We start from the raw sequence: 137283 nt of genomic DNA on the forward strand, positions 1-137283 counted from the left end.
ACTCCCTAGAGGGCACTTTACATCCTGAGTCCACCAATGTAATACCATACTGTTAAAATACTCTGTTACAGGTAAGTGGTGGAATGTAACTAAGTACATTTACTTAAGTCCTATAGTTAAGTACAAATCTGAGGTATTTGTACTTGAATATCTTTTCAGATTATAATCCTTCATCCCCTTCCTGTCCAGTGACAACCACATATCTCCAGATGTGTTGATGTTGAATGTTTGTGCAGGATCGAATTTTCCTTTATGTGTTGAGCAAATCCTTCTTAAGCTAAATAAACTCTTTAAAAAAAACTCTTAGATCAGCTGGAAAATGCATCGTCACAAAGCTTAAAGCAGAGCTGTTTTGTTTGACACCAATGAAAGGTTGACTTTTTAGAGATACGTGGTTCTCACAGGACAGCGGCGCTACAAACACATGATGATCTTACAGACCATGATGCATTGCTGTTGATTAAATTAGCTAACAATATATAAATGAGTTAAAATGCAACATACACATTAATGCAGCAGTAATATTAATCCAGAAACATCAGATATAATAGTAAAACACTGACAGGAACATTTTACTGCTCAATCAATACTTTTACTATCAGTACTTCATGCATATTTGGCTCTAAGTAAGGGATTTGAATGCAGGGCTTTTACTTGTAGTGGAGAAAATAAAGGATCAGGTCTGAATACTTCCTCCACCACTCCCTGTTGGCGACGGGCCACTGAGAGGTGGAGCAACACTGAAAGAGGAGAGATTCAGCGTCACATTTCCTGGTATGAAAGTGAAAGTTTGTCTGAGCGACAGCAGAGCTGCAGTCGAGACGAGTCACTCTGTTTCTCTCTAAAGAAACATTCAACTGAATCCAGCAGCTTTTTATCAACAACACAGCAGAATCTCTGCCAAACACTGGTGAGTACACTGACCTACAGAGACTAAATGCACTAACTAAATATAGTTCAAACCAGAATCTGACTGTTTTACATCTGTTTAAAGAATAGATCAAAACAACCTGGAAATGTTGCCAGAAATACTAAACAGAGGTAAACCACAGTGACTGAACTCCGGCTAGTTAAGGTTAGACAGAATACAGTCACAGCTAGCATTAGTTTGAGCTAATTCACAGACCTGTTTCCTGTCTGAACTCCAAACCTCAGCTCTACTCAGACAGGAAGTTCCCCTCAGGGCAAATGTTTCACTGAGGTCCATCGGTGGCCGTGGGGGTTGTGGAGAGAAATTATATTATATATATAATGTCCTGCAGTCCAGAGCAGTAGCTTCCATCTTTTCTTCTGCACATTGAATGTGTCTGATTCTCTGCTCTCTGTATCTTCATCCTCTCTCTCTGATCCTCCTCTTCCTCCTCTTTGTCCAAGCTGGCTCTCTGACTCTAACGCTCTTTGAACAGAGAAGGGGATCTTTATTTTGCTCTGCTCCCTCAGACGCTTCAATAAAACAAATAATAAAGTAAATTAATGGATAAATATATCACAGTAAATTGTAATAAATGTGTTAAGGGCAGGTAAAAAGCAAAATACCAGCCAAACTGACTGTGTGTGTTTGATTTTATTAAACAAATAATCAAAAGAAATGTAATTACAGTTTTGTTTTTTGTCCTCAGAGTGTAGATATGTCTGCTGCCAGCTGTCTGCTGACTGAAGATCAGTTTCTGTGCTCCATCTGTCTGGATGTGTTCACTGATCCAGTCAGCACACCATGTGGACACAACTTCTGTAAAACCTGCATCACTCAACACTGGGATATTAATGTCCCGTTTCAGTGTCCCAACTGTAAAGAGGTTTTCAACACCAGACCTGAGCTGCGGGTCAATACTTTCATCTCTGAGATGGCTGCTCAGTTCAGACAGTCAGCTCAACAGAAAGCCAGCAGCAGCAGCTCAGAGCAACAAGCTGCCAAACCAGGAGAAGTTCCCTGTGACGTCTGCACTGGAACCAAACTGAAGGCCCTGAAGTCCTGCCTGGTGTGTCTGGAATCCTACTGTGAGACTCACCTGGAGCCTCATCTGACAAGGTCATCTCTGAAAAGACATCAGCTGATGGACCCTGTGGAGAACCTGGAAGGCAGGATGTGTACGAATCACGATAAACTGCTGGAGCTGTTCTGTAAGACCGACCAGATGTGTGTCTGCATGCTCTGCACTGTTTTAGACCACAAGACACATGATGTTGTTCCTCTGAAAGAAGAATATGAAGGAAAGAAGGCCGAGCTGGGGATGACAGAGGCTGCAATTCAGCAGATGATCCAGAAGAGACGACTGAAGATTCAGGAGATGAAACACTCAGTGGGGCTCAGTAAGGAAGATGCAGACAGAGAGATAGCAGATGGTGTTCAGGTCTTCACCGCTCTGAAGGAGTCTGTTGAGAGAAGCCAGGCCGAGCTCATCGACACGATCAAAGAGAAGCAGAGAAAGAAAGAGAAACAGGCTGAAGGCTTCATCAAAAAGCTGGAACAGGAAATCTCTGAGCTGAAGAAGAGAAGCACTGAGGTGGTGAAGCTCTCACGCTCTGAAGACCACCTCCATCTCCTCCAAAGCTTCACGTCCCTGAGCGCTGCTCCACCCACCAAAAACTGGACAGAAGTCAGCGTCCGTCCATCTTCGTATGAGGGGACTGTGGTGAGAGCTGTGAATCAGCTGGAGGAGACGCTCAGTAAACAGATGAAGAAACTGCTTGAGGCCGAGCTGAAGAGGGTCCAGCAGTCTGCAGTGGATGTGACACTTGATCCTGATACAGCAAATCCCAAACTCATCCTGTCTGATGATGGAAAACAAGTAAACTTTGGTGATGTAAAGAAGAATCTCCCAAACAACCCAGAGAGATTTGATATTAGTGCTTGTGTCTTAGCAAAGCAGAGTTTCTCTTTAGGAAGGTTTTACTACGAGGTTCAGGTTAAAGGGAAGACTGAGTGGGCTTTAGGAGTGGCCAGAGAGTCGATCAACAGGAAGGGACGAATCGAACTGATTCCTCAGGATGGTTACTGGTCGATATGGTTAGAGAATGACAATGAGTACACAGCTTGTACTAACCCTCCAGTCCGTCTCTCTCTGAAGTCTCAGCCTGAGAAGGTGGGGGTGTTTGTGGATTATGAGGAGGGTCTGGTCTCCTTTTATGATGTTGATGCTGCAGCTCTTATCTACTCCTTTACTGGCTGCTCCTTCACTGAGAAACTCTACCCATACTTTAGTCCCAGTCTTAACTATGGTGGTAAAAACTCTGCCCCTCTGATCATCTCTCCTGTCAATCACACTGAGTAGAACAACCATTTGATTTTCTCCAGAAATATTATCTTTAATTTAATGAAAAATGTATATTATTGGTGATTTAGGGTGTATACATTGTTTTTCCAGATTCTGATCATTATGTTTCATTTCCTTAATTTCCCTCTGATCTCTCACATTGCTACTTACAACACACTGATTTTACAGCACTGATTGATATTATCTAATGTAGTCTAATTTATTCTAATGACTGCATTACCTGCCTTCAAGACTATTAAAATCATCATAAACAATTTATTAATGAATAAGAAACATTTCCATGTACCTTAATCGTATTTTAATAAGGTGTTTTAAGGGTTTTAGTTTTTATAATTTCAAATTAAAGGACAAATTAAGGGATCTCTTGTATGTTCGCCGATGGCAGTGGCCGATGTTTATCTGTTGTGTTTCGTCAATTTTGCGCCGACTAAATGTTGTGTTGGTTATTTGCGGTCGGTCTCTGACAACAGTGACCATCGGCTGATTCAGAGCCAGTAGCTGGACACGACTCTGATGGCGGGCGCCGTGTGCACGTGTGGTTTGGTTACAAATAAAAGTGGAAAAAAAACGTCTGCCATGAGGGAGTATTACTGTTAGAAAGACCTGGACTGTAATAGGACTATGATAATGCAAAGTTCAGAATTTGTTTGTATGAAAGTTCCTACTGTTTATTAGGTTTATAATAATTGTATCACTTAATTCCCACCTTTCTATGAGTATGTAGTGACAGTCAAAATACGCTCCCTGCTGGCTGACTAAAGTAATATCCTAGTAAGCACCAGGGGAAGCAGAGGCTCGGTGGTTGGTATGTGGCTGAGTAGAGGGAGCTAATTCATGTGTTGTTGTGCGTTCATGACATACAGTAAGTGGTTTCTTATTTGCTCTCCTTTGACTCCTATGTAGAAACTGTCAATTTATTCCTTTCTGTGCTTGTTTATCTCGTGCTTCAAAAGTACCGTGCTGTGCTTACAGTATAGGCTAATTAGCATGCTATTGGAATATCAGGCTCTCCATAGTCTTTATTCACGTGCATTGATATTTGACTATATTGCTATATTTCTGTTATAGTATTGTCTACTGTATAGAGTGGTTAAATGTATCTCATGACACATTGCCTCGTGTTCAGGTCATGTTCAGCTCATGTTCAGTCTGTAGGTCATTAAGTGTCATTAATTAAGGCTGAGCTGTATGCCAACACATGTCACTGTTTATTCATTACGTTAATTCAGCTATATAGTATTATGGTAATCAGTGTGTATATTGTACTGAACGAAACGGTTTTACAGTATGTAGTGGTTGTCAGGTTATGTGTAAATGTACAGTATTGAGTTGACGGTGGCTATATTATTAACACAAGAAATACTGCTGTTTAAGTTGCTTATATTATTTAGGTAAATTGTAAGTTACTTCTAGCCCTTTCATGCATGACTTATGATAACCTCAGTCAGTATTTTTTACTAAGTGTTTTTATTCATCTTTAGGCATGAAAAAAAAAAATATTGACTCATTTTTGAAGGAGTTTTTCACATGTCCACTTTTTTGTGCAGCATGCGTTTAAGTTTTCAACTGAAGAACTATGTTTTTCCCAAACCAATGAATAAAATTATAAATTGAGTGAAAACTATAAAATCCTATTTATTTTTAATGCTGCTAAACTAATGTGTTCACATGTTTTAAAATATTCTAACACTGTTCAATGCAATACAAAAAGGTAGAACCTAGCTCCTGATTCCTCAGCCTCTCCCTTCTCTTTTTCTGCTCTTTGCTCCCATCTCCTCCCTTCTTCCCTCATTCAGCTTCTCTCTCTTGACTCTTCAGCCGTTCCCCACCTCCCCCTGCTGAACTTTTTTTTTCAATTAACATTTTCTACAAAAATAACAGAATGATATTGTCCATGGCTCTCCAAATTCTCTCTTTCAGGCTAATTCAGCAATATAGTCTTTTCAGTTTTACTGACTTTTGCATCAGTTCACCAAGTGTATCTTCTATGAAAATTGGCAAAGCACCCAGGGCACAAAGCCACAAGACACTGCATGCAGATGTACTTGGTCTTTCGTGTGCATGCAGCATCATGGCAGGGCATTTGCTATCAATTCAAGACGAAGCCCTTCCTCTGATGACCAGTACATTCTTGATCTTGGATATCTGTGGTATGACATGGACATATTAATTCCTAGAAATTTCTTCATTTCATCTTTTGTCAAGGCCAGATTTTCTTTTCCTTTTTGGAGTGCATACAGGTTTGTATTGTTCACTATTTAATTCATCAGCTGTTCAGGAAATAGACGCATAAAGAAATCTATTGGCTCTGTTCCCTCAACATTCACTTTCCACAATCCTAAAAAAGTAGGCAAGTCTCCATCAAACTGGTTGTCTTTGGTTTTCCAAATATTTCTGTTTTTTTCTGTCCTTGAGCTCTGTCAGGTGGCACATCCTCAGCATCCTCAGCATCCTCAGCATCCTCAACTCCTTCAGCATCCTCAACTCCGTCAGCATCCTCAGCATCCTCAGCATCCTCAACTCCCTCAGCATCCTCAGCTCCCTTAGCATCCTCAACTCCCTCAGCATCCTCAGCTCCACTGTCACTACTGCTTCTATTTGCTGATCTTTCTTTTTCTGGCAACCATTCATCATCACTGCCACTAGCATCATCCTCACTTGACTCGGATGGTATTTGCTCCAACATCCTGTAGGCCTTTCTATCACGCACTGCACTTGAGCTCTACAAAATATAAACACTCAAACTGTTACTCACATAATTGGATTAATCTGCACAAAGTATTGTTTTTGTTACAAAAACTGCAAGTTACAATCTAATAACATAAATACATTGATTTTCAGCCCAAAAAGTTTCTGCAGAGGAAAAATGTTCAAGAACAACAAAGTTGCAGTAATAGTAAGAATTGTAATTGAAATATAAACAGTGATGCCTGATGTCCAATTTAATGGACAGATGATTAATTGAAATTTCCTCCCAACATAAAATCAATACTTTGAAATTTTAACAATTATATTACTCCTAAGATGTTATTTGATGTTACTATATATTTTTTTCCTGCAAGGGTCTCTTGCTATAGAAGGATTGGGAAGATATTCCTGAGCTGCTCAGCATTTCTGGCCTTCCGTCGGCCATCTTGGTTTTGAGGATTTTTTTGTGCAATTTGTAGCACACAGCTCCTATCACTATAATTATACTGGACTAGAATCAGAAGATACCAATCTCGAACAGGAGGCAGAAAAGTTATTTGCAATATCAAATGACCACAGTAGACAAAAAGCTAATAACTGGTATCTTGTATTTTAGAAAATAACAAACAAAATAAAATGAATACCCATGAGTTCAGTATACAGAGAAATTGCACAAAGATGCTTCAGTTTCAACTCAGCAATGAAATATTTCTTTTGTCACACTCAGGGTTTCAACCACTGAGTTGTTACCAACTATTTTTTCTAACTGGGTGCACCCTAATATCAATAACTCAAAATCTCAATTCTCAATATTTGGATCCAACATTCAATGAGTAACAATATTAAAACAATAACCCGGTTCAATATTATCACTTCTGAACTCGTTTCAACCTTACAATTATTCAATATTAACTATTCCAGTAATAGACATTGTTACCAAGGCATCACAATACACCATATCAATAATATGAATATTCAGTCCATTCACTTTAACCAGTGTGATGGTTAACACTCAGTCCTTTCACTTTAACTAGTGTGATGGTTAACACTCAGTCCTTTCACTTTAACTAGTGTGATGGTTAACACTCAGTCCTTTCACTTTAACCAGTGTGATGGTTAACACTCAGTCCTTTCACCGGCACAGGGAATGTGTTTCAGGGAGCACGAAGAGGGTAAATGTTTTCCAAGTCAAGTCAAAAAAGGGGTTAAGTCAGAGTCTGGGGTTTGAGGTTGTGCACGGGATGCTGGGAGTTGAGTGTAAAGGGTGGTGTAGCCGTGTACAGGTTGTGATGTTTACCCTACCGCCGTGGCAGAAGAGGGGCAAGGTTGACAATTCTTGGCTCTGGGATCTTCAATCCAGGATCTAGAGGTCTCGTCTGGGTTAGCTCGCCATCAACTTTGAATCTCTCCAAAAAACCTGACCTGCAGTTATTGACATGGCCAGAATTGTTCATGAATCAATTGCATTTCTGATTCACCAGGAATTAATAATTCCTTTAAGTTCTACAACATATATTCATATAATGTAGCTTTTACAATCAACATATTTTAAATAACCTTCACAGTGCATGAATTACAAATGAAACTGTGGTAAAATGAGACTATCTTAACTTAACATACTTTTTAAATTAAAACACATAATATTACATGAATTATAAATTATACAGTGTAAACCTGACACATTACTATTTCCTTCTCATATGTCTGTCTTTTTATTTAAATCAAATACACTATACCATGAAATAAAACACCTGACAAAACATAACTCATGTTGCTTCAGTATTAAACAGTTCTGTGGCTTTACTAGCCAGAGAAAACATTGAGCAATTAAACACTCTTTATGTCACGTTTTATATTCTTCCCAGTGCAGCTTTAATTCAGTTGAGCTCTACAACAGTTAGCTAAATGCACTGTTCATAGCTTAATGCTAAGTCTGTTAGCTCTGGGCTTTTTCACTTGAACTTGTTAGCTTAGCACTTGTTAGCTTAGCACTTCTTAGCTTAGCACTTGTTAGCTTAGCACTTGTTAGCTTAGCACTTGTTAGCTTAGCACTTGTTAGCTTAGCACTTGTTAGCTTAGCACTTCTTAGCTTAGCACTTGTTAGCTTAGCACTTGTTAGCTTAGCACTTGTTAGCTTAGCACTTGTTAGCTTAGCATTTCGTGGCGCAGCACTTATTTATTACAGCGACTCACCAATTCGGGAGTTTCTCTGTGTCGCTCAGCAGCTTTCAGTGAGCAGGGCCTCTCTCACACACACATCTATGAGCTTATAACAGAGTACAGACTGTTACCATTATGATTTGACAACGTTATATTGTGTTTACAGCTTTATCTGAGCTATATTTGTACCGTTCAGCAGCAGCTCCTCTCCTCACAGCGTCCTCTAGCGTTTGAGCAGCGTATACTGTCTAGCCTGCCTGGGGTGCGGTAAACCTGCGCTCTGATTGGCTAAGGCACCTCTGTGTGTTAACTCTTTGTGACCTGGGTTACAATTAGGTTTATAATAACTGTATCACTTCATTCCCACCTTTCTATGAGTATGTAGTGACAGTCAAAATACACTCCCTGCTGGCTGACTGAGGTAATATCCTAGTAAGCACCAGGGGAAGCAGAGGCTCGGTGGTTGGTATGTGGCTGAGTAGAGGGAGTTAATTCATGTGTTTTGCGTTCATGACATGCAGTAAGTGGTTTCTTATTTGCTCTCCTTTGACTCCTATGTAGAAACTGTCAATTTCTTCCTTTCTGTGCTGGTTTATCTTGTGCTTCAAAAGTACCGTACTGTGCTTACAGTACAGGCTAATGTATAATATGGCACTTTATCACATTTTCTCCACTGGAAGGACACCGTAGAGGGGACTTTTGCTGCGTTTTTTTCAGACATGGGGTTACCAAGGGGGGCCCCCATCCTGAGTCCACCAATGTAATACCATACTGTAAAAATACTCTGTTACAGGTAAGTGGTGGAATGTAACTAAGTACATTTACTTAAGTCCTGTAGTTAAGTACAAATTTTAGGTACTTGTACTTGAGTATCTTTTCAGATTATAATCCTTCATCCCCTTCCTGTCCAGTGTCAAGCACGTATCTCCAGATGTGTTGATGTTGAATGTTTGTGAAGGATGAAGTGTTCCTTTATGTGTTGAGAAAATCCTTCTTAAGCTAAAAAAACTCTTTAAAAAGCCTCTTGGATCAGCTGGAAAATGCATCGTCACAAAGCTTAAAGCAGAGCTGTTTTGTTTGACACCATGAAAGGTTGACTTTTTAGAGATACGTGGTTCTCACAGGACAGCGGCGCTACAAACATATGATGATCTTACAGACCATGATGCATTGCTGTTGATTAAACTAGCCAACAGGATATAAAGGAGTTAAAATGTAACATACACATTAATGCAGCAGTAATATTAATCCAGAAACATCAGATATAATAGTAAAACACTGACAGGGAACATTTTACTGCTCAATCAATACTCTACTATCAGTACTTCATGCATATTTGGCTCTAAGTAAGGGATTTGAATGCAAGACTTTACTTGTAGTGGAGGAAATAAAGGATCAGGTCTGAATACTTCCTCCACCACTCCCTGTTGGCGACGGGCCACTGAGAGGTGGAGCAACACTGAAAGAGGAGAGCTTCTGCGTCACATTTCCTGGTATGAAAGTGAAAGCTTGTCTGAGCGAGAGCAGAGCTGCAGTCGAGACGAGTCACTCTGTTTCTCTCTAAAGAAACATTCAACTGAATCCAGCAGCTTTTTATCAACAACACAGCAGAATCTCTGCCAAACACTGGTGAGTACACTGACCTACAGAGACTAAATGCACTAACTAAATATAGTTCAAACCAGAATCTGACTGTTTTACATCTGTTTAAAGAATAGATCAAAACAACCTGGAAATGTGGCCAGAAATACTAAACAGAGGTAAACCACAGTGACTGAACTCCGGCTAGTTAAGGTTAGACAGAATACAGTCACAGCTAGCATTAGTTTGAGCTAATTCACAGACCTGTTTCCTGTCTGAACTCCAAACCTCAGCTCTACTCAGACAGGAAGCTCCCCTGAGGGCAAATGTTTCACTGAGGTCCATCGGTGGCCGTGGGGGTTGTGGAGAGAAATGATATTATATATATAATGTCCTGCAGTCCAGAGCAGTAGCTTCCATCTTTTCTTCTGCACATCGGATGTGTCTGATTCTCTGCTCTCTGTATCTTCATCCTCTCTCTGATCCTCCTCTTCCTCCTCTTTGTCCAAGCTGACTCTCTGACTCTAACGCTCTTTAGACAGAGAAGGAGATTTTTATTTTGCTCTGCTCCCTCAGATGCTTCAATAAAACAATTAATAAAGTAAATTACTGGATAAATGTATCACAGTAAATTGTAATAAATGTGTTGAGGGCAGGTAAAAAGCAAAATACCAGCCCCACTGACTGTGTGTGTTTGATTTTATTAAACAAATAATCAAAAGAAATGTAATTACAGTTTTGTTTTTTGTCCTCAGAGTGTAGATATGTCTGCTGCCAGCTGTCTGCTGACTGAAGATCAGTTTCTGTGCTCCATCTGTCTGGATGTGTTCACTGATCCAGTCAGCACACCATGTGGACACAACTTCTGTAAAACCTGCATCACTCAACACTGGGATGTTAATGTCCTGTTTCAGTGTCCCAACTGTAAAGAGGTTTTCAACACCAGACCTGAGTTGCGGGTCAATACCTTCATCTCTGAGATGGCTGCTCAGTTCAGACAGTCAGCTCAACAGAAAGCCAGCAGCAGCAGCTCAGAGCAACAAGCTGCCAAACCAGGAGAAGTTCCCTGTGACGTCTGCACTGGAACCAAACTGAAGGCCCTGAAGTCCTGCCTGGTGTGTCTGGACTCCTACTGTGAGACTCACCTGGAGCCTCATCTGACAAGGTCAGGCCTGAAAAGACATCAGCTGATCGACCCTGTGGAGAACCTGGAAGGCAGGATGTGTACGAAGCACGATAAACTGCTGGAGCTGTTCTGTAAGACCGACCAGATGTGTGTCTGCATGCTCTGCACTGTTTTAGACCACAAGACACATGATGTTGTTCCTCTGAAAGAAGAATATGAAGTAAAGAAGGCTGAGCTGGGGAAGACAGAGGCTGAAATTCAGCAGATGATCCAGAAGAGACGACTGAAGATTCAGGAGATGAAACACTCAGTGGGGCTCAGTAAGGTAGATGCAGACAGAGAGATAGCAGATGGTGTTCAGGTCTTCACCGCTCTGAAGGAGTCTGTTGAGAAAAGCCAGGCCGAGCTCATCGACACGATCAAAGAGAAGCAGAGAAAGACAGAGAAACAGGCTGAAGGCTTCATCAAAGAGCTGGAACAGGAAATCTCTGAGCTGAAGAAGAGAAGCACTGAAGTGGAGCAGCTCTTACTCTCTGAAGACCACCTCCACCTCCTCCAAAGCTTCACGTCCCTGAACGCTGCTCCACCCACCAAGGACTGGACAGAAGTCAGCGTCTGTTCACCTTCATATGAGGGGACTGTGGTGAGAGCTGTGAATCAGCTGGAGGAGACGCTCAGTAAACAGATGAAGAAGCTGCTCGCTGAGGCCGAGCTGAAGAGGGTCCAGAAGTCTGCAGTGGATGTGACACTCGATCATGATACAGCAAAGCCCAACCTGATCCTGTCTGATGATGGAAAACAAGTTAAATATAGTGATGTAAAGAAGAATCTCCCAGACAACCCAGAGAGATTTGATAGAGGTGCTTGTGTCTTAGCAAAGCAGAGTTTCTTTTCAGGAAGGTTTTACTACGAGGTTCAGGTTAAAGGGAAGACTAAGTGGGATTTAGGAGTGGCCAGAGAGTCGATCAACAGGAAGGGAGGAATCAAACTGACTCCTCAGAATGGTTACTGGACGATATGTCTGAGAAATGAAAATGAGTACAAAGCTTGTGCTGGCCCTTCAGTCTGTCTCTCTCTAAAGTCTCAGCCTGAGAAGGTGGGGGTGTTTGTGGATTATGAGGAGGGTCTGGTCTCCTTTTATGATGTTGATGCTGCAGCTCTTATCTACTCCTTTACTGGCTGCTCCTTCACTGAGAAACTCTACCCATACTTTGGTCCCTGTAATAATGATGGAGGTAAAAACTCTGCCCCTCTGATCATCTCTCCTGTCAATCACACTGAGTAGAACAACAGTTTGACTTTCTACAGAAATATTCTATATCATTTAATGCAACAAATGTATATTATTGGTGATTTAGGGTGTATACATTGTTTTTCCAGATTCTGATCATTACGTTTTATTTCCCTTATTTCCTCTGATCTCTCACATTGCTACTTACAACACACTGCTTTTACAGCACTGATTGATATTATCTAATGTAGTCTAATTTATTCTAATGACTGCATTACCTGCCTTCAAGACTGTTAAAATCATCATAAACAATTTCTCAATGAATAAGAAGCATTTCCACGTTCTTTAATTATATTTTAATAAGGTGTTTTAAGGTTTTTAGTTTTTATAATTTCAAATTTAAGGACAAATTAAGGGATCTCTTGTATGTTTTCAGGGGTAAATTAAGGATTAATTCTTCATTCATAATGGTACAAAATTGACAGATATTTGGAACATCAACAAAATATGATCATAAATTATTAAATATTAATAAAGCTACAGTGGTTTTAAACACCAGAGAAGAAGAAAAGTTTTGTCTGTTGTGTTATTTTCATTTCATATTGTCCACCTCTCTGCAAACTGCATAGATAAAATGAGATAATCCTTTATTAATTAATTAATAATTTTCAGGATCATAGCAGCAAAGGGATACAGTGCAGACAACAAGAAGCATCAGTAAAAAACAAAACAAGATCTAATAAATAAGCAAGCAAACAATAAAGATAAAGTCAGTAAGATATTGTTGATATTGCACAGAATATTGAATATTGCTATTGCACAGTGGAAAGTTTAACAAAGTCAACAAGTTTCCACAGAAGTTTTTACATCTTTGTGATTTCACTTTCATCGAGAATAATCTGTGTATATGAGTGTGATGGTGGAGCTGCCTGTTAATCACACACAGATCTTCTTAACCAATTGTCTCAGAACACTGATTTTATTTTTGGATAATTGGAGACGTAATGAAGTCGGTTGAGAAGCTTGGAGCCGCTGAACTCTGCAGCAAAGAGCATGTTAACGTTCAAGTCACATGGGACGGACGTAATGTGTCACTAGAAGCCCGTTAGTCCGATGAGGACGACGTAACATCCAGTATGTTACAGTGGGAACATCCTCCATGCCGTGCAGCCTGTGCAGCAGTCCGTCCCCCATACTGGTATCCAGTCCCAGGTGAGCAGAGTGCAGCAGCACGTCGGGGCCGCCATATTGTAATCCCGTGTCTCCGCCGTGGGTCGGTCCAGCCCGGACAGCTGATGATACATGTCAGCCTCTGTCCTTTCCACGCTTCCCATTCATTGTCTATGTAAGCAGCCGTGCAGTGCATTCTGGTAGCGTGGCGGCGCGATTTGCGAGATGGGGCGTCCCGTTGGCCGCTCCTCATTTGCATAAAGTTGAGGTCTAGGCTACTTTATGCAAATCAGGGGCGTCCGACCAGCGTGACTCGATGCCTCCGGAAACTCCTGAGAAACTTTTAAACTAACCGTTGTCGGTCCAAAATAAAGACAGATTCAGCAACTGCATGGATTATTTCTCAAATAAAATGTTTTCAGAAACATTTCAGTCATTCAGCCATTTCAGCCGCCATGTTGGTTCCGGTTTGAAAGCTGGGAGCAGCAGCCTACGAGGGAAAGCATTCGTCCAATCAGGTACCGAGTGCCTTGTGTCTAGTAGCAGCCCATCAAGTGTCCAATGCTGGGAAGCGAGGCGATCCCTCGCGATAAAAAAACACCCCTGTGGACACGCACCATGAGGCAGCGAAGCCGGAACTTTTCATCCGCTCCCTGGCAGCGTTCTGACGATACTAGTCCACTAGCTAACTGATCACGGATGGCGTCGTTCTCTCGGACGGACTAAAAAAATTTTAATGAAAAATGCTAAAATGGGTCGCCAAACATATCCTATTACTCGTTAATCCAGCTGACGTGAGGCATCCATGTTTTTTTCAGTTTGTTGGTGGATTCCTGTATTATTGAAATACCAAAGTCAGACATATCTGTCAGGATTTCTGGGATAACAGGCTTGGACCCAAGATGCAGGTAAGGATGAGGAGGCAGCAGTCAGAGGTGAAGGATTTAATGAAAGAAAACTTACCAGGAACAAACATGCAGCTGGTCCGTCAGGCAGGTTCACATAAAACAATCCAAAGGAATAAACTTGAAATACAAAACACTGGAAAAATTCTCTCAAAGGTGACACACTACACATGAGGAGCGACAACGAACTGACAGAGAAAAAGGGGAAACACACAGACTAAATACACCAGAAGAACAGGGTGATTGAACACAAGTGGAACAAATCAGGACGGGGCAGACAATCACAAAAGGAGAAAGGCAGGAAGTAAAACCAGACAAGACACAAGAGGAGTGAACTTATCAAAATAAAACAGGAAACACTTGAATGAATGTAACCAGGCATATAACAGAAAACCCCCAAAATACTCAAGACAATTTCAGAACCAATAAGCCACTAAATAGATGAACACAAGATAGTCGGAAGTCTTAACAAAAAGGAAAAGTCCAACGGCCTCTGGGCACAGCGCCAGACCGTGACAATATCAGAGCGTTCAGAAAAATCTATTGGACCCACTGAATCATCAGCAGGTTGGAAACTCAGTTGTACTTCTTCTGATTTAACCACGAGAGAAAAAAAATACACACACAAACCAGATCTCATCAGAGTAACGAGCAACACAAAACTCTTCATGTTTATAAAAACACCATTACAGGTACGCCTTAAAGTTTAATTAAAGTAATTAAGTAATCGAATTTGCAGTTAATTAATGGATTATTATAAGATACACTTTAGTGGTTCATGGCATGGTTTAAAAATTATCAGCCATCCCTTAATTTTCACTGAAAAAAAGGTATACATTAAGGGATAGCTTTTGTGTTAGTTGGTCAAGTTTAAGGGAAGTTTGACTTCTAAAAAATCCCTTATTTAGCAGATAATCCATCCAACAGTAATATAGTTTTCATTTTAAAACTCATTAAAATGACCTTGATTACATCAATAAAGGATAAAGGGAATTAATAGAAATATAAGGTAACAATTTTAAAAGGAATTCAGTCACTCTATAAAAGGCCTTTATATGCCATGAACCAGGCTAAACCTAAATTACACAACTCTAATTCTTTAATTTAGCATTAAAGTTCAGTCTGTATATTTTCAGTGCTGTATGTGGTATTTTGTTTACAGAACAGTAGACTCAGGTTGGCCCGAGCAGCATGTGCCGTCTCTCTGCTGAATTTAGTTGGAGTGGAAAAGCTCGTCCGACTGGTTTTGGAATTCAGCCACCCATATAGGATATATAGATGGCTAATTCAAGTACATTTGACTGATAATACTTAAATCCTTTTACTTCAATAAGGGTTTTGAATGCAGGACTTTAGTGGAGTATTTTCACAGTGTGGTATTAGTACTTTTACTTCAGTAAAGGGTCTGAATACTTCCTCCACCACTCCCTGTTGGCGACGGGCCACTGAGAGGTGGAGCAACACTGAAAGAGGAGAGCTTCAGCGTCACATTTCCTGGTATGAAAGTGAAAGTTTGTCTGAGCGACAGCAGAGCTGCAGTCGAGACAAGTCTCTCTGTTTCTCTCTAAAGAAACATTCAACTGAATCCAGCAGCTTTTTATCAACAACACAGCAGAATCTCTGCCAAACACTGGTATATGGCACTTTATCACATTTTCTCCACTGGAAGGACACCGTAGAGGGGACTTTTGCTGCGTTTTTTTCAGACATGGGGTTACCAAGGGGGGCCCCCATCCTGAGTCCACCAATGTAATACCATACTGTAAAAATACTCTGTTACAGGTAAGTGGTGGAATGTAACTAAGTACATTTACTTAAGTCCTGTAGTTAAGTACAAATTTTAGGTACTTGTACTTGAGTATCTTTTCAGATTATAATCCTTCATCCCCTTCCTGTCCAGTGTCAAGCACGTATCTCCAGATGTGTTGATGTTGAATGTTTGTGAAGGATGAAGTGTTCCTTTATGTGTTGAGAAAATCCTTCTTAAGCTAAAAAAACTCTTTAAAAAGCCTCTTGGATCAGCTGGAAAATGCATCGTCACAAAGCTTAAAGCAGAGCTGTTTTGTTTGACACCATGAAAGGTTGACTTTTTAGAGATACGTGGTTCTCACAGGACAGCGGCGCTACAAACATATGATGATCTTACAGACCATGATGCATTGCTGTTGATTAAACTAGCCAACAGGATATAAAGGAGTTAAAATGCAACATACACATTAATGCAGCAGTAATATTAATCCAGAAACATCAGATATAATAGTAAAACACTGACAGGGAACATTTTACTGCTCAATCAATACTCTACTATCAGTACTTCATGCATATTTGGCTCTAAGTAAGGGATTTGAATGCAGGGCTTTACTTGTAGTGGAGGAAATAAAGGATCAGGTCTGAATACTTCCTCCACCACTCCCTGTTGGCGACCGGCCACTGAGAGGTGGAGCAACACTGAAAGAGGAGAGCTGCAGCGTCACATTTCCTGGTATGAAAGTGAAAGCTTGTCTGAGCGAGAGCAGAGCTGCAGTCGAGACGAGTCTCTCTGTTTCTCTCTAAAGAAACATTCAACTGAATCCAGCAGCTTTTTATCAACAACACAGCAGAATCTCTGCCAAACACTGGTGAGTACACTGACCTACAGAGACTAAATGCACTAACTAAATATAGTTCAAACCAGAATCTGACTGTTTTACATCTGTTTAAAGAATAGATCAAAACAACCTGGAAATGTTGCCAGAAATACTAAACAGAGGTAAACCACAGTGACTGAACTCCGGCTAGTTAAGGTTAGACAGAATACAGTCACAGCTAGCATTAGTTTGAGCTAATTCACAGACCTGTTTCCTGTCTGAACTCCAAACCTCAGCTCTACTCAGACAGGAAGCTCCCCTCAGGGCAAATGTTTCACTGAGGTCCATCGGTGGCCGTGGGTGTTGTGGAGAGAAATTATATTATATATATAATGTCCTGCAGTCCAGAGCAGTAGCTTCCATCTTTTCTTCTGCACATCGAATGTGTCTGATTCTCTGCTCTCTGTATCTTCATCCTCTCTCTCTGATCCTCCTCTTCCTCCTCTTTGTCCGAGCTAACTCTCTGACTCTAACGCTCTTTAGACAGAGAAGGTGATTTTTATTCTGCTCTGCTCCCTCAGACGCTTCAGTAAAACAATTAATAAAGTAAATTACTGTATAAATATATCACAGTAAATTGTAATAAATGTGTTAAGGGCAGGTAAACAGCAAAATACCAGCCAAACTGACTGTGTGTGTTTGATTTTATTAAACAAATAATCAAAAGAAATGTAATTACAGTTTTGTTTTTTGTCCTCAGAGTGTAGATATGTCTGCTGCCAGGTGTCTGCTGACTGAAGATCAGTTTCTGTGCTCCATCTGTCTGGATGTGTTCACTGATCCAGTCACCATACCATGTGGACACAACTTCTGTAAAACCTGCATCACTCAACACTGGGATATTAAGGTCCCGTTTCAGTGTCCCAACTGTAAAGAGGTTTTCAACACCAGACCTGAGCTGCGCGTCAATACTTTCATCTCTGAGATGGCTGCTCAGTTCAGACAGTCAGCTCAACAGAAAGCCAGCAGCAGCAGCTCAGAGCAACAAGCTGCCAAACCAGGAGAAGTTCCCTGTGACGTCTGCACTGGAACCAAACTGAAGGCCCTGAAGTCCTGCCTGGTGTGTCTGGAATCCTACTGTGAGACTCACCTGGAGCCTCATCTGACAAGGTCAGGCCTGAAAAGACATCAGCTGATCGACCCTGTGGAGAACCTGGAAGGCAGGATGTGTACGAAGCACGATAAACTGCTGGAGCTGTTCTGTAAGACCGACCAGATGTGTGTCTGCATGCTCTGCACTTATTCAGACCACAAGACACATGATGTTGTTCCTCTGAAAGAAGAATATGAAGGAAAGAAGGCTGAGCTGGGGAAGACAGAGGCTGAAATTCAGCAGATGATCCAGAAGAGACAACTGAAGATTCAGGAGATGAAACACTCAGTGGGGCTCAGTAAGGAAGATGCAGACAGAGAGATAGCAGATGGTGTTCAGGTCTTCACCGCTCTGAAGGAGTCTGTTGAGAGAAGCCAGGCCGAGCTCATCGACACGATCAAAGAGAAGCAGAGAAAGACAGAGAAACAGGCTGAAGGCTTCATCAAAGAGCTGGAACAGGAAATCTCTGAGCTGAAGAAGAGAAGCACTGAGGTGGTGCAGCTCTCATGCTCTGAAGACCACCTCCACCTCCTCCAAAGCTTCACGGCCCTGAACGCTGCTCAACCCAACAAGAACTGGACAGAAGTCCACGTCCGTCCACCTTCATATGAGGGGACTGTGGTGAGAGCTGTGAATCAGCTGGAGGAGACGCTCAGTAAACAGATGAAGAAGCTGCTCGCTGAGGCCGAGCTGAAGAGGGTCCAGCAGTCTGCAGTGGATGTGACACTTGATCCTGATACAGCACATCCCAAACTCATCCTGTCTGATGATGGAAAACAAGTTAAACATGGTGATGTAAAGAAGAATCTCCCAGACAACCCAGAGAGATTTGATTGTTGTGTTAATGTCTTAGCAAAGCAGAGTTTCTCTTCAGGAAGGTTTTACTACGAGGTTCAGGTTAAAGGGAAGACTGAGTGGGATTTAGGAGTGGTCAGAGTGTCGATCAACAGGAAGGGACAAATCAAAATGTCTCCTCAGAATGGCTACTGGACGATATGCTTGAGGAATGACAATGAGTACAAAGCTTCTACTAGTTCTTCGGTCTGTCTCTCTCTGAAGTCTCAGCCTGAGAAGGTGGGGGTGTTTGTGGATTATGAGGAGGGTCTGGTCTCCTTTTATGATGTTGATGCTGCAGCTCTTATCTACTCCTTTACTGGCTGCTCCTTCACTGAGAAACTCTACCCATACTTTAGTCCCGGTTCTAACTATGGTGGTAAAAACTCTGCCCCTCTGATCATCTCTCCTGTCAATCACACTGAGTAGAACAACCATTTGATTTTCTACAGAAATGTTCTCTTTAATTTAATGAAAAATGTATATTATTGGTGATTTAGGGTGTATACATTGTTTTTCCAGATTCTGATCATTATGTTTTATTTACTTTTTTCCTCTGATCTCTCACATTGCTACTTACAACACACTGATTTTACAGCACTGATTGATATTATCTAATGTAGTCTGATTTATTGTGAAGACTGCATTACCTGCCTTCAAGACTATTAAAATCATCATAAACTATTTATTAATGAATAAGAAACATATCCATGTGACTTAATTGTATTTTAATAAGGTGTTTTAAGGGTTTTAGTTTTTATAATTTCAAATTAAAGGACAAATTAAGTGATCTCTTGTATGTTTTCAGGGTAAATTAAGGATTAATTCATATTGGTACAAAATTGACAGATATTTGGAACATCAACAAAATCTGATCATAAAATTTTCAACTGCAGTGGTTTTAAACACTAGAGAAGAAGAAAAGTTATGTCTGTTGTGTATTTTTATTTCCTATAGTGTCCACCTCTCTGCAAACTGCATAGATAAAATGAGAATCCTTTATTAATTAATTAATAATTTGCAGGATTATAGCAGCAAAGGGATACAGTGCAAACAACAAGAAGCATCAGTAAAAAACAAAACAAGATCTAATAAATAAGCAAGCAAACAATAAAGATAAAGTCAGTAAGATATTGTTGACATTGCACAGAATATTGAATATTGCTATTGCACAGTGGAAAGTTTAACAAAGTCAACAAGTTTCCACAGGGTTTTTTACATCTTTGTGATTTGACTTTCATCGAGAATAATGTGTGTATATGAGTGTGATGGTGGAGCTGCCTGTTAATCACACACAGATCTTTTTAACCAATTGTCTCAGAACACTGATTTTTTTTGGATAATTGGAGACGTAATGAAGTCGGTTGAGAAGCTTGGAGCCGCTGAACTCTGCAGCAAAGAGCATGCTAACGTTCAAGTCACATGGGACGGATGGTAGAGAATAGTTATGACCTAAGAGTTGGTTGTGCGAGGGTTAAAATAATTAGGGATGCACCGAGTTATCGTCTGAACATCGGTATTGTCCGATATTTATTTTGCTGACTGCCGAAATATGATGACATTTGCCGATGGCAGTGGCCGATGTTTATCTGTTGCGTTTCATCAATTTTGCACCGGCTAAATGTTGTGTTGGTTATTTGCGGTCAGTCTCTGACAACAGTAACCAGCTGCTGATTCAGAGCCAGTAGCTGGACAGGACTCTGATGGCGGGCGCCGTGTGCACGTGTGGTTTGGTTACAAATAAAAGTGGAAAAAAACCAATCTGCCATGAGGGAGCATTACTGTTAAAAAGACCTGGACTGTAATAGGACTATGATAATGCAAAGTTCAGAATTTGTTTGTATGAAAGTTCCTACTGTTTATTAGGTTTATAATAACTGTATCACTTAATTCCCACCTTTCTATGAGTATGTAGTGACAGTCAAAATACGCTCCCTGCTGGCTGACTGAAGTAATATCCTAGTAAGCACCAGGGGAAGCAGAGGCTTGGTGGTTGGTTTGTGGCTGAGTAGAGGGAGCTAATTCATGTGTTGTTGTGCGTTCATGACATACAGTAAGAGGTTTCTTATTTGCTCTCTTTTGACTCCTATGTAGAAACTGTCAATTTATTCCTTTCTGTGCTGGTTTATCTTGTGCTTCAAAAGTACCGTGCTGTGCTTACAGTATAGGCTAATAGCATGCTATTGGAGTGATATCAGGCTCTCCATAGTCTTTATTCACGTGCATTGATATTTGAGTATATTGCTATATTTCTGTTATAGTATTGTCTACTGTATAGAGTGGTTAAATGCGTCTCATTACACATTGCCTCGTGTTCAGCTCGTGTTCAGTCTGTAGGTAATTAAGTGTCATTAATTAAGGCTGAGCTGTATGCCACCACATGTCACTGTTTATTCATTACATTAATTCAGCTATATAGTATTGTGGTAATCAGTGTGTATATTGTACTGAAAGAAACGGTTTTACAGTATGTAGTGGCTGTCAGGTTATGTGTAAATGTACAGTATTGAGTTCACGGTGGCTATATTATTAACACAAGAAATACCGCTGTTTAAGTTGCTTATATTATTTAGGTAAATTGTAAGTTACTTTTAGTCAAGTGAGCTGATATTGTATTTCTCTGTTTGTTTCTTTAGGACCACAACACACATAGACCACACATACATAACCTACATCCATCAATAAAGAAGAGAGGACTTAACAGTTAACAGAGAGTTTAGTTTTGTGTCTTGACCAACACCCAGTGGCGAGTGTCATATATCCACCAGCCTAAGAAAGATTCCTCAGTTACAATTACACCGTCTTGGAGACAGATCAGCAACAAGAACTTTGTTATGTTCAGTGTCAAATTAAGTAGTAAAACGACAGTTTACAAGATTTCTTAAAAACCATCATGGCGGTCTGGATTAACATCCAGTATGTTACAGTGGGAACATCCTCCATGCCGTGCAACCTGTGGAGCAGTCGGTCCCCCATACCGGCATCCAGTCCTAGGTGAGCAGAATGCAGCAGCACGTCGGGGCCACCACATTGTAATCCCGCGTCTCCGCCGTGGGTCCGTCCAGCCTGGACAGCTGATGGTACATGTCAGTCATTCATTGTCTATAAGCAGGCGTGCAATGCATTCTGGTAGCGTGGCGGCGCGATTCGAGAGACGGGGCGTCATGTTGGCCGCTCCTCATTTGCATAAAGTTGAGGTCTAGGCTACTTCATGCAAATCAGGGGCGTCCAGACAGCGTGACTCGATGCCTCCGGAAACTCCCGAGAAAACTTTAAACTAACCGTTGTCGGTCCAAAATAACGACCGATTCAGCAACTGCATGGCTTATTTCTCAAATAAAATGTTTTCAGAAACATTTCAGTCATTCAGCCATTTCAGTCGCCATGTTGGTTCCGGTTTGAAAGCTGGGAGCAGCAGCCTACGAGGGAAAGCATTCGTCCAATCAGGTACCGAGTGCCTTGTGTCTAGTAGCAGCCCATCAAGAGTCCAATGCTGGGAAGCGAGGCGATCTCTCGCGATAAAAAAACACCCCTGTGGACACGCACCATGAGGCAGCGAAGCTGGAACTTTTCATCTACTCCCTGGCGGCGTTCTGACGCTACTAGTCCACTAGCTAACTGATCACGGATGGTGTCTTTCTTTCGGACGGATTAAAAAAATAAAAATAAAAAATGCTAAAAGGGGTCGCCAAATATATCCTATTACTCGTTAATCCAGCTGATGTGAGGCGTCCATGTTTTTTTGGTGGATTTCTGTATTATTGAAATAACAAAGTCTGATATATCTGTCAGGATTTCTGGGATTACAGGCTTGGACCCAAGATGCAGGTAAGGATGAGGAGGCAGCAGTCAGAGGTGAAGGATTTAATTAAAGAAAACTTACCAGGAACAAACATGCAGCTGGTCCGTCAGGCAGGTCCACATAAGACAATCCAAAGGAATAAACTTGAAATACAAAACACTGGAAAAAAATTCTCTCAAAGGTGACACACTACACATGAGGAGCGACAACGAACTGACAGAGAAAAAGGGGAAACACACAGACTAAATACACCAGAAGAACAGGGTGATTGAACACAAGTGGAACAAATCAGGGCGGGGCAGACAATCACTAAAGGAGAAAGGCAGGAAGTAAAACCAGACAAGACACAAGAGGAGTGAACTTATCAAAATAAAACAGGAAACACTAGAATGAATGTAACCAGGCATATAACAGAAAACCCCCAAAATACTCAAGACAATTTCAGAACCAATAAGCCACTAAATAGATGAACACAAGATAGTCGGAAGTCTTAACAAAAAGGAAAAGTCCAACGGCCTCTGGGCACAGCGCCAGACCGTGACAATATCAGAGCGTTAGGAAAAATCTATTGGACCCACTGAATCATCAGCAGGATGGAAACTCAGTTGTACTTCTTCTGATTTAACCACGAGAGAAAAAAACACACACAAACCAGATCTCATCAGAGTAACGAGCTTTAATCTCCTACATTTTAAAAGTTGTTATTTTGTTTTGTCACTCTAGAGGTCTCTCCTTCACTGTGATTGGTCCAGCAGCTGTTTCCTGTTCCCACTGAACACCTGCAACAGAAACACAACACAAAACTCTTCATGTTTATAAAAACACCATTACAGGTACGCCTTAAAATTTAATTAAAGTAATTAAGTAATCAAATTTGCAGTTAATTAATGGATTATTGTAAGATACAGTTTAGTGGTTCATGGCAGGGTTTAAACTCAGCCATCCCTTAATTTTCACTTAGTTGAAAAAAAAGGTGTACATTTTGTGTTAGTTGGTCAAGTTTAAGGGAAGTTTGACTTCTAAAAAATCCCTTATTTAGCAGATAATCTATCCAACAGTAATACAGTATTAATTTAAAAACTCATTAAAATGACCTTGATAACATTAATAAGGGATAAAGGGAATTAAAATAAATTTAGGGTCAACACACTACAGGGCAGTTTTGCTGCGTTTTTTCAGACATGGGTTTACCAAGAGGGCACTTTACATCCTGAGTCCACCAATGTAATACCATACTGTAAAAATACTCTGTTACAGGTAAGTGGTGGAATGTAACTAAGTACATTTACTTAAGTCCTGTATTTGAGTACAAATCGGAGGTACTTGTAATTGAGTATTTTTTCAGATTATAATCCTTCATCCCCTTCCTGTCCAGTGACAACCACGTATCTCCAGATGTGTTGATGTTGAATGTTCATGAAGGATGAAGTGTTCCTTTATGTGTTGAGAAAATCATTCTTAAGCTAAATAAACTCTTTAAAGGGACTATTTGTAACTTTCAGAAATGCTTGTTAACAGCGACACCTGTGGCCTTGAAATCAACGAAAGTCAGAGTCGGGCTCGCGCTTGCTCGCTCTAAATATATCTGAACGGGCATTGCTCAACACAGTGAGGCGACACACGTCAGCTAAAACCACAATATCACTCTATATTTCAGCTGCTTGGCAGTAATGTTAGCTGACCAGACGAAGGTCTCTCCATGAAGGAGATACTAGTGTTGGCTTTTCCTGTCTCAGCGCAGGCTGAGACAGCGGGGCTCAGCAGCGAGTAACGTCTCGTCTCCGCCCGCAGCCGGAGAGAACAGGAAGACACCGGCACCCTCACTAGATGTTCTCAGAGCTAAACTAACTCTTCTGCAGTGTGGAGTGAGCGCGCGTTCACGTCTAGAGGTGGAGCGAGCTGAGCGAGAACGCGCGCTCTGTCTGAGTGAAGGCGAGCAGGCAGCGGAGGAGAGGCAGCGGCTACACGCGAACGCGCATATGCGAGCGCGCATGTGTCCCGACCCGGTACATTTATACGCTTAAAAAGTTACAAACAGTCCCTTTAAAAAGCCTCTTGGATCAGCTGGAAAATACATCGTCACAAAGCTTAAAGCAGAGCTGTTTTGTTTGACACCAATGAAAAGTTGACTTTTTAAAGATACGTGGTTCTCACAGGACAGCGGCGCTACAAACACATGATGATCTTACAGACCATGATGCATTGCTGTAATTACATATTTGGCTCTAAGTAAGGGTTTTGAATGCAAGACTTTTATTTGTAGTGTAGAAAAAAAACGGATCAGATCTAAATACTTCCTCCACCACTCCCTGTTGGCGACGGGCCACTGAGAGGTGGAGCAACACTGAAAGAGGAAGTCTTCAGCGTCACATTTCCCGGTAGGAAAGTGAAGTTTGTCAGAGCGACAGCAGAGCTGCAGTCGAGACGAGTCTCTCTGTTTCTCTCTAAAGAAACATTCAACTGAATCCAGCAGCTTTTTATCAACAACACAGCAGAATCTCTGCCAAACACTGGTGAGTACACTGACCTACAGAGACTAAATGCACTAACTAAATATAGTTCAAACCAGAATCTGACTGTTTTACATCTGTTGAAAGAATAGATCAGAACAACCTGGAAATGTTGCCAGAAATACTAAACAGAGGTAAACCACAGTGACTGAACTACGGCTAGTTAAGGTTAGACAGAATACAGTCACAGCTAGCATTAGTTTGAGCTAATTCACAGACCTGTTTCCTGTCTGAACTCCAAACCTCAGCTCTACTCAGACAGGAAGTTCCCCTCAGGGCAAATGTTTCACTGAGGTCCATCGTGGCCGTGGGGGTTGTTGAGAGAAATGATATTATATATATAATGTCCTGCAGTCCAGAGCAGTAGCTTCCATCTTTTCTTCTGCACATCGAATGTGTCTGATTCTCTGCTCTCTGTATCTTCATCCTCTCTCTCTGATCCTCCTCTTCCTCCTCTTTGTCCAAGCTGACTCTCTGACTCTAACGCTCTTTGAACAGAGAAGGAGATTTTTATTTTGCTCTGCTCCCTCAGACGCTTCAATAAAACAATTAATAAAGTAAATTACTGGATAATTATATCACAGTAAATTGTAATAAATGTGTTAAGGGCAGGTAAAAAGCAAAATACCAGCCCAACTTACTGTGTGTGTTTGATTTTATTAAACAAATAATCAAAAGAAATGTAATTACAGTTTTGTTTTTTGTCCTCAGAGTGTAGATATGTCTGCTGCCAGCTGTCTGCTGACTGAAGATCAGTTTCTGTGCTCCATCTGTCTGGATGTGTTCACTGATCCAGTTGCCATACCATGTGGATACAACTTCTGTAAAACCTGCATCACTCAACACTGGGATATTAATGTCCCGTTTCAGTGTCCCAACTGTAAAGAGGTTTTCAACACTAAACCTGAGCTGCGAGTCAATACTTTCATCTCTGAGATGGCTGCTCAGTTCAGACAGTCAGCTCAACAGAAAGCCAGCAGCAGCAGCTCAGAGCAACAAGCTGCCAAACCAGGAGAAGTTCCCTGTGACGTCTGCACTGGAACCAAACTGAAGGCCCTGAAGTCCTGCCTGGTGTGTCTGGTCTCCTACTGTGAGACTCATCTGGAGCCTCATCTGACAAGGTCAGGCCTGAAAAGACATCAGCTGATCGACCCTGTAGAGAACCTGGAAGGCAGGATGTGTACGAAGCACGATAAACTGCTGGAGCTGTTCTGTAAGACCGACCAGATGTGTGTCTGCATGCTCTGCACTTATTCAGACCACAAGACACATGATGTTGTTCCTCTGAAAGAAGAATATGAAGGAAAGAAGGCCGAGCTGGGGAAGACAGAGGCTGAAATTCAGCAGATGATCCAGAAGAGACGACTGAAGATTCAGGAGATGAAACACTCAGTGGGGCTCAGTAAGGAAAATGCAGACAGAGAGATAGCAGATGGTGTTCAGGTCTTCACCGCCCTGAAAGAGTCTGTTGAGAGAAGCCAGGCCGAGCTCATCGACTCGATCAAAGAGAAGCAGAGAAAGACAGAGAAACAGGCTGAAGGCTTCATCAAAGAGCTGGAACAGGAAATCTCTGAGCTGAAGAAGAGAAGCACTGAGGTGGAGCAGCTCTCACGCTCTGAAGACCACCTCCACCTCCTCCAAAGCTTCACATTCCTGAACGCTGCTCCACCCACCAAGAACTGGACAGAAGTCGAAGTCTGTCCACCTTCATATGAGGGGACTGTGGTGAGAGCTGTGAATCAGCTGGAGGAGACGCTTATTCAACAGATGAAGAAGCTGCTTGCTGAGGCCGAGCTGAAGAGGGTCCAGCTGAAGAAGGTCCAGCAATCTTCAGTGGATGTGACACTTGATCCTGATACAGCATATCCCAAACTCATCCTGTCTAATGATGGAAAACAAATTAAACATGGTGACGTAAAGAAGAATCTCCCAGACAACCCAGAGAGATTTGATACTTGTCCCTGTGTCTTAGCAAAGCAGAGTTTCTCTTCAGGAAGGTTTTACTACGAGGTTCAGGTTAAAGGGAAGACTACCTGGGATTTAGGAGTGGCCAGAGAGTCGATCAACAGGAAGGGACGAATCGAACTGTCTCCTGAGGATGGTTACTGGACGATGTGTTTGAGGAATGAAAAGGAGTACAACGTTTGTACTAACCCTTCAGTCTGTCTCTCTCTGAAGTCTCAGCCTGAGAAGGTGGGGGTGTTTGTGGATTATGAGGAGGGTCTGGTCTCCTTTTATGATGTTGATGCTGCAGCTCTTATCTACTCCTTTACTGGCTGCTGCTTCACTGAGAAACTCTACCCATTCTTGGGTCCCAGTCCTAACTGTGGTGGTAAAAACTCTGCCCCCCTGATCATCTCTCCTGTCAATCACACTGAGTAGAACAACCATTTGATTTTCTACAGAAATATTCTCTTTAATTTAATGAAAAATGTATATTATTGGTGATTTAAGGTGTATACATTGTTTTTCCAGATTCTGATCATTATGTTTTATTTCCTTTATTTCTCTCTGATCTCTCACATTGCTACTTACAACACACTGATCTTACAGCACTGATTGATATTATCTAATGTAGTCTAATTTATTCTAATGACTGCATTACCTGCCTTCAAGACTATTAAAATCATCATAAACAATTTATTAATGAATAAGAAACATATCCACGTACCTTAATTGTATTTTCATAAGGTGTTTTAAGGGTTTTAGTTTTTATAATTTCAAATAAAAGGACAAATTAAGGGATCTCTGGTGTGTTTTCAGGGTAAATTAAGGATCAATTCTTGATTCATTTTGGTACAAAATTGACAGATATTTGGAACATCGACGAAATCTGATCACAAAATATTCAGCTGCAGTGGTTTTAAACACCAGAGAAGAAGAAAAGTTCTGTCTGTTGTGTTATTTTTATTCCATATTGTCCACCTCTCTGCAGACTGCATAGATAAAATGAGATAATCCTTTTTTAATTAATTAATAATTTTCAGGATTATGGCAGCAAAGGGATACAGTGCAGACAACAAGAAGCATCAGTAAAAAACAAAACAAGATCTAATAAATAAGCAAGCAAACAATAAAGATAAAGTCAGTAAGATATTGTTGATATTGCACAGAATATTGAATATTGCTATTGCACAGTGGAAAGTTTAACAAAGTCAACAAGTTTCCACAGGATTTTTTTACATCTTTGTGATTTCACTTTCATCGAGAATAATCTGTGTTTATGAGTGTGATGGTGGAGCTGCCTGTTAATCACACACAGATCTTCGGTGGTTGGTATGTGGCTGAGTAGAGGGAGCTAATTCATGTGTTGTTGTGCGTTCATGACATACAGTAAGTGGTTTCTTATTTGCTCTCTTTTGACTCCTATGTAGAAACTGTACATTTATTCCTTTCTGTGCTGGTTTATCTCGTGTTTCAAAAGTACCGTGCTGTGCTTACAGTATAGGCTAATTAGCATGCTATTGGAATGATATCAGGCTCTCCATAGTCTTTATTCACGTGCATTGATATTTGACTATATTGCTATATTTCTGTTATAGTATTGTCTACTGTATAGAGTGGTTAAATGTGTCTCATTACACATTGCCTTGTGTTCAGCTCATGTTCAGCTCATGTTCAGTCTGTAGGTCATTAAGTGTCATTAATGAAGGCTGAGCTGTATGCCACCACATGTCACTGCTTATTCATTACGTTAATTCAGCTATATAGCATTGTGGTAATCAGTGTGTATATTGTACTGAAAGAAACGGTTTTACAGTATGTAGCGGCTGTCAGGTTATGTGTAAATGTACAGTATTGAGTTCACAGTGGCTATATTATTAACACAAGAAAATACTGCTGTTTAAGTTGCTTATATTATTTAGTTAAATTGTAAGTTACATCTAGCCCTTTCATGCATGACTTATGATAACCTCAGTCAGTATTTTTCACTAAGTGTTTTTATTCATCTTTAGGCATGAAAAAAAATATTGACTTTCATTTTTGAAGGAGTTTTTCACATGTCCACTTTTTTGTGCAGCATGAGTTTAAGTTTTCAACTGAAGAACTATGTTTTTCCCAAACCAATGAATAAAATGATAAATTGTGTGAAAACTATAAAATCGTATTTATTTTTAATGCTGCTAAACTAATGTTTTCACATATTTTAACATATTCTAACACTGTTCAATGCAATGCAAAAAGGTAGAACCTAGCTCCTGATTCTTCAGCCTCTCCCTTCTCTTTTTCTGCTCTTTGCTCCCGTCTCCTCCCTTCTTCCCTCATTCAGCTTCTCTCTCTTGACTCTTCAGCCGTTCCCCACCTCCCCCTGCTAAACTGTTTTTTTTCAATTAACATTTTCTACAAAAATAACAACGATATTGTCCATGGCTCTCCAAATACTCTCTTTCAGGCTAATTCAGCAATATAGTCTCTTCAGTTTTACTGACTTTTGCATCAGTTCACCAAGTGTATCTTCTATGAAAATTGGCAAAGCACCCAGGGCACAAAGCCACAAGACACTGCATGCAGATGTACTTGGTCTTTCGTGTGCATGCAGCATCATGGCAGGGCATTTGCTATCAAATCAAGACGAAGCCCTTCCTCTGATGACCAGTACATTCTTGATCTTGGATATCTGTGGTATGACATGGACATATTAATTCCTAGAAATGTCTTCATTTCATCTTTTGTCAAGGCCAGATTTTCTTTTCCTTTTTGGAGTGCATACAGGTTTGTATTGTGCACTATTTAATTCATCAGCTGTTCAGGAAATAGACGCATAAAGAAATCTATTGGCTCTGTTCCCTCAACATTCATTTTCCACAATCCTAAAAAAATTGGCAAGTCTCCCTCAAACTGGTTGTCTTTGGTTTTCCAGATATTTCTGCTTTTTTTCTGTCCTTGAGATCTGTCAGGTGGCACATCCTCAGCATCCTCAGCTCCCTCAGCATCCTCAGCATCCTCAACTCCGTCAGCATCCTCAGCATCCTCAGCTCCCTCAGCGTCCTCAACTCCTTCAGCATCCTCAGCTCCACTGTCACTACTGCTTCTATTTGCTGATCTTTCTTTTTCTGGCAACCATTCATCATCACTGCCACTAGCATCATCCTCACTTGACTCAGATGGTATTTGCTCCAACATCCTGTAGGCCTTTCTATCACGCACTGTACTTGAGCTCTACAAAATATAAACACTCAAACTGTTACTCACATAATGGGATTAATCTGCACAAAGTATTGTTTTTGTTACAAAAACTGCAAGTTACAATCTAATAACATAAATACATTGATTCTCAGCCCAAAATGTTACTGCAGAGGAAAAATTTTGAAGAACAACAAAGTTGCAGTAATAGTATGAATTGTAATTGAAATATAACCAGGGATGCATGATGTCCAATTTAATGGACAGATGATTAATTGAAATTTCCTCCCAACATAAAATCAATACTTCGAAATTTTAACAATTATATTACTCCTAAGATGTTACTTGATGTTACTATATTTTTTTTACCTGCAAGGGTCGCCTGCTATAGAAGAATTGGGAAGATATTCCTGAGCTGCTCAGCATTTCTGGCCTCCCGTCGGCCGTCTTGGTTTTGAGGATTTTTTTGTGCAATTACAATGGTTGGCCAAAGCGTGGCAGTGTATGGGATGATGCTATAATGTCCACTGAGGTGGCTGATGTGCAACTATACCATCAAAACCCATGCAAATACAAGAAAATGGCTTTTGAATAGCTGTCCACTGTAGTTACCACTATGATATTATACTAAAGGGCTAGTCAAGTAAGCTGATATTGTATTTCTCTGTTTGTTTCTGTAGGACCACAACACACATAGACCACACATATATAACCTACATCCATCAATAAAGAAGAGAGGACTTAACAGTTAACAGAGAGTGAAGTTTTGTGTCTTGACCGACACCCAGTGGCGAGTGTCATATATCCACCAGCCTAAGAAAGATTCCTCAGTTACAATTACACCGTCTTGGAGACAGATCAGCAACAAGAACGTTGTTATGTTCAGTGTCAAATTAGGCAGTAAAACGACGGCTTACAAGATTTTTTAAAAACGATCACGGCGGTCTGGATTAACGAACCACATGTGTGTGTAATGTGTCACTAGAAGCCCGTTAGTCTGATGAGGATGAAGTAACATCCAGTATGTTACAGTGGGAACATCCTTCATGCCGTGCAGCCTGTGCAGCAGTCCGTCCCCCATACCGGTATCCAGTCCCAGGTGAGCAGAGTGCAGCAGCACGTCTGGGCCGCCACATAGTAATCCCGCGTCTCTGCCGTTGGTCCGTCCAGCCCGGACAGCTGATGATACATGTCAGCCTCTGTCCTTTCCACGCTTCATATGCATTGTCTATGTAAGCAGCCGTGCAATGCATTCTGGTAGCGTGGCAGCGCGATTCAAGAGACGGGGCGTCACGTTGGCTGCTCCTCATTTGCATAAAGTTGAGGTCTAGGCTACTTTATGCAAATCAGGGCCGTCCGACCAGCGGACCTCGATGCCTCCGGAAACTCCCGAGAATATTTTAAACTAACTGTTGTCGGTCCAAAATAAAGACAGATTCAGCAACTGCATGGATTATTTCTCACATAAAATGTTTTCAGAAACATTTCAGTGAACTATTTTAGTGATATAAGAGAAGAAAGTTTCCAAACGAACCACCATGTTGGTTCCGGTTTGAAAGCCGAGAGCAGCAGTCCACGAGGGAAAGCGTTCGTCCAATCAGGTACCGAGTGCCTTGTGTCTAGTAGCAGCCCATCAAGCGTCCAATGCTTGGAAGCGAGGCGATCCCTCGCGATAAAAAAACACCCCTGTGGACACGCACCATGAGGCAGCGAAGCCGGAACTTTTCATCTGCTCCCTGGCAGTGTTCTGACGCTACTAGTCCACTAGCTAACTGATCGCGGATAACGTCGTTCTTTCGGATGGATTAAAAAAATAAAAATAAAAAATGCTAAAATGTGTCGCCAAATATATCCTATTACTCGTTAATCCGGCTGATGTGAGGCGTTCATGTTTCTTTTAGTTTGTTGGTGGATTCCTTTATTGTTGAAATGTCAAAGTCAGATATATCTGTCAGGATTTCTGGGATAACAGACTTGGACCCAAGATGCAGGTAAGGATGAGGAGGCAGCAGTCAGAGGTGAAGGATTTAATGAAAGAAAACTTACCAGGAACAAACATGCAGCTGGTCCGTCAGGCAGGTTCACATAAAACAATCCCATGGAATAAACTTGAAATACAAAACACTTGAAAAACTCTGTCAAAGGTGACACACTACACATGAGGAGCGACAACGAACTGACAGAGAAAAAGGGGAAACACACAGACTAAATACACCAGAAGAACAGGGTGATTGAACACAAGTGGAACAAATCAGGACGGGGCAGACAATCACCAAAGGAGAAAGGCAGGAAGTAAAACCAGACAAGACACAAGAGGAGTGAACCTATCAAAATAAAACAGGAAACACTAGAATGAATGTAACCAGGCATATAACAGAAAACCCCCAAAATCCTCAAGACAATTTCAGAACCAAAAAGCCACTAAATAGATGAACACAAGATAGTCGGAAGTCTTAACAAAAAGGAAAAGTCCAACGGCCTCTGGGCACAGCGCCAGACCGTGACAATATCAGAGCGTTCAGAAAAATCTATTGGACCCACTGAATCATCAGCAGGATGGAAACTCAGTTGTACTTCTTCTGATTTAACCACGAGAGAAAAAAAACACACACAAACCAGATCTCATCAGAGTAACGAGCTTTAATCTCCTACATTTTAAAAGTTGTTATTTAGTTTTCTCACTCTAGAGGTCTCTCCTTCACTGTGATTGGTCCAACAACTGTTTCCTGTTCCCACTGAACACCTGCAACAGAAACACAACACAAAACTCTTCATGTTTATAAAAACACCATTACAGGTACGCCTTGAAATTTAATTTAAGTAATTAAGTAATCAAATTTGCAGTTAATTACTGGATTATTGTAAGATACAGTTAGTGGTTCATGGCATGGTTTAGAAATGATCAGCCATCCCTTAATTTTATCTTAGTTGAAAAAAAAGGTATAAATTAAGGGATAGCTTTTGTGTTAGTTCGTCAAGTTTAAGGAAAGTTTGACTTCTAAAAAAAACCTTATTTAGCAGATAATCCATCCAACAGTACTACAGTATTCATTTAAAAACTCATTAAAATGACCTTGATTACATTAATAAAGGATAAAGGGAATTAAAATAAATTTAAGGTAAAAATTTAAAAAGGAATTCAGTCACTCTCTAAAAGGCCTTTATATGCCATGAACCAGGCTAAACCTAAATTACACAACTCTAATTCTTTAATGTAGCATTAAAGTTCAGTCTGTATATTTTCAGTGCTGTATGTGGTATTTTGTTTACAGAACAGTAGACTCAGGTTGGCCCGAGCAGCATGTGCCGTCTCTCTGCTGAATCCAGTTGGAGTAGAAAAGCTCGTCTGACTTGTTTTGGAGTCCACCCACTCACCTTTTCCTTGGAGGCTGCTGCTGGCCTCCCTCCACCTGTTGAATCAAAACTTCTGCCTCTTACAAAACGATTAAATAGGTTTTAAATTCTTTCATCTCTTCACATTATGAGATTTTAATCCATAACCTCTAAGTATCACTGCTTGATGTAACACAAGAGACTTCCCATCACATTTTCTCCACTGGAAAGACACCTTAGAGGGCACTTTATCACATTTCCTCCACTGGACGGACTCCCTAGAGGGCACTTTACATCCTGAGTCCCCCAATGTAATACCATACTGTTAAAATACTCTGTTACAGGTAAGTGGTGGAATGTAACTAAGTACATTTACTTAAGTTCTGTAGTTAAGTACAAATCTGAGGTACTTGTACTTGAATATCTTTTCAGATTATAATCCTTCATCCCCTTCCTGTCCAGTGACAACCACGTATCTCCAGATGTGTTGATGTTGAATGTTTGTGCAGGATCGAATTTTCCTTTATGTGTTGAGCAAATCCTTCTTAAGCTAAATAAACTCTTTAAAAAAAACTCTTAGATCAGCTGGAAAATGCATCGTCACAAAGCTTAAAGCAAAGCTGTTTTGTTTGACACCAATGAAAGGTTGACTTTTTAGAGATACGTGGTTCTCACAGGACAGCGGCGCTACAAACATATGATGATCTTACAGACCATGATGCATTGCTGTTGATTAAACTAGCCAACAGGATATAAATGAGTTAAAATGCAACATACACATTAATGCAGCAGTAATATTAATCCAGAAACATCAGATATAATAGTAAAACACTGACAGGGAACATTTTACTGCTCAATCAATACTTTTACTATCAGTACTTCATGCATATTGGGCTCTAAGTAAGGGTTTTGAATGCAGGGCTTTTACTTGTAGTGGAGAAAATAAAGGATCAGGTCTGAATACTTCCTCCACCACTCCCTGTTGGCGACGGGCCACTGAGAGGTGGAGCAACACTGAAAGAGGAGAGCTTCAGCGTCACATTTCTTTTTATAAAACTGAAAGTTTGTCTGAGCGACAGCAGAGCTGAGGTCGAGACGAGTCTCTCCGTTTCTCTCTAAAGAAACATTCAACTGAATCCAGCAGCTTTTTATCAACAACACAGCAGAATCTCTGCCAAACACTGGTGAGTACACTGACCTCCAGAGACTAAATGCACTAACTAAATATAGTTCAAACCAGAATCTGACTGTTTTACATCTGTTTAAAGAATAGATCAAAACAACCTGGAAATGTTGCCAGAAATACTAAACAGAGGTAAACCACAGTGACTGAACTCCGGCTAGTTAAGGTTAGACAGAATACAGTCACAGCTAGCATTAGTTTGAGCTAATTCACAGACCTGTTTCCTGTCTGAACTCCAAACCTCAGCTCTACTCAGACAGGAAGTTCCCCTCAGGGCACATGTTTCACTGAGGTCCATCGGTGGCCGTGGGGGTTGTGGAGAGAAATGATATTATATATATAATGTCCTGCAGTCCAGAGCAGTAGCTTCCATCTTTTCTTCTGCACATCGAATGTGTCTGATTCTCTGCTCTCTGTATCTTCATCCTCTCTCTCTGATCCTCCTCTTCCTCCTCTTTGTCCGAGCTGACTCTCTGACTCTAACGCTCTTTAGACAGAGAAGGTGATTTTTATTCTGCTCTGCTCCCTCAGACGCTTCAGTAAAACAAATAATAAAGTAAATTACTGGATAATTATATCACAGTTAATTGTAATAAATATGATGAGGGCAGGTAAAAAGCAAACTACCAGCCCAACTGACTGTGTGTGTTTGATTTTATTAAACAAATAATCAAAAGAAATGTAATTACAGTTTTGTTTGTTGTCCTCAGAGTGTAGATATGTCTGCTGCCAGCTGTCTGCTGACTGAAGATCAGTTTCTGTGCTCCATCTGTCTGGATGTGTTCACTGATCCAGTCACCACACCATGTGGACACAACTTCTGTAAAACCTGCATCACTCAGCACTGGGATATTAATGTCCCGTTTCAGTGTCCCAACTGTAAAAAGATTTTCTCCACCAGACCTGAGCTGCAGGTCAATACTTTCATCTCTGAGGTGGCTGCTCAGTTCAGACAGTCAGCTCAACAGAAAGCCAGCAGCAGCAGCAGCTCAGAGCAACAAGCTGCCAAACCAGGAGAAGTTCCCTGTGATGTCTGCACTGGAACCAAACTGAAGGCCCTGAAGTCCTGCCTGGTGTGTCTGGACTCCTACTGTGAGACTCACCTGGAGCCTCATCTGACGAGGTCAGGCCTGAAAAGACATCAGCTGATCGACCCTGTGGAGAACCTGGAAGGCAGGATGTGTACGAAGCACGATAAACTGCTGGAGCTGTTCTGTAAGACCGACCAGATGTGTGTCTGCATGCTCTGCACTGTTTTAGACCACAAGACACATGATGTTGTTCCTCTGAAAGAAGAATATGAAGGAAAGAATGCCGAGCTGGGGAAGATAGAGGCTGAAATTCAGCAGATGATCCAGAAGAGACGACTGAAGATTCAGGAGATGAAACACTCAGTGGGGCTCAGTAAGGAAGATGCAGACAGAGAGATAGCAGATGGTGTTCAGGTCTTCACCGCTCTGAAGGAGTCTGTTGAGAGAAGCCAGGCCGAGCTCATCGACACGATCAAAGAGAAGCAGAGAAAGACAGAGAAACAGGCTGAAGGCTTCATCAAAGAGCTGGAACAGGAAATCTCTGAGCTGAAGAAGAGAAGCACTGAGGTGGAGCAGCTCTTACTTTCTGAAGACCACCTCAACCTTCTCCAAAGCTTCACGTCCCTGAACGCTGCTCCACCCACCAAGGACTGGACAGAAGTCAGCGTCTGTTCACCTTCATATGATGGGACTGTGAGGAGAGCTGTGAATCAGCTGGAGGAGACGCTCAGTAAACAGATGAAGAAGCTGTTTGAAGCCGAGCTGAAGAGGGTCCAGCAGTCTGCAGTGGATGTGACACTTGATCCTGATACAGCACATCCTGAACTCATCCTGTCTGATGATGGAAAACAAGTTAAACATGGTGATGTAAAGAAGAATCTCCCAGACAACCCAGAGAGATTTGATTATTGTGCTTGTGTCTTAGCAAAGCAGAGTTTCTCTTCAGGAAGGTTTTACTACGAGGTTCAGGTTAAAGGGAAGTCTAAGTGGACTTTAGGAGTGGCCAGAGAGTCGATCAACAGGAAGGGAAACATCACAGCGTCTCCTCAGAATGGTTACTGGTTGATATGGTTGAGGAATGAAAATGAGTACAAAGCTTTTGCTGACCCTTCAGTCCATCTCTCTCTGAAGTCTCAGCCTGAGAAGGTGGGGGTGTTTGTGGATTATGAGGAGGGTCTGGTCTCCTTTTATGATGTTGATGCTGCAGCTCTTATCTACTCCTTTACTGGCTGCTCCTTCACTGAGAAACTCTTCCCATACTTTGGTCCTTGTACTAATTATGATGGTAAAAACTCTGCCCCTCTGATCATCTCTCCTGTCAATCACACTGAGTAGAACAACCATTTGATTTTCTCCAGAAATATTCTCTATCATTTAATGTAATGATTGTATATTATTGTTTATTTAGGGTGTATACATTGTTTTTCCAGATTCTGATCATTACGTTTTATTTCCTTTATTTCCCTCTGATCTCTCACATTGCTACTTACAACACACTGATTTTACAGCACTGATTGATATTATCTAATGTAGTCTAATTTATTCTAAAGGCTGCATTACCTGCCTTATAGACTGTTAAAATTATTATAAACAATTTTATTAATGAATAAGAAGCATTTCCACGTTCCTTAATTCTATTTTAATAAGGTGTTTTAAAGGTTTTAGTTTTTATAATTTCAAATTAAAGGACAAATTAAGGGATCTCTGGTATGTTTTCAGGGGTAAATTAAGGATTAATTCATAATGGTACAAAACTGACAGATATTTGGAACATTGACAAAATCTGATCATAAAATATTAAATATGAATAAAGCTGCAGTGGTTTTAAACACCAGAGAAGAAGAAAAGTTCTGTCTGTTGTGTTATTTTCATTTCATATTGTCCACCTCTCTGCAGACTGCATAGATAAAATGAGATAATCCTTTATTAATTTATTAATAATTTGCAGGATTATAGCAGCAAAGGGATACAGTGCAGACAACAAGAAGCATCAGTAAAAAACAAAACAAGATCTAATAAATAAGCAAGCAAACAATAAAGATAAAGTCAGTAAGATATTGTTGATATTGCACAGAATATTGAATATTGCTATTGCACAGTGGAAAGTTTAACAAAGTCAACAAGTTTCCACAGGATTTTTTACATCTTTGTGATTTCACTTTCATCGATAAAAATCTGTGTATATGAGTGTGATGGTGGAGCTGCCTGTTAATCACACACAGATCTTTTTAACCAATTGTCTCAGAACACTGATTATTTTTGGATAATTGAAGACGTAATGAAGTCGGTTGAGAAGCTTGGAGCCGTTGAACTCTGCAGCAAAGAGCATGCTAACGTTCAAGTCACATGGGACGGAGAGAATAGTTATGACCACAGAGTTGGTTGTGCGAGGGTTAAAATAATTAGGGATGCACCGAGTTATCGTCTGAACATCGGTATTGTCCGATATTCATTTTGCTGACTGCCCAAATATGATGATATTCGCCGATGGCAGTGGCCGATGTTTATCGGTTGCGTTTCGTCAATTTTAATAAATGTTGTGTTGGTTATTTGCGGTCGGTCTCTGACAACAGTAGCCAGCTGCTGATTCAGAGCCAGTAGCTGGACACGACTCTGACGGCGGGCGCCGTGTGCACGTGTGGTTTGGTTACAAATAAAATTGGAATAAAAAAAGTCTGCCATGAGGGAGTATTACTGTTAGAAAGGCCTGGACTGTAATAGGACTATGATAATGCAAAGTTCAGAATTTGTTTGTATTAAAGTTCCTACTGTTTATTAGGTTTATAATAATTGTATCACTTAATTCCCACCTTTCTATGAGTATGTAGTGACAGTCAAAATACGCTCCCTGCTGGCTGACTGAAGTAATATCCTAGTAAGCACCAGGGGAAGCAGAGGCTTGGTGGTTGGTATGTGGCTGAGTAGAGGGAGCTAATTCATGTGTTGTTGTGCGTTCATGACATACAGTAAGAGGTTTCTTATTTGCTCTCTTTTGACTCCTATGTAGAAACTGTCAATTTATTCCTTTCTGTGCTGGTTTATCTTGTGCTTCAAAAGTACCGTGCTGTGCTTACAGTATAGGCTAATAGCATGCTATTGGAATGATATCAGGCTCTCCATAGTCTTTATTCACGTGCATTGATATTTGACTATATTGCTTTATTTCTGTTATAGTATTGTCTACTGTATAGAGTGGTTAAATGTGTCTCATTACACATTGCCTCGTGTTCAGCTCATGTTCAGCTCATGTTCAGCTCATGTTCAGTCTGTAGGTCATTAAGTGTCATTAATTAAGGCTGTGCTGTATGCCACCACATGTCACTGCTTATTCATTACATTAATTCAGCTATATAGTATTGTGGTAATCAGTGTGTATATTGTCCTGAAAGAAACGGTTTTACAGTATGTAGCGGCTGTCAGGTTATGTGTAAATGTAAAGTATTGAGTTGACGGTGGCTATATTATTAACACAATAAATACTACTGTTTAAGTTGCTTGTATTATTTAGGTAAATTGTAAGTTACTTTTAGTCAAGTAAGCTGATATTGTATTTCTCTGTTTGTTTCTGTAGGACCACAACACACATAAACCACACATACATAACCTACATCCATCAATAAAGAAGAGAGGACTTAACAGTTAACAGAGAGTGGAGTTTTGTGTCTTGACCAACACCCAGTGACGAGTGTCATATATCCACCAGCCTAAGAAAGATTCCTCCGTTACAATTACACCGTCTTGGAGACAGATCAGCAAGAAGAACGTTGTTATGTTCAGTGTCAAATTAAGCAGTAAAACAACGGTTTACGAGATGTTTTAAAAATTATCACGGCGGTCTGGATTACCGAACCACATGTGTACGTAATGTGTCACTAGAAGCCCGTTAGTCCAATGAGGATGACGTAACATCCAGTATGTTACAGTGGGAACATCCTTCATGCCGTGCAGCCTGTGCAGCAGTTCGTCCCCCATACCGGTATCCAGTCCCAGGTGAGCAAAGTGCAGCAGCACGTCGGGGCCGCCACATTGTAATCCCGCGTCTCCGCCGTGGGTCCGTCCAGCCCGGACAGCTGATGGTACATGTCAGCCTCCGTCCTTTCCACGCTTCATATTAATTTTCTATAAGCTGCCGTGCAATGCATTCTGGTAGCGTGGTGGCACAATTCACGAGATGGGGCGTCACGTTGGCCGCTCCTCATTTGCATAAAGTTGATGTCTAGTCTACTTTATGCAAATCAGGGGCGTCCGACCAGCGTGACTCGATGCCTCTGGAAAATACAGAGAAACCTTTAAACTAATTGTTGTCAGTCCAAAATAAAGACATATTCAGCAACTGCATGGATTATTTCTCACATAAAATGTTTTCAGAAACATTTCAGTGAACTATTTTTGTGATATAAGAGGAGAAAGTTTCCAAACGAGCTGCCATGTCGGTTCCGGTTTGAAAGCTGGGAGCAGCAGCCTACGAGGGAAAGCGTTCGTCCAATCAGGTACCGAGTACCTTGTCACTAGTAGCAGTCCATCAAGTGTCCAATGCTGGGAAGCGAGGCGATCCCTCGCGATAAGAAAACACCCCTGTGGACACGCACCATGAGGCAGCAAAGCTGGAACTTTTCATCTGCTCCCTGGCGGCGTTCTGATGCTACTAGTCCACTAGCTAACTGATCGCGGATGGCGTCGTTCTCTCGGACGGATTAAAATAATAAAAATTAAAAATGCTAAAATGGGTCGCCAAATATATCCTATTACTCGTTAATCCGGCTGATGTGAGGCGTTCATGTTTCTTTTAGTTTGTTGGTGGATTTCTGTATTATTGAAATACCAAAGTCAGATATATCTGTCAGGATTTCTGGGATAACTGGCTTGGACCCAAGATGCAGGTAAGGATGCGGAGGCAGCAGTCAGAGGTGAAGGATTAAATGAGAGAAAACTTACCAGGAACAAACATGCAGCTGGTCCGTCAGGCAGGTTCACATAAGACAATCCCATGGAATAAACTTGAAATACAAAACACTGGAAAAACTCTCTCAAAGGTGACACACTACACATGAGGAGCGACAACGAACTGACAGAGAAAAAGGGGAAACACACAGACTAAATACACCAGAAGAACAGGGTGATTGAACACAAGTGGAACAAATCAGGGCGGGGCAGACAATCACAAAAGGAGAAAGGCAGGAAGTAAAACCAGACAAGACACAAGAGGAGTGAACCTATCAAAATAAAACAGGAAACACTAGAATTAATGTAACCAGGCATATAACAGAAAACCCCTAAAATCCTCAAGACAATTTCAGAACCAATAAGTCACTAAATAGATGAACACAAGTTAGTCGTAAGTCTTAACAAAAAGTAAAAGTCCAACGGCCTCTGGGCACAGCGCCAGACCGTGACAATATCAGAGCGTTCAGAAAAATCTGTTGGACCCACTGAATCATCAGCAGGTTGGAAACTCAGTTGTACTTCTTCTGATTTAAACCACGAGAAAAAACCCCGCAGAAAACCAGATCTCATCAGAGTAACGAGCTTTAATCTCCTACATTTTAAAAGTTGTTATTTTGTTTTGTCACTCTAGAGGTCTCTCCTTCACTGTGATTGGTCCAACAGCTGTTTCCTGTTCCCACTGAACACCTGCAACAGTTCAGTCACACTTTAAAAGGCCTTTATATGCCATGAACCAGGCTAAACTCAAATTACACAACACTAATTCTTTAATGAAGCATTAAAGTTCAGTCTGTATATTTTCAGTGCTGTGTGTGGTATTTTGTTTACAGAACAGTAGACTCAGGTTGGCCCGAGCAGCATGTGCCGTCTCTCTGCTGAATCCAGTTGGAGTGGAAAAGCTCGTCCGACTGGTTTTGGAGTCCTCCCACTCACCTTTTCCTTGGAGGCTGCTGCTGGCCTCCCTCCACCTGTTGAATCAAAACTTCTGCCTCGTACAAAACAATTAAATAGGTTTTAAATTCTTTCATCTCTTCACATTATGAGATTTTAATCCATAACCTCTAAGTATCACTGCTTGATGTAACACAAGAGATTTCCCATCACATTTCCTCCACTGGACGGACTCCCTAGAGGGCACTTTACATCCTGAGTCCACCAATGTAATACCATACTGTTAAAATACTCTGTTACAGGTAAGTGGTGGAATGTAACTAAGTACATTTACTTAAGTCCTGTAGTTAAGTACAAATCTGAGGTATTTGTACTTGAATATCTTTTCAGATTATAATCCTTCATCCTCTTCCTGTCCAGTGACAACCACATATCTCCAGATGTGTTGATGTTGAATGTTTGTGCAGGATCGAATTTTCCTTTATGTGTTGAGCAAATCCTTCTTAAGCTAAATAAACTCTTTAAAAAAAACTCTTAGATCAGCTGGAAAATGCATCGTCACAAAGCTTAAAGCAGAGCTGTTTTGTTTGACACCAATGAAAGGTTGACTTTTTAGAGATACGTGGTTCTCACAGGACAGCGGCGCTACAAACACATGATGATCTTACAGACCATGATGCATTGCTGTTGATTAAATTAGCTAACAATATATAAATGAGTTAAAATGCAACATACACATTAATGCAGCAGTAATATTAATCCAGAAACATCAGATATAATAGTAAAACACTGACAGGAACATTTTACTGCTCAATCAATACTTTTACTATCAGTACTTCATGCATATTTGGCTGTAGGTAAGGGTTTTGAATGCAGGGCTTTTACTTGTAGTGGAGAAAATAAAGGATCAGGTCTGAATACTTCCTCCACCACTCCCTGTTGGCGACGGGCCACTGAGAGGTGGAGCAACACTGAAAGAGGAGAGCTTCAGCGTCACATTTCCTGGTATGAAAGTGAAAGTTTGTCTGAGAGACAGCAGAGCTGCAGTCGAGACGAGTCTCTCTGTTTCTCTCTAAAGAAACATTCAACTGAATCCAGCAGCTTTTTATCAACAACACAGCAGAATCTCTGCCAAACACTGGTGAGTACACTGACCTACAGAGACTAAATGCACTAACTAAATATAGTTCAAACCAGAATCTGACTGTTTTACATCTGTTTAAAGAATAGATCAAAACAACCTGGAAATGTTGCCAGAAATACTAAACAGAGGTAAACCACAGTGACTGAACTCCGGCTAGTTAAGGTTAGACAGAATACAGTCACAGCTAGCATTAGTTTGAGCTAATTCACAGACCTGTTTCCTGTCTGAACTCCAAACCTCAGCTCTACTCAGACAGGAAGTTCCCCTCAGGGCAAATGTTTCACTGAGGTCCATCGGTGGCCGTGGGGGTTGTGGAGAGAAATTATATTATATATATAATGTCCTGCAGTCCAGAGCAGTAGCTTCCATCTTTTCTTCTGCACATCGGATGTGTCTGATTCTCTAATCTCTGTATCTTCATCCTCTCTCTCTGATCCTCCTCTTCCTCCTCTTTGTCCAAGCTGACTCTCTGACTCTAACGCTCTTTAGACAGAGAAGGTGATTTTTATTTTGCTCTGCTGCCTCAGACGCTTCAATAAAACAATTAATAAAGTAAATTACTGGATAATTATATCACAGTAAATTGTAATAAATGTGTTGAGGGCAGGTAAAAAGCAAAATACCAGCCAAACTTACTGTGTGTGTTTGATTTTATTAAACAAATAATCAAAAGATATGTAATTTCAGTTTTGTTTTTTGTCCTCAGAGTGTAGATATGTCTGCTGCCAGCTGTCTGCTGACTGAAGATCAGTTTCTGTGCTCCATCTGTCTGGATGTGTTCACTGATCCAGTCACCACACCATGTGGACACAACTTCTGTAAAACCTGCATCACTCAGCACTGGGATGTTAATGTCCCGTTTCAGTGTCCCAACTGTCAAGAGGTTTTCAACTCTAAACCTGAGCTGCGGGTCAATACTTTCATCTCTGAGGTGGCTGCTCAGTTCAGACAGTCAGCTCAACAGAAAGCCAGCAGCAGCAGCTCAGAGCAACAGGCTGCCAAACCAGGAGAAGTTCCCTGTGACGTCTGCACTGGAACCAAACTGAAGGCCCTGAAGTCCTGCCTGGTGTGTCTGGACTCCTACTGTGAGACTCACCTGGAGCCTCATCTGACAAGGTCAGGCCTGAAAAGACATCAGCTGATCGACCCTGTGGAGAACCTGGAAGGCAGGATGTGTACGAAGCACGATAAACTGCTTGAGCTGTTCTGTAAGACCGACCAGATGTGTGTCTGCATGCTCTGCACTGTTTTAGACCACAAGACACATGATGTTGTTCCTCTGAAAGAAGAATATGAAGGAAAGAAGGCCCAGCTGGGGAAGACAGAGGCTGAAATTCAGCAGATGATCCAGAAGAGACAACTGAAGATTCAGGAGATGAAACACTCAGTGGGGCTCAGTAAGGAAGATGCAGACAGAGAGATAGCAGATGGTGTTCAGGTCTTCACCGCTCTAAAGGAGTCTGTTGAGAGAAGCCAGGCCGAGCTCATCGACACGATCAAAGAGAAGCAGAGAAAGACAGAGAAACAGGCTGAAGGCTTCATCAAAGAGCTGGAACAGGAAATCTCTGAGCTGAAGAAGAGAAGCACTGAAGTGGTGCAGCTCTCACGCTCTGAAGACCACCTTCACCTCCTCCAAAGCTTCACGTCCCTGAACGCTGCTCCACCCACCAAGGACTGGACAGAAGTCGAAGTCTGTCCACCTTCATATGAGGGGACTCTAAGGAGAGCTGTGAATCAGCTGGAGGAGACGCTCAGTAAACAGATGAAGAAGCTGTTTGAGGCCGAGCTGAAGAGGGTCCAGCAGTCTGCAGTGGATGTGACACTTGATCCTGATACAGCACATCCCGACCTCATCCTGTCTGATGATGGAAAACAAGTACATGATAGTGATGTAGAGAAGGATCTCCCAGACAACCCAGAGAGATTTGATACTGATACTTGTGTCTTAGCAAAGCAGAGTTTCTCTTCAGGAAGGTTTTACTACGAGGTTCAGGTTAAAGGGAAGACTAAGTGGTTTTTAGGAGTGGTCAGAGAGTCGATCAACAGGAAGGGAATAATCACACTGACTCCTCAGAATGGTTACTGGACGATATGTTTGAGTAATGAAAATGAGTACAAAGCTCTTGCTGACCCTAGAGTCCGTCTCTCTCTGAAGCCGAAGCCTGAGAAGGTGGGGGTGTTTGTGGATTATGAGGAGGGTCTGGTCTCCTTTTATGACGTTGATGCTGCAGCTCTTATCTACTCCTTTACTGGCTGCTCCTTCAGTGAGAAACTCTACCCATACTTTAGTCCCTGTTCCAACTGTGGTGGTAAAAACTCTGCCCCTCTGATCATCTCTCCTGTCAATCACACTGAGTAGAACAACCATTTGATTTTCTGCAGAAATATTCTCTATCATTTAATGTAATGAATGTATATTATTGGTGATTTAGGGTGTATACATTGTTTTCCCAGATTCTGATCATTACGTTTTATTTCCTTTATTTCCTCTGATCTCTCACATTGCTACTTACAACACACTGATTTTACAGCACTGATTGGTATTATCTAATGTTGTCTAATTTATTCTAATGACTGCATTACCTGCCTTCAAGACTGTTAAAATTATCATAAACAATTTATTAATGAATAAGAAACATTTCATGTACCTTAATAGTATTTTAATAAGGTGTTTTAAGGGCTTTAGTTTTTATAATTTCCAATTAAAGGACAAATTAAGGGATCTCTGGTATGTTTTCAGGGGTAAATTAAGGATTAATTCATATTGGTACAAAATTGACAGATATTTGGAACATCAACAAAATCTGATCATAAAATTTTCAGCTGCAGTGGTTTTAAACACTAGAGAAGAAGAAAAGTTATGTCTGTTGTGTATTTTTATTTCCTATAGTGTCCACCTCTCTGCAAACTGCATAGATAAAATGAGAATCCTTTATTAATTAATTAATAATTTGCAGGATTATAGCAGCAAAGGGATACAGTGCAAACAACAAGAAGCATCAGTAAAAAACAAAACAAGATCTAATAAATAAGCAAGCAAACAATAAAGATAAAGTCAGTAAGATATTGTTGATATTGCACAGAATATTGAATATTGCTATTGCACAGTGGAAAGTTTAACAAAGTCAACAAGTTTCCACAGGATGTTTTACATCTTTGTGATTTCACTTTCATCGATAAAAATCTGTGTATATGAGTGTGATGGTGGAGCTGCCTGTTAATCACACATAGATCTTTTTAACCAATTGTCTCAGAACACTGATTTTTTTTGGATAATTGAAGACGTAATGAAGTCGGTTGAGAAGCTTGGAGCCGCTGAACTCTGCAGCAAAGAGCATGCTAACGTTCAAGTCACATGGGACGGATGGTAGAGAATAGTTATGACCTAAGAGTTGGTTGTGCGAGGGTTAAAATAATTAGGGATGCACCGAGTTATCGTCTGAACATCGGTATTGTCCGATATTTATTTTGCTGACTGCCCAAATATGATGACATTTGCCGATAGCAGTGGCCGATGTTTATCTGTTGCGTTTCATCAATTTTGCACCGGCTAAATGTTGTGTTGGTTATTTGCGGTCGGTCTCTGACAACAGTAACCAGCTGCTGATTCAGAGCCAGTAGCTGGACACGACTCTGATGGCGGGCGCCGTGTGCACGTGTGGTTTGGTTACAAATAAAAGTGGAAAAAAAACAATCTGCCATGAGGGAGTATTACTGTTAGAAAGGCCTGGACTGTAATAGGACTATGATAATGCAAAGTTCAGAATTTGTTTGTATGAAAGTTCCTACTGTTTATTAGGTTTATAATAATTGTATCACTTAATTCCCACCTTTCTATGAGTATGTAGTGACAGTCAAAATACGCTCCCTGCTGGCTGACTGAAGTAATATCCTAGTAAGCACCAGGGGAAGCAGAGGCTTGGTGGTTGGTTTGTGGCTGAGTAGAGGGAGATAATTCATGTGTTGTTGTGCGTTCATGACATACAGTAAGAGGTTTCTTATTTGCTCTCTTTTGACTCCTATGTAGAAACTGTCAATTTATTCCTTTTTGTGCTGGTTTATCTTGTGCTTCAAAAGTACCGTGCTGTGCTTACAGTATAGGCTAATAGCATGCTATTGGAGTGATATCAGGCTCTCCATAGTCTTTATTCACGTGCATTGATATTTGAGTATATTGCTATATTTCTGTTATAGTATTGTCTACTGTATAGAGTGGTTAAATGTGTCTCATTACATATTGCCTTGTGTTCAGCTCGTGTTCAGCTCATGTTCAGTCTGTAGGTAATTAAGTGTCATTAATTAAGGCTGTGCTGTATGCCAACACATGTCACTGCTTATTCATTACGTTAATTCAGCTATATAGTATTGTGGTAATCAGTGTGTATATTGTACTGAAAGAAACGGTTTTACAGTATGTAGTGGCTGTCAGGTTATGTGTAAATGTACAGTATTGAGTTCATGGTGGCTATATTATTAACACAAGAAATACTGCTGTTTAAGTTGCTTATATTATTTAGGTAAATTGTAAGTTACTTTTAGTCAAGTAAGCTGATATTGTATTTCTCTGTTTGTTTCTGTAGGACCACAACACACATAGACCACACATACATAACCTACATCCATCAATAAAGAAGAGAGGACTTAACAGTTAACAGAGAGTGGAGTTTTGTGTCTTGACCAACACCCAGTGGCGAGTGTCATATATCCACCAGCCTAAGAAAGATTCCTCAATTACAATTACACCGTCTTGGAGACAGATCAGCAACAAGAATGTTGTTATGTTCAGTGTCAAATTAAGCAGTAAAACGACAGTTTACAAGATTTCTTAAAAACCATCATGGCGATCTGGATTAACGAACCACATGTGTGCGTAATGTGTCACTAGAAGCCAGTTAGTCCGATGAGGATGACGTAACATCCAGTATGTTACAGTGGGAACATCCTCCATGCCGTGCAGCCTGTGCAGCAGTTCGTCCCCCATACCGGTATCCAGTCCCAGGTGAGCAGAGTGCAGCAGCACGTCGGGGCCGCCACATTGTAATCCCGCGTCTCCGCCGTGGGTCCGTCCAGCCCGGACAGCTGATATTACATGTCAGCCTCTGTCCTTTTCACGCTTCATATGCATTGTCTATGTAAGCAGCTGTGAAATGCATTCTGGTAGCGTGTCGGTGCGATTCAAGAGACGGGGCGTCACGTTGGCTGCTCCTCATTTGCATAAAGTTGAGGTCTAGGCTACTTTATGTAAATCAGGGGCGTCCGACCAGCATGACTCGATGCCTCTGGAAACTCCAGAGAAACTTTTAAAATAACCGTTGTCGGTCCAAAATAAAGACAGATTCAGCAACTGCATGGATTATTTCTAACATAAAATGTTTTAAGAAACATTTCAGTGAACTATTTTTGTGATATAAGAGAAGAAAGTTTCCAAACGAGCCGCCATGTTGGTTCAGGTTTGAAAGCTGGGAGCAGCAGTCCATGGGAGAAAGCGTTCGTCCAGTCAGGTACAGAGTGCCTTGTGTCTGGTAGCAGCCCATCAAGTGTCCAATGCTGGGAAGCGAGGCGATCCCTCGCAATAATAAAACACCCCTGTGGACAAGCACCATGAGGCAGCAAAGCTGGAACTTTTCATCTGCTCCCTGGCGGCGTTCTGATGCTACTAGTCCACTAGCTAACTGATCGCCGATGGCGTTGTTCTCTCGGATGGATTAAAAAAATTAAAATTAAAAATGCTAAAATGGAGTCGCCAAATATATCCTATTACTCGTTAATCCAGCTGATGTGAGGCGTCCATGTTTTTTTCAGTTTGTTGGTGGATTTCTGTATTATTGAAATACCTAAGTCAGATATATCTGTCAGGATTTCTGGGATAACAGGCTTGGACCCAAGATGCAGGTAAGGATGCGGAGGCAGCAGTCAGAGGTGAAGGATTTAATGAAAGAAAACTTACTAGGAACAAACATGCAGCTGGTCCGTCAGGCAGGTTCACATAAGACAATCCAAAGGAATAAACTTGAAATACAAAACACTGGAAAAACTCTCTCAAAGGTGACACACTACACATGAGGAGCGACAACGAACTGACAGAGAAAAAGGGGAAACACACAGACTAAATACACCAGAAGAACAGGGTGATTGAACACAAGTGGAACAAATCAGGGCGGGGCAGACAATCACAAAAGGAGAAAGGCAGGAAGTAAAACCAGACAAGACACAAGAGGAGTGAACTTATCAAAATAAAACAGGAAACACTAGAATTAATGTAACCAGGCATATAACAGAAAACCCCCAAAATCCTCAAGACAATTTCAGAACCAATAAGCCACTAAATAGATGAACACAAGATAGTCGGAAGTCTTAACAAAAAGGAAAAATCCAACGGCTTCTGGGCACAGCGCCAGACCGTGACAATATCAGAGCGTTCAGAAAAATCTATTGGACCCACTGAATCATCAGCAGGTTGGAAACTCAGTTGTACTTCTTCTGATTTAACCACGAGAGAAAAAAAACACACACAAACCAGATCTCATCAGAGTAACGAGCTTTAATCTCCTACATTTTAAAAGTTGTTATTTTGTTTTCTCACTCTAGAGGTCTCTCCTTCACTGTGATTGGTCCAGCAGCTGTTTCCTGTTCCCACTGAACACCTGCAACAGAAACACAACACAAAACTCTTCATGTTTATAAAAACACCATTACAGGTAGGCCTTAAAATTAAATTTAAGTAATTAAGTAATCAAATTTTCAGTTAATTAATGGATTATTGTAAGATACAGTTTAGTGGTTCATGGCATGGTTTAAAATCAGCCATCCCTTAATTTTCACTTAGTTGAAAAAAAGGTATAAATTAAGGGATAGCTTTTGTGTTAGTTGGTCAAGTTTAAGGGAAATTTGACTTCTAAAAAAACCCTTATTTAGCAGATAATCCATCCAACAGTAATACAGTATTAATTTAAAAACTCATGAAAATGACCTTGATTACATTAATAAAGGAATTAATAGAAATTTAAGGTAAAAATTTAAAAAGGAATTCAGTCACTCTCTAAAAGGCCTTTATATGCCATGAACCAGGCTAAACCTAAATTCCACAACTCTAATTCTTTAATTCAGCATTAAAGTTCAGTCTGTATATTTTCAGTGCTGTATGTGGTATTTTGTTTACAGAACAGTAGACTCAGGTTGGCCCGAGCAGCATGTGCCGTCTCTCTGCTGAATCCAGTTGGAGTGGAAAAGCTCGTCCGACTGGTTTTGGAGTCCACCCACTCACCTTTTCCTTGAAGGCTGCCGCTGGCCTCCCTCCACCTGTTGAATCAAAAGTTCTGCCTCATACAAAACAATTAAATAGGTTTTAAATTCTTTCATCTCTTCACATTAAGAGATTTTAATCCATCACCTCTTAGTATTACTGCTTGATGTAACACAAGAGACTTCCCATCACATTTTCTCCACTGGAGAGACACTCCAGAGGGCATTTTATCACATTTCCTCCACTGGATGGACTCCCTAGAGGGCACTTTACATCCTGAGTCCACCAATGTAATACCATACTGTAAAAATACTCTGTTACAGGTAAATGGTGGAATGTAACTAAGTACATTTACTTAAGTCCTGTAGTTAAGTACAAATCTGAGGTACTTGTACTTGAGTATCTTTTCAGATTATAATCCTTCATCCCCTTCCTGTCCAGTGATAACCACATATCTCTAGATGTGTTCATGTTGAATGTTTGTGAAGGGTGAAGTGTTCCTTTATGTGTTGAGCAAATCCTTCTTAAGCTAAATAAACTCTTTAAAAAAACTCTTAGATCAGCTGGAAAATGCATCGTCACAAAGCTTAAAGCAGAGCTGTTTTGTTTGACACCATGAAGGGTTGACTTTTTAGAGATACGTGGTTCTCACAGGACAGCGGCGCTACAAACACATGATGATCTTATAGACCATGATGCATTGCTGTTGATTAAACTAGCCAACAGGATATAAATGAGTTAAAATGCAACATACACATTAATGCAGCAGTAATATTAATCCAGAAACATCAGATATAATAGTAAAACACTGACAGGGAACATTTTACTGCTCAATCAATACTTTTACTATCAGTACTTCATGCATATTGGGCTCTAAGTAAGGGTTTTGAATGCAGGACTTTTACTTGTAGTGGAGAAAAAAAAGGATCAGATCTAAATACTTCCTCCACCACTCCCTGTTGGCGGCGGGCCACTGAGAGGTGGAGCAACTCTGAAAGAGGAGAGCTTCAGCGTCACATTTCCTGGTATGAAAGTGAAAGTTTGTCTGAGCGACAGCAGAGCTGCAGTCGAGACGAGTCTCTCCGTTTCTCTCTAAAGAAACATTCAACTGAATCCAGCAGCTTTTTATCAACAACACAGCAGAATCTCTGCCAAACACTGGTGAGTACACTGACCTACAGAGACTAAATGCACTAACTAAATATAGTTCAAACCAGAATCTGACTGTTTTACATCTGTTTAAAGAATAGATCAAAACAACCTGGAAATGTTGCCCGAAATACTAAACAGAGGTAAACCACAGTGACTGAACTCCGGCTAGTTAAGGTTAGACAGAATACAATCACAGCTAACATTAGTTTGAGCTAATTCACAGACCTGTTTCCTGTCTGAACTCCAAACCTCAGCTCTACTCAGACAGGAAGTTCCCCTGAGGGCAAATGTTTCACTGAGGTCCATCGGTGGCCGTGGGGGTTGTGGAGAGAAATGATATTATATATATAATGTCCTGCAGTCCAGAGCAGTAGCTTCCATCTTTTCTTCTGCACATCGAATGTGTCTGATTCTCTGCTCTCTGTATCTTCATCCTCTCTCTCTGATCCTCCTCTTCCTCCTCTTTGTCCAAGCTGACTCTCTGACTCTAACGCTCTTTAGATAGAGAAGGAGATTCATACTTTGCTCGGCTCCCTCAGACGCTTCAATAAGACAAAAAATTAAATAAATTACTGGACAAATATATCACAGTAAATTGTAATAAATGTGTTAAGGGCAGGTAAAAAGCAAAAAAACAGCCAACTTACTGTGTGTGTTTGATTTTATTAAACAAATAATCAAAAGATATGTAATTACAGTTTTGTTTTTTGTCCTCAGTGTGTAGATATGTCTGCTGCCAGCTGTCTGCTGACTGAAGATCAGTTTCTGTGCTCCATCTGTCTGGATGTGTTCACTGATCCAGTCACCACACCATGTGGACACAACTTCTGTAAAACCTGCATCACTCAACACTGGGATATTAAAGTCCCGTTTCAGTGTCCCAACTGTCAGAAGGTTTTCTCCACAAGACCTGAGCTGCAGGTCAATACTTTCATCTCTGAGATGGCTGCTCAGTTCAGACAGTCAGCTCAACAGAAAGCCAGCAGCAGCAGCAGCAGCTCAGAGCAACAAGCTGCCAAACCAGGAGAAGTTCCCTGTGACCTCTGCACTGGAACCAAACTGAAGGCCCTGAAGTCCTGCCTGGTGTGTCTGGTCTCCTACTGTGAGACTCACCTGGAGCCTCATCTGACAACGTCAGGTCTGAAAAGACATCAGCTGATCGACCCTGTGGAGAACCTGGAAGGCAGGATGTGTACGAAGCACGATAAACTGCTGGAGCTGTTCTGTAAGACCGACCAGATGTGTGTCTGCATGCTCTGCACTTATTCAGACCACAAGACACATGACGTTGTTCCTCTGAAAGAAGAATATGAAGGAAAGAAGGCCGAGCTGGGGAAGACAGAGGCTGAAATTCAGCAGATGATCCAGAAGAGACGACTGAAGATTCAGGAGATGAAACACTCAGTGGGGCTCAGTAAGGAAGATGCAGACAGAGAGATAGCAGATGGTGTTCAGGTCTTCACCGCTCTGAAGGAGTCTGTTGAGAGAAGCCAGGCCGAGCTCATCGATACGATCAGAGAGAAGCAGAGAAAGACAGAGAAACAGGCTGAAGGCTTCATCAAAGAGCTGGAACAGGAAATCTCTGAGCTGAAGAAGAGAAGCACTGAGGTGGTGCAGCTCTCACGCTCTGAAGACCACCTCCACCTCCTCCAAAGCTTCATATTCCTGAACGCTGCTCCACCCACCAAGAACTGGACAGAAGTCGAAGTCTGTCCACCTTCATATGAGGGGACTGTGAGGAGAGCTGTGAATCAGCTGGAGGAGACGCTTATTAAACAGATGAAGAAGCTGCTCGCTGAGGCCGAGCTGAAGAGGCTCCAGCAGTCTGCAGTGGATGTGACACTTGATCCTGATACAGCACATCCCAAACTCATCCCGTCTGATGATGGAAAACAAGTTAAACATGGTGATGTAAAGAAGAATCTCCCAGACAACCCAGAGAGATTTGATTATTGTGCTTGTGTCTTAGCAAAGCAGAGATTCTCTTCAGGGAGGTTTTACTACGAGGTTCAGGTTAAAGGGAAGACTGAGTGGGATTTAGGAGTGGCCAGAGAGTCGATCAACAGGAAGGGAGGAATCACACCGTCTCCTCAGAATGGTTACTGGTCGATATGGTTGAGGAATGAAAATGAGTACAAAGCTTTTGCTGGCCCGCCAGTCTGTCTCTCTCTGAAGTCTCAGCCTGAGAAGGTGGGGGTGTTTGTGGATTATGAGGAGGGTCTGGTCTCCTTTTATGATGTTGATGCTGCAGCTCTTATCTACTCCTTTACTGGCTGCTGCTTCACTGAGAAACTCTACCCATACTTTAGTCCCGGTTCTAACTATGGTGGTAAAAACTCTGCCCCTCTGATCATCTCTCCTGTCAATCACACTGAGTAGAACAACCATTTGATTTTCTACAGAAATATTCTCTTTAATTTAATGAAAAATGTATATTATTGGTGATTTAGGGTGTATACATTGTTTTTCCAGATTCTGATCATTATGTTTTATTTCCTTTTTTCCTCTGATCTCTCACATTGCTACTTACAACACACTGATTTTACAGCACTGATTGATATTATCTAATGTAGTCTGATTTATTGTGAAGACTGCATTACCTGCCTTCAAGACTATTAAAATCATCATAAACTATTTATTAATGAATAAGAAACATATCCATGTGACTTAATTGTATTTTAATAAGGTGTTTTAAGGGTTTTAGTTTTTATAATTTCAAATTAAAGGACAAATTAAGTGATCTCTTGTATGTTTTCAGGGTAAATTAAGGATTAATTCATATTGGTACAAAATTGACAGATATTTGGAACATCAACAAAATCTGATCATAAAATTTTCAACTGCAGTGGTTTTAAACACTAGAGAAGAAGAAAAGTTATGTCTGTTGTGTATTTTTATTTCCTATAGTGTCCACCTCTCTGCAAACTGCATAGATAAAATGAGAATCCTTTATTAATTAATTAATAATTTGCAGGATTATAGCAACAAAGGAATACAGTGCAAACAACAAGAAGCATCAGTAAAAAACAAAACAAGATCTAATAAATAAGCAAGCAAACAATAAAGATAAAGTCAGTAAGATATTGTTGACATTGCACAGAATATTGAATATTGCTATTGCACAGTGGAAAGTTTAACAAAGTCAACAAGTTTCCACAGGGTTTTTTACATCTTTGTGATTTGACTTTCATCGAGAATAATGTGTGTATATGAGTGTGATGGTGGAGCTGCCTGTTAATCACACACAGATCTTTTTAACCAATTGTCTCAGAACACTGATTTTTTTTGGATAATTGAAGACGTAATGAAGTCGGTTGAGAAGCTTGGAGCCGCTGAACTCTGCAGCAAAGAGCATGCTAACGTTCAAGTCACATGGGACGGATGGTAGAGAATAGTTATGACCTAAGAGTTGGTTGTGCGAGGGTTAAAATAATTAGGGATGCACCGAGTTATCGTCTGAACATCGGTATTGTCCGATATTTATTTTGCTGACTGCCGAAATATGATGACATTTGCCGATAGCAGTGGCCGATGTTTATCTGTTGCGTTTCATCAATTTTGCACCGGCTAAATGTTGTGTTGGTTATTTGCGGTCAGTCTCTGACAACAGTAACCAGCTGCTGATTCAGAGCCAGTAGCTGGACAGGACTCTGATGGCGGGCGCCGTGTGCACGTGTGGTTTGGTTACAAATAAAAGTGGAAAAAAAACAATCTGCCATGAGGGAGTATTACTGTTAAAAAGACCTGGACTGTAATAGAACTATGATAATGCAAAGTTCAGAATTTGTTTATATGAAAGTTCCTACTGTTTATTAGGTTTATAATAACTGTATCACTTAATTCCCACCTTTCTATGAGTATGTAGTGACAGTCAAAATACGCTCCCTGCTGGCTGACTGAAGTAATATCCTAGTAAGCACCAGGGGAAGCAGAGGCTTGGTGGTTGGTTTGTGGCTGAGTAGAGGGAGCTAATTCATGTGTTGTTGTGCGTTCATGACATACAGTAAGTGGTTTCTTATTTGCTCTCTTTTGACTACTATGTAGAAACTGTCAATTTATTCCTTTCTGTGCTGGTTTATCTTGTGCTTCAAAAGTACCGTGCTGTGCTTACAGTATAGGCTAATAGCATGCTATTGGAGTGATATCAGGCTCTCCATAGTCTTTATTCACGTGCATTGATATTTGAGTATATTGCTATATTTCTGTTATAGTATTGTCTACTGTATAGAGTGGTTAAATGCGTCTCATTACACATTGCCTCGTGTTCAGCTCGTGTTCAGTCTGTAGGTAATTAAGTGTCATTAATTAAGGCTGAGCTGTATGCCACCACATGTCACTGTTTATTCATTACATTAATTCAGCTATATAGTATTGTGGTAATCAGTGTGTATATTGTACTGAAAGAAACGGTTTTACAGTATGTAGTGGCTGTCAGGTTATGTGTAAATGTACAGTATTGAGTTCACGGTGGCTATATTATTAACACAAGAAATACCGCTGTTTAAGTTGCTTATATTATTTAGGTAAATTGTAAGTTACTTTTAGTCAAGTGAGCTGATATTGTATTTCTCTGTTTGTTTCTTTAGGACCACAACACACATAGACCACACATACATAACCTACATCCATCAATAAAGAAGAGAGGACTTAACAGTTAACAGAGAGTTTCGTTTTGTGTCTTGACCAACACCCAGTGGCGAGTGTCATATATCCACCAGCCTAAGAAAGATTCCTCAGTTACAATTACACCGTCTTGGAGACAGATCAGCAACAAGAACTTTGTTATGTTCAGTGTCAAATTAAGTAGTAAAACGACAGTTTACAAGATTTCTTAAAAACCATCATGGCGGTCTGGATTAACGAACCACATGTTTGCGTAATGTGTCACTAGAAGCCCGTTAGTCCGTTGAGGATGACGTAACATCCAGTATGTTACAGTGGGAACATCCTCCATGCCGTGCAACCTGTGGAGCAGTCGGTCCCCCATACTGGCATCCAGTCCTAGGTGAGCAGAATGCAGCAGCACGTTGGGGCCACCACATTGTAATCCCGCGTCTCCGCCGTGGGTCCGTCCAGCCTGGACAGCTGATGGTACATGTCAGTCATTCATTGTCTATAAGCAGGCGTGCAATGCATTCTGGTAGCGTGGCGGCGCGATTCGAGAGACGGGGCGTCATGTTGGCCGCTCCTCATTTGCATAAAGTTGAGGTCTAGGCTACTTCATGCAAATCAGGGGCGTCCAGACAGCGTGACTCGATGCCTCCGGAAACTCCCGAGAAAACTTTAAACTAACCGTTGTCGGTCCAAAATAACGACCGATTCAGCAACTGCATGGCTTATTTCTCAAATAAAATGTTTTCAGAAACATTTCAGTCATTCAGCCATTTCAGCCGCCATGTTGGTTCCGGTTTGAAAGCTGGGAGCAGCAGCCTACGAGGGAAAGCATTCGTCCAATCAGGTACCGAGTGCCTTGTGTCTAGTAGCAGCCCATCAAGAGTCCAATGCTGGGAAGCGAGGCGATCTCTCGCGATAAAAAAACACCCCTGTGGACACGCACCATGAGGCAGCGAAGCTTGAACTTTTCATCTACTCCCTGGCGGCGTTCTGACGCTACTAGTCCACTAGCTAACTGATCATGGATGGTGTCTTTCTTTCGGACGGATTAAAAAAATAAAAATAAAAAATGCTAAAAGGGGTCGCCAAATATATCCTATTACTCGTTAATCCAGCTGATGTGAGGCGTCCATGTTTTTTTGGTGGATTTCTGTATTATTGAAATAACAAAGTCTGATATATCTGTCAGGATTTCTGGGATTACAGGCTTGGACCCAAGATGCAGGTAAGGATGAGGAGGCAGCAGTCAGAGGTGAAGGATTTAATTAAAGAAAACTTACCAGGAACAAACATGCAGCTGGTCCGTCAGGCAGGTTCACATAAAACAATCCCATGGAATAAACTTGAAATACAAAACACTTGAAAAACTCTGTCAAAGGTGACACACTACACATGAGGAGCGACAACGAACTGACAGAGAAAAAGGGGAAACACACAGACTAAATACACCAGAAGAACAGGGTGATTGAACACAAGTGGAACAAATCAGGGCGGGGCAGACAATCACTAAAGGAGAAAGGCAGGAAGTAAAACCAGACAAGACACAAGAGCAGTGAACTTATCAAAATAAAACAGGAAACACTAGAATGAATGTAACCAGGCATATAACAGAAAACCCCCAAAATACTCAAGACAATTTCAGAACCAATAAGCCACTAAATAGATGAACACAAGATAGTCGGAAGTCTTAACAAAAAGGAAAAGTCCAACGGCCTCTGGGCACAGCGCCAGACCGTGACAATATCAGAGCGTTAGGAAAAATCTATTGGACCCACTGAATCATCAGCAGGATGGAAACTCTGTTGTACTTCTTGTGATTTAAACCACGAGAGAAAAAAAACACACACACAAACCAGATCTCATCAGAGTAACGAGCTTTAATCTCCTACATTTTAAAAGTTGTTATTTTGTTTTGTCACTCTAGAGGTCTCTCCTTCACTGTGATTGGTCCAGCAGCTGTTTCCTGTTCCCACTGAACACCTGCAACAGAAACACAACACAAAACTCTTCATGTTTATAAAAACACCATTACAGGTACGCCTTAAAATTTAATTAAAGTAATTAAGTAATCAAATTTGCAGTTAATTAATGGATTATTGTAAGATACAGTTTAGTGGTTCATGGCAGGGTTTAAACTCAGCCATCCCTTAATTTTCACTTAGTTGAAAAAAAAGGTGTACATTTTGTGTTAGTTGGTCAAGTTTAAGGGAAGTTTGACTTCTAAAAAATCCCTTATTTAGCAGATAATCTATCCAACAGTAATACAGTATTAATTTAAAAACTCATTAAAATGACCTTGATAACATTAATAAGGGATAAAGGGAATTAAAATAAATTTAGGGTCAACACACTACAGGGCAGTTTTGCTGCGTTTTTTCAGACATGGGTTTACCAAGAGGGCACTTTACATCCTGAGTCCACCAATGTAATACCATACTGTAAAAATACTCTGTTACAGGTAAGTGGTGGAATGTAACTAAGTACATTTACTTAAGTCCTGTATTTGAGTACAAATCGGAGGTACTTGTACTTGAGTATCTTTTCAGATTATAATCCTTCATCCCCTTCCTGTCCAGTGACAACCACGTATCTCCAGATGTGTTGATGTTGAATGTTCATGAAGGATGAAGTGTTCCTTTATGTGTTGAGAAAATCCTTCTTAAGCTAAATAAACTCTTTAAAGGGACTATTTGTAACTTTCAGAAATGCTTGTTAACAGCGACACCTGTGGCCTTGAAATCAACGAAAGTCAGAGTCGGGCTCGCGCTTGCTCGCTCTACATATACCTGAACGAGCATTGCTCAACACAGTGAGGCGACACACGTCAGCTAAAACCACAATATCACTCTATATTTCAGCTGCTTGGCAGTAATGTTAGCTGACCAGACGAAGGTCTCTCCATGAAGGAGATACTAGTGTTGGCTTTTTCTGTCTCAGCGCAGGCTGAGACAGCGGGGCTCAGCAGCGAGTAACGTCTCGTCTCCGCCCGCAGCCGGAGAGAACAGGAAGACACCGGCACCCTCACTAGATATTCTCAGAGCTAAACTAACTCTTCTGCAGTGTGGAGTGAGCGCGCGTTCACGTCTAGAGGTGGAGCGAGCTGAGCGAGAACGCGCGCTCTGTCTGAGTGAAGGCGAGCAGGCAGCGGAGGAGAGGCAGCGGCTACACGCGAACGCGCATATGCGAGCGCGCATGTGTCCCGACCCGGTACATTTATACGCTTAAAAAGTTACAAACAGTCCCTTTAAAAAGCCTCTTGGATCAGCTGGAAAATACATCGTCACAAAGCTTAAAGCAGAGCTGTTTTGTTTGACACCAATGAAAAGTTGACTTTTTAAAGATACGTGGTTCTCACAGGACAGCGGCGCTACAAACACATGATGATCTTACAGACCATGATGCATTGCTGTAGATTACATATTTGGCTCTAAGTAAGGGTTTTGAATGCAAGACTTTTATTTGTAGTGTAGAAAAAAACGGATCAGATCTAAATACTTCCTCCACCACTCCCTGTTGGCGACGGGCCACTGAGAGGTGGAGCAACACTGAAAGAGGAAGTCTTCAGCGTCACATTTCCCGGTAGGAAAGTGAAGTTTGTCTGAGCGACAGCAGAGCTGCAGTCGAGACGAGTCTCTCCGTTTCTCTCTAAAGAAACATTCAACTGAATCCAGCAGCTTTTTATCAACAACACAGCAGAATCTCTGCCAAACACTGGTGAGTACACTGACCTACAGAGACTAAATGCACTAACTAAATATTGTTCAAACCAGAATCTGACTGTTTTACATCTGTTTAAAGAATAGATCAAAACAACCTGGAAATGTTGCCAGAAATACTAAACAGAGGTAAACCACAGTGACTGAACTCCGGCTAGTTAAGGTTAGACAGAATACAGTCACAGCTAGCATTAGTTTGAGCTAATTCACAGACCTGTTTCCTGTCTGAACTCCAAACCTCAGCTCTACTCAGACAGGAAGTTCCCCTCAGGGCAAATGTTTCACTGAGGTCCATCGGTGGCCGTGGGGGTTGTTGAGAGAAAGGATATTATATATATAATGTCCTGCAGTCCAGAGCAGTAGCTTCCATCTTTTCTTCTGCACATCGAATGTGTCTGATTCTCTGCTCTCTGTACCTTCATCCTCTCTCTCTGATCCTCCTCTTCCTCCTCTTTGTCCGAGCTAACTCTCTGACTCTAACGCTCTTTAGACAGAGAAGGTGATTTTTATTCTGCTCTGCTCCCTCAGACGCTTCAGTAAAACAATTAATAAAGTAAATTACTGGATAAATATATCACAGTAAATTGTAATAAATGTGTTAAGGGCAGGTAAAAAGCAAAATACCAGCCCAACTGACTGTGTGTGTTTGATTTTATGAAACAAATAATCAAAAGAAATGTAATTACAGTTTTGTTTTTTGTCCTCAGAGTGTAGATATGTCTGCTGCCAGCTGTCTGCTGACTGAACATCAGTTTCTGTGCTCCATCTGTCTGGATGTGTTCACTGATCCAGTCGCCACACCATGTGGACACAACTTCTGTAAAACCTGCATCACTCAACACTGGGATATTAAGGTCCCGTTTCAGTGTCCCAACTGTAAAGAGGTTTTCAACACCAGACCTGAGCTGCGCGTCAATACTTTCATCTCTGAGATGGCTGCTCAGTTCAGACAGTCAGCTCAACAGAAAGCCAGCAGCAGCAGCTCAGAGCAACAAGCTGCCAAACCAGGAGAAGTTCCCTGTGACGTCTGCACTGGAACCAAACTGAAGGCCCTGAAGTCCTGCCTGGTGTGTCTGGAATCCTACTGTGAGACTCACCTGGAGCCTCATCTGACAAGGTCAGGCCTGAAAAGACATCAGCTGATCGACCCTGTGGAGAACCTGGAAGGCAGGATGTGTACGAAGCACGATAAACTGCTGGAACTATTCTGTAAGACCGACCAGATGTGTGTCTGCATGCTCTGCACTTATTCAGACCACAAGACACATGATGTTGTTCCTCTGAAAGAAGAATATGAAGGAAAGAAGGCTGAGCTGGGGAAGACAGAGGCTGAAATTCAGCAGATGATCCAGAAGAGACAACTGAAGATTCAGGAGATGAAACACTCAGTGGGGCTCAGTAAGGAAGATGCAGACAGAGAGATAGCAGATGGTGTTCAGGTCTTCACCGCTCTGAAAGAGTCTGTTGAGAGAAGCCAGGCCGAGCTCATCGACACGATCAAAGAGAAGCAGAGAAAGACAGAGAAACAGGCTGAAGGCTTCATCAAAGAGCTGGAACAGGAAATCTCTGAGCTGAAGAAGAGAAGCACTGAAGTGGTGCAGCTCTCACGCTCTGAAGACCACCTCCAACTCCTCCAAAGCTTTACGTCCCTGAACGCTACTCCACCCACCAAGGACTGGACAGAAGTCGAAGTCTGTCCACCTTCATATGAGGGGACTCTAAGGAGAGCTGTGAATCAGCTGGAGGAGACGCTCAGTAAACAGATGAAGAAGCTGCTTGAAGAGGAGCTGAAGAGGGTCCAGCAGTCTGCAGTGGATTTGACACTTGATCCTGATACAGCACATCCTGCTCTCATCCTGTCTGATGATGGAAAACAAGTAAACTGTGGTGATGTGTGGAAGAATCTCCCAGATAATCCAGAGAGATTTAATACTGGTGCTTCTCTCTTAGCAAAGCAGAGTTTCTCTTCAGGAAGGTTTTACTATGAGGTTCAGGTTAAAGGGAAGACTGAGTGGTTTTTAGGAGTAGCCAAAGAGTCAATCAACAGGAAGGGATCAATCACACTGTTTCCACAGAATGGTTACTGGTTGATATGGTTGAGGAATGAAAATGAGTACTACGCTTGTGCTGACCCTCCAGTCCGTCTCTCTCTGAAGTCTCAGCCTGAGAAGGTGGGGGTGTTTGTGGATTATGAGAAGGGTCTGGTCTCCTTTTATGATGTTGATGCTGCAGCTCTTATCTACTCCTTTACTGGCTGCTCCTTCACTGAGAAACTCTACCCATACTTTAATCCCAATCCTAACTATGGAGGTAAAAACTCTGCCCCTCTGATCATCTCTCCTGTCAATCACACTGAGTAGAACAACCATTTGATTTTCTACAGAAATATTCTCTATCATTTAATGTAATGAATGTATATTATTGGTGATTTAGGGTGTATACATTGTTTTCCCAGATTCTGATCATTATGTTTTATTTCCTTTATTTCCCTCTGATCTCTCACATTGCTACTTACAACACACTGATTTTACAGCACTGATTGATATTATCTAATGTAGTCTAATTGATTCTAATGACTGCATTACCTGCCTTCAAGACTATTAAAATCATCATAAACAAGTTAGTAATGAATAAGAAGCATTTCCACGTTCCTTAATTATATTTTAATAAGGTGTTTTAAGGGTTTTAGTTTTTATAATTTCAAATTAACGGACAAATTCAGTGATCTCTTGTATGTTTTCAGGGGTAAGTTAAAGATTAATTCTTCTTTCATATTGGCACAAAATTGACAGATATGTGTAACATCGACGAATCTGATAATAAAATATTCACTGCAGTGGTTTTAAACACCAGAGAAAAAGAAAAGTTGTATCTGTTGTGTTATTTTCATTCCATATTGTCCACCTCTCTGCAGATTGCATAGATAAAATGAGACAATCCTATATTAATTAATTAATAATTTTCAGGATTATAGCTGCAAAGGGGTACAGTGCAGACAACAAGAAGCATCAGTAAAAAACAAAACAAGATCTAATAAATAAGCAAGCAAACAATAAAGATAAAGTCAGTAAGATATTGTTGATATTGCACAGAATATTGAATATTGCTATTGCACAGTGGAAAGTTTAACAAAGTCAACAAGTTTCCACAGGATTTTTTACATCTTTGTGATTTCACTTTCATCGATAAAAATCTGTGTATAAGTGTGATGGTGGAGCTGCCTGTTAATCACACACAGATCTTTTTAACCAATTGTCTCAGAACACTGATTTTTATTTGGATAATTGGAGACGTAATGAAGTCGGTTGAGAAGCTTGGAGCCGCTGAACTCTGCAGCAAAGAGCATGTTAACGTTCAAGTCACATGGGACGGATGGTAGAGAATAGTTTTGACCTAAGAGTTGGTTGTGCGAGGGTTAAAATAATTAGGGATGCACCGAGTTATCGTCTGAACATCGGTATTGTCCGATATTCGTCTCGCTGACTGCCCAAATACGATGACATTTGCCGATGGCAGTGGCCGATGTTTATCTGTTGCGTTTCATCAATTTTGTGCTGGCTAAATGATGTGTTAGTTATTTGCGGTCGGTCTCTGACAACAGTAACCAGCTGCTGATTCAGAGCCAGTAGCTGGACAGGACTCTGACGGCGGGCGCCGTGTGCACGTGTGGTTTGGTTACAAACAAAAGTGGAAAAAAAAACATCTGCCATGAGGGAGTATTACTGTTAAAAAGACCTGGACTGTAATAGGACTATGGTAATGCAAAGTTCAGAATTTGTTTGTATGAAAGTTCCTACTGTTTATTAGGTTTATAATAATTGTATCACTTAATTCACACCTTTCTATGAGTATGTAGTGACAATCAAAATACGCTCCCTACTGGCTGACTGAGGTAATATCCTAGTAAGAACCAGGGGAAGCAGAGGCTCGGTGGTTGGTATGTGGCTGAGTAGAGGGAGCTAATTCATGTGTTGTTGTGCGTTCATGACATACAGTAAGTGGTTTCTTATTTGCTCTCCTTTGACTCCTATGTAGAAACTGTCAATTTATTCCTTTCTGTGCTGGTTTATCTCGTGTTTCAAAAGTACCGATATGTGCTTACAGTACAGGCTAATGTATAATATGGCACTTTATCACATTTTCTCCACTGGAAGGACACCGTAGAGGGGACTTTTGCTGCGTTTTTTTCAGACATTGGGTTACCAAGGGGGGCCCCCATCCTGAGTCCACCAATGTAATACCATATTGTAAAAATACTCTGTTACAGGTAAGTGGTGGAATGTAACTAAGTATAGATCAGCTGGAAAATGCATCGTCACAAAGCTTTAAGCTGTTTTGTTTGACACCAATGAAAGGTTGACTTTTTAGCGATACGTGGTTCTCACAGGACAGCGGCGTTACAAACATATGATGATCTTATAGACCATGATGCATTGCTATTGATTAAACTAGCCAACAGTATATAAATGAGTTAAAATGCAACATACACATTAATGCAGCAGTAATATTAATCCAGAAACATCAGATATAATAGTAAAACACTGACAGGGAACATTTTACTGCTCAATCAATACTTTTACTTTGACACTTCAAGTACATTCGTCTGATAATACTTAAATACTTATACTTCAGGTCCAATGGTTTTGAATGCAGGACTTTAGTGGAGTATTTTCCAGTGTGGTATTAGTACTTTTACTTCAGTAAAGGGTCTGAATACTTCCTCCACTACTCCCTGTTGGCGACGGGCCACTGAGAGGTGTAGCAACTCTGAAAGAGGAAGTCTTCAGCGTCACATTTCCGACAGCGACAGCAGAACTGCAGTCGAGACGAGTCTCTCTCTGTTTCTCTCTAAAGAAACATTCAACTGAATCCAGCAGGTTTTTATCAACAACACAGCAGAATCTCTGCCAAACACTGGTAAGTACACTGACCTACAGAGACTGAATGCACTAACTAAATATAGTTCAAACCAGAATCTGACTGTTTTACATCTGTTTAAAGAATAGATCAAAACAACCTGGAAATGTTGCCAGAAATACTAAACAGAGGTAAACCACAGTGACTGAACTCCGGCTAGTTAAGGTTAGACAGAATACAGTCACAGCTAGCATTAGTTTGAGCTAATTCACAGACCTGTTTCCTGTCTGAACTCCAAACCTCAGCTCTACTCAGACAGGAAGTTCCCCTCAGGGCAAATGTTTCACTGAGGTCCATCGGTGGCCGTGGGGGTTGTGGAGAGAAATGATATTATATATATAATGTCCTGCAGTCCAGAGCAGTAGCTTCCATCTTTTCTTCTGCACATCGAATGTGTTTGATTCTCTGCTCTCTGTATCTTCATCCTCTCTCTCTGATCCTCCTCTTCCTCCTCTTTGTCCATGCTGACTCTCTGACTCTAACGCTCTTTGGACAGAGAAGTTGATCTTTATTTTGCTCTGCTCCCTCAGACGCTTCAATAAAACAATTAATAAAGTAAATTACTGAATAAATATATCACAGTAAATTGTAATAAATGTGTTGAGGGCAGGTAAAAAGCAAACTACCAGCCCAACTTACTGTGTGTGTTTGATTTTATTAAACAAATAATCAAAAGAAATGTAATTACTGTTTTGTTTTTTGTCCTCAGAGTGTAGATATGTCTGCTGCCAGCTGTCTGCTGACTGAAGATCAGTTTCTGTGCTCCATCTGTCTGGATGTGTTCACTGATCCAGTCAGCACACCATGTGGACACAACTTCTGTAAAACCTGCATCACTCAACACTGGGATATTAAGGTCCCGTTTCAGTGTCCCAACTGTAAAGAGCTTTTCTACACCAGACCTGAGCTGCGGGTCAATACTTTCATCTCTGAGATGGCTGCTCAGTTCAGACAGTCAGCTCAACAGAAAGCCAGCAGCAGCAGCTCAGAGCAACAAGCTGCCAAACCAGGAGAAGTTCCCTGTGACGTCTGCACTGGAACCAAACTGAAGGCCCTGAAGTCCTGCCTGGTGTGTCTGGAATCCTACTGTGAGACTCATCTGGAGCCTCATCTGACAAGGTCATCTCTGAAAAAACATCAGCTGATCGACCCTGTGGAGAACCTGGAAGGCAGGATGTGTATGAATCACGATAAACTGCTGGAGCTGTTCTGTAAGACCGACCAGATGTGTGTCTGCATGCTCTGCAGTGTTTTAGACCACAAGACGCATGATGTTGTTCCTCTGAAAAAAGAATATGAAGGAAAGAAGGCCGAGCTGGGAAAGACAGAGGCTGAAATTCAGCAGATGATCCAGAAGAGACGACTGAAGATTCAGGAGATGAAACACTCAGTGGGGCTCAGTAAGGAAAATGCAGACAGAGAGATAGCAGATGGTGTTCAGGTCTTCACTGCCCTGAAAGAGTCTGTTGAGAGAAGCCAGGCCGAGCTCATCGACTCAATCAAAGAGAAGCAGAGAAAGACAGAGAAACAGGCTGAAGGCTTTATCAAAGAGCTGGAACAGGAAATCTCTGAGCTGAAGAAGAGAAGCACTGAGGTGGAGCAGCTCTCACGCTCTGAAGACCACCTCCACCTCCTCCAAAGCTTCACATTCCTGAACGCTGCTCCACCCACCAAGAACTGGACAGAAGTCGAAGTCTGTCCACCTTCATATGAGGGGACTGTGGTGAGAGCTGTGAATCAGCTGAAGGAGACGCTTATTAAACAGATGAAGAAGCTGCTCGCTGAGGCCGAGCTGAAGAGGGTCCAGCTGAAGAAGGTCCAGCAATCTTCAGTGGATGTGACACTTGATCCTGATACAGCATATCCCAAACTCATCCTGTCTAATGATGGAAAACAAATTAAACATGGTGATGTAAAGAAGAATCTCCAAGACAACCCAGAGAGATTTGATACTTGTCCCTGTGTCTTAGCAAAGCAGAGTTTCTCTTCAGGAAGGTTTTACTACGAGGTTCAGGTTAAAGGGAAGACTACCTGGGATTTAGGAGTGGCCAGAGAGTCGATCAACAGGAAGGGACAAATCACAGCGGCTCCTGAGGATGGTTACTGGATGATAGTTTTAAGGAATGAAAAGGAGTACAAAGCTTTTGCTAACCCTTCAGTCTGTCTCTCTCTGAAGTCTCAGCCTGTGAAGGTGGGGGTGTTTGTGGATTATGAGGAGGGTCTGGTCTCCTTTTATGATGTTGATGCTGCAGCTCTTATCTACTCCTTTACTGGCTGCTCCTTCACTGAGAAACTCTACCCATACCTTTGTCCCGGTCCTAACTATGGAGGTAAAAACTCTGCCCCTCTGATCATCTCTCCTGTCAATCACACTGAGTAGAACAACCATTTGATTTTCTACAGAAATATTCTCTATCATTTAATGTAATGAATGTATATTATTGGTGATTTAGGGTGTATACATTGTTTTTCCAGATTCTGATCATTATGTTTTATTTCCTTTATTTCCCTCACATTGCTACTTACAACACACTGATTTTACAGCACTGATTGATATTATCTAATGTAGTCTAATTTATTCTAATGACTGCATTACCTGCCTTCAAGACTATTTAAATCATCATAAACAATTTATTAATGAATAAGAAACATTTCCACATTCCTTAATTATATTTTAATAAGGTGTTTTAAGGGTTTTAGTTTTTATCATTTCAAATTAAAGGACAAATTAAGTGATCTCTGGTACGTTTTCAGGGTAAATTAAGGATCAATTCTTCATTCATGTTGGTTAAAAATTGACAGATATTTGGAACATCGACGAATCTGATAATAAAATATTCAGCTGCAGTGGTTTTAAACACCATTGAAGAAGAAAAGTTGTGTCTGTTGTGTTATTTTCATTTCATATTGTCCACCTCTCTGCAAACTGCATAGATAAAATGAGATAATCCTTTATTAATTAATTAATAATTTTCAGGATTATAGCAGCAAAGGGGTACAGTGCAGACAACAAGAAGCATCAGTAAAAAACAAAACAGGATCTAATATATAAGCAAGCAAACAATAAAGATAAAGTCAGTAAGATATTGTTGATATTGCACATAATATTGAATATTGCTATTGCACAGTGGAAAGTTTAACAAAGTCAACAAGTTTCCACAGAAGTTTTTACATCTTTGTGATTTGACTTTCATCGAGAATAATCTGTGTATATGAGTGTGATGGTGGAGCTGCCTGTTAATCACACATAGATTTTTTAACCAATTGTCTCAGAACACAGATTTTTTTTGATAGTTGAAGACGTAATGAAGTTTGTTGAGAAGCTTGGAGCCGCTGAACTCTGCAGCAAAGAGTATATTAACGTTCAAGTCACATGGGACGGATGATAGAGAAAAGTTATGATCTAAGAGTTGGTTGTGCGAGGGTTAAAATAATTAGGGATGCACCGAGTTATCGTCTGAACATCGGTATTGTCCGATATTCGTCTTGTTGACTGCCCAAATATGATGACATTCGCCGATGGCAGTGGCCGATGTTTATCTGTTGCGTTTCATCAATTTTGCGCCGGCTAAATATTGTGTTGGTTATTTGCGGTCGGTCTCTGACAACAGTAACCAGCGGCTGATTCAGAGCCAGTAGCTGGGCACGACTCTGACGGCGGGCGCCGTGTGCACGTGTGGTTTGGTTACAAATAAAAGTGGAAAAAAAACATCTGCCATGAGGGAGTATTACTGTTAGAAAGGCCTGGACTGTAATAGGACTATGATAATGCAAAGTTCAGAATTTGTTTGTATGAAAGTTCCAACTGTTTATTAGGTTTATAATAATTGAATCACTTGATTCCCACCTTTCTATGAGTATGTAGTGACAGTCAAAATACGCTCCCTGCTGGCTGACTGAGGTAATATCCTAGTAAGCACCAGAGGAAGCAGAGGCTCGGTGGTTGGTTTGTGGCTGAGTAGAGGGAGCTAATTCATGTGTTGTTGTGCGTTCATGACATACAGTAAGTGGTTTCTTATTTGCTCTCCTTTGACTCCTATGTAGAAACTGTCAATTTCTTCCTTTCTGTGCTGGTTTATCTTGTGCTTCAAAAGTACCGTACTGTGCTTACTGTATAGGCTAATGTATAATATGGCACTTTATCACATTTTCTCCACTGTAAGGACACCCTAGATGGCACTTTATCACATTTTCTCCACTGTAAGGACACCCTACAGGGCACTTTTGCTGCGTTTTTTCAGACATTGGGTTACCAAGGGGGCCCCCATCCTGAGTCCACTAATGTAATACCATACTGTAAAAATACTCTGTTACAGGTAAGTGGTGGAATGTTACTAAGTACATTTACTTAAATCCTGTTGTTAAGTACAAATATGAGGTACTTGTACTTGAGTATCTTTTCAGATTATAATCCTTCATCCCCTTCCTGTCCAGTGACAACCACGTATCTCCAGATGTGTTGATGTTGAATGTTTGTGAAGGATGAAGTGTTCCTTCATGTGTTGAAAAAATCCTTCTTAAGCTAAATAAACTCGTTAAAAAGCCTCTTGGATCAGCTGGAAAATGCATCGTCACAAAGCTTAAAGCAGAGCTGTTTTGTTTGACACCATGAAAGGTTGACTTTTTAGAGATACGTGGTTCTCACAGGACAGCGGCGCTACAAACATATGATGATCTTACAGACCATGATGCATTGCTGTTGATTAAATTAGCCAACAGGATATAAAGGAGTTAAAATGCAACATACACATTAATGCAGCAGTAATATTAATCCAGAAACATCAGATATAATAGTAAAACACTGACAGGGAACATTTTACTGCTCAATCAATACTCTACTATCAGTACTTCATGCATATTTGGCTCTAAGTAAGGGATTTGAATGCAAGACTTTACTTGTAGTGGAGGAAATAAAGGATCAGGTCTGAATACTTCCTCCACCACTCCCTGTTGGCGACCGGCCACTGAGAGGTGGAGCAACACTGAAAGAGGAGAGCTTCTGCGTCACATTTCCTGGTATGAAAGTGAAAGCTTGTCTGAGCGAGAGCAGAGCTGCAGTCGAGACGAGTCTCTCTGTTTCTCTCAAAAGAAACATTCAACTGAATCCAGCAGCTTTTTATCAACAACACAGCAGAATCTCTGCCAAACACTGGTGAGTACACTGACCTACAGAGACTAAATGCACTAACTAAATATAGTTCAAACCAGAATCTGACTGTTTTACATCTGTTTAAAGAATAGATCAAAACAACCTGGAAATGTGGCCAGAAATACTAAACAGAGGTAAACCACAGTGACTGAACTCCGGCTAGTTAAGGTTAGACAGAATACAGTCAGAGCTAGCATTAGTTTGAGCTAATTCACAGACCTGTGTCTAACGCTCTTTGGATAGAGAGGTGATCTTTATTTTGCTCTGCTCCCTCAGACGCTTCAATAAAACAAATAATAAAGTAAATTACTGGATAAATATATCACAGTAAATTTTAATAAAAGTGTTGAGGGCAGGTAAAAAGCAAACTACCAGCCCAACTGACTGTGTGTGTTTGATTTTATGAAACAAATAATCAAAAGATATGTAATTACAGTTTTGTTTTTTGTCCTCAGAGTGTAGTTATGTCTGCTGCCAGCTGTCTGCTGACTGAAGATCAGTTTCTGTGCTCCATCTGTCTGGATGTGTTCACTGATCCAGTCAGCACACCATGTGGACACAACTTCTGTAAAACCTGCATCACTAAACACTGGGATATTAAGGTCCCGTTTCAGTGTCCCAACTGTAAAGAGCTTTTCTACACCAGACCTGAGCTGCGGGTCAATACTTTCATCTCTGAGATGGCTGCTCAGTTCAGACAGTCAGCTCAACAGAAAGCCAGCAGTAGCAGCTCAGAGCAACAAGCTGCCAAACCAGGAGAAGTTCCCTGTGACGTCTGCACTGGAACCAAACTGAAGGCCCTGAAGTCCTGCCTGGTGTGTCTGGACTCCTACTGTGAGACTCACCTGGAGCCTCATCTGACAAGGTCAGGTCTGAAAAGACATCAGCTGATTGACCCTGTGGAGAACCTGGAAGGCAGGATGTGTACGAAGCACGATAAACTGCTGGAGCTGTTCTGTAAGACCGACCAGATGTGTGTCTGCATGCTCTGCACTTATTCAGACCACAAGACACATGATGTTGTTCCTCTGAAAGAAGAATATGAAGGAAAGAAGGCCGAGCTGGGGAAGACAGAGGCTGAAATTCAGCAGATGATTCAGAAGAGACGACTGAAGATTCAGGAGATGAAACACTCAGTGGGGCTCAGTAAGGTAGATGCAGACAGAGAGATAGCAGATGGTGTTCAGGTCTTCACCGCTCTGAAGGAGTCTGTTGAAAGAAGCCAGGCCGAGCTCATCGACACGATCAAAGAGAAGCAGAGAAAGACAGAGAAACAGGCTGAAGGCTTCATCAAAGAGCTGGAACAGGAAATCTCTGAGCTGAAGAAGAGAAGCACTGAGGTGGTGAAGCTCTCACGCTCTGAAGACCACCTCCACCTCCTCCAAAGCTTCACGTCCCTGAACGCTGCTCCACCCACCAAGGACTGGACAGAAGTCAGCGTCCGTCCACCTTCATATGAGGGGACTGTGGTGAGAGCTGTGAATCAGCTGGAGGAGACGCTCAGTAAACAGATGAAGAAACTGCTTGAGGCCGAGCTGAAGAGGGTCCAGCAGTCTGCAGTGGATGTGACACTTGATCCTGATACAGCAAATCCCTATCTCATCCTGTCTGATGATGGAAAACAAGTAAACTGTGGTGATGTAAAGAAAAATCTCCCAGACAACCCAGAGAGATTTGATTATTGTGTTTGTGTCTTAGCAAAGCAGAGTTTCTCTTCAGGAAGGTTTTACTACGAGGTTCAGGTTAAAGCGAAGACTGAGTGGACTTTAGGAGTGGCCAGAGAGTCGATCAACAGGAAGGGAGAAATCACACCGTCTCCTCAGGATGGTTACTGGTCGATATGTTTGAGGAATGAAAATGAGTACTACGCTTGTGCTGGCCCTTCAGTCTGTCTCTCTCTGAAGTCTCAGCCTGAGAAGGTGGGGGTGTTTGTGGATTATGAGGAGGGTCTGATCTCCTTTTATGATGTTGATGCTGCAGCTCTTATCTACTCCTTTACTGGCTGCTCCTTCAGTGAGAAACTCTACCCATACTTTAGTCCTTGTACTAACCGTGGTGGTAAAAACTCTGCCCCTCTGATCATCTCTCCTGTCAATCACACTGAGTAGAACAACCATTTGATTTTCTACAGAAATATTCTCTTTAATTTAATGAAAAATGTATATTATTGTTGATTTAGGGTGTATACATTGTTTTTCCAGATTCTGATCATTATGTTTTATTTCCTTTATTTCCCTCTGATCTCTCACATTGCTACTTACAACACACTGATTTTACAGCACTGATTGATATTATCTAATGTAGTCTAATTTATTCTAATGACTGCATTACCTGCCTTCAAGACTATTAAAATCATCATAAACAATTTATTAATGAATAAGAAACATTTCCATGTTCCTTAATTGTATTTTAATAAGGTGTTTTAAGGGTTTTAGTTTTTATAATTTCAAATTAAAGGACAAATTAAGGGATCTCTTGTATGTTTTCAGGGTAAATTAAGGATTAATTCTTAATGGTACAAAATTGACAGATATTTGGAACATTGACGAAATCTGATCATAAAATATTCAGCTGCAGTGGTTTTAAACACCAGAGAAGAAGAAAAGTTTTGTCTGTTGTGTTATTTTCATTTCATATTGTCCACCTCTCTGCAGACTGCATAGATAAAATGAGATAATCCTTTATTAATCAATTAATAATTTGCAGGATTATGGCAGCAAAGGGGTACAGTGCAGACAACAAGAAGCATCAGTAAAAAACAAAAAAAGATCTAAGAAAAAAGCAAGCAAACAATAAAGATAAAGTCAGTAAGATATTGTTGATATTGCACAGAATATTGAATATTGCTATTGCACAGTGGAAAGTTTAACAAAGTCAACAAGTTTCCACAGGATTTATTTACATCTTTGTGATTTGACTTTCATCAAGAATAATCTGTGTATATGAGTGTGATGGTGGAGCTGCCTGTTAATCACACACAGATCTTTTTAACCAATTGTCTCAGAACATTGATTTTTTTTCAGATAGTTGAAGACGTAATGAAGTCGGTTAAGAAGCTTGGAGCCGCTGAACTCTGCAGCAAAGAGCATGTTAACGTTCAAGTCACATGGGACGGATGGTAGAGAAAAGTTATGACCACAGAGTTGGTTGTGCGAGGGTTAAAATAATTAGGGATGTACCGATTTATCATCTGAACATCGGTATTGTCCGATATTCATCTTGCTGACTGCCCAAATATGATGACACTCGCCAATAGCAGTGGCCGATGTTTATCTGTTGCGTTTCATCAATTTTGCACCGGCTAAATATTGTGTTGGTTATTTGCGGTCGGTCTCTGACAACAGTAACCAGCTGCTGATTCAGAGCCAGTAGCTGGACACGACTCTGACGGCGGGCGCCGTGTGCACGTGTGGTTTGGTTACAAATAAAAGTGGAAAAAAAAACATCTGCCATGAGGGAGTATTACTGTTAGAAAGGCCTGGACTGTAATAGGACTATGATAATGCAAAGTTCAGAATTTGTTTGTATGAAAGTTCCTACTGTTTATTAGGTTTATAATAATTGTATCACTTAATTCCCACCTTTCTATGAGTATGTAGTGACAGTCAAAATACGCTCCCTGCTGGCTGACTGAGGTTATATCCTAGTAAGCACCAGGGGAAGCAGAGGCTCGGTGGTTGGTATGTGGCTGAGTAGAGGGAGCTAATTCATGTGTTGTGCGTTCATGACATACAGTAAGTGGTTTCTTATTTGCTCTCCTTTGACTCCTATGTAGAAACTGTCAATTTCTTCCTTTCTGTGCTGGTTTATCTTGTGCTTCAAAAGTACCGTGCTGTGCTTACAGTATAGGCTAATTAGCATGCTATTGGAATGATATCAGGCTCTCCATAGTCTTTATTCACGTGCATTGATATTTGACTATATTGTTATATTTCTGTTATAGTATTGTCTACTGTATAGAGTGGTTAAATGTGTCTCATTACACATTGCCTCGTGGTCAGCTCATGTTCAGCTCATGTTCAGTCTGTAGGTCATTAAGTGTCATTAATTAAGGCTGAGCTGTATGCCAACACATGTCACTGCTTATACATTACGTTAATTCAGCTATATAGTATTGTGGTAATCAGTGTGTATATTGTACTGAAAGAAACGGTTTTACAGTATGTAGTGGCTGTCAGGTTATGTGTAAATGTACAGTATTGAGTTGACGGTGGCTATATTATTAACACAAGAAAATACTGCTGTTTAAGTTGCTTATATTATTTAGGTAAATTGTAAGTTACTTCTAGCCCTTTCATGCATGACTTATGATAACCTCAGTCAGGATTTTTCACTAAGTGTTTTTATTCATCTTTAGGCATGAAAAAAAATATTGACTTTCATTTTTGAAGGAGTTTTTCACATGTCCACTTTTTTGTTCAGCATGAGTTTAAGTTTTCAACTGAAGAACTATGTTTTTCCCAAACTAATGAATAAAATGATAAATTGTGTGAAAACTATAAAATCGTATTTATTTTTAATGCTGCTAAACTAATGTGTTCACATATTTTAACATATTCTAACACTGTTCAATGCAATGCAAAAAGGTTTAACCTAGCTCCTGATTCCTCAGCCTCTCCCTTCTCTTTTTCTGCTCTTTGCTCCCGTCTCCTCCCTTCTTCCCTCATTCAGCTTCTCTCTTGACTCTTCAGCCGTTCCCCACCTCCCCCTGCTGAACTTTTTTTTTCAATTAACATTTTCTACAAAAATAACAGAACGATATTGTCCATGGCTCTCCAAATACTCTCTTTCAGGCTAATTCAGCAATATAGTCTCTTCAGTTTTACTGACTTTTGCATCAGTTCACCAAGTGTATCTTCTATGAAAATTGGCAAAGCACCCAGGGCACAAAGCCACAAGACACTGCATGCAGATGTACTTGGTCTTTCGTGTGCATGCAGCATCATGGCAGGGCATTTGCTATCAAATCAAGACGAAGCCCTTCCTCTGATGACCAGTACATTCTTGATCTTGGATATCTGTGGTATGACATGGACATATTAATTCCTAGAAATGTCTTCATTTCATCTTTCGTCAAGGCCAGATTTTCTTTTCCTTTTTGGAGTGCATACAGGTTTGTATTGTGCACTATTTAATTCATCAGCTGTTCAGGAAATAGACGCATAAAGAAATCTATTGGCTCTGTTCCCTCAACATTCACTTTCCACAATCCTAAAAAAATTGGCAAGTCTCCCTCAAACTGGTTGTCTTTGGTTTTCCAGATATTTCTGCTTTTTTTCTGTCCTTGAGATCTGTCAGGTGGCACATCCTCAGCATCCTCAGCTCCCTCAGCATCCTCAGCATCCTCAACTCCGTCAGCATCCTCAGCATCCTCAGCTCCCTCAGCGTCCTCAACTCCTTCAGCATCCTCAGCTCCACTGTCACTACTGCTTCTATTTGCTGATCTTTCTTTTTCTGGCAACCATTCATCATCACTGGCACTAGCATCATCCTCACTTGACTCAGATGGTATTTGCTCCAACATCCTGTAGGCCTTTCTATCACGCACTGTACTTGAGCTCTACAAAATATAAACACTCAAACTGTTACTCACATAATGGGATTAATCTGCACAAAGTATTGTTTTTGTTACAAAAACTGCAAGTTACAATCTAATAACATAAATACATTGATTTTCAGCCCAAAATGTTACTGCAGAGGAAAAATTTTGAAGAACAACAAAGTTGCAGTAATAGTATGAATTGTAATTGAAATATAACCAGGGATGCATGATGTCCAATTTAATGGACAGATGATTAATTGAAATTTCCTCCCAACATAAAATCAATACTTCGAAATTTTAACAATTATATTACTCCTAAGATGTTACTTGATGTTACTATATTTTTTTTACCTGCAAGGGTCGCCTGCTATAGAAGGATTTGGAAGATATTCCTGAGCTGCTCAGCATTTCTGGCCTTCCATCTTGGTTTTGAGGATTTTTTTGTGCAATTACAATGGCTGGCCAAAGGGTGACAGTGTATGGGATGATGCTATAACGTCCACTGAGGTGGCTGATGTGCAACTATACCATCAAAACCCATGCAAATACAAGAAAATGGCTTTTGAATAGCTGTCCACTGTAGTGACCACTATGATATTATACTAAAGGGCTAGTCAAGTAAGCTGATATTGTATTTCTCTGTTTGTTTCTGTAGGACCACAACACACATAGACCACACATACACAACCTACATCCATCAATAAAGAAGAGAGGACTTAACAGTTAACAGAGAGTGGAGTTTTGTGTCTTGACCGACACCCAGTGGCGAGTGTCATATATTCACCAGCCTAAGAAAGATTCCTCAGTTACTATTTACACCGTCTTGGAGACAGATCAGCAACAAGAACATTGTTATGTTCAGTGTCAAATTAAGCAGTAAAACAACGGCTTACAAGATTTTTTAAAAACGATCACGGTGGTCTGGAATAACGAACCACATGTGTGCGTAATGTGTCACTAGAAGCCCGTTAGTCCGATGAGGATGACGTAACATCCAGTATGTTACAGTAGGAACATCCTCCATGCCGTGCAGCCTGTGCAGCAGTCCGTCCCCCATACCGGTATCCAGTCCCAGGTGAGCAGAGTGCAGCAGCACGTCTGGGCCGCCACATAGTAATCCCGCGTCTCTGCCGTTGGTCCGTCCAGCCCGGACAGCTGATGATACATGTCAGCCTCTGTCCTTTCTACGCTTCATATTCATTGTCTATGTAAGCAGCCTCTCAATGCATTCTGGTAGCGTGGCAGCGCGATTCAAGAGACGGGACATCACGTTGGCTGCTCCTCATTTGCATAAAGTTGAGGTCTAGGCTACTTTATGCAAATCAGGGCCGTCCGACCAGCATGACTCGATGCCTTCGGAAACTCCCGAGAATATTTTAAACTAACTGTTGTCGGTCCAAAATAAAGACATATTCAGCAACTGCATGGATTATTTCTCACATAAAATGTTTTAAGAAACATTTCAGTGAACTATTTTTGTGATATAAGAGAAGAAAGTTTCCAAACGAGCCGCCATGTTGGTTCAGGTTTGAAAGCTGGGAGCAGCAGTCCATGGGAGAAAGCGTTCGTCCAGTCAGGTGCCGAGTGCCTTGTGTCTGGTAGCAGCCCATCAAGTGTCCAATGCTTGGAAGCGAGGCGATCCCTCGCAATAATAAAACACCCCTGTGGACACGCACCATGAGGCAGCAAAGCTGGAACTTTTCATCTGCTCCCTGGCGGCGTTCTGACGCTACTAGTCCACTAGCTAACTGATGACGGATGGCGTCGTTCTCTCGGATGGATTAAAAAAATTAAAATTAAAAATGCTAAAATGGGGTCGCCAAATATATCCTATTACTCGTTAATCCAGCTGATGCGACGCGTCCATGTTTTTTTGAGTTTGTTGGTGGATTTCTGTATTATTGAAATACTAAAGTCAGATATATCTGTCAGGATTTCTGGGATAACCGGCTTGGACCCAAGATGCAGGTAAGGATGCGGAGGCAGCAGTCAGAGGTGAAGGATTAAATGAGAGAAAACTTACTAGGAACAAACATGCAGCTGGTCCGTCAGGCAGTTTCACATAAAACAATGCAATGGAATAAACTTGAAATACAAAACACTGGAAAAACTCTCTCAAAGGTGACACACTACACATGAGGAGCGACAATGAACTGACAGAGAAAAAGGGGAAACACACAGATTAAATACACCAGAAGAACAGGGTGATTGAATACAAGTGGAACAAATCAGGGCGGGGCAGACAATCACAAAAGGAGAAAGGCAGGAAGTAAAACCAGACAAGACACAAGAGGAGTGAACCTATCAAAATAAAACAGGAAACACTAGAATGAATGTAACCAGGCATATAACAGAAAACCCCCAAAATCCTCAAGACAATTTCAGAACCAAAAAGCCACTAAATAGATGAACACAAGATAGTCGGAAGTCTTAACAAAAAGGAAAAGTCCAACGGCCTCTGGGCACAGCGCCAGACCGTGACAATATCAGAGCGTTCAGAAAAATCTATTGGACCCACTGAATCATCAGCAGGTTGGAAACTCAGTTGTACTTCTTCTGATTTAACCACGAGAGAAAAAAAACACACACAAACCAGATCTCATCAGAGTAACGAGCTTTAATCTCCTACATTTTAAAAGTTGTTATTTAGTTTTCTCACTCTAGAGGTCTCTCCTTCACTGTGATTGGTCCAGCAGCTGTTTCCTGTTCCCACTGAACACCTGCAACAGAAACACAACACAAAACTCTTCATGTTTATAAAAACACCATTACAGGTACGCCTTGAAATTTAATTTAAGTAATTAAGTAATCAAATTTGCAGTTAATTACTGGATTATTGTAAGATACAGTTAGTGGTTCATGGCATGGTTTAGAAATGATCAGCCATCCCTTAATTTTATCTTAGTTGAAAAAAAAGGTATAAATTAAGGGATAGCTTTTGTGTTAGTTTGTCAAGTTTAAGGAAAGTTTGACTTCTAAAAAAAACCTTATTTAGCAGATAATCCATCCAACAGTAATACAGTATTCATTTAAAAACTCATTAAAATGACCTTGATTACATTAATAAAGGATAAAGGGAATTAAAATAAATTTAAGGTAAAAATTTAAAAAGGAATTCAGTCACTCTCTAAAAGGCCTTTATATGCCATGAACCAGGCTAAACCTAAATTACACAACTCTAATTCTTTAATGTAGCATTAAAGTTCAGTCTGTATATTTTCAGTGCTGTATGTGGTATTTTGTTTACAGAACAGTAGACTCAGGTCGGCCCGAGCAGCATGTGCCGTCTCTCTGCTGAATCCAGTTGGAGTAGAAAAGCTCGTCTGACTTGTTTTGGAGTCCACCCACTCACCTTTTCCTTGGAGGCTGCTGCTGGCCTCCCTCCACCTGTTGAATCAAAACTTCTGCCTCTTACAAAACGATTAAATAGGTTTTAAATTCTTTCATCTCTTCACATTATGAGATTTTAATCCATAACCTCTAAGTATCACTGCTTGATGTAACACAAGAGACTTCCCATCACATTTTCTCCACTGGAAAGACACCTTAGAGGGCACTTTATCACATTTCCTCCACTGGACGGACTCCCTAGAGGGCACTTTACATCCTGAGTCCCCCAATGTAATACCATACTGTTAAAATACTCTGTTACAGGTAAGTGGTGGAATGTAACTAAGTACATTTACTTAAGTTCTGTAGTTAAGTACAAATCTGAGGTACTTGTACTTGAATATCTTTTCAGATTATAATCCTTCATCCCCTTCCTGTCCAGTGACAACCACGTATCTCCAGATGTGTTGATGTTGAATGTTTGTGCAGGATCGAATTTTCCTTTATGTGTTGAGCAAATCCTTCTTAAGCTAAATAAACTCTTTAAAAAAAACTCTTAGATCAGCTGGAAAATGCATCGTCACAAAGCTTAAAGCAAAGCTGTTTTGTTTGACACCAATGAAAGGTTGACTTTTTAGAGATACGTGGTTCTCACAGGACAGCGGCGCTACAAACATATGATGATCTTACAGACCATGATGCATTGCTGTTGATTAAACTAGCCAACAGGATATAAATGAGTTAAAATGCAACATACACATTAATGCAGCAGTAATATTAATCCAGAAACATCAGATATAATAGTAAAACACTGACAGGGAACATTTTACTGCTCAATCAATACTTTTACTATCAGTACTTCATGCATATTTGGCTGTAGGTAAGGGTTTTGAATGCAGGGCTTTTACTTGTAGTGGAGAAAATAAAGGATCAGGTCTGAATACTTCCTCCACCACTCCCTGTTGGCGACGGGCCACTGAGAGGTGGAGCAACACTGGAAGAGGAGAGCTGCAGCGTCACATTTCCTGGTATGAAAGTGAAAGTTTGTCTGAGAGACAGCAGAGCTGCAGTCGAGACGAGTCTCTCTGTTTCTCTCTAAAGAAACATTCAACTGAATCCAGCAGGTTTTTATCAACAACACAGCAGAATCTCTGCCAAACACTGGTGAGTACACTGACCTACAGAGACTAAATGCACTAACTAAATATAGTTCAAACCAGAATCTGACTGTTTTACATCTGTTTAAAGAATAGATCAAAACAACCTGGAAATGTGGCCAGAAATACTAAACAGAGGTAAACCACAGTGACTGAACTCCGGCTAATTAAGGTTAGACAGAATACAGTCACAGCTAGCATTAGTTTGAGCTAATTCACAGACCTGTTTCCTGTCTGAACTCCAAACCTCAGCTCTACTCAGACAGGAAGTTCCCCTCAGGGCAAATGTTTCACTGAGGTCCATCGGTGGCCGTGGGGGTTGTGGAGAGAAATGATATTATATATTTAATGTCCTGCAGTCCAGAGCAGTAGCTTCCATCTTTTCTTCTGCACATCGGATGTGTCTGATTCTCTGCTCTCTGTACCTTCATCCTCTCTCTCTGATCCTCCTCTTCCTCCTCTCTGTCCAAGCTGACTCTCTGACTCTAACGCTCTTTAGACAGAGAAGGGGATTTTTATTCTGCTCTGCTCCCTCAGACGCTTCAATAAAACAAATAATAAAGTAAATTACTGGATAAATGTATCACAGTAAATTGTAATAAATGTGTTGAGGGCAGGTAAAAAGAAAACTACCAGCTCAACATATTGTGTGTTTGATTTTATTAAACAAATAATCAAAAGATATGTAATTACAGTTTTGTTTTTTGTCCTCAGAGTGTAGATATGTCTGCTGCCAGCTGTCTGCTGACTGAAGATCAGTTTCTGTGCTCCATCTGTCTGGATGTGTTCACTGATCCAGTCAGCACACCATGTGGACACAACTTCTGTAAAACCTGCATCACTCAACACTGGGATATTAATGTCCTATGCCAGTGTCCCAACTGTAAAGAGGTTTTCAACACTAAACCTGAGCTGCGGGTCAATACTTTCATCTCTGAGATGGCTGCTCAGTTCAGACAGTCAGCTCAACAGAAAGCCAGCAGCAGCAGCAGCTCAGAGCAACAAGCTGCCAAACCAGGAGAAGTTCCCTGTGACGTCTGCACTGGAACCAAAGTGAAGGCCCTGAAGTCCTGCCTGGTGTGTCTGGAATCCTACTGTGAGACTCACCTGGAGCCTCATCTGACAAGGTCAGCTCTGAAAAGACATCAGCTGATCGACCCTGTGGAGAACCTGGAAGGCAGGATGTGTACGAAGCACGATAAACTGCTGGAGCTGTTCTGTAAGACCGACCAGATGTGTGTCTGCATGCTCTGCACTGTTTTAGACCACAAGACACATGATGTTGTTCCTCTGAAAGAAGAATATGAAGGAAAGAAGGCCGAGCTGTGGAAGACGGAAGCTGAAATTCAGCAGATGATCCAGAAGAGACGACTGAAGATTCAGGAGATGAAACACTCAGTGGGGCTCAGTAAGGAAGATGCAGACAGAGAGATAGCAGATGGTGTTCAGGTCTTCACTGCTCTGAAGGAGTCTGTTGAGAGAAGCCAGGCCGAGCTCATCGACACAATCCAAGAGAAGCAGAGAAAGACAGAGAAACAGGCTGAAGGCTTTATCAAAGAGCTAGAACAGGAAATATCAGAGCTGAAGAAGAGAAGCACTGAGGTGGAGCAGCTCTCACGCTCTGAAGACCACCTCCACCTCCTCCAAAGATTCAAGTCCCTGAACGCTGCTCCACCCACCAAGGACTGGACAGAAGTCAGCGTCCGTCCACCTTCATATGAGGGGACTGTGGTGAGAGCTGTGAATCAGCTGGAGGAGACGCTCAGTAAACAGATGAAGAAGCTGTTTGAGGCCGAGCTGAAGAGGGTCCAGAAGTCTGCAGTCAATGTGACACTTGATCCTGATACAGCACATCCTGCTCTCATCCTGTCTGATGATGGAAAACAAGTAAACTGTGGTGATGTAAAGAAGAATCTCCCAGACAACCCAGAGAGATTTGATACTTGTCCCTGTGTGTTAGCAAAGCAGAGTTTCTCTTCAGGAAGGTTTTACTACGAGGTTCAGGTTAAAGGGAAAACTACCTGGGATTTAGGAGTGGCCAGAGAGTCGATCAACAGGAAGGGAAAAATCACAGGGAATCCTCAGAATGGTTACTGGTTGATATATTTGAGGAATGAAAATGAGTACAAAGTTTGGACTAACTCTCCAGTTTGTCTTTCTCTGGATTCTCAGCCTGAGAAGGTGGGGGTGTTTGTGGATTATAAGGAGGGTCTGGTCTCCTTTTATGATGTTGATGCTGCAGCTCTTATCTACTCCTTTACTGGCTGCTCCTTCACTGAGAAACTCTACCCATTCTTTAGTCCTTGTAAAAATGATGGAGGTGAAAACTCTGCCCCTCTGATCATCTCTCCTGTCAATCACACTGAGTAGAACAACCATTTGATTTTCTACAGAAATATCTCTATCATTTAATGTAATGAATGTATATTATTGTTTATTTAGGGTGTATACATTGTTTTCCCATATTCTGATCATTATGTTTTATTTCCCTGTGATCTCTCACATTGCTACTTACAACACACTGATTTTACAGCACTGATTGATATTATCTAATGTAGTCTAATGTATTCTAATGACTGCATTACCTGCCTTCAAGACTATTAAAATCATCATAAACAATTTATTAATTAATAAGAAACATTTCCACGTACCTTAATTGTATTTTAATAAGGTGTTTTAAGGGTTTTAGTTTTTATAATTTCAAATTAAAGGATAAATTAAGTGATCTCTGGTATGTTTCCAGGGTAAATTAAGGATTAATTCATAATGGTACAAAATTGACAGATATTTGGAACATTGACGAAATCTGATCATAAAATATTAAATATGAATAAAGCTGCAGTGGTTTTAAACACCAGAGAAGAAGAAAAGTTTTGTCTGTTATTTTCATTTCATATTGTCCACCTCTCTGCAGACTGCATAGATAAAATGAGACAATCCTTTATTAATTAATTAATAATTTTCAGGATTATAGCAGCAAAGGGATACAGTGCAGACAACAAGAAGCATCAGTAAAAAACAAAACAAGATCTAATAAATAAGCAAGCAAACAATAAAGATAAAGTCAGTAAGATATTGTTGATATTGCACAGAATATTGAATATTGCTATTGCACAGTGGAAAGTTTAACAAAGTCAGCAAGTTTCCACAGAAGTTTTTTACATCTTTGTGATTTCACTTTCATCGAGAATAATCTGTGTATATGAGTGTGATGGTGGAGCTGCCTGTTAATCACACAGATCTTTTTAACCAATTGTCTCAGAACACTGATTTTATTTTTGGATAATTGGAGACGTAATGAAGTCGGTTGAGAAGTTTGGAGCCGCTGAACTCTGCAGCAAAGAGCATGTTAACGTTCAAGTCACATGGGACGGATGGTAGAGAAAAGTTATGACCACAGAGTTGGTTGTGCGAGGGTTAAAATAATTAGGGATGCACCGAGTTATCGTCTGAACATCGGTATTGTCCGATATTCATCTTGTTGACTGCCCAAACATGATGATATTCGCCGATGGCAGTGGCCGATGTTTATCTGTTGCATTTCGTCAATTTTGCGCCGGCTAAATGTTGTGTTGGTTATTTGCAGTCGGTCTCTGACAACAGTAACCAGCTGCTGATTCAGAGCCAGTAGCTGGACACGACTCTGACGGTGGGCGCCGTGTGCATGTGTGGTTTGGTTACAAATAAAAGTGGAAAAAAAAACATCTGCCATGAGGGAGTATTACTGTTAGAAAGGCCTGGACTGTAATAGGACTATGGTAATGCAAAGTTCAGAATTTATTTGTATGAAAGTTCCTACTGTTTATTAGGTTTATAATAACTGTATCACTTAATTCCCACCTTTCTATGAGTATGTAGTGACAGTCAAAATACGCTCCCTGCTGGCTGACTGAGGTAATATCTTAGTAAGCACCAGGGGAAGCAGAGGCTTGGTGGTTGGTTTGTGGCTGAGTAGAGGGAGCTAATTCATGTGTTGTTGTGCGTTCATGACATACAGTAAGAGGTTTCTTATTTGCTCTCTTTTGACTCCTATGAAGAAACTGTCAATTTATTCCTTTCTGTGCTGGTTTATCTCGTGCTTCAAAAGTACCGATCTGTGCTTACAGTATAGGCTAATTAGCATGCTATTGGAATAATATCAGGCTCTCCATAGTCTTAGTCTATATTCCATATTTGACTATATTGCTTTATTTCTGTTATAGTATTGTCTACTGTATAGAGTGGTTAAATGTGTCTCATTACACATTGCCTCGTGTTCAGCTCATGTTCAGCTTATGTTCAGTCTGTAGGTCATTAAGTGTCATTAATTAAGGCTGTGCTGTATGCCACCACATGTCACTGCTTATTCATTACGTTAATTCAGCTCTATAGTATTGTGGTAATCAGTGTGTATATTGTCCTGAAAGAAACGGTTTTACAGTATGTAGTGGCTGTCAGGTTATGTGTAAATGTACAGTATTGAGTTCACTGTGGATATATTATTAACAAAATAAATACTGCTTTTTAAGTTGCTTATATTATTTAGGTAAATTGTAAGTTACTTTTAGTCAAGTAAGCTGATATTGTATTTCTCTGTTTGTTTCTGTAGGACCACAACACACATAAACCACACATACATAACCTACATCCATCAATAAAGGAGAGAGGACTTAACAGTTAACAGAGAGTGGAGTTTTGTGTCTTGACCGACACCCAGTGGCGAGTGTCATATATCCACCAGCCTAAGAAAGATTCCTCAGTTACAATTACACCGTCTTGGAGACAGATCAGCAACAAGAACTTTGTTATGTTCAGTGTCAAATTAAGTAGTAAAACGACAGTTTACAAGATTTCTTAAAAACCATCATGGCGGTCTGGATTAACGAACCACATGTTTGCGTAATGTGTCACTAGAAGCCCGTTAGTCCGTTGAGGATGACGTAACATCCAGTATGTTACAGTGGGAACATCCTCCATGCCGTGCAACCTGTGGAGCAGTCGGTCCCCCATACTGGCATCCAGTCCTAGGTGAGCAGAATGCAGCAGCACGTCGGGGCCACCACATTGTAATCCCGCGTCTCCGCCGTGGGTCCGTCCAGCCTGGACAGCTGATGGTACATGTCAGTCATTCATTGTCTATAAGCAGGCGTGCAATGCATTCTGGTAGCGTGGCGGCGCGATTCGAGAGACGGGGCGTCATGTTGGCTGCTCCTCATTTGCATAAAGTTGAGGTCTAGGCTACTTTATGCAAATCAGGGGCGTCCGGACAGCGTGACTCGATGCCTCCGGAAACTCCCGAGAAAACTTTAAACTAACCGTTGTCGGTCCAAAATAAAGACAGATTCAGCAACTGCATGGATTATTTCTCACATAAAATGTTTTCAGAAACATTTCAGTCATTCAGCCGTTTCAGCCGCCATGTCGGTTCCGGTTTGAAAGCTGGGAGCAGCAGCCTACGAGGGAAAGCATTCGTCCAATCAGGTACCGAGTGCCTTGTGTCTAGTAGCAGCCCATCAAGAGTCCAACGCTGGGAAGCGAGGCGATCCCTCGCGATAAAAAAACACCCCTGTGGACACGCACCATGAGGCAGCGAAGCCGGAACTTTTCATCCGCTCCCTGGCGATGTTCTGACGCAACTAGTCCACTAGCTAACTGATCGCGGATGGCGTCGTTCTCTCGGACGGATTAAAAAAATAAAAATGAAAATGCTAAAATTGGTCGCCAAATATATCCTATTACTCGTTAATCCAGCTGATGTGAGGCGTCCATGTTTCTTTCAGTTTGTTGGTGGATTTCTGTATTATTGAAATGTCAAAGTCAGATATATCTGTCAGGATTTCTGGGATAACAGGCTTGGACCCAAGATGCAGGTAAGGATGAGGAGGCAGCAGTCAGAGGTGAAGGAATTAATGAAAGAAAACTTACCAGGAACAAACATGCAGCTGGTCCGTCAGGCAGGTTCACATAAAACAATCCAAAGGAATACACTTGAAATACAAAACACTGGAAAAACTCTCAAAGGTGACACACTACACATGAGGAGCGACAACAAACTGACAGAGAAAAAGGGGAAACACACAGACTAAATACACCAGAAGAACAGGGTGATTGAACACAAGTGGAACAAATCAGGGCGGGGCAGACAATCACTAAAGGAGAAAGGCAGGAAGTAAAACCAGACAAGACACAAGAGGAGTGAACCTATCAAAATAAAACAGGAAACACTAGAATTAATGTAACCAGGCATATAACAGAAAACCCCCAAAATCCTCAAGACAATTTCAGAACCAATAAGCCACTAAATAGATGAACACAAGATAGTCAGAGGTCTTAACAAAAAGGAAAAGTCCAACGGCCTCTGGGCACAGCGCCAGACCGTGACAATATCAGAGCGTTCAGAAAAATCTATTGGACCCACTGAATCATCAGCAGGTTGGAAACTCAGTTGTACTTCTTCTGATTTAACCACGAGAGAAAAAACACACACACAAACCAGATCTCATCAGAGTAACGAGCTTTAATCTTCTACATTTTAAAAGTTGTCATTTAGTTTTGTCACTCTAGAGGTCTCTCCTTCACTGTGATTGGTCCAACAGCTGTTTCCTGTTCCCACTGAACACCTGCAACAGAAACACAACACAAAACTCTTCATGTTTATAAAAACACCATTACAGGTACGCCTTGAAATTTAATTAAAGTAATTAAGTAATCAAATTTGCAGTTAATTAATGGATTATTGTAAGATACAGTTTAGTGGTTCATGGCATGGTTTAGAAATGATCAGCCATCCTTAATTTTCACTTAATTGAAAAAAAAGGTATAAATTAAGGGATAGCTTTTGTGTTAGTTGGTCAAGTTTAAGGAAAGTTTGACTTCTAAAAAAACCCTTATTTAGCAGATAATCCATCCAACAGTAATACAGTATTCATTTAAAAACTCATTAAAATGACCTTGATTACATTAATAAAGGATAAAGGGAATTAAAATAAATTAAAGGTAAAAATTTAAAAAGGATTTCAGTCACTCTATAAAAGGCCTTTATATGCCATGAACCAGGCTAAACCTAAATTACACAACTCTAATTCTTTAATGTAGCATTAAAGTTCAGTCTGTATGTTTTCAGTGCTGTATGTGGTATTTTGTTTACAGAACAGTAGACTCAGGTCGGCCCGAGCAGCATGTGCCGTCTCTCTGCTGAATCCAGTTGGAGTGGAAAAGCTCGTCCGACTGGTTTTGGAGTCCAGCCACTCATATAGGATATATAGATGGCTAATTCAAGTACATTTGACTGATAATATTTAAATGTTTTTACTTCAGTAAGGGTTTTGAACGCAGGACTTTAGTGGAGTATTTTCACAGTGTGGTATTAGTACTTTTACTTCAGTAAAGGGTTTGAATACTTCCTCCACCACTCCCTGTTGGCGACGGGCCACTGAGAGGTGGAGCAACACTGAAAGAGGAGAGCTTCAGCGTCACATTTCCTGGTATGAAAGTGAAAGTTTCTCCGAGCGACAGCAGAGCTGCAGTCGAGACGAGTCTCTCTGTTTCTCTCTAAAGAAACATTCAACTGAATCCAACAGCTTTTTATCAACAACACAGCAGAATCTCTGCCAAACACTGGTGAGTACACTGACCTACAGAGACTAAATGCACTAACTAAATATAGTTCAAACCAGAATCTGACTGTTTTACATCTGTTTAAAGAATAGATCAAAACAACCTGGAAATGTTGCCAGAAATACTAAACAGAGGTAAACCACAGTGACTGAACTCCGGCTAATTAAGGTTAGACAGAATACAGTCAGAGCTAGCATTAGTTTGAGCTAATTCACAGACCTGTGTCTAACGCTCTTTGGATAGAGAGGTGATCTTTATTTTGCTCTGCTCCCTCAGACGCTTCAATAAAACAATTAATAAAGTAAATTACTGGATAAATATATCACAGTAAATTTTAATAAATGTGTTGAGGGCAGGTAAAAAGCAAACTACCAGCCCAACTGACTGTGTGTGTTTGATTTTATGAAACAAATAATCAAAAGATATGTAATTACAGTTTTGTTTTTTGTCCTCAGAGTGTAGATATGTCTGCTGCCAGCTGTCTGCTGACTGAACATCAGTTTCTGTGCTCCATCTGTCTGGATGTGTTCACTGATCCAGTCAGCACACCATGTGGACACAACTTCTGTAAAACCTGCATCACTCAACACTGGGATATTAAGGTCCCGTTTCAGTGTCCCAACTGTAAAAAGGTTTTCTACACCAGACCTGAGCTGCAGGTCAATACCTTCATCTCTGAGATGGTTGCTCAGTTCAGACAGTCAGCTCAACAGAAAGCCAGCAGCAGCAGCTCAGAGCAACAAGCTGCCAAACCAGGAGAAGTTCCCTGTGACGTCTGCACTGGAACCAAACTGAAGGCCCTGAAGTCCTGCCTGGTGTGTCTGGAATCCTACTGTGAGACTCACCTGGAGCCTCATCTGACAAGGTCAGGTCTGAAAAGACATCAGGTGATCGACCCTGTGGAGAACCTGGAAGGCAGGATGTGTACGAAGCACGATAAACTAATGGAGCTGTTCTGTAAGACCGACCAGATGTGTGTCTGCATGCTCTGCACTGTTTTAGACCACAAGACACATGATGTTGTTCCTCTGAAAGAAGAATATGAAGGAAAGAAGGCCGAGCTGGGGAAGACAGAGGCTGAAATTCAGCAGATGATCCAGAAGAGACGACTGAAGATTCAGGAGATGAAACACTCAGTGGGGCTCAGTAAGGTAGATGCAGACAGAGAGATAGCAGATGGTGTTCAGGTCTTCACCGCTCTGAAGGAGTCTGTTGAAAGAAGCCAGGCCGAGCTCATCGACACGATCAAAGAGAAGCAGAGAAAGATAGAGAAACAGGCTGAAGGCTTCATCAAAGAGCTGGAACAGGAAATCTCTGAGCTGAAGAAGAGAAGCACTGAAGTGGAGCAGCTCTTACTTTCTGAAGACCACCTCCACCTCCTCATAAGCTTCACGTCCCTGACTGCTGCTCCACCCACCAAGAACTGGACAGAAGTCAGCGTCTGTCCACCTTCATATGAGGGGACTGTGAGGAGAGCTGTGAATCAGCTGGAGGAGACGCTCAGTAAACAGATGAAGAAGCTGCTCGCTGAGGCCGAGCTGAAGAGGGTCCAGCAGTCTGCAGTGGATGTGACACTTGATCCTGATACAGCACATCCCGACCTCATCCTGTCTGATGATGGAAAACAAGTACATGATAGTGATGTAAGGAAGGATCTCCCAGACAACCCAGAGAGATTTGATACTGGTGCTTGTGTCTTAGCAAAGCAGAGTTTCTCTTCAGGAAGGTTTTACTACGAGGTTCAGGTTAAAGGGAAGACTGACTGGGATTTAGGAGTGGCCAGAGAGTCGATCAACAGGAAGGGAGAAATCACACCGTCTCCTCAGGATGGTTACTGGACGATATGTTTGGGGAATGAAAATGAGTACATAGCTTGTGCTAACACTCCAGTCCGTCTCTCTCTGGAGTCTCAGCCTGAGAAGGTGGGGGTGTTTGTGGATTATGAGGAGGGTCTGGTCTCCTTTTATGATGTTGATGCTGCAGCTCTTATTTACTCCTTTACTGGCTGCTGCTTCACTGAGAAACTCTACCCACACTTTGGTCCCTGTCTTAACGATGGTGGTAAAAACTCTGCCCCTCTGATCATCTCTCCTGTCAATCACACTGAGTAGAACAACCATTTGATTTTCTCCAGAAATATTCTCTATCATTTAATATAATGAATGTATATTATTGGTGATTTAGGGTGTACACATTGTTTTTCCAGATTCAGATCATTATGTTTTATTTCCTTTTTTTCCCTCTGATCTCTCACATTGCTACTTACAACACACTGATTTTACAGCACTGATTGATATTATCTAATGTAGTCTAAAGACTGCATTACCTGCCTTCAAGACTGTTAAAATCATCATAAACAATTTATTAATGAATAAGAAGCATTTCCACGTTCCTTAATTATATTTTAATAAGGTGTTTTAAGGGTTTTAGTTTTTATAATTTCAAATTAAAGGACAAATTAAGTGATCTCTGGTATGTTTTCAGCTGCAGTGGTATTAAACACCAGAGAAGAAGAAAAGTTCTGTCTGTTGTGTTGTTTTCATTTCATATTGTCCACCTCTCTGCAGACTGCATAGATAAAATGAGATAATCCTTAATTAATTTTCAGGATTATAGCAGCAAAGGGATACAGTGCAGACAACAAGCAACAGTAAAAAACAAAAAAAAAGATCTAATAAATAAACAAGCAAACAATAAAGATAAAGTCAGTAAGATATTGTTGATATTGCACAGAATATTGAATATTGCTATTGCACAGTGGAAAGTTTAACAAAGTCAACAAGTTTACACAGGATTTTTTTTACATCTTTGTGATTTCACTTTCATCGAGAATAATGTGTGTATATGAGTGTGATGGTGGAGCTGCCTGTTAATCACACACAGATCTTTTTAACCAATTGTCTCTGAACACTGATTTTTTTGGGGATAGTTGAAGACGTAATGAAGTCGGTTGAGAAGCTTGGAGCCGCTGAACTCTGCAGCAAAGAGCATGTTAACGTTCAAGTCACATGGGACGGATGATAGAGAATAGTTATGACCACAGAGTTGGTTGTGCGAGGGTTAAAATAATTAGGGATGCAACGATTTGGCAGTAAAGTATGTGTGTGAGAAACACAGCTTTTTTTTTTTTTTTTAAAATCACTTTTACATTTAATTTAAATTTCACAAAACAAAAACTTATATTTTTGTCGGGCTCTGCAAGTACTGAAACATTCTCCTCATTGAGAAGGTAGTTGTATAGCAGCTGGAAAGCCTTTTGAAGCAGTTATTTAAAAAAAAAAAAAAAAAGATACTATTTTTCTTGTTAAAGAAGGATATATTAAAAGATGGTTCATATATTTGTATGATTGAATTTGTGCTCAATCAAAGACTTTGACTTTAAACAGAGCTAATTTTTAATAAAGTAAAAACAAAATAAAAATATCAGCCCTGAATTTTGCAATTGTTGCATTCCTAAAAATAATATATGCTGAGTACAGATTTTGGCTGATAGGAGGCGTCCATATTTGTTTGTTGTTGGATTTCTGTATAATTGAAACGCCAAAGTCAGATACATCAGAGTGTTCAGAAAAATCTGCTGGACCCACTGAATCATCAGCAGATTGGAAACTCAGTTGTACTTCTTCTGATTTAACCACGAGAAAAAAAACCAGATCTCATCAGAGTAACGAGCTTTAATCTCCTACATTTTAAAAGTTGTTATTTTGTTTTGTCACTCTAGAGGTCTCTCCTTCACTGTGATTGGTCCAACAGCTGTTTCCTGTTCCCACTGAACACCTGCAACAGAAACACAAAACAAAACTCTTAATGTTTATAAAAACACCATTACAGGTATGCCTTGAAATTTAATTAAAGTAATTGTGTTTCATCCAGCGACTTCTGGTCTTTTTATCAGCCGGGAAGTGAAAGAAGAGTGAGATCTGTTGTTGGTGTTCAAACGATTTGAAACGAGTTTATCCCTGTAGGAAACACAAAGGCATCGTAGCTTCAGAGAGAGAGAGAGAGAGACGCCACTACGACACTTTTGGGTGTTTTGTCTTTCTAATGACGTATTTTCAGTCTGATACTTCAACAGTTTTACAACAAACTGAGACTTTCTTTACTTGCAAAATTATGTTTTAAATTGACAAACATCATGTGTGTGATTCATGGCGCAATTCAAACGGGATCAAATAAATATTTGTCTCTCGCCATTGACTGTTGTACATATTTTTTCCAAAATAAGGTCCCATGGTGGTCCACCGGAAGGGGCGGGACTTCGCCTCTCTATTCAGTCACACTATAAAAAGCTTTTATATGCCAGGCACCTGTAAACCTAAATTACACAACTCTAATTCTTTAATTTAACATTAAAGTTCAGTCTGTATGTTTTCAATGCTGTATGTGGTATTTTGTTAACAGAACAGTAGACTCAGGTTGGCCCAAGCAGCATGTGCCGTCTGTGTGCTGAATCCAGTTAGAGTGGAAAAGCTCGTCCGACTGGTTTTGGAGTCCACCCACTCACCTGTTCCAGTCAGTGCAAACAGACAACACGCCTGAACGCAACACAGAGGACTGTCAAGAGACAGACAAGACACCTGAACGCAACACAGGCAGGATACCTGAACGCAACACTAAGGAGTGTCAGACAGACAAGACACCTGAACGCAACACAGAGGAGTGTCAGGACCCAACACAGATGAGCGTCAGACAGACAAGACATCTGAACGCAACACAGAGGGCCGTCCGGCAACAAGACACCTGAACACAGCACAGAGGACCGTCACAGACAAGACACCTGAACGCAACACAGAGGGCCGTCAGGCAGGCCAACTGGTTTTGGAGTCCACCCACTCACCTGTTCCAGTCAGGGGACTCTGTCTTCCTGTCCCACAGTCTGTATCACAGCAGGTACAGACTTGATGGCTGCCGCTGGCCTCCCTCCACCTGTCAAATCAACAAAACAATTAAATAGGGTTTAAATTCTTTCATCCCTTTCCAACATGAGATTTTTACCCATCACCTGTCCCTAAAATATCTTAAGTTTGTTTTCACTGAGCACACAACATGCAGACAGATGTTTTTAACTCTGTGTGTCTCTGTGCTGAAATACTACAAAGCACAGACTCCACTGTCTGAGATTGATGGTATTTGTAGTGTTTGCAGCAGATGGCATGATGGGAGTTGTAGTGTTGGGGGTGTCTCACCCGTTGGAGAATGAACAAGCCTTGTTGGTAGCATCAACAGCTGCAGCAGTTGCCGTGGCTCTCACACTGCAGGTGATGTAGATCTAAAAAGACAAATAGGTGATCATTCAAGTTGGTCGTCATAGAAACCAACAGCTGTCTGGTAGACAGGAAACGAGGAAATAAACAGGAAGTGTGTGATGTGTTTGAGTCTCACCACACCGCTGTCGTCCTGCTGGAACCTGAACGCCTCCACCTCAAACTGCAGTGTGTCGTCCTGAGATCGAGGCAGGAACTGAGAGCTGGAGCCTGTCAGCTGACTGTCAAACAGACACCTGAACGCAACACAGAGGACTGTCAGAGACAAGACACCTGAACACAACACATAGTGGCCTACAGTCAGGGACAAGACACCTGAAAGCAACACTGATCAGCCTACAGTCAGGGAAAAGACACCTGAAGGCAACACAGAGCACCATCAGAGACAGGACACCTGAACGCAAATCAGAGGACCGTCATACAGACAAGACACCTCAACGTAACACAGAGGACCAGAGACAAGACACCTGAACGCAACATAGAGCACCGTCAGAGAGAAGACACCTGACCGCAACACAGAACACCGTCAGAGAGAAGACACCTGACCGCAACACAGAACACCGTCAGAAGCAAAACACCTGAACGCAACACAGAACACCGTCAGAAGCGAGACACCTAAAGGCAACACAGAACACCGTCAGAAGCAAGACACCTAAAGGCAACACAGAGTAGCCTAGAGTCAGAGACAAGATACCTGAACGCAGCACACTTGAACGCAAGACAGAGGACCGTCAGAGACAAGACGCCTGAACGCAACACGTGCAGTACAGTCAGACAGACATCTGACCCTAATAAAGATATGAGGAAAAATGTTTGCAAGGCTTTGGTATAAAACTCACGCAAGAAATACACACCTGTTAAACTGAGATGTAATGTTTAGTATTTCTGAGTGAGGTGGACTTTAAGAACCACCACCAGTACAGTAAACTGACCCGCTGTTTCCCAGGAAGGCGTATCGTGGGACGGTGTCGATGTTTGGGACCACGGTGGCCACGCAGCTGTCCACCGTCACTCTGAGGGGGACGTGATGAAACTGTTTGACTGAAACCTCAAACTTCATCATGTCTCCCATCAGGAACTGAGCGGACGGGCGAGAGAACTGCCAATCATCTGAGAGAAAGAAAGAAAAGACTGGAGTGTTCAGAACAGAGGAGATGTTCACCTTTATCTCAATTTTACAGGTAATCTTACAAAATATTCTATAATAGAGACAAACTGACTGAACCTCAGTGGTGGGAGGTAACCAAAAACATTTAAGTACTGCAACAATACAACAATTAGAACAATTCAGAGAAATATTGTACTTTTCACTTATTTAACAGTTACTTTTCAAATTAAGACTTTACAAACAAAAGCTGATTTATAAAATATGTTACAGAATAAACACCAACATTAAATTACCGCTTACATATTAAAACATCAATTAGACAATAGTTAAACACTGACAATAGCCACTCTGCATTATAAGTACTTTTTAGGGCTATCTATTGATTAAAATATGTAATCACATGATTCCATAGTTAATCGCAAATTAATCACACATTTTTGATTTGTTCAAAATGTACCTTAAAAGGGAGATTTGTCAAGTATTAAAACTCTTATCGACATGGTAGTGGCCAAATATGCTTGCTTTAGGCAAACGTATTTATATATTTATTATTGGAAATTAATTAACAACACAAAACAACAACAAATATTGTCCAGAAACCCTCACAGGTTCTGCATTTAGCATAAAAATATGCTCAAATCATAACATGGCTAACTGCAGCCCAACAGGCAACAACAGCTGTCAGTGTGCTGACTTGACTATGACTTGCCCCAAACTGCATGTGATTATCATAAAGTGGGCATGTCTGTAAAGGGGAGACTCGTGGGTACCCATAGAACCCATTTTCATTCACATATCTTGAGGTCAGAGGTCAAGGGACCCCTTTGAAAATGTTTTTCATGTTTTTCCTTGTCAAAATTTGGCATAACTTTGGAGCGTTATTTATCCTCCTTCGCGATGTAGTAGTATGACATGGTTGGTACCAATGGATTCCTTAGGTTTTCTAGTTTTAAAACTGAGCCCGCTACAACCTAAAAATCACAAGTTGCGTTAAAGAAATTAGTGGCGTTAAAACAAATTTACTTGAACGCGTTATTATCACATTCAATTTGACAGCCCTGGTACTTTTACTTTAAATACTTTTAAGTGTAGTTTTCTGCCAATACTTTGGACTTTCACTCAAGAGAAGTTTTGAATGCAGGACTTGTAATTGAGTATGTCTATACTGTAGTATTGCTACTTTTACTCACGTAAAAAGATTTGAATACTTCTCCCACCACTGCTGATTTTGAAGCTACAAAATTCTAGTGTTTGGTTATTAAAATAACTGACATGGATATGTACCACCAAGACACACATGTAAGAAAGTGATTCAACAATAAATTATTATGTTAGAAGGAAACACGCACCAGTCATGAGTCTGATGGAGAAGTAGAGACTTTCCTCTGAAGCTTTAGTGACGCTGAACGGACTCAAGGTCGGCTTCAACAGCCCGCTGCTCACATCATGCTTCCTAAAAAACAAAAAGACATTAACAGCAAAGATCTAAAAAAACAATTCTGTGATTTCTGAAAGCAAAAAGTCCAGTTGTCAACATTTAAAGACAGAAAATTAAGAGGTGGAAGTACATTTACTCAAGTTCTGTGCTTATGTACAATTTTGAGGTAGGCTACTTTATAGCATATGGAAATGCACAGTACTTCAACTCCACTACAACGCAGATAAAAATATTGCACTTTTTACTCCACTATATTTAGACAATTTTAGTTACTTTGCAGATTTAGATCTTAATACAAAATATTATCAACTAATAAATGATGATGCATTATTATCGTTTAAGCTATCCAGCAGTATAAAGTAGTTTAAATTAGCCTCAACTTTACCGGCTGCAACTTTAAAGTGATGCACACATTAATTAATCACTAATTATAATCCAATAATGTATATTATTCTGAAATCGGACATTCTGCATTGTGACTTTTACTTTTGGTACTTTAGTGTTTTAATTTTCAATGCACGACTTTTACTTGTAACTAAGTATTTCTACACTGTGGTCTTGCTGCTTTTACTGAAGTAAAAGATCTGAGTACTTCTTCCAGTACTGGCTAAAATGACAGAAACTCAAGATAAAACCGTTTTTTTTCTGGTTAAGTTGTGTAAAATCTTACCTCTGGTAGTGACACTGGATGCCGACTGCGACATCTCCGGTTCGGATGATTTGACTGTCCCCCAGAGGACTGGGAGTGTAGAGCAGCGTGAAGGCGTAGATGAACGAGTCCTCAGACATCTGAAGCACAGTTTACTACAGTGTCAAGTCTGAAAACACATGACATTAATCTGTATTTTTTAAATTAACACCAATCAAATAACTAATGGTAAAGTGTCTCTGGTATTTGTGGACCAACTCTGCAGCTCTGGGAAGCTTTTTAGTCTCTTTTAGCTCCTCGTTTTGTCTTTTACGGCACATTTACTGCAGTTTAGTTTCAGCGTTTTTGTCAAATGCGCTCTGATAAACCCGCAGTACACTACATGCTGACAGTTAGGGCGCATTCCCACCAGATCCAGTGACAGAGGGCGTCTCGATGCTTTCAATTCATTTCCTGTGGAAAGCAGGAGAAGCAGTCGCCCAGTGCGAGGAAGAGTGTTGTGGCGAGTTGGAGACGGTCTTTATGCATACGAGCCCGTCCAGCACGTCACGTCCGGCTCACAAAACTTGGACCAAGCTATCAAACTAAGCAATGTAGTTCTAAATGAAACGAGATTTAGCAGTGGCATAAACTATTTCTCTCAAATGTTTCAGAAGTAGATTTCGGTGGATTGTTTAGATGGAATACTCGAAAGTTTACGAGCAGGCTGCCATGTTATTTCCTGTTTGAAACGGCGAGCAGAGAACCACGGACCAATCAGGTGCATTCAACAGTAGGGTAGATTGCCGTCTGAACGGCCAGTTGAGAGGAGCACGAATCCCCTAGTGTCCTCGCCGGACCTGGGTCGTGTCTAGAAGGTAACCTGCAAATTGGGAAATCTGGCAAAAACTATTGACAACCTATCCTAACCTCAGTCAGTCGAGGTCGACGCCTAACCTCAGCCAGTCGAGGTCAACGCCTAACTTTAACTATCTCGCAAGAGTTCCCCAACTCATTTGTTACCTTCTAGACATGAGCGTGGATAATTAGTGTTATGGTACATGTCCACAAGGACGTTTTTGGACACGAGCGGTCGCGTCACTTCCCACCATTGGATGCTTGATGGGCCGCCACGAGGCACCTGATTAGACGAACGCTTTCACTTGTGGGCTGCTGCTCCCAGCTTTCAAACCGGAACCAACGTGGCTGCTTGTTTGGAAACTTGCAATGATTCACCGAAATGTGTTTCTGAAAACATGTGAGGCGGGAAATATTCAGCCTAGACCTCAAACTTATGCAAATGAGGAGCAGCCGCTGCGAAGAACCGCCACCAAGGACCGCCTCTCGAAACACAACGCTGCGTTACCAGAATGCATTGCACGGCTGCTTATATAGACAATGAATGGAAGCGTGGAAATGATGCATAATGTGGACACGTACCATTACAGACTATTTAGCAGCTAAAGAGACAGAAATTTCTCTCAGGTGTTGGTAGAGACCAAAAACGGAGCTAAAAATGTGTATATTGGACTTAAATTCATCAGGTGGACACAAAGACTCCTGATTCTCAAATAAACTGAATTTTACTGAAAATGTACGCTCATTTGGAGTCAAACAAGATGTAATCTTTTCACATTAAACCCTCACCAGCAGCTGGCTCCCACATCCGTGCAGCTCCGACTCAAAGATGAGGACCTGAGCTTCTGGATCTTCCCCCGTGGCAGCACATCCTCCCAGCGTGACGTCTGCAGCCAGGACAGGTTGACCGATCCCCAGCAGGTCTTTCTTGGCCTCCACCTGGACGGAGTTCTCCGTGCAGACTGCGCTGACGCTGTCGGCCATCGACGGAGCCTTCAGCTCAAAGTCTGGAGGGAACAGAGGCTCCTCCTCAGCCGGCGGCTCTGGAAACCTCCAAGTCAACGGTTCAGTGAAAGACTGCTTCTCCTGGAGGACAGCTGGGAGGGAGGTGGGATATTATCTATCAGTTTGATTTGTTATGCTATAAATAATACAAAAGTGTACTTGAAAGGCGATTCTCACCCTTGGAAAATGTCAAATGATTAAATCGATCAGCTTTAATCATTACCAGAACAACTAGTTAGTCCTCATCATTGATGTTTTTACTCTTGTAAAACTGAAACATTTAACGATGACACACTTACGTGGACAAGTCTCACACAGATTTAGGTTGCGTCTGAAATTCCATACCAACATGCTATTTAGTACGCTAAACAGTATAGGAGATTTTTTAGTATGTCCGAAACCTCAGTATGAAGCCAATAGCATGTCACTTGCATACTATTTCCGGTGAAATATTACAGTATGCAAACCAAGGATGTATAAAGATAACTGGATACAACGTTGGAGGCTCCAGTCATTCCTACGAGAGTTGCTCAGTGGTGCATGAAGCCAAAATGGCTCGACTGCCAAGTGATAAAGTACCCGGATCATCCGGCGATCTTCCGCATCCATTGGGACCATATAGCAGACGCAGTAGCGTTTCCTTTAAGGCATCCCCCTTCCTGCACTCGTCAAAATCAGTCTCTCCAAATAATGCTGATCCTCAAATAATAACTCTTATTCTATGTATTAATGCAGGTTTTCAGTGTTGAAAAATTATCACATGCAGTTTGGGGCAAGTCATAGTCAAGTCAGCACACTGACACACTGACAGCTGTTGTTGCCTGTTGGGCTGCAGTTTGACATGTTATGATTTGAGCATATATTTGTTATGCTAAATGCAGTACCTGTGAGGGTTTCTGGAAAATATTTGTCATTGTTTTGTGTTGTTAATTGATTTCCAATAATAAATATATACATACATTTGCATAAAGCAGCATATTTGCCCACTCCCATGTTGATAAGAGTATTAAATACTTGAAAAAAATCTCCCTTTGTGTGATTAAATATTTTAATCGATTGACAGCCCTAATTTCTACTAATCAAAACATTTGAGTGTTAAATCAACCACATTAATAAAACTCATTAGTTTTATTATTATCAGTTATTAAAAGTGGTCAGTGTTGTAGTGATTCCTGTGGTGTGGATCAGGTCTACCTGCTGGCTCCTGGACTTGAGGCTGGTCTGGTCTCTGGCCTCCAAACCTGCCGGCTGCAGGGCGAATGTTCACGTTTAAATTCTGTGCTGCTGATAAAACTCCACAGAACAGACAGAAAAAGATTCTGACGGACAGCGTCATGCTGAAGAGTTTAATCTGTGTTTCCTGTGTTTGAAACAAAGTCACCTGTGCAGCAGGTTGATTTGTAGAGTGGAAGTTTGGCTCCGCCCACCACCTGATTGACCTGATTGCTCTCCAGCTGAGCCTCGTTCACCTGCACCGACCTTATGAGACTCACCTTAAAAACACACACAACCCTAAACTTAAAGTTTCCAAAGATGCCAAAGTGCAGACATTATTCTAAAAATATGCGTGTACAATATCATATATATATATATATATGTATATACATATATATATATATATATATATATATATATGCTAAATGCAGTACCTGTGAGGGTTTCTGGACAATATTTGTCATTGTTTTGTGTTGTTAATTGATTTCCAGTAATAAATATATACATACATTTGCATAAAGCAGCATATTTGTCCACTCCCATGTTGAGAAGAGTGTTAAATACTAATTTGCGATTAATTGCGATTAACTATGGACAGTCATGCGATTAATGACGATTAAATATTATAATAAATTGACAGCACTAATTATAATCAGTGTTGTTTTTTGTTTTTATCTGCAGTTTTTTTCTGTAAAGCACTATGTAACCTTGTTAAGAAAAATGCTCTATACATAAAATGTATTATCATTATTATTATTATTATCAATGAAAATATTGTCCAGAAACCCTCACAGGTACTGCATTTAACAGTTAATGGAGTAGAAGTATAAAGTAGCATAACATGGAAATATAATTTACATATATGGCCATATAACAGAGTTTTGTGTGAAGCATGTGTGTGTGTGTGTGTGTGTGTGTGTGCGCGTGTGTGTGTGTGTGTGTCGTAGACTAATTAAGGTCCTGATGGAGTTCATCCTGTTAAAATTGTTTATGAATCATTAGAGGCAGAAAAAACGTGCTCACCCTCCTGTGTCCTCCATAAATAATTAGTCCAGCCAAGGTCACACCAACACTCGTGCTAACACTAATACTAATACACACAAAAACACACACACACCAACACACACACACTGTTTTTTTTGGTGATGGAGGTCCTGAGAGGGAAGAGAAGACGAGAAAAATGAGAAGAGACAGAAAATAGGAAGATGGAAGAGAAGACGAGGAAGTGAGGTGAAGCCTCCTTCCTTTATTTTACTTGTTTTACGCACAATATTATGTACAATTACTATTGCTCAGGAGTCAGTGTAGATATTCAAACTAGGGCTGTCAATCGATTAAAATATTTAATCGCGATTAATGGCATGATTGTCCATAGTTAATCACAATTAATCACAAATTAATCACACATTTTTTATCTGTTCAAATTATGCCTTAAAGGGAGATTTGTCAAGTACGTAATACTCTTATCAACATGGGAGTGGGAAAATATGTATATATTTATTATTGGAAATCAATTAACAACACAAAACAATGAAAAATATTGTCCAGAAACCCTCACAGGTACTGCATTTAGCATAAAAAATATGCTCAAATCATAACATGGCAAACTGCAGCCCAACAACAACAGCTGTCAGTGTGTCAGTTACATACCTACAATATGTATTTACATATTATTTATATACGGTATGCATAAATAATAAATAATTTCTAACATATGATAATATATGAGGTATGGATATAGTTTTGCCCCTTATATTAATCAAACATCCAGCAACATCTGACTGTGACGAAACCATATACAAATATTACAAAAATGTTTTTCTAAGTACATTATGTAATAAAACTTGAGTGATTATTAGTAGTAATTCTTTTCTTTCCCTCTGTGAAATAGAGAACATATCTTTAATATTTTGCAAAGTGTTTTCGTACTGTATATTGTACATAGTACATAGTAAAGGAAGGTGATAAAATATTGGAAAAAATATTCAAAATTATTTATAAAATATTTTAAAAAGTAAAATATCTGAAAAAACTGTAAAATATTAAAAAATAATAAAATATCAGAAAAGAATTTAAAGTATCAGAAAATTAGTCATAAAATATCTGATGAAAAAGAAGTAAAACCTGAAATTTTTTTGTTAATATCCAAAAGTAAATTTACACAAGAACTGTAAAATATCAAAGTGAAAATCTGTTAAATATCCCAAGAAATTATTAGTAAAATATCAGGGAAAGAAAATCAGCAAAATATTCAAAGATTATTGGGAAATATTTGGTAAAAACCCTGAAATATTCTTGTGTACAGATGAAAACTAAATTGTGGTGTGTTTAAGTTTGATACAGTCTTTAAAGCCTGTAGCAGAAGGTGAGCTGGACTATTTAATAATTAATCTTTATTCTGATGCCTCCACAAAGCATGTTGTTGTTAGTGATTTATGAATTTGGTTTTCTTTATTTTGGGACATGTAGTATTGTTTAAATATATACAGGAGAGAGTTTCACCACCAGATAACCAGTGTGTGTGTGTGTGTGTGTGTGTGTGTGTGTGTGTTAGCATTAGCGTTAGCTCTGGTCGTCTCTCTCCATTCATTTCCTGCCTCCTGGGGCTGCTGGCTGCTCACCTTCACTGATATTAATGAGCCCTCTCTCTTTGCTCATTTCCTTTATTTATTAACCGCTAACAGCCAGAGGAAAGAGGTGTGTGTGTGTGTGTGGGTGTGTGTGTGCGTGTGTGTGTGTGCGTGTGTGTGTGTGTGTGTAAGGAGTTCAGTCGTTTAAGTTTAATGTTGTTATTTTTACGCAGACGTGGCTGTTTCTTTTTGTTTCTCGAAAACGAAGCAGTTTGTTAATGATGATGATGGCAGCAAGTTTTTGGGACGACCTTGATGAAGAAGCAGAGAGTTTTTAGATGACAAAACTCTGCTGTGACAGGATGGTCACAGGCAATAATAATAATAATGTTAATACTTTTTATTATAATAAAAATTATTATATTAATACTATTTATAATAATATTATTATTAATAATAATAATAATAATAATAATAATACAGTCTTATTCATGAGAGATTAAAAAGGTATACCTAAAAAGACAGATGGATAAAGAACCATTAAAAACAATAGAGCAAGAATATGTAAAGCAGACCCAAAAAAAATTATATTTAAGATACATTAAACAAATATTTCAAAACAAATGAAATTAACAGTTAATAAAAGGGATTAATACTGTGGGTGAGGAAAAATATGATAAGATTTAGGTGAAAGCAAGTTTGAAATCATGAGTTTTATTGTGAATATTGTCCACACACTTGAATATGATATGGTATAAATAAATAAATAAATAAGTAAATAAGTATATAAATTAATAAATAAATAAATAAATTAAATTAAATTAAATTAAATTAAATTAAATTAAATTAAATTAAATTAAATATATACATGTAAAATAAATGTAGAAAAGTACGTGTAAGTATATAGAATACAATCTTATTACTGTAAGGAGAGATCTGGATATAAGTTTTATTACAATAATAATGTGCATAACAACATAAAATTTCTGTTCTTTGTTGTTTTCTTTATATTTTCAGGAATTTCTTAAACAGTATAAATATAATACAGGCTTTTATTTTTTTTAATTTTTGTACTTTGTACTGTGTGTTTGTGTGTTATTGGAGACATTTTGGGGACGTGGTGGAGGTATAGCTGCTCGGACAGGTGAGGTCAAAGGTCGTCAGAAGACAAGCGAGCGCTGTTGTGGAATCTGCTGAGTGCTGCATTTCCTGTTTGACCTCTGACCTCCACCATCCATCCCATAAACACATTCCTGCTCCGCCCCCCTCTGCTTTCTGAATCAAAAATACACCAACTGGTACTGTGTGTCTGGTTTAATGAATAGAGAACCATTTAAAACAGAGCTACGAACATCATCTCCATCAAACAATAAAGTAACTCTCGATTAGTTTACTTTAGATGACGTTATCTTGAATAACGGTGAGCCCTTATTTTTGAAATAAACAAAGTTGAAATCACGATCAGCACTCTTTTTTGTATTTATTTATTTACGATTTGCTTATCATACCTCGGAATAGGGCTGCAAGTAACGATTTTTTTCATTATTGATTAATCTGCTTAATATTTCCTCACATAATTGATTATAAATTGTATGTATAAAATGTATAAAATTCATGTAAAAAAATGTTCCAGCTCCTCAAATGTGAATATTTGCTGTTATTCCTTTTAATAATGTTAATAATGTTAATTTGTTAGTAATAATGTTGAGGTTTGGACTGTTGCATTCCTCACTATTTTCAATAGTAATAATAATTAATATGATATAATATATATAACAGTCACAGGGGACATTTTTCTGCATTGAGAACTTTAAGTACATTTTCCTGAATATAAATACAGTCTTTTACTTAAGTAACATTTTCATTGCAGGACTTTTACTTGAGTATTTTTTACAGTGCGGTATTAATACCTTTACTGAAGTAAAAGATCTGAATACTTCCTCCACCACTGCCCATCACCATCCTCATCATCCTCATAATCACCATCAACATCATCATGTTGATGCCTCTTCAAACCAGAAACCATACTTGCCAACCTTCCCGATTTTCCCGGGAGACTCCCGTTTTTCATGGCCCTCTCCCGGTTTCCTCTCGGCGTCACAATTCTCCCATATTTCACCCAATTTTCACACTTTTTTGTTTCGTTTCGTCATCTCAACCTGTTTCTGGCGCTGTACAGAGTGTATAATCCCTACTGTTTCCACCCGGACGACAATAGAGCTACACCTAATGTCGTTTCCTGGCGTTGAGAGAGCTGCTCGCAACCATAGAGATATATACAGTATATATATGCTCACGACCGACACAACGCAGTTTGAGCTGCGCCTGCATCACAACGTGCAGCGCCCAAGTTGGTCTTTGCTCGACGCAGCGTAAAGCCATTGCAGATCAGTCCAAACCACTGGAAATGGAACAAATGGGTTTCAGAGTGCAGTGGTATCTGGGAAGTTGTGTCTGAAAGAGTGAGAGATGGAGAGAGAAATGGAGAGAACTAAGAGAAAGATATACTCCAGCAGGGGCAAAAAAATCACACCAGAGAGGCAAATTATTCAGTTTTCTTTGTCTTTCATTTCTTTCTTATTATTTTGTTATTTTCATTTTTTAAAGGTCACCAGAATGCAGGAAACAAAGTCTCTGAAACTCAGATTTTTCTGGAGGAGGACCCGCAGACGCCCCCAAATCCTCCTTATTTTTGAGATCTCAAGGTTGGCAAGTATGCCAGAAACCCTGTGTCTGAAAGCTTCCTAACATTGGACCCTAGGCGCTGCAGAGGGTGGAGAAGGTGGAGCACAAAACACAGACATGTGTGGGATAAACTGAGGAGCAGCTCAAGACGAGCAGATGGAAGCAGACAGGAAGTCCAGGAGGAGCAGAAGAAGAAGATATTTAGCCTCTCCAACATCCACTCTGAGAGCTGGAAGCTCATTCAGGACCTCTGAGGAGTCAAAACATGTTTCAGCTCAACTGTATTATTCATGTTCAGAGGACAGGGAAAGACTTATAATGAAGTAATTTAAGCTCTGATGTCTGAGGGGTTGGTTAAAAGAGAGCTCTGCTGATTTAGCATCACACTTCTGTAACATTGTCTGAAGATTAAAATTGATGCAGCAGAACCAGAGATAATGGGCCTCATGCAGCAACATCCTCTTACATTTCTCTTATAAATTATTTTTAGTAATTTAGTTTTCTGTTAAGAAAAAAAATAAGAGAAGTCAACTTCAGATGCACCAAACGTTCATAACCATCCAAATCTGCTCAGGTGGGCTGAATGATGAATCCTACTTGATCATACATTGGAAGCCAGTGGCCTTAGTGGTGTTAAAATGAAAAACACAAGAAACTTATTAAAGTAAATTCATTGTAACGCCACTAATTTCTTTAATGCATTAACGCATTTCAGAGGTTGTAGCTCAGTTTTAAAGCTAGAGTGAAGATACTGGCATCATATGAAACTAAAAAACCTAAGGAATCCATTGGTACCATGTCATACTGCTTTTTGGGAAGAAGGTTAAATAATGCTTCGTACTTGCGCTGTATTTTGGCGAGGAAAAACTGAAATGGCCATTTTCAAAGGGGTACCTTGACCTCTGACCTCAAAATATGTGAATGAAAATGGGTTCTATGGGTACCCACGAGTCTCCCCTTTACAGACATGCCCACTTTATGATAATCACATGCAGTTTGGGGGCAAGTCATAGTCAAGTCAGCACACTGACAACTGTTGTTGCCTGTTGGGCTGCAGTTTGCCATGTTATGATTTGAGCATATTTTTTATGCTAAATGCAGTACCTGTGAGGGTTTCTGGACAATATTTGTCATTGTTTTGTGTTGTTAGTTGATTTCCAATAATAAATATATACATATATTTACATAAAGCAGCATATTTTCCCAACCCCATGTTGATAAGAGTATTAAATACTTCACAAATCTCCCTTTAAGGTACATTTTGAACAGATAAAAGATAAAAGGGACCTAGACTCAGACCAGCGTCTTTGTCTGTCTGATCTTCTCTGAGTCTTTGCTGTCAGCTGGAAGACGATCTGACGGAGCTGATGTCAGTCTGCATGGTTTGAGGGGCTGCAGAGGGATTGTGGGTGAGGTTTCTAAGGCTGGTCAGTGAGGAAACTGCTGATTTAAATGCAAAGAGATGTTCAGAGTCCGTCCTCTGCTGAGTGTTGTTCTGCTGTTGGTTTAGAGCTGCCCTCATTGTTGATAATACTTCTTTACTTTTACTTATTTCACATTTTTAATACAGGAATTTTACTTGAATGGAGAGTATTTGCTTTATATTAGGATCTGAATACTTCCTCTACTACTGCTACTATTAAAATATAATGGCTGGTGGCTGGACGTTATTTATTTTGAGAAAATGTTGTGATAACCAACAACTTTTTAACATTTTTAGTTGTTTTCATGTAAAATGTGAATAGCTGTACTCTCAGTTAGAGAAAAACAAACAAATTAAACATGATATTTAGTTATAGTTAAAAAGAAAAATAGGGATGCAAATAACAATATTTCATTATCGATCAATCTGCCAATTATTTTCTTTCAATTAATCGATTAGTCGTGTATTCTTTAAAATGTCAGAAAAAAAGTTAAAAAAAACAAACACCTGTAACCATTTCCCAAAGTCCAAGGTGACATCTTCAGAAGTCCAAAACCCCACAAAATATTCAGTTTTCTATTATAAAAGATAAAATAAACCAGGAAAAAAAATCATATTTTAGAAGCCAGAACCAGTGAATTTGGGGCATTTTGGGGTTTTGTTTTTTTGATCGGTCAACTTACATAAACTTGACTCCTTGTGTTGGTGTAAACTGATCAGACTAAGAAACTTTAATTCCTTCAGGCGATTCTTTAAACTTTAAACATTTTTCTTTTTTTTTATCCCGCAGGCTGAGCTCTCCTCTTTCTTTCTCTCTTTCTGCGTGTCTCTGAATGAAATGAAACGAAGATGAAAATCAATTCTATAATGAAACACGCTGTAATTGAGGGCGTAGCTCATTATGCCACATTAGTCTGATATAAATAGTGAGCTATTAGCACTAATTTATTAGAAATCTGCCTCTTATTAAAGAGCTTCAACCCTCATTATCTGCCGTGGCTCCTCAGTCCCAAAACTGCTGTGAAACAATCTGAAATTCATATTGAGACACCTGTTTGTTAGGACTTCTCACTTCACCTGTTAACTGGTTTCTAAATGGACTGAATTTATGCAGCGCTCTACTCTAATTCACCCATTCACACACACACTGATGGCAGTGAGCTCCCACCGGCCTAACCATCAGGAACAAATGGGGTTCAGTGTCTTGCTCAAGGACACTTTAGGTGTGTTTTTATTGTTTTAATTAAAAAAATCCTGAGTGGAAGCGTTAGAAATTTGATAAAGAAAACTTAGTGAATTAATCGTGACGTACATAAAGCATGTGACTTGGACCAACCTGGACCCTTTTCTTCCCATGTTTTTGTGTCTAAGTGACTAATGGGGACAACAATTTTTTAAATTAGTTAGTTACGCTGTAACCGGCAGCCACTAAAAGAGCTGCAAGGGCAATTGTGCAGCGTTACGTCCTTATTTTTTGCCACTGACAGGCTCAGATTATTGTTATAAATCTCTGACAACATTATGGAAAGGACCCTACAGAGAAATAAAACGTTTTTTCTCACCTTTCTCTTGATCCGGTCTGTTTGTTATTGTGTCCAAGTCCTGCTCAAGGAGAAGTCTGGTTGTGAAATCTGAATATCTGTATACTCTGGCTCAAATAAATACAGGTGGCCATTGAATTCAAAGACCTCATCCACATTGTGGAGATCATCTAAATATTCAGCCATGACACTATGGATGTATTCCACGTTTCCAGCGTTGTCTTCCGGCAACACGTCACCTCACCAGATTACAGAACGAGACTTCTCCTTGAGCGAGACTCTTTCCTTAATGTCAGACACAGTTATAATAACAATCAGAGCATGTCATGGTAAAAAAAACTGTTTCAGCTCCTACCTGGTGACTGAAAGTTTTTTTCTCTCTCAGAATGGTTTTGATTTCATTCATGAGGATTATATCTGACAGATTATATCCCACTCAGTCCTTTTTACCTTTTGAAATTCCTTTAAAGGACCATTACAACTCATAGTTTTCACCTGCCAAAAAGTGACTGCAGCTCCTGCCTTGTGACTGAAAGTTTATTTCTGACTCAGAATGGTTTGATATCATTCATGAGGATTATATGTGACAGATTATAGCCCACTCAGTCCTTTTTACTTGCAAACCTCAAAGAAAATGAATGGTACAAAATGGGGGGTTTTTGATCGCGAGGGATCGCCTCGCAACCCAGCATTGGACGCTTGATGGGCTGCCACGAGATATAAGACACTCGGCACCTGATTGAACGAACACTTTCCCTCATGGGCTGCTTCTCCCAGCTTTCAAACTGGAGCAACATGGCGTCTCGTTTGGAAACTTTCTTCTCTTATATCATGAAAATAGTTCAGCGAAATGGGTTTCTGAAAACATTTTATGTGAGAAATAAGCCATGCAATTGCTGAATCTGTCTTTATTTTGGATCGACAACAGTTAGTTTAAAAGTTTCTAGGGAGTTTGCAGATGTGGCGACTCGCGTCGGACGCCCTTGATTTGCATAAAGTAGCCTAGACCTCAACATTATGCAAATGAGGAGCGGCCAACGTGACGCCCCCCTCTAGAATTGTGCCGTCACGTTACCAGAATGCATTGCATGACAGCTTACATAGACAATGAATGGGAAGCGTGGAAAGAACGGAGCCTGTGGACATGTACCGTAAGAGAGGTTTAAGAATGTTATTTAGTGAGAAACTTTTTACATTAAAAGTGGTCTGCAATTTCCCCTTTCTTTCTACAACAGAGACAAAACATAAAAAATTAAAAAGAGAATGAAGTCTTCGGTGCAAATCCACATAAACGCAGTGCAGAATATTTTTTAGGGGTAGGTGAAGGCCTCAGACTCTCTGCAGATTTAATGCCAGACAGTTCCAGTTGTTGTTGATGATGATGATGTTTCATGTTGTCTGACAGCAGACAGCTGTTCATCTCTGACATCCCCACTCCAGTTTTTCATTTCTCCAGAGCACGATGTTTTTCCTCCCCATGGTCCTCTCTGAGCAGGACGCCTCATCTGTCATCAGCTCACACCTGCGTCACAACAATAATATCCCTGCCAGGTGTGATGGACAGCCGAGGCGAGGCGGTGACAGCGGCGTGGCGTCCAGACACGGATCGAAGGTGGAGACGAACGTTGACATTTCCATCAGAAGTCTGTTCACGATGCCTGGAGACGCTGCGTCCTCCACCTGCAATAAAACACCTCCGCCCTCCGAATGGTTCTTCAAGGCCTCGGCGTGATTGCAGCGCGGCATCGCTTGTTGGAAACTCTCAAGAAACACTTCAACTTCGTCCGCACTGAGATTTATTGGATCAAAAAAGTTTCTTTTCTACTTTAAAATGTATTGTCTCCGGCTCAGAGAGTGACAGCTGAGGGGAGCGAACTCAGAAGCCATGTTTTCTGTTCCTTTAACTCCTTGAGAACATATGAAGTCTGGTTCTAAAAGAAGATATCTACAATTTAAGAAATGACAACTTGACTGCGTCTTTGTTTTAAGACATTGTGGTTAAATAAAAATAAACTATTAGGTCCGGTTTAACTTCCTTTGTAGCAGAGACCATAGACTGTATATAAAAAGTGGATGTAGTCACAGTAATGTCACAAATTAGTTTGTGGACTACGGTTTTGAAACCTAAAGTTTGGCATTTTGGACGTCGTCATCTTGGTTTTTTGAAGCCAGAAGTGACCATATTTGGATGCAGTCTCAGGTAATTGCAGAGTTGGACCTAAACACAGACGGATTGATGAGGAAACTGCAGGTAAAGTAAACGAAGGACAGGTGAAACTAATCAGGGCGGAGCAGACAATCAAAAAGACGGGAAAACACACAAAGACAGGAAGTAAAACCAAACATGACATGTGAGGAGTGAACTTCACTCAAAACGACAGCATGCATTTCCTTCAGAAAATGCATGTGAACGCTGACAGCTGAAATTGCAAAGCATTGCTGAAAATACAGAAATTGTAAAGCGTGAATGCTTTGCACTGCACTCCTGAAAAAAATTAATAGTAAAACTGGCAGAGTTGAAAGCTAAACTGCATTACCCATAAAAAGCTAAGAGCTGAAATACATACATATGTCTTTGTGAACTTATTGTCTTGTTAGTGAGCAAGCTAAAGAGCTGAGAGCTTTTTCCCCTCTTTAATTTATTGAATGAAATAATTTACAGTTTTGAGAACATAAAAGGGGGATAAAGAAGAAGGGTTAATTTGCAAATACAGATATCTCCGTTTTTATTTATTTCCTTAAATCAGTTTTTTTAAATTATGCATTCCAGGGAAGATCGATCAAAATAGTGTTGGTTTATTTATTTATAACCTCCAGGTCTGAAAAGTGAAGCCAATGCTGAAGTGCTTTAAACTTGCATTCTTTCTAACAGCCAGCAGGGGGCGACTCCTCTGGTTGCAAAAAGAAGTCTGATTGTATAGAAGTCTATGAGAAAATGAGCCTACTTCTCCCTTGATTTATTACCTCAGTAAACATCGTAAACGTGAGTTTATGGTCTCAATCTCTAGTTTCAAGTCTTCTTCAATACAGCATGATGTTCATTTAGTAAATTATGGTCCCATTTAGAGTCAAATAGACTAAATAGGCTACTTTGTGATTGACAGGCCGCTACCACGGTGTTGTCCAGTCTGGTAGTTGTCTTTGTTTTCGTCTTACAACTTTAACCCTTTCACAGTGTGTTTTCAGTCCATGATTGGACTTAGCTCCACCCTCTCGTGTCACTTCTGGTTGCAAAAAAACAACATGTCGATGGTCAAAAAACCAAGATGGCGACAGCCAAAATGCCGAACTCGAGGCTTCAAAACCGCAGTGCACAAACCTATCGGTTACGTCACTGCGTCCACTTGTTATATACAGTCTATGATTGTAACTGACAGCTGTCGTGTTGATTGTGACAAGATGAAGAAAACCCATTGAATCAGGAATATTTTGTCTGCGTATGAATATTATGAGTCATTATTGAGATGATTAATATTCAGATCAGCTACCTGTCCTTCATTAGGAGTGACCACCTTGATGAAGGACAGGTAGCCACAGACATTTTGAAAGCACGATGCGATGGAGAGTTGAGAGTGTTTATTTTGATAGACTTGAAGATCACAGTGATCTTCACCCTGCTGAGCGTGCGTGTTCTCAGAGCTGGAAGTCAGACAGTCAGACAGTCGGTGATTGGATGTCTCACCTCTGCTGAAGTAATGAGCTCATTCCAGTTGACAGACTCACCTGCAGACTTTGAGCAGAATCTCATTTTGTAATAAAAATCAATCCACCCGCTCAGAAAACTCAAACTCCTTCTGTTGGCTCAGAGTTCACTTGAACTTTTCAGAAACAGCGAGACGCTCGATTACACAACAAGCTGCAGTTTTTAAAACTTTTCCTGAGATTTCTTGTTGAACTGATCAGAAGATGTGGAGACCTTTAATCAAATATGTTCGATTCTGTCTTCCAGCCGCAAATCATCCACAGCAGGCAGGCAGGGATTCTGGAAAAAAACAAAACTGTTTTAAATCCAGTCTAATTTGATCAAAAACCAGTATAACCTGGTCTAAAAACTAGGGCTGTCCTTGACCAAAGAAATTCTCAGTCGACTATCACTCATACGATTTTGTCGACTAATTTATTAGTTGATTTAATTGACAGAACTGTGAAACTATGGAGGACAGAACCTACCAAAATAAAAAAAATAATTCTCTCAATAAATAAATAAATATATCATTAAATGTAGCAAAATAATATAAAAAAATAATGTAGACATTAATTAATAATAAAATAAAAAATATATGCAAACTAAATAAATAAATAGAAAATAAATTAAAAAAATAATACATTTAAAAATTTATAAAAATAAATACATACATAAATAAAAGGGAAAATTGAATGTTATTGAAACCTGTCTAGTCTAAACCCAGTCTGATCAGTTCAAAACTATCCTATCCCAGTCTATCTTGATATTAACCCAGTCTAATTTGGTCTAAAACCCAGTCTAATCTGGTTTGAACTGAGTTTAATCTGGTGCAAACCCAGTCTGATCTGGTCTTAACCCAGGGTAGGCATGCAATGCACATTGCCATTGTCGCTGTAAGCATGTTAGCATCCTGATGTTAACGTTTAGCTCAAAGCACTGCTGTGCCTATAAGTAGGCTACAGCCTCAGAGCTGTTAGTTTGGCTGCAAACTCTCAGTCCGGCAGCGTCTTCAGATATTCTCACAGATCTGCTGTCAGTCATTCTTGCAGGTTTATATTCAGACGTGTTCGGAGAAGTCATGAAAGCAGATAAAGATGATGAGGAAAGTGTCTGAATCGATACTCAGACCCATCAGTGAGTTTATTCCATCTCACTATAACTTATTGATCAGTCGGACCCTGCATGGTATCAAACCTCTCATCTAACTAAGTCTTGCTTATGAACTGATAAACAGATCTTTCATTACACCTGCTGGACAGACCTCCAATATTTCAATATTTACTTGTAGTGATGATACAGTCTGATCACTTCTAAGCAACATGTGTTAACACACACTCACTCTGAAGTTTTACAGTCTGCTGTTGAACATCTTATGCTGGTTATTACACTGTGGTGCGTTTTAGTGCCTGCTGGGACAAACGGCCGCGGCAGGATGGACTCATAAATCGCTGAATAACAGTCGTATTAATGCTCCCCTCCATAAAAGTGATGTGTATCCTGCTGCTGACTGGATGACGAGGATTGTAAATATCAACAGCTGCTGTTCAGGCTGATCGCTTTATTCAAGACGAGAAGCGCTCTGCTAGAAGCAGCATGGATTCGGCTCAGCATCCGATTTGAGCGTCCAGAGCGTCCGGACCGAGACGCCTCTTTAGAAATCCGACTGGAATTGCATTTCTGGATACAATCTGGATATGCCGAACAACTGATTTGGGCTGGCAGTCTGAACAAGGCCTTACTTATTGTGTGACTTAATGTTGTGGTTGTAATGTAATTTGTTCTCCAGAGCTGAACTAAAACGACAAGGAAACTTTCACGAAGAGTTCAACAGAGAATTGTAAGAACATTGGATAAATGTTAAAATGTTCAGACTTTGAATATGGAAACAATACTTTCACTACAGTTGGATTCTGATGGCTGTTTCCATTTTTTATTAGCTCTGGTATTAACAGGTGATTAATAAATAAATGATAGTGATCTTTTTCTCTGTTTCTCTTTCAGCAGCTTTTGTTTCAGCTCTCTGCAGCTGTCTCGTCATCATCGCGCCCTTCTCGCTGCAGCGCCGCCGTCCTCTCGTTGTGACTTTGCCCGAGGCGACTCCGCGTCTGTCTGTCTGTCTGTCCGTCTGTCCGTGCTGATGTCTCACACTGTGACGGTGACAGGTGGCACTTCCTGCTGTCTGACGCCGTGACGACGGCTGACGACCTGTCAGCGGGACGTCTGTGATTGGCTGAGAGACGTGTGGGGAGTGCAGCTCGTGCAGCAGGCGTTAACCTTTCAGCAGGAGACGCTCCGAGTCAGCGATGATGATGCGTTCGCGACGAGTGACGGACACGGGATGTGATGTCATGTTGGTGTCAGATGTTTTTTAAATACTACCTGTCAATCAAAAATCCCCTCCAGCTGATCCCTCCGTTTTTTTCCCATCATCCTCTGTGTCTCATCAACGCTTAATGTGACATTAACAGGCATAAACTAAGGCGCCGACATGAAAAACCAGCCTCACACGTCAAACACATCATCTCTCTCTCTGACACCCACCCTGTCCCGAGGGCACCGGGTTTCCCCAACGAGCGAGTGAATGAACGAACGTGAGCTACCGATGCCAACTACACGCTTCACCTCCTGTCTGTCTGCAAAGCATAAATCAAACAGCAGATGATGGAATATTGACTCAGTGAAGAGCTGCGAGGAGGGAGGTTAATATTTGTGTCCAGTTCCAACATCTTAACGTGTGAATCTTTAACTTTCTGTTGTGACTTCCTTCACCGCCATCTTTGCATAAACCAATTTACTTTTCATCAAACATTCGTTTTAGGAACATTAGTAGAATGGTGTCTTTTATTAAAGGTGCTATTGGTAACATTGATAACATTCAGCCACTATATGTCTCACTCTTCCTCCCCCGTTCAATTGCATTCACTTCACAACAAGTGGTTGCCAGTTCGTTGTACAACCTGCATATTTTATGATCGAGTGGAGTGAGACTCAGACAGTCAAGTGATTCATCTTTCGTGGTACTGAAGATTTTGCAACATGTAGTACATTAGCTACAGATTTAGGTTACTTTGTGATTCATGTAATGTAATACATGGTAATCTGCCCTTACAAAAAATAAGTTTATTCAAGTGTGGTATTAGTATACTTCTTTTCTGCAAACTTGTCAGTATAAGCCAAGTATACTTAAGTATCATTTTGTTAAGTATATCTCTGATAAGTACATAAAAAGTAAAGTGAAATCATACTATCCTATTTTAAGTTTTAAAGAAGTATACTATTAGCACACTGGAAAAAACTTTTTTTTAGTGAGGGATTTCCACTTGTATGCATATATTGACAGGTGCATAAATAGTGGTCGATGGAAATGCACTTATTGAAATATTGTGCTAAATGATCTCTTGAAAAAAGCAGACCCTAATGGACACGTTATATCAAAGCACGAAGACAGCAACTCATTCTTCTTCAAACATTACAGCTGTAGAAGAAGAAGGGTGCTGTGCAGCAGCATCCACTGATTAAACTGCTAAAATTATAAAATGACCTGCTGTAACCTTCACAGGTGAAACCCTGTGATAAAAGATGCTCCGCTGCTGAACGACTGTGTGGTCTGAAACGTATTGATCAGATATCCACAGCTGACGAGAGGAAACACTGGGTGCTGATCAATAATTCAGAGGTTTGTTGGAGTTTGTACAGGCTGTTAGCAGAGTTGACTCAGGCAGATCGAGAGATTAGAGACTCTGACTTCATGCATCAAACAGGAGCCGCGGTATCATCAGTGTGTGATAAATGATGAATACCGTGTGGAGAGTGAAGAGATGAACCTGTGAGTCAGAGAGTGAGGAGAATATTTACTGTCATAATAAATGTTTTTAAACAATCAACGCTACCACAAAGAGACATAAAACGACCACAGAGAGACATGAAATGATCACAAGGAAATGCAAAATGACCACAATGAGATGCAAAATTACCTAAAAGAGACGCAAAACGACCACAAAGAGAAGCAAAACGACCTCAAAGAGACTCAAAGAGACGCAAAACGACCACAACGAGATGCAAAACGACCACAATGACACATAAAATGACCACAAAGAGATGCAAAACGACCACAAAGACGCAAAATGACCACAAAGAGAAGCAGAACGACCAAAAAAAGACCTGAAGCAACCATAGAGAGACGCAAAACGACGACAAAGAGACATAAAATGACCAAAAGGAAGCATAAAATGACCACAAAGAAACAGGAAATGACCTCAAAGACAAATAAATTACCATAACGAGATGCAAAAACAACCACAAAGAAACACAAAACCACCTCAAAGAGACATAAAACGACCACAAAGAGATATAAATTGACCACAACGTGACAAAAACGACCACAAAGAGACATAAAACGACCACAAAGACACACAAAATGACCACAAAGTGTCACAAAACAACCACAAAGAGACATAAAATGACCACAATGAAACATAAAACGACCACAAAGATGCAAAATGAACACAAAGAAAAGCAGAACAAACACAAAAAGATACACATCTTTCCATCAACCCTAAGAGGGTTTTGAAGCTCTATAATGTCGTCACCATGCAGGTTGGCTCAGTGTGCAGAAGAAAAGGCAGACAGACAGACAGACGGACAGACAGGCAGTGTGACATGTAACAAAGTTCAGACTCAAACTGCTGATACAGCCAGAACAGGACCTGGACCTGAACACACTGACCCTCCTCCTCTCTCCTTCAGGCTGTAATCTTCTTGATAAAGTTGCTTTTTCTCTCTGTGGATATTTTTTTTTTTTTATCTCCTGATGCAGCTGATGTCGCTCTGATAGGCCTCGTCATTATTCCCAGCATCGTCCTGCCTGCAAAACGTCGCCGAGGCAACGGTGACCTTGCCAACAGGACTCCTGTACCCGACGAAGCACTAATGAGGGAAGAGTTTGGAAGGAAGAAAAAAAAAGCTGCAGAGACACAATGACAGATTAGATTCACTGAAACACTTCAGCAACATCACTGATACAGTTTATAACCAGTGAGAACTGACTGACTGCAGTGTGTGTGCAGCCTCAGTGGGAGGGTAACAGTGGAAAAATAAATAAATACAAATAAATAAGAATCGAAAATAAGTCTTAGTTCAGTATAGCATTACTCACCATCTTTAGCTATTGATCAGAGTGACTCGTTGAGGCAATTCAGGACAAACTGAGCCGTTATTGACATTTTGGGGTTAATTTGTCTCCAGAGACAAAACAGTCAGCTGTGTTTCTGTGTTTTCTCCATCTGTGTTTTTACAGCCGATCACATCTACAGTAATCAATATCCCCACAGTTAATCTGACAAACTGATACTACTGATCACATCCTGATCCCATTAACCTTTGTGACCTCTGTGAGCGTCTGAGTTGGAGTTGCGGATGTTTTCTGGAGCCAAAGAACAACTCAGACTGTCAGAGAGGACAAGATGAACTGAAGAGGACTGGATCCATACGGAGGTCAGAGGTCAAGTGCTGCAAATGAAGAAGGGGCAGAGAGAGGAGGATGAGGGGAGGGATGAAAGATATTGATCAATCGGTGGACAGAGGAGGGAGAGTAAAGCAAAGCAAAGCACCAGAGAATACAGGACAAAAGCAGGGCTAAAACAACAGAGAATATTGGAAAAACCATGGCTACAACGATAGAGAATAATGGACAAATCCATGGCTACAACAATAGAGAATACTGGACAAAACCATGGCTACAACAATAGAGAATACTGGACAAAACCATGGCTAAAACAATAGAGAATACAGGACAAAACCATGGCTAAAACAATAGAGAATAATGGACAAAACCATGGCTACAACAATAGAGAATACTGGACAAAACCATGGCTAAAACAATAGAGAATACAGGACAAAACCATGGCTACAACAATAGAGAATACTGGACAAAACCATGGCTAAAACAATAGAGAATACAGGACAAAACCATGGCTAAAACAATAGAGAATAATGGATAAAACCATGGCTACAACAACAAAGAATATTGGGGCAACCCAGGGTTAAAGAGCATAGAATATTGGACATGTCCAGGTTTTAAACACCAGATAATATTAGACAAATTCGGTGCTTAAACACCAGAAAATACTGGACAAAAACAGGGCTCAAAGAACAGAGAATATTGGACAAAACTGAGGCTAAAACAGCAGAGAATATTGGACAAATCCAGGGCTAAAGCACCAGAGAATACTGGACAAAACCAGGGCAAAGAACTGAGAATATTGGACAAAACCATGGCTAAAACAACAGGCCAAAGAGGCACCAAACCATCTGACTGACAACAGTTGTTGTTTTGATGAAAACAAAATGAAACAAACTGCAATAGAAACAGACTTTGAGAATAAATCATGACGTCCACACGACCTCAGTTAAACACCAGAGTTTAAAATGCTGTTTTTTTTGTTTCTGAAGATAGTTTCCAGTCTCCGGAGAGTCCTCAGCCTCCCGCTGAGCATCTCCTCTCACGCCGCTACTTCTTCTTCTTTGATAGAAAACTGCTCTTTAAGACATCAATGAGTGTTCTTCTCCACTTCATATTCACGCTGAGCTGTGGAGGAAACACTAACAGCAGCGAATCACCAACAAACTGTCTGATGCCGTTTGAATGACGCTGATGGAGGAGAAGCTCCGGTTCACAACATCGCACTCGGTTGATCTGCAGAGGACATGAAATAAACACACTTTACATGAAATACAAGAATAGACTTAAATCACCTCAACTACACAAACTAGGGCTGAATGATTTGAGGAAAATATGACTTTTTTGACAAATATTGCGATTAAAATTACAATTGTTTTCCATCAATTAAAGTGAAGTCTACATATTATTAACCAACCACAACGCATAAAGAAAAAAATATAATAAAATGTTGCAGTTGTTAAGTTAGAGAAGACTTAAAGGTATATTTTCTGTAGAAAGAAAATCACCAATTCCATTCAGATTTCGCAAGATGTTACGTTGACAGGAAGGTGAAACTGCTCTTGAATTCAGTGACTTTATCTCTCTGCAGCAGTGATACTAATAATATTATAAACCGTCTCCTTCCTTCAACAGATGGAGGAAAGGGAAAAGAAAAGAATTGACTCAAATAAAAAGGCTGATTGAAGGATTTCCTCTGTCTTTATTCTCTGTTAGCGTGCTGTGTTTTGTCCTGCGACTGAAGAAATGGACTCTTTCTGAGGCAGAAAGTGATGAATAAAACATGGGTTTGGTTTTTTGAGGACACCAAATCATCGGATTCATCCGCTCAGAGAAACACACAGAAACCAACTGCAGTTTTTTTTTTTACTGCAGTGACGATGATGAAGTCACTGATGAAGGTGCTACATTTAATGAACTCTGAGTTTAAATGTGTGATGAAACACTGTTTATAGTGATTTCTACTGATTTAAAATATTCTTCTTCGGGTGATTTTGGCAAACACAGCTTCAGAGAAGAAGTCATTACTGTGAATAATGCGGCCCGGTCGCACTAAACAGCGTATGAATAACACGGTATTTCGCAAGTCATTAGCTCTCTGATGTCGGCTTGTTGTGTCTGGACCTTAACACACAACACACAAACTCTTTTTTGCCTTATATTCCATTCCATTTTGCTGCAGAACTTATTAATTAGCTAGTTGAGTATCAAACATATCGGTTAGTGCAGCTTTAAAAGACTGTTATTCAATGATAAACGTGCCTTTAATTGAAGGCTGGTTTAACAGAGAGGGTGTTATATGTCTTGTATGTTTTTTCAAGGATAAAATCCGTAGTCTCTTCTCTTGGTCTATCTCACACAGAGAGACAAGGTCAAAGATCGCAGCAGCTGGAGTGCTTTTTAAATGGATTACAAGTATGTATCCAGTACCAGGATGTCACTTCTGACCTCCAACAGAGACGATAGATACCGTTTTTTTCTCTCTCTCTCTCTGACCTGAAAAACTGTCTCAGAGCTCTTCACCGTCTGACCTTGACGACAGAAACCCTCCATGACTGCCGCCGCCTGGAGAAAAGGCCGCCTCTCGCCCACGGAGAGCTTTCAGCGCTGGTGGTAATTGGATCCTGGTCCTGCTCGGCCCCCCCGTCGCTCCTCTCTGTTCTCTCTGCTGGTGGTGTCATCATCAGCGCTCTAATAAGGCGAAGGCCACGAGCGCCTTCAGCGAGTCATTATTCACAGTAATGACTTCTCACTGGGCTCCTCGGTTACAGGACGAGTTGTATCTGAACACACCGAGCTGCAGTTTAAAGACTCGGGTCAGCAGATACTAGCAGTGAGAGGGTAAGAACATTTCAGGTACTCGTACTTTAGTTGAGTATTTCCATTTTATATTACTTCTACTCCATTACATCCCAAGGGTAAATATTGTACTACCGGTGAGCTGGTTTATATACACTGAAGGACTGATGACATAATGAGAGGTAGGTGTGTAAGTAGGTGAGTGTGGTTTGTGACGGTGAACAGGTGAACCTGTGGATGTGGGAGTCAGGTGACCAGGGTTGGCGGGAGAGTCCGAGGGTATTTGGTGGACAGGTGAAGAATGATGAAGAATGTATATTCAACCTTTTCACACACTGATGAGTTAGTTGTTAGTAGTTTTGTTGCATGGCGTTAAAAGGACACGTGAAAAGGCTAAAATGCGTCCTCATGACACGCGGAATGTCCTTGTAATGTCGTGCTATTTTTACGCCTTCCTGTGAGACCGGATTGAGCCAAGAGCAGCTGATCATTCTCTGTAGGTTCATCACAAACACTGTTTTCACATTGTTATATGATACATTATTAATATAAAAGATATTGATTATACCCCCATAAACCATAGTGTTGTTGATCAGTTTTATCAGAAATCGCTCTATATGTCGATCTAAAGGGTTATGATGGATTTTGAGTTGTAATCTAGAGGACTTTAACTTTAGTTAGTCTCAGGCTCTCTGCTCTTAAAACATCTTCAGTTTTTCACAGTTGTCTGGAGTACGAGGGGAGACGCCATCCTGCAGTTCCGCACGTCTTCACAGTAAAGTTGTCTGAAGCGTTCAAAGGTCAGAAACCTGCTGCCATCTGTGTCTTTGTTGGTCCTCCTGCGTCTCCTCCTCTCTGACATTTTAATAAACCTCTCTGGAGGGTTTGTCACCTCAGCAGCACACAGTCTCTCTGAGTTTTCAGCATTTATGAAGCTAAACTGAACCTGCAGGACGACAAAACATTTCACACACTGACGATTCTCATTCATTTATTACTTGGCAGCGATGGAAGCCCATTTTTGTCTGGAAAACAACAGATGAAAAGTTTGAAATGATAAAACTAAAAAATAAATAAACACTCTGGTATAAATCAAAAATGTTTGTGCACTACTCACTCAAAATATTGATTTATAAAGTAATAATTTTGATAAATTTATTTTTTCAGATACTTGTACTTAAGAAGTCATAATTTTGAAATAGCTGTCAAAATGTTTTCTCTATCAAGAAATTTGCAATGGCATTTTTGTGCATAAAGGTCACAATAAACGAAGTAAGACAAAAGAAAAAAGCAACTGCAAAAGTCAGGAATCATAAATACGAAATATAAATTTACAATAAAATATATCTGTCCAACAAACACAGGACTTTCAACAAGGAGACAGGTGTTTGTGTCCCAAAGTGTTGTTGAGTTTGAAGTTACGTGTGGGACTTGTTTTCTTTACTTCTGTCAGATTGTTTCCGTATGTATTTTACTCAGTTTACATACTTATTTCAAGCCCAACCATGATGTCTTTCTTAAACTTTACTAAGTGGTTTTGTTGCAGGATCAGAATACACTGGGTGTGCAGTTCCCCACCTCTCTTAAACCCTAAAGAAAGGGCATCGTCACACCTTAATTTTCGGAGAGGGGAAATGCACCAAGCTGCTCTCAGTTGTTAATTAGGAGTCAGTTCCCCCCCACCGTGGTCAACAGGTGATCTGAATAACCCCCAATCAACTCAACAACTGTGACGTTCAGCTCAAATGAATTGGGGAAAAGGGAAATGACAGCAAATACCAAAGACTACACTCTCCCCCCGTATACTGCACCTATATACATAGGTGTTTTACAACACAATTATGCAACAGTACAGTGTGCAGGATTTGGTGACATCTAGTGGTGTAGTTGCAGATTGCAACCAACTGAGTACCCGTCCGCTCACACCTCCCTTTCCAAGACTGCGGTAACGGGAGTCGGCGAGTGCAAAACCGTAGTGCAAAAATGCCAATCGCCTCACTCAGAGGCCATCCTTACCATAATAACACTACTTTAGGAGCAACAGTAGTCAGACGGCGGCTGGCGTTACCACGGTTTTGCACTATGAGGCTCATGTTACTGCATTTTCACAAGTGTGTTGGAAAACTACGGTGGCCTTCAGGTAGCATAAAAACGTGAAAGGCTCTCAGTGAACCAGTGTTTGGTTTGTCCGTTCTGGGCTATTGTAGAAACATGGAGGAGCAATATGGCGTAGTTAGGGGAAACTTTCGCAAGATGGCTAACGTTAGGCATTGATCTTGAATAGTTATGATAGGTCGTCGGGCAGCGAGTCTCACGAGAGCTTTTGTAGATCTCAGGTCAGATTTTGCAAATGTGGGTTACCTTCTAGACACGACACTCCGTGAAGAGGTCCCGCTTCCTATGTAGATATGAACGGCTCATTCTAAGGTAACGAAAACACAATGATTCTTAGTTTCAGGTGATTATACACGAAAGAAAACATAGTTATTAAAGCAGCAGTAGGCAGGTTGGAGCAAATCTGATTTTGAAAAAGTTACTATATCTAAACTATATGAAAAAAATCATGTTCCTCTGTGTCCTCCGGTGCTCGTAACGGCTTTTGCAAGATTTCACAGACCGGAGGAAAACAAGCGGTCAGAGCCGAGCCGGAGTCTGTTGTCTCTGAGCAGCTTTCAATCACTCGTAAACTCCGATCAAACGGTCAAACTAGGCAGCGCTGATCAAATATGAATCAATATTCTGTTCCTGTAATGCCTATTTCTCTCCTCAAATGTTTTCAGAAACATCTGGTAGTGTACTGTTTAGCTGTAAAATGAGAAAGTTTGTGACCCGGCAGCCATGTTGAGATCTGTTGAGGAAATACCAAGCACCGCCCACCAGCCAGAGCACAGCCAATAGGATCGCTCTCTCTCTCTGAAATTACCTGTGATTGGCCAAAGTGTCCCGTCACGGGTTAGATTTTTTAAAGCCTGAAAACAGAGCCATGAGGAGGTGCAGAAGTCTAGTTATCGCTCAGAACACTTCAATTACATCAGATCCCTCGAAATGACACTGGCCCTTTAACATAATTTCCCCCCAACATAAATTCATCCTCATCAGTAGCTTTACTGTTTTTTTTTTACTGTAGTATTGTGTCCTGGACTCTGGATTGTGTCCTGGACTCACCTCCCTCACCGTCTTTAAACAGAGAAAGTTTGTCTCTCTTTACTTTAATTAAAAGTCAGACTGACTGTTTGTTTGTGGTCAGAGATCTCCACTCCTTCTGCCAACGTTTCATTGTTCACCAAACTGTTGGCCAGGAGGAGGAGGAGGAGGAGGAGGAATGTTTTGGCGCTGAGCATGAAGAATCCATTTTCCTCGGCCTGCTGCTGCAGTGGCGGCGGCGAGCGACAGCGGCGGAGGGAGATTAGGAGCTGATATCCTGCCTCCTCATCCGTCGCCTGATAACACACAGCAGGATAATGGCTCTGCTATTTCTGCTGCTGAGACGATGACGGTTGTTATCTGACTGCTGGAAGCTGCTGTTTAGAGCTCCAGGAGGCGACATGGCAGACCAATCAGTCAGTATATCAGTGATGGATTCACGGAGCTCCTGCTGGTTAACATTAGCGTCGGTGCAGCTGCAGTCGGACTGGAACATCTGTCAGTTTTACATCAAATTTACAGATACTGTCATCTTTTACATGCTTTAACATGTACGCATCATTTCAGTCAATATTCATTCCTTTGCACTATTGTATTTGTTTACAGTTTACAGAAACACTTGTATATAGACATTGTATGTTGTTTTTATACATATTTTATATATACCTTTTGAAGGAAACATAATCGTTAATGTTGTAAATTGAAACAAAACAAAAAAACTAGGGCTGTCAAAGTTAACGTGATAACAACACTTTAACGCAAATTAGTTTATATGCCACAAATTTCTTTAATGCATTAACGCAACCTGCGATTTTGTAGTGGGCTCAGTTTTAAAGCTACAGTGGAGATACTGGCATCATATGAAACCACAAAAACCTAAAGAATCCATTGGTACCAACCATGTCATACTAGCTTGTAAAAAAAGAGGCTAAATAACGCCCCAAACTTGCACTACATTTTGGCGAGGAAAAACCAGCATGGCCATTTTCAAAGAGGTCCCTTGACCTCTGACCTCAAGATATGTGGATGAAAATGGGTTCTATGGGTACCCACGAGTCTCCCCTTTACAGACATGCCCACTTTATGATAATCACATGCAGTTTGGGGCAAGTCCTTTTGGGCTTGAGTTTGCCATGTTATGATTTGAGCATATTTTTTTATACTAAATGCAGTACCTGTGAGGGTTTCTGGACAATATTTGTCATTGTTTTGTGTTGTTAATTGATTTCCAATAATAAATATATACATACATTTGCATAAAGCAGCATATTTGTTCACTCCCATGTTGATAAGATTATTAAATACTTGAGGTACATTTTGAGCAGATATAAAATGTGCAAATAATTTGCGATTAATCACGATTAACTATATTTTTACTAATATTTTAATCGATTGACAGTTCTAATTGAATTACTATAGTTTTAAAAAATGTTTCCAAATGTTGTCATGCATGAAAAGATACTCGATTACTATTTGTGAATTATTTAAACAACATTTGTATGAGAATGATTCTGTCCCATGCTTTTTGATCACTATAAGCGGTTGATCACAGTAAGAAAGTTTATTTATATAGCACATTTCAGCAACAAGGCAATTCAAAATGCTTTACAGAAAATATTAAACACAATATAAAAGATAAAAGATAAAATTAGTGACCTAAAAAATCTGCTAAACAGCAAACTGTGGGTTCCTCACTCCACATCAGTGACCTACAGCAAATATCAATGAGTTCTTTTTACTTCTGGATCTTCATCAGGATGTGAAAACAGCCAGAACAGTACGTTTATGTGCCTGCAGGGAGAATACAGGCTTGTGTGTCCCACATCTGAAAAATGCCAACACAAAGTCCACTTAACGGTGCACGCTTGTAGCACTAAAGTTTATCACACAATTCACCACGGTCTACTGCTCCACACCTGTCCAGATGTTGGCGGTATAATGTGCATATAAACTGGTTTTAGCACCAACAGACATGAAGATTTTTATGACACTTTTTTATTCTCTTATTTTTTAATATGGTTTTATTCTTGTGCCGCACTTTGTGGTCTTGTTCTATGAAAGGTGTTATATTAAATAAACTTGAATCACTTACTTTACGTCGTGTTCAGCCTGAATGTTAATAGTCACATGGTTATAACTTATGATTACACGGCTTTGTTAAATACTCGATTCTGATTGGTCAATCACGGCGTTCTACGGTCTGTTATCTCTTTATATCACACCGTTGCTATGGGCGCAGTTCCGTTGTCGGACTCTGTTGGACCGTTCTTGTGTTAAATTATTGGTTTCTTAAGTAATTAGCCGTGTAATAAGCATGATAATGTACAGCTAGCGGGTCATTGTTGTGAAATAAACCCCTTCAGGGCGATGCAAGATTGTTATTTCACAACAATGACCGGCTCGCTGTACATTATCCCTTATCTATTCGGTAACACTTTATAATAACCATCATTTATAAATGGTAAATTGATAGTTAATCAAACTTAATCAATAGTTATTTTAATGTTAAAATCAACGAAATTACAATTAATAATGTTTACCTATTATTAGTAATGCTATAATTTCGGTTACTTTATCAGTTTACTGTTGCACACATTCTAACCTTGTATGTATATATATATACTGTATATATATATATATATACTTATTAAATACCTATATATATATATACATATATATATATAAGTATTTAATTAAGATATAATTTTTAAACCTCAACAAAATTGCATGTAAACCATCTATAAACATTATCTGTATTATAACATTTCAACTGATGATTATAATACCTTGTTAAATGGTTAATAAATACTTTGTAAAGGATCATTATTTAAATAGATAGCTAATACTTTGTTATGGTTAATAATATTTGGTTAATGGTTCATTTATCTCTGAAATGTTTATAGATGTTTTACAAACATTTTTTTAAAGGTTTACAAATAATTTTGGAATAATTAACAAATACCTAATATAGTATATATAAAATGTTGTAAAGTGTGCAACAATAAACTGTTAATAAATATTTTACTAATGTAATCATTCATATTATTTCATATCCAAATACACAAACTAATGATAGTATAACAGAAATTATAGCATTACTAATAAGTCGTAAACATTATAAATTATCATCTCATTGTTAACAGTAAAACAACTATTAATTAAGTTTCATTAACAATCAATTTGACATTTATAAATTATGTTTATTATAAAGTATTACCAACTATTCTTCTTAATGAGACTTAGAAGACAAAAAAAAACATTATATACTTATATTACCCATCAGAATAATATCACATTATGTCTCTTTTATTCTGGATTTAGGGACCCGTGACTTCATGTACAGCAGTTTTACGTAATGCTGGTTGCTGGTTGCTGGAGTTATTAAAGACTGGAGCTATTTAAGGCTTGTGTAGCAGATGTGATCCTAATATCTGCTCATTACAGTCACTTCACTCTATTTTTGAAACAAAACATTTTTCACTCTTTTAATATTTCGTCTGTAATCTGATTCAGTCAGAAAATAATGGATGAAAAATGACTGGCCTTTTCAAACACATTTACACATTTTCTTCCTCTTCCTGATCCTTCCTCATCCTCTTTTTGTTTTGTATCCTCCCTCTCTTTGTATTTTCCTGTCTGCCTTTTCTCCTCCTCTTTATTTTCTTTACTGTACATCTAAACTTTAACTTCATTTGTTTTTATTCGGGAAAAGATGATCCTTTGCTGGATTTTTTGTGATGAAAATTAATGAAAATGCTCATTGGGAAATGTTGTGAAAAAAAAAAAGTACTTTGGACATGAAGCAGGATGAGGCAGCATCGAATTAATTAAAATTGTGTTATATATTTATTGGATTATTTCACAATTTAATGGCTATATTAAATATGTTTTTGTGTTCATTCATTATTTATTTATCATAAAGAAAAAACAAGATAATGTCTTATTTATTTACTTAATATTGAAAACTCCGGGTCTCCAGGATGATGCTATTGACACACCTCAGTTTACATATCTTTTTTTGTCTACCACGATATTTCTTTTTTTCCTATTTTATATTCTAGTTTAATCCTATTTCAACTTCTGCACTATACTGTATTTTGTGTTTTACACTGATGTCTTGGATTCTCACATTTACTGCGTTTTATTCTTTTTATACATTTTCAGCTTTAGAGCAAACGACTGCTCCACTGTTATTGTTGTGCATATGACAAATAAAGACTTGAAACTTCATAGTGTCGACACAATTTGAGAAATAAATCTGTCACATAGAGGTATGAACTTTTACTTTCTTACAAGTTCACAATTTACACGTTATAATTAATTTCCCATGTTGTAAACACGAGCTCACGAGTTTCATTTGGCACCATACATACCAGTAGGAAACACAGGCATCGTAGCTTCAGTGAGAGAGACGTGAGAGAGAGACACCGGAAGGGGCGGGACTTCGATGCTCCATTTGAACTCTGAATAGAGTGATCCAGGGATGGTGTGTTTTTGTAGGCCAACCAGGAAGTTAGCATCGCCCTGGTTCCCTCGACAAAAGGCCAATGGGATTGTTCCCAAATAAAAATAAAATAAGCCCTGTGGAAAACACACGTTTATGATACTTACGCGTTTTGTTCAGCAAAATAATCTCCACAAAGGAATACCACTTTATGATTTTTGAAGTGTGAATGCAATCACCAGAAGTAAAAAGCAAAAGTTAAGGCTATAAACAAACTACACCACGGTCACATGAACACGAGTATACACAACGAGGCTGTAAAGGAGGATGAGTCAGCGTGATGATGTTTAGTAGCCTCATTTAAGACACATAAAATTCATGTGCCGATTACTGATGTATTTTATGTCGTAGAACAAAATGTTAAAATCTCTTCAGCTTGTGTTAACCACAGACTTTATTTCAGGCATGTAACTAAAAACCCATTCAGAAAACCTTCCAGATGAGGGAACTGGAAGTGCTAAAATGCTGACTCATCTCTAGGTTATAGACTCATTCCAGTAGCTCTCTATATACACTTTCTGTGTTTGAATTCTGATGAAGCTCTGAAAGACTTTATAGCTCACTTAGTTAAAACTTAGTTGAACAGTTGCGATGTTTGGGATTCAAAAAAACATTTACATCAAGATTTAAATTTGATTTCATTCGATCAGACTTAAAGCTAACATGTTCCATAAAACTTCACTTAGCTTTTTATTTTCCTGTGGCGGTTCAGCCAGAGGAGGAACCTCTGCAGGATGTTTGATGACGCTCCCCGGCAGCTCGTTCGTCTGAGGACGAGCAGTAAACAAAAGAGCAATAAGAGTTCTTCTCCGATAAGACTTTGATTCATCCTGCTCTCTTATCACCTGCTTCTCAGCGTCACCTGCAGCCCTCTTTTCCACCGACGCACCGAGCCTTCCCCCGTCGCCATTTATCTGAGGAGTTTACATCCACGGCAGACAGGAAGACGGCGTCCTGTGTCACAGACGATGATATCTGGGGGAATTTAACTGACAATAACATACACTTTGAAATGATGTCACACCTGCTGCACGGAGGAGTTAAACAATAAACCCCAGCTGGAAATCAGGGTGGGAAAATGCCTAAAAGTTTTATTAAAAGCACATATAAATATTGTTTTCACATGTAAATATTTAAATGTGGATCATGCAGAGCCATCAAAGATATATTTAGAATATCTTGAATCAAAAGTCCTAAATGAACCAAGAAAATGTGGCTGTTTTCTCATGAAACTGGAAGAGAAAAGGATGGAAGGAAGAGAGGCAAAATATTTCATTATCATTTCAAAAATATTATTTCTAAAGTCCGCCGGTCGCTCTGAATCATTTCTGCTTCTTGATATAATGAGGACCAAACAATAACGTTCTCTCCTGAAAACTTGCTCTGAATTCACAGTTTTAGGGCTTTATAAGAAACTATTGGACCTCTAAATTAAGTCTTTGTCAACTTCAGTGTGAAAAGAAAAACAAAAATGTGTTTTTCACAGTCTGAGGACTGAAACGTCATTAATAAGTTGTGATTTCTTTGATTCTTTTTCACACTTAGAGATCAGATTTTTTACTTGATTTGGTTATGTGATCCAGATTAATCAATTAGGGGGAACTACAACACATTTTGCGAAAACTACTTATTTAGGTTTAGGAAAAAATCGCGGTTTGGGTTTAAATAACACCGGAAGTGTTGTAACTTAAGTACGGAAGTTTTGAGACAAATAAATCAACTTGACTTGTGGTTTCACACAGGACACAAACACCGGCCTCCTAGACAAAAGTTTGATATCTTTTGACCCACCCATCGACCCTGGTGTTTGGTTCTCTCTATACTTCCTAGTTCACAATTACGTGAATTACATACAAATTAATTTCGTGCTGAGCATCACAAAAAAAAAAGGAAATTTGTGTCACAATCAATACATTAAATTTCATGACTATTTCACGAACTGCTGTGCGACTGGGCTGAGATATAACAACGTTGGTATCAATCAATTGCACCTTTAAGTAAGGTTTTTTTGCATGCAGGACTTTTACTTGAGGTATTTTCCCAGTGTGGTATTAGTACTTCCACCTCAGTAAAGGATCTGAGTACTTCCTCCACCACTGGTTGTCTGACTGAAACGTCGTCGTTAACACGTCTCTGTTGAATCTCAATGAGATGAATCTCATTAAATAAAGTTAATAAAGTTGCTAAAAGGATGATGAGAAATGAGCCAGTGTTGAAACACTTTCGGTGCTCCGGTCAGTGATTCGGTCCACACACAGCTGATTACAACAGTGGACTGAGTGTCGGAACCCGCTCAGCATAGACTCACTTTAATTTAATCAGCTGCAGCTTCATATTTCTTCAGCAGAGAAACCGTAGCAGCGGCTCATTACACAAATTAATTCACGGGACGGTTACAAATGAGCTTTATTTCTTATTTCTAAATGGAGATGCTGATGTTTAAAAGTACTCCTGGAAATTAAAATCCCTGATGGAGACACTGAATTAAAACTAATTCTGCTTTTAAAGGAGAATTTGGAGACAACGAAGCATTTTTACAGTCTGAATCCTCCGAACATAGAGATACAACAGTGGCCTTTAAGGTGCAGTGTGTCGGATTTGACGGCATCTAGTGGTGTGGCTGCAGGTTGCAACCAACTGAGTACCCCTCCGCTCACTCCTCCGCCGAGTGCAAAACCGCTTTAACGCCGTTCGCCACTAGTTTAAGAGCAAAATAAGTCAGACGGTGGCTTGCGGTATATACCGTTGATTTGCATAATATGTCATTATATCATGAAAAATATATTGTTCTAATGTGAAAAAGTTTTTGTAAAAGCCCCCCAATATGTCTAATTATAATGAGGAAGTGAGCAATTTTTTATTTGTATTTTTGTTGATGTTTTTTTTGTGGCAACAGTATGCTGTATAGAAGCTATCTGGTGACTTCAGTCTAAAATGTTACCTTCAGTATCTGTCTTAGCAGAGGGTAAAACATGTTAGCAGCTGTGATTTAGTTTTAGATTATCTTTATATTTCTTCATGTTCATCGTTGTAATGTTTAATTGTCTTCCTGTGGGGAATCCGACCGAGACCACAGTGTTTCTGTGAGTCCAGACTGCTTATAATATCTGGTATTTAATGATATTTCATGACAGTAAACGCCTGGAGGTCGGCTCTGTGTGAATCGGATTCAGGGAGCTGTGCGTGCTGAAACGTGCTCTGCTTGGAGGGAAGTGGATTAACTAAATATTTAAAATGTAAGTTTCCTCCAAACTTTCACCCTGAACTCAGATTTCTGCTGTAATAAGATATCAGGATAAATGTCAGCATGGATTAACTCATCTCAGTTCCAAACAGAAGGTAAAGTTCACAGTTTGCTCTTGTTCTCAGCCTCTGAGCAACGCACTGACGCTTAACCTTTCTTTACACTTGCGTGCAACACCGTGGCGTGGGCCTCCGTAGATGGCGCGGGCCTCCGTAGATGGCGTGTGCTACGAGCATGCACAGAGGCGTTTATGCTCAGCGCGTTGTTCGTTGTAGTATGCTCTGAAACGTCAGGGGGGCGTAGAAACAAGCCTCTTCTTTCTCCATTGTGTTGCCTATTTCTTTCAAAGTATTTAATGTCATGTGACTGTCCCTGTTGTCTCTCAATGAACAGTCATAGAGATGTCTGTACAGACCAACCTGCTCGGCCAGTCTTCCGCGTGCCAGAAAATGACGCAACCTGTCGCGGTGGTTTGTCGTGCACCTCTGAATTCCTGTAACTATGTGCCGACTACGAGCGCTGCACTTTTCATTTCAACACGGACGCCTTTGAAGGAAGACTGTCACCAAACCCCCAGAACCACCTGTTTCACAAGAGAGCACAAATACATTTTAGCTGTGTAGTCATTTAGTTAATAACTCAATTAACGGCATTTTAACCGGCAACTATTTTGATAATTTAATAATTGTTAAGTCAATTTTTAAGTAAAAAGGATAAAAATGATTTGGTTCCAGCTTCTTAAATGTAAATAATTGATGGTGTTTCTCATCCTTTATGATTGTAAATTGAAAATTTTGGTGGGTGATTTTTGATAAAGATGAATCACTTAATTTGGAAAATAATCAACAGATGAATCAGTAATGAAAAGAATTGTCAATTCCAGCCCTGGATGTGACGTTGCAGCCAATTTTACATGAACTCTCTGACATCAACATGTTTGTTTTTGTTATTCTGGTAGTCTAACACTTGCATAAAAGTATAAATCCTGTATATGAAGTCTGCTCTTTGAAAGCTTGTACTGCAGTGAAGACGACTCTTTGTAGTACTTTATACTACTGATACTCAGTGCAGCAGCCTCACGCTGTGTTTTAACCACAGTGTGTGTGTCTGCGGTGGGAAATGAAGTGACGGCCCGGTGATGTATCACCGCTGTGTTTCCTTTAATTAATCCTCCTCCTGTGCAGCAAAGTGAGCGTAATAATTCCACACAGGCTGCTCTGATCTACCTAATGTGCTGCTCTACCTCTGACTTAAAGCCGGACCATAAATCCAGAAGAGCCTCTAGAGACACCGGCTGAATAATGTGGCCATTAGATGATAAGGAGGAACGTGTTGCAGGGGGCGCGGTCAGGGGGAGGGGCTTCCTCTCAGCTCTGAGGTTAACCTGTGAGAGAGGACTCACCTGAAATACAGCCGTCGACCTCTGAGGGAACATATGCACCTCTAACATCTCAACGTATTCTCATACAACGGTTCGTATGATATTTTAGGAGGAAATCATTCCTCCTTTTTTGTTCGTTTTCCTACGAATGTCCAGCAACACGTGTCATTTTTTCCGCTCGTCACATGCATTCAGTCTTTTCAAAATAAACTTCCAACTTCACAAGAAACAACTTTATTTAGGATAAGGCAAGAAAACTACTTAGTTTGGTTTAGAAAAAGATTGTGGTTTGGTTTATAATAACACCGGAAGTGATGTAAATAATGTGACAAATAAATCAACATTGACTTCTGGTTTCACACAAACGCCGGTCTCCTGGGTGAAAGTCCGGTATTTTATGACCCACCCATCCACCCCGGCCTCTTCTCTATGTGGCGTTCGCCGCTCTTTATATTTTCTGGATCACAATTCCATGAATTAATTGATTTAGTGGGATGTACACAAATTACAGTGCATTACTTTTTGTGGGTGGAGTCAGGTAAAATGGGCCACATTACCAACCTGTCAACATGTCAACTAGTGTTGTAGCAACAATGCAAGATCAGTTATTGTGATTGGTTGTAAAATCTCATAGAGCTATGATGCTCCAACCTTGTCTGGTCCATTTGACCTGATTCCACTCTATACAGTATAGCTACAAACAGTGTATGAGACAAACCATCCAAGTCCATCCAAAAATGTCAATGTCAACAATAACACGGAATAAACACACCACAAGATCATAAACGGTTTTAGAAAATAATTAAATTTACGAGTTTTTCACAACTGAGGAGGCTCAAAAGAGGTGAACTGTAGCTGTGAGAGTGGATATTATAGGAAAATAAATAATATATGTTGTCATTGAACAATTTTCTGATACACTCAGTATGAGTGAAATTCTACATCACTGCTGGAGGAATGTATTTTATTGTGTAGTACAAATGTTTGCTGAGAATAATAAATACAAATAAAAAAATGAATGCATCTGATCCAGTGTGCCATTTTTAATTAAAAAAAAAAAAATAGATTATGTTTTTTAATTTCTGCACATGTTCCTGATGGACTTCTGCAGAGAGAGAGAGAGATGAAGAAAAAACTTAAGTTTTAGACCCGTTCTCTGAGATATTTTCTTATTTATGCGTCACCTTGGGAAACTGTGCTCTGCATAGCAATGACAGGAAGCAGAATGTAAATTTCAGATTGAATTTGGATGAAATGTGCTCACTGCTGACCTGAGGCCAGTTTCATTCACTTCATTCCTCCTCTTTTTATGGGAACATTAAACTTATTTCAGCTCTCTCTCTCTCTTTCCCTCCGCCGGCTGAAGAACCAGCCCTCGCTCTCAGACGATGTTCAAGTTGTTTTACAGCTGCAATATCTGCAGGAGAGATGGCTCGTTGAATTGTCTCTGCTTGTTTGTTAAAAAATCCATCGCTCATTTTTACTGCAGGCAGAACTGGAGACGAATCTTTTCACGCACAGTTACGTTTCTCTGCGAGTATGAAGCTGTACAGGAAACAGAAAGGTCAGGAGAATAAAACGTTGCATTTTAAAGGCTGTTTTTATCTCCAGAAAATGCAGTTTGTTGGCCAATTTGGAAACTCTCTCCTTGACTACCGTACAAAGGTTGTTGTTGTTTTTTAAATATGGTCCCATGGGCACAGGCGCAGTTTACATTGTTGGTTCACTGAACCCCCTAGACATGCTTCTATATTTCTTTATGATAAAACAGAACAAATAATTTATTGTAATGCTGAATAATATCGACCTTGTTGTGTCTTCTTATTGACAGAAGAGAAAACAACAAGATAAGAAGTGTGTGAGTGAAAGACAAACAAACTGTCTCTGATAGTAGTCGTCCCTCCACAAGAGGCTGCGCTGCAGTTTGTTGATGGGATTTTCTTGTTTCTTTGCAGCACAAGTTTATTAAATATTTAATCTGGCAATTATATATAGCATAGTTTATATAATATTTCCTTAGAGTGTTGCAGACGATCAGTGTTCTGCAGTGATTCACAAACTCACACGGTGATAAAATGTGTTTAATCACCGATACTTACGTTTTTACTGCCGCTGTGTGTAATCAGGCTGCTGCTGTCCGAGCCTCGTATTTCACACACACGCACACACACCCCCACACACACACACACACACGCACGCACACACGCACGCACACACACACACACACACACACACACACACACACACACACACACACACACACACACACACACACACACACACACGCACACGCACACACACACACACACACACACGCACGCACACACACACACACAGGATGTGAACTGAAAGAACCAAATAATTTTTATTACGTTAATTTTTTATTTTTATTTTTACATCAAGCAAAGACCAAAACTTTGTATTACCATTTGATGTTACCTTCTACTTCTACTCTGCTACATTTTGGACGCTCAGGCTTGACAGGCTAGTCTCATACACTGTTCGTAGCTATACCTACGAAAAGTAATGCACTGTAATTCGTAAATATCCCACAAAATCAATTTGTGTGTAATTAACGTAATCGTGAACCAGGAAATATACAGTATATAGCGGCGAACACTACGAAGGGAGGAGGTCAGGGTGGATAGGTGGGTCAAAAAACACCGGATATTTGCCGAACAGGCCGGCATTCGTGTCCCGTGTGAAACCAGAAGTCAAAGTTGATTTATTTGTCATGTAAGTTACGTCTTAAGTAACGCCACTTCTGTAGTTATTCTAAACCAAACCACCATCTTTTCCTCAACCAAACTAAGTAGTTTAATTGCCTAAACCTAAGAAAGTTGTTTCCTGTGAAGACAGAGGTTTATTTTGAAAAGATTGAATTTATGTAATGAGCGGAAATGGACACGTGTTGCTGGACATTCGTAGAAAAATAAACGAAAAAGGAGGAATACGTGCCCTGATGACACAATCATCTGAACATGAAAATGGACAATGACATGCGACAAAAGCCTCCGGACGGACTCAAACTGAAGCCATATAAGAACAAATTTCCTCTTATTTTTGTTTGTATCCATGATTTGTTTTTATTTTGTTTGTACCCATTGATTTCTGGGATTCACAAACGTTTTCTTATTTTTGCTCTTCTCTTAGGTAAGAGAATATTTCACAAGTGGTCGAGATCACTCAAGATAAGAAAAACATCTTGTTTTCACAGTCCACTAGGATAAAGAAAAAACACACAACATCACATAATCAAATTTAGATTATTATATGTTTTAGAGTAATTATAATGATTGGATTATTAAAGAAACACTATTGTGCGTTCAGCTTCTGAATGACTCACACACTGCTCTTCAATGCTTTTTCATTTTCCTGTAACGCAAGAACAGTCAACACATTCTCACTCCCAACTCGTCAAATACCCCCGCTTGGTCAGTGCCCCTCGGCATCAGAGAGCGATGCACGGGGTACTTTTGGACGGACCAGGGACGGCGTGTCAATATAGGCTTGTTACATGCATATTGTCCTTTCAAAATAAACCTTTTTAGATTAAAGCTGTCTTGACTTCTCTTCTTTTTTTTTCTCTTAACAGAAAATTGCGAAAATATGAGAGAAATTTAAGAGAATTTTGCTACATGAGGCCCGTTGTTAAAATGAGGTGTCTCCGAAAAGAAAAATGTGTCTTTATGTTTTGCAGTGAATTGTTAAATTGAGGACGCTCATTAGTCGCAGGTACGATCTCTCTGCCGGCTCAACACACTTTCTGCTCATCACAAAATAAACAGTATATCCGTCACTGCTACCGAGTTAATTTGGCTCCAGAAGGATCAAAATAAACCCCAAACACTAAAGAAACAAACAGAGAAAATTGATCCTCAGCACGGATTTCCAGAAGAAGATTCTCCATCTCAAAGAAATCAGGAGAATCGCTCCTCGTTTTAAAGTCAGCCACGTCGCTTGTCGCTGATTGTGTGTAGCTTTTTGATGAATTTGTATTTGTTTCATGCTGACTGAAGCGTATCCTCTGCTTCCTTCACGGCTGCTGAAAAATCACTGTAACACAGTCTGGAGGAGTTTTGAAGGCGAAGGACAGGAGCTGATTTCCATGAAATAAACACAAACAACCCCACTGCGAGGGTTTTTAATGGGGTTTACACTTCCAAAAAATTTACGACACACTTCTGTCAAAATAAAAACTACCTCAGTGTTCCTTCTGCAAACAACCACAAAACACTTGTGTTAACTTTGTTACGGTTGGACTTACAGGTTCTTAAATACAATACTTTGCATATAAATGCTACGGTAATGCGCAAGGCGTTTAGCGTGCAATAATTACGCCTTTCCTGATTTCCACATGTCATTTTTACGCCATGTATCCTGTACTGAACGCAATGTAAACGCATCTGCGTATAAATGCTACAGTAAGAGTTAGTGACGTAGTATGAAAAGCGAGAAAGACCACTTATGATGGGCGGGTGGGGAGGTTTTGTAAGTTACGTTAGTGACGTTGGTCACGTGACGATTATCACAGGTTTTTTATTGATATCTGTCATGTGTTTTTCGTAGTTGGGTGACATTTAACGTTCTGGAATTAATACGAGTAAATAGTTACTTTCCACCGGCTCACAGTTATGTGTCAGGTGTTCATTTCCGACCCTGTCAAACAGACAGATTTCATTTCCTGTTACAGACCCCAGATGAGTCCTGACAGCGTTTGTGTTGATCTCTCTCTCTACAGACTCGTCTCATACGACGCCTCCGGCCGCTGACTGACGTCTCTGTGGAAAGCTAATCGATGGCGGGAAAACATCAGCAATAATCACCGCCGCCAGAGTCTCAGAGAGCGACCTGACGGAGACAGATCCCCGTCAGAGCAGGAGGGCAGCGGTGAGTCCGTCTGACAGACGAGAGCTGCTGAGAGCTTTGATAAGAGTCTCAACGTAACCTGAACGATCAATCGGCTGGATGGGTTCATTCAGAGAGGAGAGACACTCTGCTGCTGCCGCTGCCGCTGTCACCGTCAAACGTCTCCGTCAACAACCAACTGTTTCATCTCCCATCGTTCATCCATAAACACTGAACACGGAGGACAACATGTTGTTGCCTGGTGACGTTTGATTGTGTGCTCAACAAATGAAAAAATATTTGATAGTGATCATGAAAATCCTTCTACTGAATAGGTTTTCAAATCCTTAACTTAAGTAAAAGTACTAATACCTAAAGTAAAAGTTCTGCATTGAAATGTTACGTAAAAAATGTGAAATTCCAGCCTGTTCTCATTCCCAGGGCGTCAAATACCGTGGCTTTGTCAACAACCATCGTAGTGTGATACCCCATTCGGCACCCTTTAGCGCCAACACATTCTCACTCCCAACTCCTCAAATACCGCCACTTGGTCACCGCCCCTCGGCATCGAAGACCGACGCACGGGGTACCCTTCTTGTGTTACTTTTGGACGTGTCAGGGATGGCGTGTCAATATACGCTCGCTACATGCATAGTGTCCTTTCAAAATAAACTTCCGTTTTCACAGGAAGTTAGGTTTAGGCAACACAACCACTTAGTTGTGTTAACTTTAGTGTTAACTTCACTGACTAGCGACTCACGGAACTGACGATACCGATGAGTCTCGTGACTAACGACTGGCGTGACAAAATAAGTCAAACGTTACTTTTAATTTCACACTCTACGCTACAGCGTTATCAGTAGAATTTAGCACCTTTAAGTAAAAGTATTTATAAGTATAATAATCAGGAAACTGCACTTAAAATATTAAAAGTGAAAGTACTCAATGCCGAAAATGTCCCCTGTGACTGTGATACTATTATATATTTTATCATTATTATTATGTAAAAGCAGGAAAAAGCATGTAAAAGCAGGATTTTACTGTTGTAGTTGGTTGAGGTGGAAAAAATCTTGTCAACAATGTCCTCAGTTTGCAAAAAATGTTCTCACTTTTAAAGGACTATATCTTGGTCCTCACAAAGAGTGGACTACATGATCACACACACGTAGAGGCAGTATCATCCTCTCCACATGCTCCCAGTTTCAACACGTGTTGTCTCAGCAGGTTGATTGACAGGTGAGGAGGCGAGCAGGTGACCTTTGTTTGTGGGAGAGACAGCAGAGCGCTTAGAAGTCAGAGTGCACATAAACACACCATGATGGAGAGAGGAGAGAGAAAGGCCTGACCCTGAACGCCTCATCGCTCAGCAGGAAACAATCAGCCGATTAACAAAACGCTGCAACTGGTTGGCAAATAA

The 137283-nt window shown here is 40.3% G+C and overlaps 12 protein-coding genes and 1 long non-coding RNA gene across 15 annotated transcripts; 11 read left to right on the forward strand and 2 right to left on the reverse strand.

Annotated features, from left to right (window-relative positions):
• Positions 1–782: 782 nt before the first annotated feature.
• LOC119486886 (E3 ubiquitin-protein ligase TRIM39-like) lies at positions 783–12632 on the forward strand. Of its 2 annotated transcripts, XM_037767380.1 has the most exons (4): positions 783–910; positions 1620–2716; positions 7282–7288; positions 10460–12632. In XM_037767380.1, the coding sequence occupies exons 2-4, from the start codon at positions 1629–1631 to the stop codon at positions 12113–12115; spliced, it is 2751 nt and encodes a 916-aa protein (XP_037623308.1). In that variant the 5' UTR covers positions 783–910; positions 1620–1628; the 3' UTR covers positions 12116–12632. The 2 variants fall into 2 exon arrangements, with proteins under 2 accessions (XP_037623308.1, XP_037623309.1); XM_037767381.1 differs by lacking the exons at positions 783–910; positions 1620–2716; positions 7282–7288 and adding an exon at positions 9652–9752.
• A 2826-nt stretch (positions 12633–15458) lies between these two features.
• Positions 15459–28263, forward strand: LOC119486887 (E3 ubiquitin-protein ligase TRIM21-like). Of its 2 annotated transcripts, none has more exons than XM_037767382.1 (2): positions 15459–15769; positions 25714–28263. In XM_037767382.1, the coding sequence occupies exons 1-2, from the start codon at positions 15479–15481 to the stop codon at positions 27382–27384; spliced, it is 1962 nt and encodes a 653-aa protein (XP_037623310.1). In that variant the 5' UTR covers positions 15459–15478; the 3' UTR covers positions 27385–28263. The 2 variants fall into 2 exon arrangements, with proteins under 2 accessions (XP_037623310.1, XP_037623311.1); XM_037767383.1 differs by lacking the exon at positions 15459–15769 and adding an exon at positions 24898–25005 and having other exon boundaries at positions 25714–28262.
• On the forward strand, positions 16640–19238 carry LOC119486889 (E3 ubiquitin-protein ligase TRIM21-like). The gene is made up of 2 exons (XM_037767386.1): positions 16640–16754; positions 17464–19238. Exon 2 carries the CDS (start codon positions 17473–17475, stop codon positions 19117–19119), a length of 1647 nt encoding a protein of 548 aa, XP_037623314.1. The 5' UTR covers positions 16640–16754; positions 17464–17472; the 3' UTR covers positions 19120–19238.
• Positions 28264–34532: 6269 nt separating the features above from the next.
• Positions 34533–37248, forward strand: LOC119486888 (E3 ubiquitin-protein ligase TRIM39-like). The gene is made up of 2 exons (XM_037767385.1): positions 34533–34643; positions 35355–37248. Exon 2 carries the CDS (start codon positions 35362–35364, stop codon positions 37006–37008), a length of 1647 nt encoding a protein of 548 aa, XP_037623313.1. The 5' UTR covers positions 34533–34643; positions 35355–35361; the 3' UTR covers positions 37009–37248.
• A 5267-nt stretch (positions 37249–42515) lies between these two features.
• Positions 42516–45238, forward strand: LOC119486143 (zinc finger protein RFP-like). The gene is given in 3 exon segments (XM_037766032.1): positions 42516–42533; positions 42536–42649; positions 43359–45238. Coding segments are annotated over 3 exon segments (1785 nt in total). The 3' UTR covers positions 45012–45238.
• A 5684-nt stretch (positions 45239–50922) lies between these two features.
• Positions 50923–53695, forward strand: LOC119486137 (E3 ubiquitin-protein ligase TRIM21-like). The gene is given in 3 exon segments (XM_037766018.1): positions 50923–50952; positions 50955–51056; positions 51765–53695. Coding segments are annotated over 3 exon segments (1794 nt in total). The 3' UTR covers positions 53427–53695.
• A 5539-nt stretch (positions 53696–59234) lies between these two features.
• Positions 59235–61980, forward strand: LOC119487235 (zinc finger protein RFP-like). Its single transcript, XM_037767942.1, has 2 exons — positions 59235–59375; positions 60085–61980. Exon 2 carries the CDS (start codon positions 60094–60096, stop codon positions 61735–61737), a length of 1644 nt encoding a protein of 547 aa, XP_037623870.1. The 5' UTR covers positions 59235–59375; positions 60085–60093; the 3' UTR covers positions 61738–61980.
• A 2210-nt stretch (positions 61981–64190) lies between these two features.
• LOC119487233 (E3 ubiquitin-protein ligase TRIM39-like) lies at positions 64191–82342 on the forward strand. Its single transcript, XM_037767941.1, has 3 exons — positions 64191–64294; positions 65004–67049; positions 82216–82342. The coding sequence occupies exon 2, from the start codon at positions 65013–65015 to the stop codon at positions 66672–66674; it is 1662 nt and encodes a 553-aa protein (XP_037623869.1). The 5' UTR covers positions 64191–64294; positions 65004–65012; the 3' UTR covers positions 66675–67049; positions 82216–82342.
• LOC119487236 (zinc finger protein RFP-like) lies at positions 69891–72040 on the forward strand. Its single transcript, XM_037767943.1, has one exon. It carries the CDS (start codon positions 69908–69910, stop codon positions 71549–71551), a length of 1644 nt encoding a protein of 547 aa, XP_037623871.1. The 5' UTR covers positions 69891–69907; the 3' UTR covers positions 71552–72040.
• LOC119487232 (E3 ubiquitin-protein ligase TRIM39-like) lies at positions 79346–82342 on the forward strand. The gene is given in 3 exon segments (XM_037767940.1): positions 79346–79363; positions 79366–79479; positions 80187–82342. Coding segments are annotated over 3 exon segments (1788 nt in total). The 3' UTR covers positions 81843–82342.
• Positions 82343–86967: 4625 nt separating this feature from the next.
• On the forward strand, positions 86968–89546 carry LOC119487678 (E3 ubiquitin-protein ligase TRIM39-like). Its single transcript, XM_037768740.1, has 2 exons — positions 86968–87071; positions 87524–89546. Exon 2 carries the CDS (start codon positions 87533–87535, stop codon positions 89177–89179), a length of 1647 nt encoding a protein of 548 aa, XP_037624668.1. The 5' UTR covers positions 86968–87071; positions 87524–87532; the 3' UTR covers positions 89180–89546.
• LOC119487680 lies at positions 88983–101237 on the reverse strand. The gene is made up of 3 exons (XR_005206760.1): positions 101212–101237; positions 98878–98886; positions 88983–89112 (listed from the first exon to the last, which is right to left on the reverse strand). It is a non-coding gene; the product is annotated as an uncharacterized LOC119487680 (long non-coding RNA).
• LOC119487679 (zona pellucida sperm-binding protein 3-like) lies at positions 90728–98800 on the reverse strand. The gene is made up of 9 exons (XM_037768742.1): positions 98564–98800; positions 97154–97461; positions 95549–95667; positions 94790–94893; positions 93265–93442; positions 92451–92568; positions 92255–92337; positions 91906–91994; positions 90728–90845 (listed from the first exon to the last, which is right to left on the reverse strand). Exons 1-9 carry the CDS (start codon positions 98703–98705, stop codon positions 90781–90783), a joined length of 1206 nt encoding a protein of 401 aa, XP_037624670.1. The 5' UTR covers positions 98706–98800; the 3' UTR covers positions 90728–90780.
• Positions 101238–137283: the final 36046 nt, after the last annotated feature.

Source organism: Sebastes umbrosus, chromosome 4, assembly GCF_015220745.1.
Source record: "Sebastes umbrosus isolate fSebUmb1 chromosome 4, fSebUmb1.pri, whole genome shotgun sequence".
NCBI lineage: Eukaryota > Metazoa > Chordata > Actinopteri > Perciformes > Sebastidae > Sebastes > Sebastes umbrosus.

What these genes read in the sequence shown, in the direction of transcription:
- LOC119486889 (XM_037767386.1), top strand. Translation starts at nt 17,473, where the DNA reads ATGTCTGCTGCCAGGTGTCTGCTGACTGAAGATCAGTTTCTGTGCTCC.
- LOC119487233 (XM_037767941.1), top strand. Translation starts at nt 65,013, where the DNA reads ATGTCTGCTGCCAGCTGTCTGCTGACTGAAGATCAGTTTCTGTGCTCC.
- LOC119487236 (XM_037767943.1), top strand. Translation starts at nt 69,908, where the DNA reads ATGTCTGCTGCCAGCTGTCTGCTGACTGAAGATCAGTTTCTGTGCTCC.
- LOC119486887 (XM_037767382.1), top strand. Translation starts at nt 15,479, where the DNA reads ATGCAGGACTTTAGTGGAGTATTTTCACAGTGTGGTATTAGTACTTTT. An exon ending in AGAATCTCTGCCAAACACTG is followed by an intron (nt 15,770 to 25,713) that starts GTATATGGCACT and finishes TTTTGTCCTCAG; the next exon opens with AGTGTAGATATGTCTGCTGC.
- LOC119487678 (XM_037768740.1), top strand. Translation starts at nt 87,533, where the DNA reads ATGTCTGCTGCCAGCTGTCTGCTGACTGAACATCAGTTTCTGTGCTCC.
- LOC119486888 (XM_037767385.1), top strand. Translation starts at nt 35,362, where the DNA reads ATGTCTGCTGCCAGCTGTCTGCTGACTGAAGATCAGTTTCTGTGCTCC.
- LOC119486886 (XM_037767380.1), top strand. Translation starts at nt 1,629, where the DNA reads ATGTCTGCTGCCAGCTGTCTGCTGACTGAAGATCAGTTTCTGTGCTCC.
- LOC119487235 (XM_037767942.1), top strand. Translation starts at nt 60,094, where the DNA reads ATGTCTGCTGCCAGCTGTCTGCTGACTGAACATCAGTTTCTGTGCTCC.
- LOC119487679 (XM_037768742.1), bottom strand. Translation starts at nt 98,705, where the DNA reads ATGACGCTGTCCGTCAGAATCTTTTTCTGTCTGTTCTGTGGAGTTTTA. An exon ending in GCTTGTTCATTCTCCAACGG is followed by an intron (nt 91,995 to 92,254) that starts GTGAGACACCCC and finishes TTGATTTGACAG; the next exon opens with GTGGAGGGAGGCCAGCGGCA. An exon ending in GAGTCCCCTGACTGGAACAG is followed by an intron (nt 90,846 to 91,905) that starts GTGAGTGGGTGG and finishes TTTCTGTTGCAG; the next exon opens with GTGTTCAGTGGGAACAGGAA.